Consider the following 144,179-nt stretch of genomic DNA (forward strand, 5'->3'; position numbering starts at 1 on the left):
CTGCGCTTGCCCTTATTTTGCCTTTTCTTCAGAAAGAAAGAGACAGCCCTGTTATGCTTGGAGGTGTGCTTCCCCTTGTGGCCACTCCCCCTGTGGCGTTTGTCAACAATATTAGCCTGGGAAGATGTAGCTGTTACTGGCGGAACATGAGGGATCTTGTATTACACCAGAGCCTCTGACACTGAAGTACTGGGTTTATGATGGAATTGGGGGGGCAATCTCCAAAGCATGACCCATTTTACCACCCCTGTCAGTTTAGGGCATTCAGTCAGAGACTGACCAAAGTCATGGCTGTCAAGACGAATGTGGAGCAGAGCCGATGACTTGCTGTCCCTCTTCTGTGTGGTAGTAACTGTGTCAAGTTGAAAAAGTAGTTTGGGCAACGAAGAAACTGTGGTGGCTACAACAAGCACATTAGAAGGCCTGGTGCTTAACTGTGTGCTACAAGGTTTGTTATGGAGAGTCGTTGAATGTTCTGCTGGAAGCCCAACTCCTGTGGGGAAGGGGGGTGACTTTCAGGCCCATATTGACTTAACCCTCCATCAGCGGTTCCTGGCCGGCCTACGTCCAATTGTAGATGGTCCAAGGCAAACTCCACCGTTGACTCTGGCACTGCTTTCCTTCTCTTAGACTGCATGTCCTGAAGGTGGCTGGAGAGAGACCTTGATGTGTTTCAAACACAGAGCCACTAGACTGCAGTTTCACCGCACACATGGAAGAGGCTCTCTACATCTCAGCAGTTGAGAAGCAGCACATGCACATTATACATGCTTTAAATCGTGTGACATAAGGAATGTCACCACTGCAGGTGCATGCCTCTTGGGCTGAAAGATAATAAAACGGAACCTCTAAAACATTTTTTTTTAAAACCAAATCAGAACCAACAAAAAAATGACACAAGAGCAGCCCACCGACCTAACCACTGGGAGCTCATTTTGAATGGGTTAGGGCGGTGTAACGTTAATGGAAGGTGTAAAAAGCCTTGGATTTTAATGCAGGTGCAAATGCTGGAGATATCTATGGGTTTATGCACCACAATAAATGTGGTGGACCCCACAGGGATCTATTGTAATCACTGCCTGCCATGCTCGCAAGGCAGACAGCATTTACAAGAAGCAAGTTACTTACCTGCGTCAGGATTCCAATACATATTAAGAATTAGCCCCATTTCTAGTTTCTGAGAACCCCCCTGATCAATTTCTAATAAGATGCCTTGGATGAACATGTTCAAATTCCAAGATGAAGCTGCAGCTAATCATGACCCGTTTCTCTCCACTGTACGGAGGCCCAAAGAGGTAAGAACTATAGACATCAAGAATGGGTGCAGATTGCATCCAAGTTTCCAAAATGAAGTTTTGACCTTCCAGCTAGCTTGGAAATGCCAGCGGTAAAAACTCTACACACAACCATTACTCAGGCTTTCAAAAGGCCAAAGGAACACCTTATTCATGCCAAAGAAAAACAAAAGAGATTCGCCGACCAACACCGGAAAAAGGTCCCTGATTATCAAGTAGGAGACAAAGTTTGGTTATCCGCTAAATTCGTACCCATCAAGGGAACCCGGACCTTTCATCCCAGATTCTTAGGACCCTATACCATTAAGGCAATTATCAACCCAGCAGCTGTGAAACTGGATTTACCACCTAATCTACACATCCACCCGGGATTCCATGTGTCCCGCCTGAAACCAATGCAACCTGGCACACGGATTGGGACACCACCTAAGTCCATACTTGTTGACGGAGAACCAGAATTCGAAGTCAAAGAGATCTTGGACTCTAAATACTCTAGGACCAAGCTATATTATCTCATCGATTGGAAAGGATTTGGACCACAAGATAGATCCTGGGAGCCCAGTGAGAATATCCACGCACCACGTCTAATCAGGAGATTCCATCGGAACTTCCCAACCAAACCTGGCCAGACAGAAGGAACACCATGGGAGGGGCATTAGGGGGGGAGTGCTGTCATGAGCCTCGCCCAAAAACCCCCTTTGGCAAACCCATTGGCCAGGTGGAGTCAGGACTCAGGCCTCTAGAGCCTGGCATCCTCTTCAAAAGCCCTCATGGGGCTAGTCCTGGCGCCTATGGCACCAGGCTCATACACCATGAAAAACAATGTGCTTGGGAACTACTTTATTGTATTGTCAGCCAACATGGAGGCATCCACATAGCTTGGTTCCTAAGAACCAAGCTATGCGGTCTAGTGTTTTTAGTGTGGTAGCCTAGGGACTACTTTACCTGGACTATTTTGTTGGGGCTATTTAAACCACACCCGAGCAAGACAACACGCTTCACGTTACTTTGCAGCTTGCAACGTGACGCTCACCGTGTGCAGCTATTCCCTCGAACCTCGGAGAAGCAGAACCTGCAGGGAGACAAAAGGAACATCATTAGCAGCAGCATCTAACCTGCAGTCTTCATCTTTAAACACTCGCAGCTACTGAGAACAGCTTCCTCGAATCTGCACGCCTCCCGGACAGAACAACCTGAAAGAGGAAGATAGAGGCAACATTAAAAAAAGCAGTAGAGACATTTACAAATTACTAACTGCTCAAAAGGCTTACCTGGCTGGTCGCCTCTCGGCTGGCACCACTCCGGACATTCCACTCGCGCTGAAGAACACCGCAACCTACAAGGAAGGGAAACACAGGTTAGCAAGACTTTGCAGCACTGTGCATAGCGCTTACTTACCGCATCATAGCGCTCTTAATGCCCCATCATTTACCAGCGGGGCTCAACCAAGCGAGTTCGCCGCGCTGAAGCTCCGCATACCTAAGGGAGAAAAAGAGACATTTTAAACAAAGAAAGGCATGCAGGATAGCAACAAAACTAAAGAACAGCAATAAGACCTACCTGAACAATATCAAACTGGCCGGCGTCAGTGAAGGAACTGGACTGCACTCGCCCATGAAAGACAACGCGCCCCTGCAAAGAAGGCAGGACGGAGAGCACGCCTAATTCTACCACAAGGTGAGTAGAGGGTGCCGCCAGAGGGACTGAAATCAATAGGGTGGTGGAGGGAGGATACTTACCCCAGTCGGTCAGTCTTGAACACAGTCCCCCTGTATTTTCAGGCAGAACCTTCCCCGCAGACCACATTAGGGCAAAGCTGAGAAGCATACCAGCGAGTAACCCAGAAGGGTGGCGTCCCTGTGGATACCAGGTGAGCGTAACACCATCCTGAATTCTTGGGACTTGATGTACTTGTTGAGTCGTCATAGGTCGAGAATGGGCCTCCAGCCCCCGGTCTTCTTTTTTACTAATAAGTATCTGGAGTAAACTCGAGAGCCCCGAAGCTGCTTTGGGACCAGCTCTATCGCCCCCTTTTTTAACATGGTCCAAACCTCCTGCTGCAGCTGAAGGATGTGTTGTTCCTGCCGAACCACCGGTGATATCCACTGAAACTTTCGCTGAAACTCCAAAGTGTGTCTGTGGGCGAGAGCGTCCAGCCCCCATCGATCAGTGGACTTTGTTTTCCCATACACTGAGGAGGCCCGCCAGTCGGCCTCCCACCGGTGTGCATGGGTGGGGGCCCGACATCTTGGCTGGTTCAATCCGACTTGAGGGCCTGCGTGCCTCAATGGGAACGACGACGGCTGCCACCTCAGAAGGCCTTGGAATGACCCCTGTAAGCCTCCTGGTTCGTGGAATGGGAGGGTTGGCGGTATGAGGACGATCCGCTGCTGAAAACCTTTGATGACCTGCCCGACTTCCTTCCTGAGGCACGAAAGGACAGACAGTGCTGTTGCAGCGTGCTCAGGCCGTCTGTGTCTTTCTTGATGGCCTGCAGCGATTCATCAACGGCCTTTCCCAAAGAGATTGTGCCCATCAAATGGCATGCCCAGGACCTTCGTCTGAACTTCCTGCCTAAAGTCGGTGGCCTTCAACCAGCCACATGACAAAAGCAGACCCAGTTCCCCATTTGGCAGAACCCAGTGTCTGCAGAGTCCAGGGTCATGGTGAAGTCGTGGTCCGATGCCACCTCGCCCTCCAGGAGGATCTCCAGTGCCTCGGGGAGGAATTCCAGTAGCGGGCCATCTTGTACTATAACTCCCAGTCATATGTGGCCAGGATCGCTAAAGCGTTCGCCTTCTTGACCATCGTAGCTGCTGAGTACATGACCTTCCTACCCACGACATCCAACTACTTCCCGTTGCTGTCCGGGGGAACGACTGCCGCCGAGACCACTTAGTCTGGTGAGGGCTGTGACAGCAGACACTTGGGTGCAGACTCCGGCACCCAGTATTTCTTCTCCAGCCGGTCTTTTTTCGCTGGGTCTAAGGCAGGGTTTTTAAGCAGCGCCAGGCCCTCATCCCCGACATTGTCCAGGAGAGGCATCACCAGAATGGTTTTCCTTTTAGCATCCCGGCATTGATAAAGGAAGCCCTCTTTAGTCTCCTCCGGTGTTAGCCGGAAGAGTTCTGATGCGCGGGTGACCATGTTGTGGAATTAACTCACTTAATCCGGGGGAGAAGCCCTCAGAGGCAGGGAGATGTTGCCGTTGTCACCGTGTCTGTCCCCGTATCCCTACGGGGGAAGACACGTGGGGCGGCTGGTGAGGTGCTTTAGGGTGCCACTTCCTTTTCTTCGGTGGTGGTGGGCCCGGTTTCAACGGGCCGGTGGTGCCATTGGAGTCCTCTTCTGCATCTCCGACACCAGCATGTGGAGAGTCGAAATTTCCGTTGTCGGCCCAAACATCCTCTGGGATCATGTGGACGGAAACCATGTCCTCTTCGTCAGAAGAAGAAATATCTGTGCCCTGGAGCACTTCCACTCACCCCTCCCCTTTTTGGTGCCCTGAGGGGTCGGTCTCGGGCTTAGTGACGACATCCTCTTCTCCAGAGTCTTTTCCACTGGTTTGGCCGAAGCCTCCCGCCTGGGAGAAAGAGCCACTGTGGCCGCCGTCAGGGCACCCTGGAACACGGGCAGGTCAAACTCCTTACCCTGCGGCTTGGCCTTCTCCGATTTCTCCCATAACTTCCCAGGGGTAGCTAACTTCCTCTTCGATGAAGAATTGGAGCGATGGCTGGCAGGAGGCCGATGGAGAAGATGTGCGCGCCCGCTTGCACGGCGACCCCGACGGAAACTTACAGTGCTTGGCCTTGTCTTGGCCCCCCACGAATGGAGGGCCCTCAAAGGACTTAGAAGGCCGCTCTGGCTGGCCGGATCTGGGTGAGGCATGCCCCTGTGAACCACACAGGGTAGAGGTCTTGGTGTTGAGCCACGCCGCAAATCTGCTGTGCCAATCTTTGATGGTGCACTTGGTAAAGCCACTACAGATATCACCATCCTCCTCCTTGTGGGCTGGGTGGCGACAATAGAGGCACTAGGAATGCTTGGCCCCCACGAACACATTCCTCAAACTACAGCTGTTGCAGAGCTTGAAGAGAGAACCCTTGTCCTCCTCCGACATGGTCCATCGTGCAGTGTAGGTCTGATGGCCTTCTGGAATCTTTGAAGAAAACACACTCAACAATTCTGCCCTCGAAGGGCGTTGAAAGATGACGACAAATGGATCCCCGTTTGCTGGATGAAGAAACGAATGAGCACACAGGCTCTATCGAACAAAAATAGGAATTTCCTAGCAAAAAGAACAAAAACGCAGAAAAGCTCTAAGAGCGACACACGAGGACTCCTAACACTTGAGCGTGCGGTAAAAATCTGAAGATGGCTGCCATAGGAGGGGCTTAGGGAGAGGGCAGTCATTGGCTGGGGGAAGTATGATCCCGAGCTCAGTGATTGGTTTATAGGAGAAAGACAGTTTGTAAGTGAAAGTTAAACTGTTTGTTTTTTTACTGAGGATTCCTGACCTGACGGGGAATATTCATGATCATTTGAATACATGGATCCACCTGGGAGACCTATAGTATCAGGGGCCAACTTGATACTGGAACCCCTCTCACGTTTTGCTGATGCTTTCCTACAACCATTGGTTAAGAAGATGGCCTCTTACGTGCAAGACACCATGCAAGTTATAAAGGAAGTTGAACATGTGGCTTTTGATCCCACCACTGAAATTCTGGTGGGGCTCGATGTGGTCGCACTATACACGAGTATCCCACAAAGGGCCTCTATCGATATGCTAGAAGGGAAACTGCTATCAGGCCATACCGTTGGAACAACTCCCATCTCTTTTATACTGTGGTGTGTGGAGATGAGTTTGACGGAGAGTTACTTTCATTTTAATGGAGATTTTTTCCAACAGATCCAGGGCACCGCAATGGGCGCTACTCTAGCACCGAGTATCGCAAATCGGTACACGGAAGTTTTTGAACAGAGCAAGATAATGAACATCACCAACCCGTTCCTCAACCAAATCCGTAGCTGGGGAAGATACGACATTTTCGTCATCTGGCACCGCTCGACTATTGAGCTACTTGATTTTCTGCAATGGATCAATATCCAGGACAGCTTTCTCAAGTTTACCTCGAACTATAGTTCCACCACTTTGAACTTTCTGACATTAGCATCTCAGTGGATGTCAACTCCAAAGCCACGTTTGTCAAACCATTCCACAAACCCACAGATAGGAACTCTTTATTACATTACAACAGCTTCCATCCAAGCACAGAAGAGATAATCTCCCACTGGGACAGTTTCTGAGACTAAAACGTAATAGCACCAACAAATCGGACTTCATTACAGAAGAAAAGACAATGGAAGAACGCCTTACTAATAGGGGATACCCACACAGTATCACCAGTAAGGCTCTCAAACGAGCAAAAAAAATACCATCGCAAATCCCTTCTGGAATACAAAGATCGATCTCGGAAGAAAGACACTCCACGGCCTTTGGTATTTGTCAGCACATATAGTCGCACTTCTAATGCTATTAAAAAAATCATTTTGAAAAACTGGAAACTGTTAGAAAAGGGTGACAACCCTATCCCGAGACCCGTGGTTGCTTTTAAAAGGGGCAGGAACTTAAAAGAACTGACTAGAAACAATATCCGTCTAAAACCGTGCAAACAACCGACTCTGCCTGAACCATGGGGATTTATCTCAGTCAGAGGCCACTTTCCATGTGGACACTGTATCTACTGCCACCTGACCTTCAAAAGCACAGAGGTAGACTTGGGTTTACATTCACCCTGGCAACAGAAGGGACATACCAACTACAACTCCTCGATGGTTGTCTATGTCATATGGTGTCCGTGCAATCTTCTCTACATAGAGAAAACAAACAGGAAAATCAAGATCAGAATTGGGTAACATAAGAGCTGTGTTAAAAATCACACTACTAATGCTCCTTTGGTTGATCACTGGATGGAAAAAAGACATACTCCGGAGGACCTCAAACGGACAGTGTTGTATAAAATCATTCCGAGCATGGATTGCAATCAAGACAAAACTGCCCTTCTTCACAAAGAACAAAATCACTCAGGGGTATTGCTAGTCATCCAAGGTTGCATGGACGTTTCTCCCAACATCTTCCTGGTTATTAACTAGGTTGCTTCGTTGAGACTACAGGTCGCACTGCAATTGAAACGGTGTTACACTACGCATTTCACTGTAGAAATAGACTATATGCCTTTAAGGGAGTATTTCTTGCTGTCCACGAAATATGGATTCTCCTGTTGCTAGTTAGGGCTCGGCCTGAATGTGCTTTCGTCCTTGGCGATTTGCCAGTATAGCATTGAGGAAGTACTGCTTTTCCACGCCCACCTACGGAGACGTGCTTCACGCGTTTCCATGGGAGCGGTTACCTTTAACCAATCCTTTTGTACGTCAAGCAACGCACATGATAAAACTCAATACGTCCACATCATGTGACTGATAAGTGACGTCTTCCCATGTACCGGAGCAAGGAGCACCACTTCGTCTCCTCCTGACCCTCGGTAAGCTGTTTCTCGGGTGGGCCGTATTTCTGCCGCCATATTTACACTTCCTCTATCGCTCAGGGAGACACACAGCATGAACCATGCCAGCCTTTGTAATTTGTACATGTGCGGGCGCTCGCTCTCCATTACTGTCTCCCCAGGGCTTTGCCGCACTAGATTGATCCCGGATTTGGAAATTGCTAGCCAGCTATCTGAAGCCGCACGCATATTTTTCCACTGCTCTATCTTGACTTACAGAACACTGACAGTCTCAGCTACTAGGTAACCTGCCCCACACGGGGTTTACTGGTACGACTTCTCCAATTGTGTACACTGAGGTGTCGTTAGAATCATTGAGGTTTTATAACAATATTTCTTTTCTTAGACCAGCCCAGCGAGAAGACATTTTGTCTACGGAATCTGGTATCTTATCCACCGGGAATTTTTCCCGCCTACAGTCTCCACTGTGAGGCAGCCTGGAGCGGATCCAGTATGCAGCTGTATTTTTGACAGCTATACTAAGCTGCGCCTGCTATACTTAGAGGTACTAGCATCATGGTCCTTATTCACTGTTGCACAATCAACATACAAACATGACGGTGTTAGCTGAATTGCTACACGGCTGGACAAACTATCTCTCATGGGACTATTTATTTTCCCCGCCAGGCATGATTTTCGACCTCCATCACCCAGGCGGCGCTACAGTCGTCTCTCCGGCGACCAGATAGACGTCGTTCACTTGGAAACAAATCATACCTTAACAACATCTTCTCAGCCATACACCACGGGAAAGACAGCACAACCATTTGGTAAGCAATTTCTCGCTCACTGCGAGTGCCATACTTTGGTAGTCGATCGAGAGAGCCACCCAGCAGATAATATGACTGTCTCTAAAGAGTTGCTTTAGAATATTCCTTATAGAGAGTATATCTCCGATGTGTTAACCTAGTAGGGTTCCTCTTGATTAGGATTTCTAGTATATCCGCAATGCATTGACGTGAGGTTAAGTCATTCGGTTTTCACTCTCTCTGAACCCTGTTGCTGCCTGTTCTTGTGCCTTGTAATAGAACTATGATACCTATTTAGGTGGTGCCCAGTCTGATTTATACAATTGGGTGTCCGTCTTTCACTATGAGATTTCAAAAGTGACATATGGTTAGTTATATCAATGTCTGTTTACCTTTGCAGGGTATGCCTGCTGCCTGCAGACCCCAAGAAGAACCATTGACGGGCACCCTTCCATTGAATTGACCCTTGATTTCTGCGGCGTCCCTATGCATTTACAATACTTGACGATTGGATTTATGTATAGTTCTTTTATGTATATATTCTGAATTTTGTCTCTCATTTATTGTGCAGAGTACTTTTCTACTGTATGCTCCATATTGTTTAGTGCTTCTTTTGGAATACATTTAACCCCTGAAGAATTTCCTACAAACTTCCTCTGTCCACCTGTGTAAGGAAAGAAACATGTTGGTTGATTAGGTGTAAGAATGAGTATGAGTGATTTCTGATCTGCATGACAGTAGTGTGGGATTGTGTTATATTGTTCGAATTTGCACAGCACTTGACACTTTAGGTGGGGTATCCGTACACAAGACCATTTCTTTTTGGTACCCACTTACAAATAACCCTATCTGTTTTCCCTGATGCACTGACTGACACATTATCCAATAATGGTCTTTTATCAATTTCGTATATTGTGAGCTATTTGACCAATTTGTCTAGTTATCATTTTCTATATATTTTTTCTACATTGAGCTTTAATAAAATTGTGTATTTTTTTAACTCTTGGCTGCTTAGTCTGCTTGAGGATCCAGCCTCTGCTCCTTGAGGTCACTTTATAGTCAGGTACCTAGCCCTTGTTTCAGGTATTTTCTGCCCCCTACACATGATTGTGCTTATCAAGTTTTTCTAACCTTTTCTGAGGGATTGTCAGGTTTGGGCGTTTTTGTCCCTTTTACCTCTCTTTGTTTTCTCCGGCATTTGAATACATGCCAGACCCCATTCTAGAGAACTGTAGTGACTACCATAGCAAAGTTGTTGGTACCAATCCAAAGGTAGAGAGCTCACTGAGAAATTAGAGGTTTGAGCTGTGATTGATGGTGCTTGCTCATATTTGTTTTGAAAAAGTGGGGATTTAAAGAAAAAAGTATATAGGATATTTAATACGTCCGGTAAGTATTGACAGTCAATTGAGACTTGGCATTATGGGAGATACTCCTCTGACCTATGCAAGACACTGCCAAAACACAAGCCCAAGGTCAAACAGTATAATGCGGAATGGGTGAAAGGCATGGCAGATAAGATGTTCATGCTGTGACCACAGGGGGATTGCTGTCAAAAGAGGTATTGCAACACATTGCTAGGCCATAAAGACTGCATATGGAAACTAAGGCAAATAACCATATACTAAAAGGACATGTCAGATGCGAGGTTCGTTTTCCAAACAAGTCTGGTTTATTTCAAAGTATTCTCATTCGGTCGACTGGGTCTCACCGCCTCACGAGGTGTGTTCCCAAACACTGTGTGATGCGAGAGAGCGAACAGCGCTCTAGCAGCAATATATATACATTAGACATATCCTTTGTTAAAGCAATTCGACCTGCCCACATACATGTCATACAGGCTAGGGTTCAGTGATTGACAATTATGACAATTGTGACACATTATGACAAGTCTTCATTCAGCCTAAACATAGCTATTTTAGCAAAGGCAGCAGAGACAGCTTTCTGTTATGAGGAACATGAAGCTCTGGCTCAGCAAGGATATCGTGTTCTTAACAGGGAAACATTCCTGACTACATTATCTGTGTGTTTCGGCTCATGAGCTAAGGGTCAGATAGGTCTGAAGCAGAAAATACCACTCTCCGCGAAGGAGCACCGCTAGGAGAATATCATTTATGCTTAACTGCCTTTTACAACAGCGCTTGCAAGACAAACCAGCACCTGGACTACTGATTAGATGCGGCTTCTGCTCGACTTTAAGGACTTAGTGAGAGAGAAAAACAATTTATTTCTGCACAGTTTGACATTCCTGTCTGTTAGTATTCCAGCGTTGAAGCCGTGGCCTCGCGCTATGTGCGAGTCTAAAGCCTAGAATACATTTGCAAAGCGTTTTGACAGAAAAGAAAAAAGTAAATGGCCGACATTTCACAAAATGGACGATCTTTGGTTACATTGATGATTCTTGGATTGTGATGTTTGTCACATGATGCGATTGGCTTCTGGCCAATATATTATACATATCATGCGACTATAGGGTTGCTTTTCTCGTCTAACAAACCCTCCTTTTGGCCTTAAGCCAATAGCATCATCCATACATTGCGTCTTCATCGGACCACGTGTCCGATTCCGAACTACCCATGTCGCTATAATTGTCATCAGAAGAACTAGTTACTCTTACCTTGTAACGTTCTTTCGATGGGATGTTCCTCCGACGTATTCCTTATCTTAGATAGAAATCCTTCAGCTTTGCTGGCCTCGGAAAATTTTTTTCGCCAGAGGGCGCTGCGCGTCGATGATCGCCGAGTCGATGACCCTCGACGGCCTCCGTGCCGACGTCGACGTCATCCTGCCTATAAAGGCCGCGCGCAGCGTCCGTTGCTCAGTTCCGTTTTGTAGTCCCCAGTAATGTTTTTTGGATTAGACTAATCACCTTGAAGGAGCATAGGCTGCAAACCCACAGGAAGTCATACTGCGGGGATGGATGGGAGGGTCGATAAGGAATACGTCGGAGGAACATCCCATCGAAAGAACGTTACAAGGTAAGAGTAACTAGTTCTTCGAAGGGATTGTGTCCTCCGACGTATTCCTTATCTTAGATAGACTCCCATAGCAGTGGTATTGTGACTGGAGGCGGGAGTAATAAAAGTTATGTTACCCTTCCAGAATGGACAGAGTGTAACACAGCCTTGCCGAATCTAGTTTCTTGACTAGAGGAGGAATCCAGGCTATAGAATTTGGTAAATGTATGTGCGGACGACCATGTGGCAGCCGCACATATATCTCGAATTGGCACCCCTCTTTGAAGGGCTGAGGATGTTGCGATACCCCTGGTAGAATGAGCCCTTAGATTTTGAGGAGGCTCCTTTCCTGCCAATTTGTAGCACTCCAGAATGGCTAAAATAATCCATCTGGAGATGGTTTGTTTTGTTATTGGAAGGCCCAACTTATGTCTTGCATAACCTACAAAGAGTTGGTCTGCTTGTCTGATCTTAGCCAATCTGCTGATATAAAAGCTCAAGGCTCGCTTAGGGTCCAGCCTGTGCAGTCTCTCTTCCTCCTTCCCCGGATGAGGAGGAGGGTAGAAAGAAGGTAATATAATCTTCTGAGTGATGTGAAACTCCGAGACTACCTTCGGGAGGAAGTTAGGCTTCACCTGAAGAACAACTTTGTCCTTGTAAAAGATTGTATGTGGAGGTTTACACGATAAGGCTTGCAACTCGCTAACCCTTCTAGCAGATGTCAATGCTATTAGCAAAACAGTTTTGAGGGTGAGAAGCTTCAATGAACAAGAGTGTAGTGGTTCAAAAGGGGCACCCTTTAGGAAGTTTAAAATTAGGTTTAAATCCCATAAGGGAACTTGAAAAGGTTTCGGGGGATAAACATTAGTTAATCCTTTTAGGTATTGTATTACCAATGGAATTTTGAAGTATGAAGGCTCCTCTGCAGTGCGCTTAAAGATTGATAGCGCTGCGAGATAGCCCTTAATTGTGCCAACCTGTAGGCCTGAATTAGCCAGGTAAAGTAAGAATGACAACACCATAGGTGTACCACAAGAAAAGGGTTCAATATTCTTTTCTCTGCACCAGCTGCAAAATTTGTTCCAACGGCAGCGGTATAGAGTTTTAGTTGCCGGCCTTCTGGCCGAAAGCAACACCTCCATAACATCATCCGGAAGGTCCCAATCCTTGTACCTCAACCTTTCAGACACCAAGCGTGAAGGTTGAGGGTCTTGATGGCTGGATGGAGAACCTGACCTTCCTTCTGCGAGAGAAGATCCTCTCTGTATGGCAGTCGAATTGGAGGGCAGATGGACATGTCTAGAAGGTCCGGGTACCACGTTCTCCTGGCCCAATCCGGGGCAATTAGGATCATGGTCTTCCGAAACCTTCTCAACCTCCTGATCATTTGAGGAATGACAGGGACCGGAGGGAACGCGTACAGAAGTGGGAACTCCCAGTCCACTACGAACGCATCTCCTAGAGCTCCTCTCGGGGGAAATTCCCTTGAGCAAAATCTGTCGCACTTCCTGTTGATACTGGTGGCGAACAGATCCACTTGAGGGGTTCCCCAAAGGGCGAAGATCTCTTGAAGGACTTCCTGAGCTATCTCCCACTCGTGAGAGACTGTGCTCTGCCTGCTCAGAGCGTCCGCTGTCAAGTTCTTCTCTCCGGCTAGGTGAATTGCCGATAGAGAGATTCCTTCCTGAATTGCCCAAAACCAGAGCTGCATCGCCTCTCTGCACAGTGGTAGTGAGCCTACGCCTCCTCTTTTGTTGAGGTAGTGCATGGCCACTGTATTGTCCGTCATTATTAGGACGTTTCTTCCCCGTACAGACGGCAGAAAAGCCTTCAGCGCTAGTCTGATGGCTCTCAGCTCCAACAGGTTGATATGTAGTCTGGACTCCGATGGAGACCAACGACCGCTGATGGTCAAGTCGTTGGCGTGAGCTCCCCACCCCGTGAGTGAGGCATCCGTGACTACTGTTATCTCCGGCCATGGTTGCCAAAACATTTCTCCTTTCAGGATGTTCTCCCGACAGGCCCACCACTGAAGGTCTCGGGCTACTTTGACCGGGATCCGAAGGAGATCTGTCATCCTTCCTGAGAACTGTGACCACTGAGTTCTCAGTGCCCACTGGAGGGATCTCATTCTCAGGCGAGCCTCCGGCACGAGAAATATGCAGGATGCCATGAGGCCTAGCAACCTCAGAAAGTCGTAGGCTGGGAGATATTGGGCATTCTGAAATCTGATGACCATCTGCAGAATATCTCGAGCCCTCACCTCTGGTGGCAAGGCTCTTCCCAGGGAAGTGTCCAGGACTGCTCCAATGAATTGGAGTCTCTGTGATGGTATCATCTGTGACTTCTTTAAATTGAGGGAGAAGCCCAGCTTGTGAAGGAAGTGGCAAACATAATCTAGTTGTCTCTGAGCCTGTTCCGAAGATACAGCTCTGATCAACCAATCGTCTAGGTAAGGGTAGACATGAATCCCTTCCCTCCTTAGACTTGCAGCCACAACCGACATTAGCTTGGTAAAGACCCTCGGGGCGGAGGTTAGCCCAAATGGCAGAACTCGAAATTGATAATGAGAGCTGCCAATTGCGAACCTCAGGTATCTCCTGTGCCTGGGATGGATCGGCACATGGAAATAAGCGTCCTGGAGGTCTAGAGATACCAACCAGTCCTGAAGCTGGAGGGCCTGAAGGATCTGAGAGAGAGTCACCATCTTGAACTTGTCCTTTCGGAGGAATTTGTTCAATTCCCGTAAGTCTAAGATGGGTCTCAGTCCTCCGTCCTTCTTCGGTATTATGAAGTAGGGGGAGTACCAACCCTTGTTCCTTTCCGCTACAGGTACCAGTTCTATGGCACCTTTCTCTAGCAGGTCTAAAACCTCCTGCAAGAGGAGCGGATCTGGAAGCTTCAAAGGGTTGTTCCCCGGTGGATGACTCTGAGGGATATGTAGGAAGGGCAGGCAGTAACCTTGGGCCACTGTCTCCAGAGCCCAAGCATCTGACGTAATAGCCTGCCATTCCGTCAGATGGTGAGTTAACCTGCCCCCTACTGGTGTTCTGTGAGGGGAGACCTCAGAGTGGTTTTGAAGCGGCTGATGCAGTTGCCGAAGGTAAAGTGGCTCCTGCTCCTGCGGGTGCGGCTTTCTTTCCCCTACCCCGTCCACCACGGGTAAATCTTCCTTGGCCTCTTTGAGCCGGTCGTCCTCTGCCCTTTCCATATGAGGAATAGTAACGAAAGGACCGTCCTCTCCACGATGATCCCGAAGGACGAAAGGTATTCTGACGGATAGCAGCTCCCAATGACTTGGCTGCTGCCTTGGACGTTTGCAGTTTCTCCAAACTGTCATCCGCCTTCTTTCCAAAGAGGGTAGAACCGTCAAAGGGCATATTCAAAAGCCTGGTTTGCACGTCAGAGGCAAAACCAGACTTCCTCAACCACGCATGCCTGCGGATTGTGGTACTTGCCGCCATGGCCCTGCTGATACTGTCAGCAGAATCTAGGCCAGTTTGTAGGGTCTCGCACATCGCATCTTTACCATCCCTGATGATGTTTAAAAATGCGTCCCTTTCCTCTCCTTCTTGGAGGCAGTCAGCCGCTGATGAAGCGCACTCCCAAAGGGTGTGGCTGAACCTAGCGAGCGTACAGGTCGCGTTAATAGACTTTAACGCCATGCTACAGGCAGAAAAAACCTTCTTAGCCATGGCATCATACTTTTTGTCATCCCTATCCTGCGGAGCAGTGGGGTATGCAGATGTGCTGCCTGATGAGGTTGCAGCCTGTACAACTAAGCTCTCAGGAGTAGGGTGTTTTGACAAATATTCAGGGTCAGAACTAGCCACCCTGTATTTTGTTGACAGTTTTTTATTTACTGCCGGGATAATTTCCGGCGTTTCCCAGTTTGTCAAAATCCTTCTCTGTAGAGCAGAGTGAAATGGAACCACAGGATCCTCCTGTGGGCCCTTGTCCAGTATGTCAGTGAGGTCATCCTGCTGAAAGGCAGGAGAAGGTGCAGACCAACCCATAAATTCTATGATTCTAGACATCAGAGCTCTATACGGAGTCTCCGCATGTTCTCCTGGGTCTGGTTTGATAAATTCTGCTTCAGGAGAAGTGTCCAAGCCACTAGCTTCCTGAAGTGCATCCTGAAGATTTTTTAATCTTCTATCCTCAGAGGCGAAAGTCTCTGGCTCTGGTGATGTGGTCCTCTGTAAATCAATATCTTGGTCTGAATCCTCCCTTTCCTCAAAAATCGAGGTTAAAGGGGGATACTTTGGTTTTTGGAATGGTATAAATCCCATTTCCAATGCAGAAGGAGCCATCATCACAGGCCTTGAAAACGTCGATGTCGTCGACACCGACGTGAAAGTACTCGAAGGCGCCGTGAAAAGCGTCGAGAAATGTGTACTAGGCCTCGAGGAACTCGACAGGATCGGAGTCCTGCTCGAGAACGACGTCGACGTTCTCGGCGTCGAGTCGGAGGTCTTTTGTCTAACCGTTGGCTGTGGAGTAGCCGTGGTTCTTTCCTTCACCGGCGTCGATATCGGCGTCGACGTCGGCGTCGACTCGATCGACTGATGCGCCGATGAATCCTTCGACAACGGCGTCGATGGCGCCGACCTCTGTTTCGAAGGAGTTTTCGACGATGGCGTCGATGATGCTTTATCTCCCGATGGCTCGAGGCGCTTTCGGGTTGACTTTTCCGCCGGGTACTGCGACTCGCGGCGTTTAGATTTTTTGGGTTTTTTACCCGGGGTATCACCCTCAGCTGTCTTCGAGGGGGACGAGGCCGCTTTCTCGAAGACGCTTAGCATCTTTTTCCTGAATTCCTCCCACTCAGCTTGCGAGCTGCGTTTTGTGGGGCAATGAACTCTCTCAGGAGAACTCGACGAAGATGACGAAGGGGATCTCCTACGTCTCTTCTTCGAGTGTCTCGATGTCGACGAGTGGTGGGAGCCACTTCGTGATCTAGATCGAGAGTGTTTTTTATGGTGAGGAGACGAACGTCTCGACTCTACCGAAGAAGCTTTCGAGGAAGTTAAAGTTGACCTACCTCTCTCGAGCTTCCCCCTACGCTCCTTCAAGGCTTTCGCCGTCATGGAAAGGCATTCCTCACACTCCGAACTCTGGTGCGTGATTCCCAGACACCACAAACAGACCCTGTGAGGGTCCGTCAACGACATTTTCTTCCCGCAGTCTCGGCACTTTTTGAAACCGGACCGAGGGGTCGTCGGGTCGGAGGAGGATGCCATCGATATCGAGGTTAAATATTATATACGTTATCTGACGAGAACTGAGCAACGGTGTTCCGAGGCACAACGAAGCGCGGAAAAACGGAACTGAACAACGGACGCTGCGCGCGGCCTTTATAGGCAGGATGACGTCGACGTCGGCACGGAGGCCGTCGAGGGTCATCGACTCGGCGATCATCGACGCGCAGCGCCCTCTGGCGAAAAAAATTTTCCGAGGCCAGCAAAGCTGAAGGATTTCTATCTAAGATAAGGAATACGTCGGAGGACACAATCCCTTCGAAATATTAATTGGCATACATTCTTTAATTATGTAATTTTCATATTGTGCACCTTCACTTAACATGCAATGAGGTTTTGTACTAATTGCATGTACACACTCATTTTTAATTTGGGAGCAGAGGACTGGCAGGCATTGTATGCAACAACAGCAGAATATGAGGATTCCAAATATCATAACCAAGATTGCAATTAGTTTCCATCCCCCTGATCGTAGCAGTTCCCAAAACCATGAACTTATATTCAGATTCCACCCTCCTGTAGGAACATGAATTTCAGAGCTTAGGACATTCAATTTCTTAATTGCTTCAAATATCGTGGGGGAGGAGTCATTTACGAATACGCAGCACGCTGACCCCACAAATTTTCATACTCCTCCACGATCAGCCAAAATTATATCAAGAACCATTCTATTTTGAAGTGCAAATAACCTGATTGCTTTTTGTTCCAATGTCATATGTCATATTATAGTGTATATCTGTTGTCCCTGGACAGTTTTCTTATATTCCATGAGTTTATTGCTTGTCCCCAAAATGGTATAAATGATTTTGCTATATCCCCAACGATCTGTCCTGCGGTATCATCTCACTGTGGCCGAGATCTAGATAATTTTGTTATTTCAGAAGTTTTGGAAAGAAATACACCAGGTAAAAGTATTCCTAAATAACAGGTCCCTTCCCAAGTTCTAGGTAACCATGGATAGGCCTGATCTCCACATATAAAATACACAGAACTTCCTATATATAATGGCTTTTCTTCTTGTTCAAGCACAGCAATATTCATGCATCTAGTGAATGTTCCCACTGGGTAGGACCCCGTTTTCCGTAAACAAAATGGGACAGAACGTGGACTATGATTTATAGTATAGGTGGGAGGCACAGCATCGTTGTTTCCTAGCGGAGCCATTTTAAAGGTGATTAGGGAAGAGTAAGGCCTAGAGAGCCTATCTACTGGACTTGTTGTCACCAGTTTTCTTTTGCTTCTGCTTGTAAATACGGAACAACCCAACGATTCCAATACCAATCTTTCAAATTCATTTATGTTTGTTCCATCAAATTGACCAGTGACACTATCATTTCATTTTCCAAAAAATAGCGCTCTTAATGATGCCTAACAGGCGGTATTAAGTGGCAAAGGATGTACATACCAACCCATTCCTCTTTCCCTGTGCTGGGGTGAATGGGAACAAACCCAGCAATTGGACCTATTCAAGATAGCATGGGTCATATTCATAATCAACAAAAACGTATTGTTATCATACCCTTTTCTATGTTTCACTTCTTGTGAAGGGAGAGTATAAGAGAGCACATGTACTGGGCTGCTCATGGTAGGAGCATTGGTAGCAGTCAGGAGAGAGTTTAAGGGATGCACAGTTTCTAGATACCAAAATATTGGGACTAGTGTAATCAAAATGCAAAGCGGTATTATAATTATTAGCATATTTTTCTTTCCGAACCAAGTCTTTCTCGGAGTATGCTTATTCTCTATCTCTATATCATCAACAGCATTGGTGCAGGAGGGAGCAGGATTGAATATAGGCATTGTCTGTAATGTTTCTCTAAGGAAAAGTTTTTCGTGTCCATCGGGGAAAGTTCTCCACCACAGCACACGTTAGCAACAAACGTTCAGGCAAGTCCAGCTAGCCTGCTTATAGATGATAGCAAGCTCATGTTAATCTGCACAGAGCTCCAAAAAGGCATGAGCAAGTATCAATTTTATAGTGTCGGTACCATTTGCCCCTGCTTGTCCGCGCTAGGTTGCAATCGGTCCTTCACTTTCAATGGTAGCACCGGGAAACCGCGTGTCAGAGCTTTCAACTTGATACAGCTCATATGCTCCTTTTCCCTAGGCCTCCGTTCCCAGCTTCATCCGTGAGCTAGGAACAAAGGCGAAACAAAACCTGATCACTTCCGATTTTGTGAACGTAGATTGTACCTTACAGCTCCAGGTACAGTATGATCGATGAGCAATGCACTCTCGTTTCCAGATGCAGGATCAGTGCCAACTTGTGATGCACTGCGTGATGGTGATGAGGCAGCAGTCGGACAAAGTTGAGGCAACTTTGGCCTTTCGATCTTCGTTGCAATCTCCCCCGGCCCTTTCTCAGGTTTAGGAAGTACTTCTGACAAGGAACTGGCGATGATATCTTTCTGATCAAGTGCAGCTGTCTTTCTTTCAACATCAGGATCATCAATCTCTTTCTCATGTGGCAAAGGAAACAGAACTCTTTTTGTGTGTATTGCGTGGATCCAGTGCTTGCGGCCATTCACTCGGACTGCAGTCTGCGTAACCAGTAGCACCTGGAAGGGTCTCGTCCAGCGTGGTGCAAGCAAAGATTTTCTTTCAAAATCTTTAACCAGGGTCCAGTCGCCAGGCTGCAGACAATGGGCCTCATTCCGAGTATGGCGGTAAGGGATAGCGGCCACCGGTAACGAGACCGATGGCGGTATTCCCTTACCGCCATACTCCGAGTTCCCTCTGCGCCCTCGCCGTTAACGCCTGCTTTGAGCAGGTGTTAAAGTCGAGGGCGCAAAGGGGCCTCCAAGCCAATAACGGTGACCATAATGAACGGTCACTGTTATTTGCATCTTCCCCATTCCCATTGAGCCCTATGGGGGCTCATTTGGGAATGGGGAAGAGCCTTGGTGAATGGGGAATTACCGCCCCGCCAACCTTGGAATGGGGCGGTGATTCCGCCATCCACCAAGGCGCTGCCGGTCCGGGTACGGCGTCAACCAAGGCGTTAATAGCGCCATTGGTTAGCGCCGTACTCGGAATGAGGCCCAATGTCCTGGGCCAGTATATCTGACAGGAAGAGCCTCCTGCACCTGCTGATGAATCAAACACAGGTTTTGAGTCAACTGTTGGCAGTAATCAATAAGTAATGGGTATTCAATATCTCTCAACTGTTTTGGTTGAGGCACATTCCAGACATTTGCTGGTCCCCCCATAACAATGTCATATGGGGAGAGACCAGTCCTTGCATGTACAGCTGTTTGCATGCAAGGTAAAGCTAGGGGTAGTGCATGGGGCCATTTCAAATTGCTCCCTGCGCAAATTTGCAATATCACGGCCGCAATTAAGTGTGGCCCATTGTCTGACCATATGACACGGGATAGCCCGAATCGGGGAAAATATTCTTTTAGCATGGCTTTAGCTGTGGACATAGCTGTACAATCTTTCAGGGGATAGGCATCTACCCATTTGCTGAAGGCGCAGACCACCACAAGGACATACTTATAGTTTTGGCACCTCTCCATTTCTATGAAATCAAAATGGATGACTTCAAAGGGCATAGACGGTGGGCAAAAACTTCCTACTGGTGTAACTGTTTTCTTTCCAATGTTATGTTGTAAACAAGACATGCAATTCTGAACCAATCTTTCAGCAGTTTTTCTAATGTGTGGATTCTGCCATACAAATTCCAAAGGTGTTGAATAATTTTTCTAGCACATATGTGTGTCGGACTGTGGACCATAGTGGCCATTGCCATCACACAGGCATTTGGCAACATACATTGGTTATTTTGTTTGTCCACCCAACAACCCTCAGAATCTAATTTTGCTGGACCCTCAGAACATTTTTTTATTTCGTCTACAGTAGCTTCTGCTTGGATTTCCTTAACTGTTGAAATTCCATTTTCTATCATGCAGGGTATTTCTTCTATTTTTTCGACATACATCTATCTTTGTGTGTAAATCAGTGGCAGTATGTTTTGCAATTTTGTCTGCTAATGCGTTTCTCTTTCCAACATTACATGTTACTTTTTTATGTGCTTCCCATTTCATTATTGATAATCGCTTGGGTAGCGCAAGTGCTGACAACAGTCTCACTATCAAAGGGCCATGTTGGATTTTAGATTGTGTGATGTCAGGAAACCCCTTTCAGCCCATAATCAACCAAAATTGTGTACCACCCCAAAGGCATACTGACTGTCAGTAGATATGTTTACATTGAGGTTTGCAGAAATTTCACATGCTCTTGTAAATGCTATTATTTCTGCAGCTTGTGCTGAGTTGTATGGGATTCGTTTGCTCTCTATAATAGTTTTCAGTGTAGTGATGGCTTAAGCAGCAGTTGATGTGCCATCCGGTAATTTAAAACAAGAAACAGCAGAAAACAGTTCTCCATCTGGCTCTTTCTGTGGGGTGTCAGTTGGGTCAATTCTTCCTTTTGTCTCTTGTTCAGTAACCATTAAGCAATCATGGGGGAATTGTTTTTCACCCCCTTTCTCATTTGGAGAAGGCATTAACTCGACCGGATTTAAAGCGCAACATCTCTTAATTTGGATATGCGGTGCAAATAGAACAATTTCATACCTTGTTAATTTGGCTGATGTAAGATGTTGCATCTGCGTTCTATTTAAAAGAACGCCCACTGAATGAGGTACCATTATGTTTAAAGCGTGACCTAAAACCATTCCCTCTGGGAGGATGAATTGAATGTGCATGCACCACGATTAGTGGCAAGATTTCATAGAAAATATCCTTTTAAGGTTGGCCCTGGGACAGGGCGTTAAAGGAGGGGGGGTACTGTCAGGTTTCATGGAGTTGTGGTTTAATTAGGTGAGTGAGTATGTGATGAACATGATTTATGGTCTGGGCCTTAACCTTGAAGTTCAGAGTGTGGAGAGCTTCCCAAGCCAAAATGGAGATTCTAAATAAGATCTTTGATTGGTCAGGAGTAATAGAAAGGCATTGTCAGAACATTCTAAACTGCCTTTCATTGTCAGCAGTCCAGCAGGAAGGTCATATATGAGAGGCTCTGGTAATTTTAAAACTTTGGTAAGGCCTCTAATCTTTGAAGGAGGAACTGAGAATCAGGAGAGAGTCAGAGGAACCAGGAAGCATTCCAGAGAAGTAATCTTCTATCTACAAAAAAAGAAGCAAGCTAAGTGACTTGAGACATATTTATTAACTTTAGTTAGGTAAAGTTTCCTGTTATTCATTCCTCCTTATTTGAAAAAACTGTCTAGTTAATCTTTTCTAATTTAAAGACAGTAACATTATTTGAACTGCCGGTTATTTTACAGTTACTTTAAGTTCTGCGCTTCAAACCAGGAATGCATGTATATCTACAGTAACGTTTGAACTGTGAAGCCTTCTGTTTTTATGCAACCAGTGAATGTGTGGATACTTGATAAATCCGTATGCTGCAGGCATTTCGTTTTTGAAGTTAAATATTTTGAAGACAACTTAGTCTTCATATTAGAGGCACGGTGAGCAGAACATTTCACACTGTCTGCGCAAATGACAGTGTTTTAGTTGAAAGATTAAACTCAGCGCGTGCTTGTATTACCAGCCGTGCATGCATGCGCAGTTACTTTATCCGCGTGAGTGGCTCGTGTCATCATCCACGTGTGCAGCTTGCATCATCATCTGTGTGTGCGGCTCGCGTCACCATCCGTGTTAGCAGCTTGCGTCATCATCTGTGTGTGCAGCTCGTGTCATCATCCGCGTGAGCGGCTCGCATCTTCAACCGCGTGTGTGACTCTCGTAATCTTTCGCGTGTGTGTAATCTTCCGGAGTGAGGAACAAACATTTTCTCCTTCGCGCATGAGCAGTTCGAGAATATTTTAATCGAGACACTATTTTCCTTCGCGCATGGGCAGCTTGTACTTGTTTTAACAGAGACTCTATTTTTATTCGCGCACGGGCGGTTCGAATTTATTTTAATTGAGACTCTGTTTACATCGCGCATGGGCGCCTTGCTTGTGTTTGTATTTATTAAGACACTATTTATCTTAGTGCGGGCGCAGCACAAGTTTACATACTGTTAAAGTGAAAAGAGAAATGTTTTGCTTCACTCACATGCAATTCTGAATCCAATTGAAAAGTTTGGATATCTTAATATGGATTAGTTTTCATGAAACTTTACAGTTAACTTTATAAAAAGCAATGGTGAAGAAGACATAGTGAAAAACAAATTTTAAAAAGGAACTCAAATTGCTGATGGCAAAGTTTATGAACTGCAACCAAGGAACTTAATCTGTTTCTGGCAGTTCCTGCAGCCATCATCATCTAAGGAGTTCTGCATGTAAATACTTCTCTAGGCACTAGTAGAGAAGGACCAGGTATGGTGTTTATTATAATTTCTTTAACAAAGTTTATGGGAGAACACCTGAATTGAACGTTAGTGATTATTAAATGTTATCCAACTTTTCCCTCTTAGGTAAAACGGCAAAGCACATATCAAGAAGACACAGACCTGGTGTTTTTATTATTTTATCCCATTTTCCCCTTTTCCCTTAAGGGTGCTGTCAACTTAACTGTTTGTAATATCAGTTGAGAAGGAAGCATTCATGGGGGATTATGGGGGCTCAGCAGCTTCCGCAGACCAACAATTAATTGATTGGACATCAAGCCTGACAGGAACCCCCCATAGTCGTGTAACAATGGATCAACATGGGTCACCAATGGTACTGACCAATCCGCTGCGCTTCCACTCAAGTATGATAGGACGATAGCTACCCGAGCTTGGTCGTTTAGAAATGCTCCAGGGCGACAAAGGAAAGAAGGCGACACTGATTTATGAATGCTGCATACTTTCGGGGGTCGCCTGAAAAACTTTCTGGTGGTGCCAGGGGAACTGTTCCAGGTAACGTGATTTGTACTGGAGTTGGAGTAAAAGATGAGGAGGTGGGATTTTGTATCGGTGGATTCCCTCCAGGCAGAGGAATCTGTCCTGCCTGTGATTGCAAGACCTGTCTACCGATCTCCTCGGTGTGATCCTTGGTCATTATCAGGTCTCTTCGGAGTGCGTTAGTCTCTTGTCGGACGGAATGAACCTCGGCACGAAGGTCCCCCAACAATTGGGCCAATTGGTCGATTTCCGATGTCTCCATGGCGCCCAGGTGGATTATTTATGGGAGGCTTTGCGTTCTGTTACGCTCACCTGGTATCCACAGGGATGCCACCCAGCCAGTTGGTCGCTGGTGCCCTTCTCACTGATTCCCTGTTGTGGTTCTCAGTGGAAATTCCGCCTGGAAATGAAGACTGTGTTTAGGACTGGACGACCAAGGTAAGTTTCCCCCCACCTCCTGTGTGATTTCAGCCCCTCTGGGTTCTCTTCTCACCTTGTTGTCGAAGTTAGTGGGCTCTCCGTCCTGCTTTCTGGGCAGGGGCGCGTTGTCTTTCGTGGGCGTGTGCGGTCCAGTTACTTCACTGACAGCGGCCCAAGTAATGTCTTTCAGGTAGGTCTTATTGCAGTTTATGGTGTTGTTATTCTTGCATGCCTCTTCTCTGTTCGATAATGTCTCTTTTTATCTCCCTTAAGTAGCAAACTGGGTAGGCTGGTCCTCGCCGGTAAATGATGGGGCACAATAAGCGCTATGATGCGGTAAGTAGGCGCTTTGCGCAGCACTGCGACGTCTTGTCTTCGCTGACCTGTGTTTTCTCTTTTTCATAGGTCGCGGTGTGCTCCCAGCGCGGGTGGAGTTCCAGAGCTATGCCGGTCGAAAAGCAACCAGCCAGGTAAGTTTTTAAGCAATTCGTGGTTGTAATGTCTCTACTACTCCTTTAATGATGTCTTTCTTCCTTTCTCAGGTCCTTCGATCCGGGCGGCGAACCGTTCCAACGAAGCTGCCCAGGAGCTGCGAGCAGTGAAGGATGGAGAGTGCAGGTAGGATTCTGCTGCTAACGATGTTCTTTGTCTTTCTGCAGGTTCGGATTTTGTCAGGCTCGTGAGAAAGCTGGACATGGTGATCGTCACGTTGCTAGTAGCAAAGTAACGCCAAGCGTGTTGTCTTGTTCGGGTGTGGTTTAAATAGCCTCTGCAAAGTAGTCCAGGTAAAGTAGTCCCTAGGCCACCACACCCAAAACACTATACTGCATACCTTGGTTCTTAGGAATCAAGCTATGTGGATGCCTCCATGTTGGCTGAAAGCCTAAATAAAGTAGTTCCTTGAGCAGATGTCTTTCAGTGGGTATGAGCATGGCGCCAAAGGCACCAGGACTGGCCCCAAGAGGGCCTGAAAGGTGGATGCCCGACCTTATTTTCGATCCGAGTCCTGACTCCACCTGGCCAATGGGCCTGCCAGTGGGGGTCAGGGCTGAGGGTCGTGACAATGTCTCAGTAGGGTTCTCAGGTACGCCAGTAATTAGTCCAGTGTCACAACCAGTACCTATAACACTAGGTCCGTTCACAGATTATTACCCATTTCTTTTGACGAAAAATTGTGGCGAAAATTTGTTGGTATTAAATTTGTTGAAGAATTTGAATGCAGTCATTTATTGTTCTCCTGATGGAGTATATTTGACAATTTCGCCATGAAAGACTCCTGTATCACAATTTTTATCTAAGCCACTACCGACTGAATTGAGTAAAGTACTGGCTTGTATATGGGCAATGAACGACAATGATGTTGGTTGTTTGAAAGTAGAGCCAGTGAAAATTGTTCTGAAAGAAGGAATTACATTTCTGTGTATTCCGCAATATAACATTTCGGCTGAGGGAGAAAAAGCGTTGAAATGCATTGTATCAGATTTAATTAAAAGAAACGTTATTGAAGAAACTTCTGGTAGTACTTGTAATAGTCCGATTCTTCCAGTTTACAAGAAAGAAGGTAATGATATACCTTACCGTTTTATAATTGATTTACGCGGAGTGAATAAAGTGGTTGATCCGCAATTTCCATTAGTCCCAGATGTGACTACAATTTTGACTTTGATTCCAGTCTCTGCATCATATTTTAGTGTAATTGATTTGAAAAACGCATTTTTTAGTATCCCAGTACATCCAGATAGTAGATATGTGTTTGTATTTATTTGTATTTGTATTTATTTATTTATATTGTGCAGCCTGCCCACGGGCATCAGGGCGCATGTTTGGAAAGGTAGTTACAGGAAAGTGTTACAGGGCAGTTGCAGATTACAGATTATATACAAGTATTGCGGATTATATATATAGAGTACATCAAATATATACATACATTTTAAATGTGGAAGTCGGTCAGCTGCAGTATCTACAAAGGTAATCGAGAGGGCGCAACGGGCAGCAAGAGTTACAGACGGGTGTCCTGCACATCATCTTGCTCAAGGAGCCATTGTTTAGTTCTTTTTTTGAAGGATTGGAGGGATGGGACGTTCCTAAGAGCATTAGGTAGGGAGTTCCAGAGCTTCGCCGCCAGGACTGGGAAGCTCGAACCTCTAGCAGTCTGAAGCTTGAAACCGGGAACGATGAGTGTGTGCGCTTGTGCCGATCTTAAAGGTCTGGATGCTGTGTGTTGCGTGAAGCGCGCTGACAGGTAGGTCGGTGCCGCATTGTTCTGAGCTTTGTGGCTTAAGACAAGTGTTTTGAGGGCAATGCACTGTGAGATGGGAAGCCAGTGTATGTTACGTCTGGCGGCTGAGATGTGAGCGCGCCTAGGTATGTTAAGAACGGCCCTGATGGCGTTATTCTGGGTTACCTGCAGTTTATCGATGTTTCTCTGGCTCGTTCCGAGGTAGAGGGCGTTGCAGTAATCAATTTTTGATAAGATTAGGGTTCTTGCGAGGATCAGGCAGTTGTCCATTGTTAAAAAGGGACGGCAAGCTGTGATTACTTTACAAGTATACGCGGATGCTGAGACTACTCAGTTGGTTTGTCTGTTGAGGGAGAGGGTGGAATCTAGGTAGATTCCGAGGGTTTTAGTGACATTGGTGACCTTGATGATGTTGCCATCAATGTTGAAGGCCTCATATTTCTTGTCAAGTTTTGAAAGTTTGGACTGAGAATTTAGGAGGAGTAACTCCGTTTTCTCATCGTTTAGGCAGAGCCCGTGGTGGGCCATCCAGGCCTGGATGACGGAATAGACTGCATTGAGTGCTTTGACGTCAGTTACATAATCACCTGTGATAGGGATGAGTATCTGGGTATCGTCCGCATAATTTGTGTAGGTGACACCCAGATGGTCAAGAATATCAAATAGTGGTTTCGTAAACACGTTATAGAGCGTATGTGATACGCACAAGCCTTGTGGGACTCCGCATGGAACGTGAGCTGGGTCAGCGGCGGCAAGAGGCGAGAAGACCCTCATGGATCTGTTAGCAAAGAATGAGCTGATCCAGGAGGTAGCTGCATCAGAAAAGTGGGCGGCAGTTTTGAGGTGCTCGCAGAGGATTTGGTGATCAACCAGATCGAAGGCTGCGGAAAGATCCAGTAAGAGTAGGAGCGCTTGTTTGTCTTTCAGATCTTCAATTTGAGTTTTTAGATCTATCAGGGCTGTTTCTGTGCCGTGTCTAGGACGGAAGCCAGATTGCCTGAGTCCTAATAAGTTGTTGGTGTCGAGAATTAGGAGATAAGCAGCACGGTCCAGGATTTTAAGGAGGTAAGGCACCGTGGTGAAAGGCCTGTAGTTGGTAGGGTTGCTAGGGTCTAAGTTAGGTTTTTTGATTAAGGGCATTACCCAAGCATCCTTGAGGTTGTTTGGTACTATGCCGGTTTTGAAGGAGGAGTTGATGAAGGAGGTGATGAAAGGAGCGAGGTCAGACGCTGCTTCCTTTACAACTGTTGCTGGGCAGGCGTCACCTTGACACTTGGATGGTTTTAACTTCGTCATGATATTTTCCACATCCTTAATGGTAAGTGGTGAGAAGCTAAAGGGTTTGAAGGAGTGTTTAGGGGAAGGTATGTTGTAGTATTGGGTATTGCCTACTAAGTCCAGGAGATGGGTTTTTTTGGTGTTGATTTTAGCTTGGAGTGTGGTGATTTTGTTTAGTAGTGCTTTTTGTATGTTGGCGCACCAATTGGAGTCAGGGGTACATGTCTCAAGGAGGGGCGACAGGGGACTCTAATTCCTTAAGGATTTTAAAGAGTTCCTTCGTGTTGGATTGCGCTTGTATGATCCTGTTATTGTAAACTTCTTTTTTGGCCGCAAGTATAGCTTCCTTGTACGTAATGGTGATGGCTAAGAGGTTAATTTTATTTACTGGCGTGGGTGAGCTTCTCCAGAGTGACTCAGTTTTTCATTTATCTTTGCGGAGTTCACGTAGGTGTGGGGTAAACCATGAATTAAGGTGGTTGTGCTGTTTTTCTTTGCGCTGTTTGATGGGGGCAATGGAATCAAGGGCTTTTAACATAGCTCGGTTGTATATATCCACAAGGACGTAGGGTCATCACAGTTGGAGGAAACCAAATTTAGAAGCGGCAGGATAAGTGGGAGTAGTTTCTCAGTAGTGATATCCTTCTTGTTGCGAGTCAAGGTAGGTGGTGTGGTACATGGTTTGTCTGTGGGTAGACAAGAATTAATAGAGAATGTTATTATATGATGGTCGGACCAAGCACAAGGTGACACTGAGATTATGTTTAATGCACAATTCATGTCTGAAACCCAGTCCAAGGTACGTCCCTGGATGTGAGTAGGTTCATTGACGTGTTGGGTAAGGCCAAAGTCGGATAGGACACTGGCTAAATCACAGGCTTTGGTGTCATTGGTATCTAGGTAACCTAAGTTAAGGTCTCCCAGTATGATGATTTGGGATTTAGGCTTTGTGTTGGATGCTAAGATGGATGAGTTATCCTCTATGAATGTGGTTTGCTTTTACACTAGGAGGACGTTAATTTACATTCACACGAATTCCACAGGGTTACACTGAGAGTCCAAGTATTGTACAGTAGAGCTTTGAAGGAACAACTAGATATGCTTGAACTACCAGCAGGGTGCATATTACTACAGTACATAGATGATTTGTTAATGGCAGCAAACACACAAGAAATATGTACAGAAAGCACAGTTGCATTATTGACACATTTAGCAGCACATGGACACAAAGCTTCGCTAAAATAAATCCAGTATTATCAAAAGGAAGTGGTCTACTTGGGCTACCTCCTTTCGAAGGAGGGAAGAAGATTGACACCAGAAAGAATAGAAAGCATCTCTGATATGCCTATTCCAAATACGCAGAAAGAAGTCAGGGCTTTAATTGACATGGCTTCATATTGTAGGCAGTGGATCGCTAACTTCTCAATGATCGTGAAACCGACAGTGGCATTCACAAGGAAGGATGTTAGCTTACCTTTGCCATGGAACATGGAATGTCAAGAAGCATTTGACCTGCTCAAAGCTGCCTTGTGCTCAGCTGCAGTTTTGGGCATGCCAAATTACGACAAGAATTTTAAGTTATTTGTACATGAAAACAATGGATGTGCTTTGGCTGTTTTGACCCACGAACACGAGGGGAGAAATAGACCATGCGGCTACTTCTCTTCCACGTTGGATCCTGTTGCATGTGCTTTGCCGTGTTGTTTGTGAGCTGTTGCTGCAGCCGCTGCATCAGTAAAACCTGACCCAAAACCTTCCCAATCAATCAAATATTGTAATTTCCCTCTTAACCTCCTAAAATCTACAATTCTCTTTACAACAAACTCCTCAGATGAATTTTCAAACTGCACTGGGGAAGGTGGAGATAATATCCTGGTCCCATGAATCACAGGTTTCAAAAGACTAATGTGGAAGATGGGATGTACTTTCAAAGAATTAGGAAGTTTCAACCGTACCGCCACTGGATTAATCACCCTCTCCACTTCGAACGGACCCACGTAGCGTAGACTAAATTTATTCTTTCCTTTAATTCTCAAATGCCTAGTTGAAAGCCAAACCAGATCACCAACCTTGTATTCAGGACCAACCCTTCTTTTTCGATCTGCAAACTTTTTGTACTTCAATTTACTATCCAAAAGCACCTTTTTTGCTCTTTGTAGATTATTTCTCATAATTTGTAATCGAACTTCAACCCCAGGATTCTCTGACTCTTCTGAAATTTCAAAGCTCAGAAACCGTGGATGAAAACCCCTTCAAAGCAAAAATTGAGACATTGTAGTTGAATCTTTAACACAATTATTATAAGCAAACTCTGCAAGCCAAATTAAGTCCACCCATTCATCTGCCTGTAAGTAACACCTCAGATATTTCTCCAGTTCTTGGTTTACTTTTTCTACCTGCCCATTAGTCTCGGGATGATAACCTGATGTTAAACATATTTCCACTCCTAGTCTCTTACAAAAAATCCTCAAAAATCTTGGAATAAATTGAGGACCCCTATCAGAGATAATTTGATTGGGAAGACCATGCAATCTAACTATTTCCCGCAGAAAAACTTAAACCAGACTGTCCGCGGAAACCTCTCCATCCATAGGAATAAAATGAGCCTCCTTTGACAAGAGATCCACCACCACTAAGATTGATGTATAACCTCTGTCACAAGGAAGATCTGTAATGAAGTCCAGGGAGATTGTGTGCCAGGGACGAGGTGGAATAGGCAACAGTTCTAATAAGCCAAATGGTTTTCCTGCTTGATTCTTCATCTGAGCACAAATCACACAAGTCTTCACAATTTCAAGATGTCCTGGCGCATCTTCTCCCACCAGAAAATTCTTCTAACCAACTCAAGTGTTTTTCGGAAACCCGGATGTCCAGACAGTTTAGATTCATGACAATGTCTTATCACCTTCTCTCTCAACTCCACATTTGGTAAGTATAGTTTATTTTCAAAATATGGTAATCCATTCTTAATTACTCGATCTGGGTCCTTCGGAACCCACTCCTCCATTTGGGATATTGACATGGACTTTCGGACTCCTTCCTCCACATCTTCGTATTTCTGTATTCCAGCTGTAACAAAGAGACCTGGATCAATCACTGGTAGAAATTATTTTTCTGATTCAAGTTCACATCCAGGAAATTGGCGAGATAATGCATCTGCCTTTTCATTTAACTTTACTGGTTTGAATGTCACCACAAAATCGTAATCAGCAAAAAACAACAACCATCTAAGCTGCCTTGGCGTGAGAGTTTTTGCTGACTTTAAAAACAAAAGGTTTCTATGGTCAGTTAACAGAGTAACTGTATGACTTGCTCCTTTTAAAAGATGTTGCCACTCTTCAAAAGCAAATTTTATTGCGAAAAGCTCACGATCTGAAATGGTATAATTTTGTTCAGCCAGAGAGAATTTCTTGGAATAATACGCCACTGGATGAAGTTGGCCCGTTTCTCGATGTCTCTGAGAGAGAACAACACCCATGGCCAAATCTGATGCATCTGCTTCAACATAAAAAGGCTGAGATGGATCTGGATAAATTAAAATTGGGCCCAAACAAAATCTTTCCTTTAATTCTTGAAATGCCTCCTCTGCCTCTGCTGACCAAACAAACTTAGCTCCTTTTTAAAAAAGTTTTGTAATGGGAGTAACTACTTGAGAGAATCCTTCAATAAATCTTCTGTAGAAGTTAGCAAAACCTAAGAAGCTCTGAATGTCCTTTACCTTCGTCGGTGTTGGTCAGTCCCTAACTGCTTGCAAAAATTCCACTGAGTTTGTATGAAACTGAGATTTCTCTAATTTAGCGGACAAGTGATTCTCTCGGCGTCTTTGTAAAACCTGGCTAACATGAATTTTGTGAGATTCTAAATCCTGGGAATAAATCAAAATATCATCGATATAAACTACCACAAATATATCCAAAAAATCCCTCAAAACCTCATCCATAAAAAATTGGAATGCAGCTGGTGCATTGCATAGACCGAAAGGCATTACTTGGTACTCATAAAGACCAAATCGGGTTTTGAAAGCCGTCTTCCACTCATTGCCTTCCTGAACTCGTACCAGATGATAGGCACCACGTAAATCAAGCTTGGAAAAAATTGTTGCTCCCTGGACTTGATTCAAGATCTCTGAGATTAGAGGGAGAGGATATCGGTTCTTGACTGTAACCCTATTCACAGCTCTGTAATCAATACAGGTTCTTAAAGACCCATCAGGTTTTGGCACAAAAAATAGAGGAGAAGCAGCTGGTGATTGAGAATGTCAGATAAATCCTTTAGCCACATTTTCTGCGAGATATTCCTTAAGATAATTATTCTCCTTTTCAGTAAGTGCATACACTCTACTGCTAGGCAACACAGCACCTGGCTCCAAATCAATCCGACAATCAAAACTTCTATGTGGAGGTAACTCCCCTGCCACCCTTTCATCAAATACATCCTGAAAGTTTTGATAACATTGTGGAAGAATTCCAAGAATTGCTCCAATGTTATGACCAGTCATTTCCGCCTCAACCAAGAATGAGGACACCAATCCCTGTATCTGATCTTTCTCTTGACTACAATCCTTAAAACAATTTTCTCGACAAAAATCAGATTACAATTCCACAGCACGTCCACTCCAGTCTATTTTTGGATTATGTAGAGTTAACCAGGGCATCCCTAGTATTATTTTCAAAACGCAGTGTATCTATTAAATCAAAAGATATTTCCTCTCTATAGCCACCAGTTCATTCCATAACTAAGATACATGTCTCATGTGTTATGGGACCTGAAGAAAGTGAAGTTCCATCCACTGCCCGAACCTGCTTCACAGCTTCCTTAGCCACCAAAGGAATTCCTAATGCCTTGGCCACCCCCCAATCCATAAAATTACCAGTGGCCCCTGAATCTACAACAACTGGACCAAAACCCTTATTGTCAGATTTTAAAAATAAGGATACATTTACAGTTATATGTGGAACTGCTGACTGTACTGTATTTGCAATTTGTTGTCCTCTTCCCATTGCTGCTGTAGATCTTTTTGGCGTAAATGGACAATTTCCTAAAAAATGACCACTCCTTCCACAGTATAAGCATAAATTATTCTCACGCCTTCTAGCTCTCTTTTTTTGTTAAAGGACCCCTTACTCTAGATTGTTGTTCATTTCCCTTCTGTCTAACCTCCTTACTCACAACCTCCACCCTTAGACGATCTCCTCTTATTGTGGTCTTCACTTCTACCTGATTACTATGGCGCCGCTCTGCTTTCCTCTCACTCAACCGAAAGTCCAATTGAACCACTAAATCAATCAGATCATCACAAGACGTAGGACGTTCCACAACACTGGACAATGCATCCTTCAATTCATCTTTTAGACCACGATAAAAAAGTGAAGATCTTTTCTCTTCTGGCCACTTACTCTCTAAAACTAGAGACCTAAATTGTGTGATATAAGTAATCAGGTCCCTATTTCCTTGGCACAATTATAATAATTCACCATCCACTTCCAATGAAACTCTCTTATCGAACATTTTCTTAAAATCAGCCATAAAAAGAAGGAAATTTCTCAAAGCAGCACTCTTCTGTCTAACCAATAACCCTGCCCATGTAAAAGCCCCACCTGAAAGATAAGACATCATAAAGGTTACCCTCGAGGCGTCAGTGGGAAATAACTCTGGTCGACTAAGAAAGTGCAACTCACATTGGGTTAAAAATACTTGAAATTTACTAGGATTACCAAAAAAACGCTCTGGAGCTGCTAAGGGTACTGGCCTTATCAAAGCCATAAAACCTTTTTCAGCTCCCCCAACTCTCCCAGTCATTCTGTCCTCCCCTTCTCTTACCAATTCCGGGGGAGATTCTGTTTCCTCCTCTATACGAGTCTGTATAATTTTATTGCTCAAGTCATCGACCAGTCTTCCTAAATCTTTATATTCTTGATGAGCCACCCTTAATTCCTCCTTTAACTCCCTAACTAAGGAACCTAACGCCTCCATTGAGGACTCGGGGTTCATGACAGCTTAGGCAGACTTATTTTTGCTGGTCTTTCATACTGTCAGGCTTGATGTCCAATTAATTAATTGTTGGTCCGTGGAAGCTGCTGAGCCCCCATAATCCCCCATGAATGCTTCCTTCTCAACTGATATTACAAACAGTTAAGCTGACAGCACCCTTAAGGGAAAAGGGGAAAATGGGATAAAATAATAAAAACACCAGGTCTGCGTCTGCTCGATATGTGTTTTACCGTTTTACCTAAGAGGGAAAAGTTGGATAACATTTAATAATCACTAACCTTCAATTCAGGTGTTCTCCCATACACTTCGTTAAAGAAATGATAATAAACACCATACTTGGTCCTTCTCTACTAGAGCCTATTGAAGTATTTACATGCAGAACTCCTTAGATGATGATGGCTGCAGGAACTGTCAGAAACAGATTAAGTTTCTTGGTTGCAGTCTACAAACTTTGCCATCAGCAATTTGAGTACCTTTTTAAAATGTGTTTTTCACTATGTCTTCTTCACCATTGCTTTTTATAAAGTTAACTGTAAAGTTTCATGAAAACTAATCCATATTAAGTTATCCAAAATTTTCAATTGGATTCAGAATTGCATGTGAGTGAAGCAAAAAATGTCTCTTTTCACTTTAACGGTATGTAAACTTGTGTTGCGCCCGCACTAAGATAAATAGTGTCTTAATAAATACAAACACAAGCAAGCCGCCCATGCGCGATGTAAACAGAGTCTCCATTAAAATAAATTCGAACCGCCCATGCGCGAAGGAAAATAGAGTCTCTGTTAAAACAAGTACAAGCCGCCCATGCGCGAAGGAAAATAGTGTCTGAATTAAAATATTCTCACACTGCTCATGCACGAAGGAGAAAATGTTCATTCCTCACTCCGGAAGATTACACACACGCGAAAGATTACGAGAGTCACACACGCGGTTGAAGACGCGAGACGCTCAGTCGGATGATGACACGAGCTGCACACACAGATGATGACGCGAGCTGCTAACGCGGATGGTGACGCGAGCTGCACACGCGGATGATGATGCGAGCCACTCACGCGGATAAAGCAACTGCGCATGCATACACCGCCGGTAATACGAGCACACGCTGAGTTTAATCTTTCAACTAAAACATTGTCATTTGCGCAGACAGTGAGAAATGTTCTGCTCACCGCGCCTCTAATATTGTCAGGCTGAGATCCTGGTGTCTGCGGAAGCTGCTGAGCCCCCGACAATCCACCCAAAATGTGGCACTCTGAGCTGATACTATAAACTGCTCAGTTTACCTCACTTCCAGGGGAAAGGGGGAAGGGACAAATTAACAAACACCAGGCTGGAAGCTATTAACTAGCTGGTTCTTCACCTGTAGTAAAAACATAAACATACATACACCTTGTTATTCATTGAGTACTATACTAACCTTAATTCTCAATATCCTTTACCAATAAAAGTAAAAACCATACCTGGAACTTCTCTACAGAATGCCCAGAGAAGTGATAAGCTGACTAGACTTCCTTACTAGTTGACTTGAATCTCAATGATCATTCAGCCTTCTCAGTAGGTCCATGAATGCGAAATTAACTTTGCAGATATCTTCTAAAAACTCAAGAAGCTTGAACAAAGTCTTAAGTTCATTAAAAGTAAATGGAAGTTCTAGTGTTTCTGGAAAGTTCTTATATTTCTTATTAATTGCCTTTGAAACTTGCGAGGAAAAATTTCACGTGGAAATATCTTGCACAAGCATAAAAATCCAAACTGAGTGTAGAACGTACACGCGCTGAAAACCAAACCGCGGAAAAATGCACACGTGCTTATTCAAGGAGCGAGTAAAAAGCACACGCGATAATGTCCATTCCGCGGGAAAAAAAATACACACGCGCTTTATCCAGGTAGCGAATAAACGCACACGCGCTGAAGTCTAAACCGCGGGAAAAATCCACACGCGCTTATCCAAGGAGCGAGTAAACGCACACGCGCTGAAGTCTAAAACCGCGGGAAAGATCCACACGCGCTTATCCAAGGAGCGAGTAAAAAGCACACGTGATAATGTCCCTTCCGCGGGAAAAATACACACGCGCTTTATCCAAGTAACGAATAAACGCACACGCGCTGAAGTCTAAACTGCGGGAAAAATCCACATGCGCTTATCCAAGGAGCGAGTAAACGCACACGCGCTGAAAACCAACCGCGGGTAGAAAAACACACGCGCTAAAGTATCACGTGACACAAAGAGCTCGCGCTAGACTCTCAAGCGAAGACTTTCACGCGCAGGCTTCTGTTAACGGAAAAACCACGCGCTTGATAGAAAAAACGTAGCGTAACAAAGAAAAACAAACGATAGCACTACCGTTCTATTAAATGTCTTCATATGAGCTTGAAAATCAATTTAACTCTTCAACAAGAACATTAGATAAAGAGTTGTGAGTTTTAAAAGAACTTATCTTGTGAAGAGTCTTGGAAACTTATTTTCTTAGGCAACTTGAAATCTTCTTACTCCTGTCCTGTGCCAAAACGAACTCCATAAAGATTCCTGCTTGTTTTCCAAAGAAGCCGCTCGACTGCTTGAAACTTGAAACCCCTGAACAAGTTAAGCAGGAGCAGCTTAGTACACGACCTCTCAGCTGGGCAAAGACGATGAAAGGCAGTTTAGAATGTTCACTGTCTTCCCTATAAACAATCACCAGCCAATTAGAATTTAGACTGAGGACCTCCATCTTGGCTTGGGGCATTCTCCATAGACTGCAATGAATGTTAAGGGCAAAATTGGCTGTTTTAAAATTAAACTCCATAAAAACTTCCCAAAACCTTTCTATACTAAATCTCCCCAGACCCAATGTAATTGAGAATATGCCACTGTAACCTGACAGTACCTGACAGTACCCCCCTTCTAACGCCCAGTCCCTGGGCCACTTTTCAATGGAAATTTCTTATGGAATCTTTCAACCAAACGAGGAGCATGCACATCACTTGCTTTCTCCCAAGTGCGTTCTTCAGGACCAAAACCCTCCCAATCAATGAGATACTGTAGCTTTCCTCTCACTCTTCTAGAGTCCAGAATTTTCTTAACTAAAAATTCTTCCGCTGGTGAGAACCTCTTAGAAAAGTAGGCCACTGGATGCAATTGTCCAGTAACATTATGCCTCTGCGACAACACTGCTCCCATTGCCACATTGGAAGCATCAGCCTCTACAAAAAATGGCTTAGAAGTATCAGGATGAATCAAGATAGGAGTAGTTATGGATTTCTCCTTCAATATTTGAAAAGCCTCATTAGCCTTAACGTCCCAAACAAATGGAACTCCTTTCTTCAAAAGTCGAGTAATTGGAGCTACTAAACTGGAGAAGCCTTCAATGAATCTTCGGTAAAAATTGGCAAATCCTAAAAAACTCTGGATCTCCTTCACCTTCGTTGGAGTAGGCCAATCACGAACCGCTTCCACCTTTTTCGGATTCATTTCCAGACCACAAGGAGTGATCACAAAACCTAAAAATTCTACCGAATTCGTATGGAACTGACTCTTCTCCAATTTAGCGTAAAGATTATTCTCTCTCAATTTTCTCAAGACCTGTCGAACGTGAATTTTGTGTTTCTCCAAATTTTGGGAAACATTCAAAATATCGTCAATATAAACGATAACAAAAATATCAAGAAATTCCCAGAGAACCTCATCGATAAAAAATTGAAAAGCCGCTGGGGCATTGCAGAGACCGAATGGCATCACTTGGTACTCGTATAGGCCAAATCTGGTCTTAAATGCCGTCTTCCACTCATCCCCCTCTTGAACTCGTACAAGATGATAAGCTCCACGTAAATCCAATTTAGAAAAAATGGTGGCACCTTGGATTTGATTTAACATCTCAGAGATGAGAGGGAGAGGATACCGATTTTTTACTGTCATTCTATTTACCGCCCTGTAATCTATACAAGTTCTGAGAGAACCGTCAGATTTTGGCACAAAGAACAATGGTGATGCAGCCGGCGATTGAGAGTGCCGAATAAATCCCTTAGCCAAATTTTCCTTTAAGTATTCTTTCAAATAGTCATTCTCTTTTTCTGTCAGGGCATAAACCCTACTGCTAGGTAAAATAGCTCCAGGCTCCAAATCTATCCTGCAGTCAAAAGGTCTATGAGGAGGCAACTCTCCAGCTTCCTTTTCATCAAATACATCCCAAAAATCCTGATAACAAATAGGAAGTTCACCCACTACTGCTCCAACATCAAAACCTATTGCCCCTCTTTCTGCAAGTGAAAACGAAACTGAATTCACAAATCTTTCTTCCTCTTCATGACATTTTCCTAAGAAACAATGTTCCTTACAAAAAGTTGATTCTAGGGATACAATTCTTGCACTCCAATCAATTCTAGGATTATGAAGAGTAAGCCAGGGCATACCCAAGATTATTTTCAAGATTGGGGCGTCAATTAATTCAAAAGAGATAGTTTCCTTATGACCTCCAGTCAACTCCATCTCAAGTATCTCTGTATTATGAGTGATTGGACCTGAAGAAAGAGATGTACCATCAACTGCCCTTACCTGCTCCACTTCCTTCTTAGCCACTAAAGGAACACCTAGAACCTTTGCCAATCCTCTGTCCATAAAATTTCCTGTCGCCCCTGAATCAATAATAATTGGCCCAGAACCTAGGATTTTCTTTTCAAACATTAAGGATACGTTCACAGTTATGTGAGGGACAGCTGTCTGTATCATGTTAGCCACTTGTTGTACTCTGCCTGAAGAATTGAAGATCTTCTTGGAGGTAAAAGGACAGTTTTCAAGGAAATGACCACTCCTACCGCAGTATAGACACAAATTATTCTCCCTTCTTCTTGTCTTCTCTTCCTTTGACAACGGACCTCTCACCCGACTCTGCAGCTCATTTACCTTTGACTTAACTTCTCTGTTCACCACCTCAACCTTAGATCTCTCAACTCTTCCTGGAAACCTAACTTCTCCCTGAGAACGTCTACGCTCTATACGTCTTTCAGTTAAACGAAAATCTAACTGAACTACCAAATCAATTAGAGCATCTAAAGTAGTTGGTCGTTCCAAAACTCCAGCCAAAGCATCTTTTAATTCATCTTTTAAGCCCCGATAAAATAAGGAAGCCCTCTTCTCCTCTGGCCATCTACTCTCTAGAATTAAAGTTCTAAATTGAGTGATATAAGAAATCAACTCCTTTCCTCCCTGACGCAGCTCCAGTAGTTCTCCATCTACCTCTAAAGAAACCTGTCTCTTATCAAACATCTTTTTAAATTCGGCCTGGAACAGGGAATAATTATTCAAAGCCAAACTCTTTTGACTCACCAAAAGACTTCCCCACGCTGAAGCTTCTCCTGATAAATAGGATAATGTAAATGTGACCTTTGAAGCATCCGTTGAAAATAACTCAGGACGACTTAAGAAATGCAATTCACACTGAGTCTTAAAAATTTGAAACTTTCTCGGATCTCCCAAAAAACGCTCAGGAGCAGCCAAAGGAACTGGCATAACTAAGGTTCCTAAACCACCCACCACTTCTCTTGGAAGCCTAGGTTCTTGTTCTTCCCCTACTCTCACCAACTCAGGTGGGTTTCCTCCACCTCCCGAAACTTCCACTTCTCTTCTAACTTCTATTTCTTGTATTTGAGTTACTTTCAAATTTAACTCATCCATTCTTTTATTAATATTTGAATATTCCTGATGAGCCACCCGTAACTCTTCTCTAATTTCCCTAACCATTTCTCCCAACGCCTCCATGGCTGTCTCGTCGGGGTTCATACAGCTTGGGCAGACTTTTTTTATTGGCCTTTCATTCTGTCAGGCTGAGATCCTGGTGTCTGCGGAAGCTGCTGAGCCCCCGACAATCCACCCAAAATGTGGCACTCTGAGCTGATACTATAAACTGCTCAGTTTACCTCACTTCCAGGGGAAAGGGGGAAGGGACAAATTAACAAACACCAGGCTGGAAGCTATTAACTAGCTGGTTCTTCACCTGTAGTAAAAACATAAACATATATACACCTTGTTATTCATTGAGTACTATACTAACCTTAATTCTCAATATCCTTTACCAATAAAAGTAAAAACCATACCTGGAACTTCTCTACAGAATGCCCAGAGAAGTGATAGGCTGACTAGACTTCCTTACTAGTTGACTTGAATCTCAATGATCATTCAGCCTTCTCAGTAGGTCTATGAATGCGAAATTAACTTTGCAGATATCTTCTAAAAACTCAAGAAGCTTGAACAAAGTCTTAAGTTCATTAAAAGTAAATGGAAGTTCTAGTGTTTCTGGAAAGTTCTTATATTTCTTATTAATTGCCTTTGAAACTTGCGACGAAAGATTTCACGTGGAAATATCTTGCACAAGCATAAAAATCCAAACTGAGTGTAGAACGTACACACGCTGAAAACCAAACCACGGAAAAATGCACACGCGCTTATTCAAGGAGCGAGTAAAAAGCACACGCGATAATGTCCATTCCGCGGGAAAAAAAATACACACGCGCTTTATCCAAGTAGCGAATAAACGCACACGCGCTGAAGTCTAAACCGCGGGAAAAATCCACACGCGCTTATCCAAGGAGCAAGTAAACGCACACGCGCTGAAGTCTAAAACCGCGGGAAAGATCCACACGCGCTTATCCATGGAGCGAGTAAAAAACACACGCGATAATGTCCCTTCCGCGTAAAAAATACACACGCGCTTTATCCAAGTAACGAATAAACGCACACGCGCTGAAGTCCAAACCGCGGGAAAAATCCACACGCGCTTATCCAAGGAGCGAGTAAACGCACACGCGCTGAAAACCAACCGCGGGTAGAAAAACACACGCGCTAAAGTATCACGTGACACAAAGAGCTTGCGCTAGACTCTCAAGCGAAGACTTTCACGCGCAGGCTTCTGTTAACGGAAAAACCACGCGCTTGATGAAAAAAAAGTAGCGTAACAAAGAAAAACAAACGATAGCACTACCGTTCTATTAAATGTCTTCATATGAGCTTGAAAATCAATTTAACTCTTCAACAAGAACATTAGATAAAGAGTTGTGAGTTTTAAAAGAACTTATCTTGTGAAGAGTCTTGGAAACTTATTTTCTTAGGCAACTTGAAATCTTCTTACTCCTGTCCTGTGCCAAAACGAACTCCATTAAGATTCCTGCTTGTTTTCCAAAGAAGCCGCTCGACTGCTTGAAACTTGAAACCCCTGAACAAGTTAAGCAGGAGCAGCTTAGTACACGACCTCTCAGCTGGGCAAAGACGATGAAAGGCAGTTTAGAATGTTCACTGTCTTCCCTGTAAACAATCACCAGCCAATTAGAATTTAGACTGAGGACCTCCATCTTGGCTTGGGGCATTCTCCATAGACTGCAATGAATGTTAAGGGCAAAATTGGCTGTTTTAAAATTAAACTCCATAAAAACTTCCCAAAACCTTTCTATACTAAATCTCCCCAGACCCAATGTAATTGAGAATATGCCACTGTAACCTGACAGTACCTGACAAATATGAAGACTAAGTTGTCTTCAAAATATTTAACTTCAAAAACGAAATGCCTGCAGCATACGGATTTATCAAGTATCCACACATTCACTGGTTGCATAAAAATCGAAGGCTTCACAGTTCAAATGTTACTGTAGATATACATGCATTCCCGGTTTGAAGCGCAGAACTTAAAGTAACTCTAAAATAACCGGCAGTTCAAATAATGTTACTGTCTTTAAATTAGAAAAGATTAACTAGACAGTTTTTTCAAATAAGGAGGAATGAATAACAGGAAACTTTACCTAACTAAAGTTAATAAATATGTCTCAAGTCACTTAGCTTGCTTCTTTTATTTGTAGATAGAAGATTACTTCTCTGGAATGACTTCCTGGTTCCTCTGACTCTCTCCTGGTTCTCAGTTCCTCCTTCAAAGATTAGAGACCTTACCAAAGTTTTCAAAATTACCAGAGCCTCTCATATATGACCTTCCTGCTGGACTGCTGACAATGAAAGGCAGTTTAGAATGTTCTGACAATACCTTTCTATTACTCCTGACCAATCACAGATCTTATTTGGAATCTCCATTTTGGTTTGGGAAGCTCTCCACACTCTGAACTTCAAGGTTAAGGCCCAAACCATTAATCATGTTCATCACATACTTACTCACCTAATTAAACCACAACTCCATGAAACCTGACAGTAACCCCATGAAACCTGACAGTTCCAGAGAGAGATGGAAAAACTTTTTGCTCACCATACCCAGGAACAAGCAGTTGATAATGAACTATTATCTCTCTGGCATGGGAATCAGGACTTGTTAACATACATTGCTACCTTCAATAGACTGATTGCCGAAGCCAGGTGGCCAGAAAACAAAAGAACCACGTTATTTCATCGAGGCTTGCAAGGCGAATTAAAGGACGTCTTAGCCCAGGTAGTTGATCTCCCCAGAAACTGTATCAAATTCATAAATCTTGTCGTGAAGCTAGACCGCTGGTTGCAGGACCGAAAAGCAAACCGGTACAAAGCAGACTCGCGAGCAGTTTATGTTCGATCTAGAGACAATGCACCACAGGCGCCAGAAAACGCCGTAGAACCCATGCAGATCGGAGGCATACGACCTCCATTAACAAAACAAGAGCGGGATAAAAGAAGACAACAGCAACTTTGTTTGTATTGTGGAAAACCAGGACATTTCCTAAAGGACTGCCCAGTAAAACCACCAAGGAGAACAGTCGGGGCCACAGAAAAGGATGAAGTTAAGGAATCGGAAAGCTACCAAGCTCGGCAACCGTAGAGGTCAGTTTGTCGAGTGAGAAGAAAGAGTCACTGACCTCGCACTTTGCAATACCCGTGATCTTAATTAAACACCAAAAGTCGTCAAAGATGCATGCCGTGGAAGCATACATCAACAGCGGAGCAGTTGGGAATTATATAGATCTAGAGTTTGCAGCAGAGATGGGGCTTCTTTTGTGTTCTAAGTCTACCAGGGACAAGGTAACTACCGTGGATGGGACAGAAATTGCCTCTGGAGCAGTAACCCAGTGCACAGCTGGAGTAACCTTGCTGTGCGAGGATGGACATCGGGAGTGTATTTCGTTCGATCTCATTAAGGCACCTCAGTTCCGGTTAATACTAGGGATGCCATGGCTAGTTGCTCACAAGCCTTTGATAGACTGGCGGGCACGGAAATTAACCTTCTCCGGCGACTGCTCCTCGGCCTGCTATTCTCCAGAGCCGGAACCCGACTTCTGTATCTCCAAGACTCCCAGAACAGTAGTATCTACCCTAGGAGTAACTAATACCTTGCCAGATGAATACCACGATTTTCAGGACGTATTCCAAAAGGACCAGGCTAACACATTGCCGCCGCACAGGCCTTATGATTGTCAAATTGACCTTGTTACTGGTGCACAAATCCCTTGCGGCAGTATCTACGCTCTCACCGAACCAGAAAACCTTCACTTGAAATCCTATTTGGACCAGTAACTTGCAAATGGATTTATCCGCCCATCTAAGTCCCCGGCAGCCAGTCCTTTTTTCTTCGTACAGAAGAAAGAAGGGGACTTGAGGACCTGTATTGATTACTGCGCAATAAACCAGATCACTGTGAAGAACCGCTACCCCTTGCCCCTTATCCTTGAAATGCTAGACCAAGTCAAAGATGCCCAGATTTATACCAAATTGGACCTTCGAGGAGCGTACCACCTGGTCCGGGTCAGAAGCGCAGATGAGTGAAAAACCGCTTTCTGTATCAAATATGGCTTGTATGAATATCAAGTCATGCCTTTCGGCTTGTGCAACGCTCCTGCAGCGTTTCAATATTTCATAAATGACGTCTTGAGAGAATTGATTGACGTTTGCGCCTTAGTGTACATAGATGACATCTTGGTGTACTCAGCCTCGAAAAAAGATCATATCAGGCAAGTTCGTTCAGTCCTCACAAAGCTCAGCCAAGATCGTTTATATGCAAAGCTTGAGAAATGTTTTTTTCACGTCACCGAAGTAGAATTTCTTGGTTTCATCCTTTCGCCAAGAGGCATCAGAATGGAGGTACATAAGGTAGACGCCATTCTAAAATGGCCATCACCAACGTCTCTGAAAGGGATACAGAGCATGCTTGGCTTTGCGAACTTCTACTGCCGATTTATCCCAGACTTCTCTCAGGTTGTGCACCCGATCACAGTACTGCTACAAAAAAGCAATAAAAGGTTTGCTTGGACCGAGGAAGCGGAAAGAGCCTTTCAAGAACTGAAACGAAGATTCACCTCCGCTCCAATCCTGCGGCATCCTCGTCCAGACCTCCCTTATGTCATAGAAACTGATGCTTCCAGTATGGCAATGGGAGCGGTCCTTTCACAGAGGGACCCAGAAACTGGCCAGCTGCATCCTGTGGCCTTCTGGTCAAAAAAGTTCTCACCCCCGGAAATTAATTACGCCATCACGGACAAAGAACTCCTGGCCATCAAGTCCGCTTTCAAGGCGTGGCGACACTATCTTCTGCGGGGCTAGACACACCATTACAGTCATCACAGACCACCGGAACCAGCAATATCTCAAGACAGCCAAGGCCCAGTCCTCACGCCAGTTACGGTGGGCCCTTTTCTTCGCCGAATATGACTATGTAATCACATTTAGACCAGGGGTCAAGAATGGAAAAGCTGACGCCTTATCTCGAATGGGCATCAATGAAACGGTATATACAACCCCAGACCCAGTATCCATCATACAAGAAGACAAACTCTTGGGTATTTTAACAACCTTAACACAAGCAGAATTATGAAACGAAATTCGACAGGCAATGAATCCAGATGCTTTCCTCGCATGGCAAACTCAAGGAGAACAATATTGATTCAAGGATTAGTTACCCTTTTTTAGAGACCGGCTATATGTACCCAAGAAGGAGTTACAACAGCATATCATTTCAGATTACCATGACTCTCTGATCGAAGGACACCCTGGGATCGCCAAAACCTTATCTAAGGTGAAAAAGAACTTTTGGTGGCCTACCTGGCGTAAGGACATTGTCCAGTATGTTCAGTCTTGTGGTGTCTGTGCACAAAATAAACCACAGAACCAAAAACCATCGGGTCTCCTACAACCATTGGACATCCCTCCCGCTCCATGGCACACTCTCCCCCTTGACTTCATCACTGATCTGCCCCCCAGTCAAGGCTTTAACACCATGTAGTTGCGGATTTGTTCTCTAAGATGGCACATTTTATTCCTCTCAAAGGCCTCCCAGACGCATTCCACCTTAGCAAAAGTGTTTCTGGAAAACATTGTTAAGCTACATGGTTTCCCATCAGTTCTGGTCTCTGATCGAGGCAGCCAGTTTGCATTCAATTTTTGGAAAAAATGTTGCGCAATGGCGCAGCTTGACGTCCGGCTATCTACCAGTCACCACCCCCAAACGGACGGCCAAACCAAGAGGACCAATCAGACCCTCAAGCAGTATTTACGGTGCATGCTGCACCATGAATAAAGAGATTGGAAGGACTTCATTTGTATAGCTGAGTACGTATACAACAATTCCGTACATTCTAGCACGGGACAAACACCTTTTTACACCCTGTATGGCAGACATCCACGTACCTCAGAACTCGACCTTCCTGCCAGCTTGGAAATGCCTGCAGTAAAGACTCTTCATTCAACCATCACTCAGGCTTTCAAAAAGGCGAAAGAACATCTCATTCATGCGAAAAAAGGCCCCAGGCTATCAAGTAAGGGACAGAGTTTGGTTAGCTGCCAAATTTGTACCCATCAAAGGACCCTATACCATCCGGGCAATTATCAACCCGGCGGCCGTCAAATTGGACTTACCACCTAATCTACAAATCCATCCGGTATTCCATGTATCCTCTTAAAACCAATGCAATCCGGTACACGAATCAAGACACCACCAAAACCCATACTTATTGATGGAGTACCAGAATTCAAAGTCAAAGGCATCCTGGACTCTAAATACTCTAGAGCCAAGTTATATTATCTCGTCGACTGGAAGGGATTCGGACCCCAAGAAAGATCCTGGGAGCCCAGTGAGAACATCCATGCGCCACGTCTGGTCAGGAAGTTTCATCAGAACTTCCCAACTAAGCCTGCACCAGACAGAAGAAACACCGTGGGAGGGGATTTGGGGGGGGAGTGCTGTCACGACCCTCAGCCCTGACCCCTGTGGGCAGGCCCATTGGCCAGGTGGAGTCAGGACTCAGATCGCAAATAAGGCCCGACATCCACCTTTCAGGCCCTCTTGGGGCCAGTTCCGGCGCCTTTGGTGCCAGGCTCATACCCACTGAAAGACATCTGCTCAAGGAACTACTTTATTTAGGCTTTCAGCCAACATGGAGGCATCCACATAGCTTGATTAAGAACCAAGGTATGCGGTATAGTGTTTTGGGTGTGGTGGCCTAGGGACTACTTTACCTGGACTACTTTGCAGAGGCTATTTAAACCACACCCGAACAAGACAACACGCTTCGCGTTACTTTGCTACTAGCAACGTGACGCTCACTGTGTCCAGCTTTCTCACGAGCCTGACAAAATCGGGACCTGCAGAAAGACAAAGAACATCGTTAGCAGCAGAATCCTACCTGCACTCTCCATCCTTCACTGCTCGCAGCTCCTGGGCAGCTTTGTTGGAACGGTTTGCCGCCCGGACCGAAGGACCTGAGAAAGGAAGAAAGACATCATTAAAGTAGGTAGTAGAGACATTACAACCACGAATTGCTTAAAGACTTACCTGGCTGGTTGCTTTTCGACCGGCATAGCTCCAGAGCTCCACCCGCGCTGGGAGCACACCGCGACCTATGAAAAAGAGAAAACACAGGTCAGCGAAGACAAGACGTTGCAGCGCTGCGCAAAGCACCTACTTACCGCATCATAGCGCTTAATGTGCGCCATCATTTACCGGCGAGGACCAGCCAACCTAGTTCGCCAAGCGGACGCTCCGCGCACCTAAGGGAAATAAAAAGAGACATTATCGAACAGAGAAAAGGCATGCAAGAATAACAACACCATAAACCGCAATAAGACCTACCTGAAAGACATTACTTGGGCCGCTGTCAGTGAAGTAACTGGACCGCACACGCCCACGAAAGACAACGCACCCCTGCCCAGAAAGCAGGGCGGTGAGCCCACCAACTTCGACAACAGGGTGAGAAGAGAACCCGGAGGGGCTGAAATCACACGGGAGGTGGGGGGAAACTTACCTTGGTCATCCAGTCCTAAACACAGTCTTCATTTCCAGGTGGAATTTCCACCGAGAACCACACCAGGGAATCACTGAGAAGGGTACCAGCGACCAACTTGCTGGGTGGCGTCCCCATGGATACCAGGTGAGCGTAACAGACATTCTTATGCCCTGACAGTGGTATTTCTGGAACCCGCTGATGGTCAATTGAACATTTTTGTGCACCTTTATCCACTAAAAAAATATGCTCCCTATTCCCTACCTTCATTTCTACGTAAGGTCCTTTCTGGTCAACGGGAATAGGTACTGGTTCAAACCCCTGTCTTGGGCTGTCCTAGTAGAACAGTACATCGTCAGATGTAAAGTCGCCTGAGTAATATGCATTGGACTGATTGTCAAAAACATTACCACCATTTGTATTGTTTCGTTGTTGATTCTGATTAGCCTGATTATCCTGAAATTGTGGCATCTTTTGGTTTCTATTCTGTCCTAGTATTCCCGGACGACCTCTATTCTGTCTTCTCGGAAGAGTCCCATTTCTATTCTGTGTATGCGGGCACTGTGCTCCCCAATGGCCTTCTTGTCTACAATAGGCACATTGATTAATCCCTATTGGACCCCCTTGCATATTGGAGGTTAATGCAAATTGGACTCTGGACGGTGCGTTCCCACCACCTCTATTATTGTTCGCTACTTGCTGTAACAATACTCTTGTTTTCAAATTCCCTTTGTCCCTTGGTTCCTTATCTGAATTTACTCTGTTCTCATAATATTGGGCCATATGTAATACTTCACTTTGTGTTTTTGCTTGCCATGCACTTTTAGATGTCATTATTAAACTTTGAATTTTCGGTAATAACCCTCGCACAAACTTATCAACAATCTCTTCCTGGGTTCAGTGCTTAGATCTTGACCACTAAAATCTGCAAATACTTCTTCAAACCGATTAAAATAATCCATTGCTCCTTCCTCTTTGCCCTGTAAAGAAGCAGTCAAATTATCCCAAACTATTTTCTTTTCGGGCACTAAAGTTTTAAATTTCTCTACTATCCACGATGGTAAAGCCAACATTACCGGCGGTGGCTTCTCTCCAGCCTTTCTCTCACTATCAATTCTAATCAAATTCTCCCATGTATCGCCTAACATCGGCACGTCATTTATATTTCTAACCTGTTTCCATAGGTCTACAGGAAGAATCACGGGAAACAGTAAATCAATGTCACTCAATGTAAAAATAGATGAATTCAAAACAGATTCAATTTCCTTATAGAATCCTGCCGGGTTTTTCCTAATATCAGGGATCGTCTGCTTTATAGTATTTACCTCTTGCCTAGAAAAAGGGACATGTACAAACTGTGCGACATCATGAGCTTCTATCGTTCGTGCTGGAGTTCCTCCACTGGCAGCAACCTCTACTTTCGGGACAAACGTGGGAGGTACCTCCCTCATGGGTAATTGCAAACTAGGCGATTCTATATTCGTTCGTCTATTAAGCAACAATGCTAAATCAAGTGAAAAAACAGTTGTTCCAGTTTCAGGCGAAAATGCTCTTTTATAAATTGTCATTAAATCAGCGGGACAACATATCTTATTCTTCATACATTCATCTTGCAGGTACTCTACCATTACCTGTAGTACCTTTCTCTGCATTTCTGGTGTATACTGACTAAACGTATCATGCACTTTAATTGGGGAAATGGCGGCATCCGTAATCCATCTAAGCACATCTCACGTATAAATTCGCATCTCTTCACTAACAGGTTTCAACGGTGGTAAAAACCGTTGCTGGACATACGACATATGCGGTTTATCTTTTCTCAATAATTCATAATGCAATCGATCAAGTTCTCGCTTAAACACAAATATTCGGCCTACGTGTTCTCGTACTTTCGTCGCATTATCTCGCAAATTCGAAAGAACAATCAAATCACGCAACTCTTGCGGTACCAGTGTATCGGTCTAATCACTCCATATTTTCACAAGATAATTCCCCATGCATTCCCCCAGCCGGTCAAGTGGCACAGCGAGTAGAGCGCCCGCTTTGACACCCGTGCAGAGCCTGTTAACGCAGGTTCGAATCCCGGCGGGGCCAAACTCAGCCTTTCATCCTTCCGAGGTCGATAAATGAGCACCACACACCGTGGGTAATAATAAGCAGCGCTCAGATACCTGAGGGTTTGTAGCGCTATATAAAAGCCTAATTATTATTATTATTATTATTCTAATAATACCTGCAGTTCACCAAGGCCTCTCTGATCAGATATGGAATTTTGCACAGCCGTTTCATTGTCATCATCAATATACGTTTCGGCCCATTCTTTCAGTTCTTTTTCCTTCCTTTGCTAATCATACTACGAGTCTGTATAATACTTCCTTGTGCAGGCCCCATTTCTGTCGAACTGCCTGCTAAAGCGGCTAGCTCATGCTCTGGAGGCGGTGGAGGAAATTATGTCACAGGCATAGGGGGATAGGAACTGCTTCTGCAGGTGCAGGTGGAATAACAGGAATGGGAGGTACATAAGGAGGTGCAACTGGGTCAGTACTTTGATGTTCATTTCTTCGCTCATTTAATATTTTGTTTATCAGTTCATCTGATGTATGCAAATCTTGCTGGGGATATATTTTCTGTACATCTAATTGGAAAGCCCTATCCATGTTCCTAATGGCTTCTGTCTGCTGATGCTGATCATGCTCTAGCGCTTTCTCTACATTTGTTTTATGTCTGCGTGCGTGTTTCTCCCTACTTCTCAAATGGAGATTAGCTTCCTTCCTCCAGTCTCTTACAACGTCGAACGCTGTGGGTCGGCCTTTTTGCTTAGCAATACTGATTCTAGGTGTTCTATATGTGCTTATTCAAAGCTCCCACTATTAGGCCACTGAAGGTCCGATACACGTCTGGTCTGCCTATGCCAAATTGCATTAAACACTATTGCTCCTATAACATACTTGATATACATTTCGTGTGGCGGCGACCCTTCGGGTGGCGCGACCTGCCCAGTTTCCAAAGATTGTCTACCACAATGAAAAAAACTCACTAAACAGGAAGATAATTTCCCAGGCATGGGTAATTCTTACCCTTTTCCTACCCTGGGCATTTGAACTTGCAAGTGCAACTCTCTACCAATATCAGGACGTTTAGGAATCGGGGCACGACTTACCTGATCAACCAATTCGTCACTCAGGACGCAATTCGCCCGTATACAGACGCAACCAAGAATCATTGTGACGGCGTGTCTGGCTCAATCTGCCTCGTTCCAGGACCCTTGCCTTAATGCTCTTTGGGCGCTGCTCGTCGATCAGGGATCGGCTGTGTACAGATCTGCAGAGGAGTCTCTCATCACTTCTACAGGGGCGCCCCGGACACCTTCCGATCCCGGTTCGACGGCTTCGTCCGCGACTCGTTTTTGTCTTCTTCAACTTCAACGTATAAGATGGAGCATTAGTGGGAGGGTCCCTACTTGGGCGCCATATTTGCTAGGCCATAAAGACTGCATATGGACACTAAGGCACAATAACCATATACTAAAAGGACACGTCAGACGCGAGGTTCGTTTTCCAAACAAGTCTGGTTTATTTCAAAGTATTCTCAGTCGGCCGACTGGGTCTCACTACCTCACGACGTGTGTTCCCAAACACTGTGAGATGCGAGAGAGCGAACAGCGCTCAAGCAGCAATATATATACATTAGACATATCCTTTGTTAAAGCAATTCAACCCGCCCACATACATGTCATACAGGCTGGGGTTCACTGATTGACAATTATGACAGTTATGACACGTTATGACAAGTCTTCATTCAGCCTAAACATAGCTATTTTAGCAAAGGCAACAGAGACAGCTTTCTGTTATGGAGAACATGGAGCTCTGGCACAGGAAGGATATTGTGTTCTTAGTAGGGAAACATTCCTTAATACGTTATCTGTGTGTTTCGGCTCATGGCCTAAGGGTCAGATAGTTCTGAAGCAGAAAATACCACTCTCCGCAAAGGAGCACCGCTAGCAGAATATAATTCATTTTTAACTGCCGTTTACAACAACGCTTGCAAGACAAACCAGCACCTGGACTACTGATTAGATGCGGCTTCTGCTCGACTTCAAGGACTTAGTGAGAGAGAAAAACAGTGTATTTCTGCACAGTTTGACATTCCTGTCTGTGTTAGTATTTCCGCATTCAAACCGTGGCCTTGCACTATGTGTGAGTCTAAAGCATAGAATACATTTGCAAAGCGTTTTGACAGAAAAGAAAAAAGTAAATGGCCGACATTTCACAAAATGGACGCTCTTTGGTTACATTGACGATTCTTGGATTGTGAAGTTTGTCACATGATGCGATTGGCTTCTGGCCAACATATTATAGATATCATTCGACTATAGGGTTGCTTTTCTGATCTAACAACATGACCACATACTTGCACGCTGCATACACGGGGAAGAAATTACGGAAAGGATTAGCAATTTTAGAGCTGTTGAAAATGTACCAGGAAGAGAGAAGACCCGCCACTCGAGGAGTGGATGCTTAGAGAAAGGAGGAAGGTGCTGAGCCCTCTGTTCTTCTTACCTAGCCTGAAGAAAAAGGCGCTTGTACAGAAGAAATGGGGTTGTACCCTTTAAAGGAGTTGAAAGCAGCGACGGGTTATAGTAATGCGATATACGAACTCCCAGTTTATAGCAGCTATGATAGTCCAGAGGAGAATAAGGGAAAAGAAGAGATATGTAACATCATACAAGACAAAAGAAGAAAAGATTGAGCGGTTGAATATATCGACAGAAATATAAAGAGAAATTAAGAGCTGGAAAGGAGAGAAGGATAAAGCCGATGAGATAGCACCTGTGAAGAATTAATGGATGGGAGGACAAATGTTACTTAAAATCGATGGAAAAAGTATTGAGGAAGTTAGGCAAAGAGAAGATAAGGATGAGCAAGAAAGAAGGGACAAACAACGAAAGAAGAGATTGAAAGATTAGCAGAAAAAAAAGAACAGGGAGTAACGAGAGCAGATGTATCAATAGGAGCAAGAGAGAAAAGAATAACGGGCAGAAGAACAAAGGAAATCCGATAATAGACAGAGTGATAGAAGATAGGGATTGAAGAGAAAAGAGAAGAGGAGGAAGCACAACAATTAAGGGACAAAACAATACATAGACAAAGGGAAGAAGAGAAAAGAAGGGAAGGAGTAAGGAGAGAAGAACCAAAGCAAGAGGAAGAAAGATTTAGAAGGGGGACGAGAAAGCGAAGATAATTAGATGAAGAAATAGAACGTGGGAGAAAACAGCAAGGTCTTGATACCAGTGTTGTTCGTAAGGAACCAGTAGGGGCAAGTCCAACAATACAATGGGATAGAACAGAAGAGTTCCTTCCACTAAAGAAAGCAACGTCAGGGGTATCTAGAGTAGTATTGGAAGAAGAAAACTTTGATGCGGGAAGCATCGGAGAAAGGATCGATAGTCTATCAAGAATTAAAGGAAGGTAGCAACTATGGAAGTTGAGGGAAGAGGGATCAATCCCTAGCTTTTCATTTACAAAGCAAAGAAGTCTTAGTTACTTACCTGTAACTGTATTTCTCCAGCATTGGTATCTTTCATAGATTCACATGCTTGAATATTCCCCATTAGACTGGGAATCTCCAGTGATTTAAAAATAATTATCGCTATACATTATTTACCATAGAAAAAGGCAATAGTAATTGCCCATTATGTCTAATAAGACATTCACTTGTGTAGTCCCCTCCACCTCACTTTGGTCCTTTATGACCCCAACCAATGAGGTGGCAGGACTTAAGCTCCACCCCAGGCAGCCATCTTCAGATTTTGAGCCGTATAGTGACCACATAAATGATGACTGCCGGGCCTTGGAGCAGCCTCTCAGGGGAGGCGGGTGGGCGCATGTGAATCTATGAAAGATACCAATGCGGGAGAAATACAGTTACAGGTAAGTAACTAAGACTACTCAGGCATTGGATCTTTCATAGATTCACATGCTTGAATAGAATACCAAGCAGTTAAGCATGCCAAAAATGCTACACCCTGAAGGTTAAACTTCAGCATCCATAAGTATAGCAACTTAATTTAAGCCACATATACCTTGGGAAGGAGGGAGAAATTAGGCTGCTCCTACCTTAAACAGGTGGCAGAGGACCGCCTTTCTGACAGCTGATTCCCTCTCGGTGTCTTCCGTTGAGCAGTAATGGTTGGCAAATGTGTGTAGCGTGCTCCAGGTAGCCGCTCTACATATGTCCTTTATCACTACTCCTGTGTGGAAAACGACAGACGCTGCTCTGCCTCTGGTAGAGTGAGCTGTCAGAGGTTCGGGGAAATGGGTCACCTTTGGATTGATGGCAATGGCTGATGCAATTTACCATCCGGCGGGAGAGACCTTGTTTGGAGATGCATTGCCCTTTATTGTGACCTGTGAATGCCACAAAAAGTTGTGGGGACGTACGGAACTCCTTGGTCCTTTGTATATAGAATTTCAAGACTTGTGCAATATCTAGAGAGTGTAGCCCTCATTCTGCTGTTGAAGTGCGATTACTGAAGAATGTAGGCAGTACAATATGCTCCGAGAGTGTCATTACAGAGACTACCTTAGATAAGAAATGAGGATGTGTTCAAAGAATGATGCGGTCCTTCTGGAATATGGTGAAAGGAGAGTCTGTTGAAAGAGCCAGGAGGTTGCTGATTCTTCTGGCCGACGTGATGGCTACTAAAAACACAACTTTCCAGGATAGGAACTTTAGGTTGCACCTATGGATGGGTTCATAGGGCGCCTCCATGAGTGCAGACAGAACTGTGTTTAGGCTCCAAGCGGGTACCGGTGCCAGTATTAGTGGAAAGGTATGTAATAATCCCTTGAGGAAGATTTTGACCGCTGGATTAGTAAGTAATGAAGCTTGACTAGGGTCTGTAGTATAGGCTGAAACGCCTGCCAGGTGTACTTTAATGGAGGACAAGGAGAGCACAGATTTTGATAGATGTAACATATGGAAACACTTGCACCACAGAAGTTGTAAGCGGATCTATGTGTGAAGCTTAAAACCATGTAGTGAACGGTTCCACTTTCTGACGTATGTGGTCCGGGTGGATTGTGCCCTAGATGCTCTAATAATCTCCCAACATTCGGAATGTAGTGTTAGGTTAACACATTTTCGCTGTTCAGGAACCATGTTTTGAGTGACAGGCTTGCTGGTGCTGGATCGTGATGGAGAACCTTGTAGTTCTACTGAGTCAGCAATCGTTGATGAGCTCTAAGGCGAATGGGTGACTCTTGGGAGAGGAGATGGGTTGGGTACCAAATCTGCCAAGCCCACTCTGGAGCAATGAGTATCATCTGGCATGTTTACACCTTCATCCTGCGCAGCACCCGTGCTATCAGCGGGATTGGTGGGAATGCATACAGGAATTGCTCCGTCCAAGTTATCGAGAGTGCGTCCCCCAGTGATTGGGCCTCTGGGTACCTCGAGGCGAAAAGGGGGCATTTTGTGTTGCAGCTGTTGGCGAAGAGATCAATCTCTAAGTGTCCCCAAATGCGGAAGATCCGCTGAGTTTCTTTCTTGTCTAACTCCCATTCGTGGGATGTTGAGTACTCCCTGCTTAATTTGTCCACTAGAACATTATCTATTCCTGGCAGGTGTTCTGCTTTCAACTGGACCTTGTGTTGTAACGCCCATTCCCAGAGATTCTGCGCCTGTCTGGATAGGATCTCTGATCTTGTACCTCCCTTCTTGTTGGTGTAATGCATGGAGGTTGTGTTGTCTGTCTGTATTGTGATTACCTGACCTGCTATTACTGGTAAAAAAAACTTTCAGTGCCCAGCGGATTGCTCTGAGCTCTAGGACATTGATGTGGAGTCGAGACTCTTCAGCTGACCATGTGCCCTTGGTTTGGAGTTCTGCCAGGTGTGCTCCCCAGCCAGATAGTGATGCATCTGTCCTGAGGAGGAGTGTAGACGTGGGTGCTTGAAATGGCATTCCATGTAAGATTTTGTAGCGTGTCCCACCAGTGAAGTGCTTTGTGAAATGCTGGTGGAAGCTGGATGATGTCTTTGCACGACCCGCAGGCTTGAGCCCATTGATGGTCCAGGGTCTCTTGTATTGGTCTCATCCGTAGCCTACAGTTGGGTATGAGATATATGCACAAGGATATCATGCCCAGGAGCGACTTGAAGGAGCGTACCGTGGCTGTGGTATTGCTCAGAAAACATAAGATTAGATTCAACATTGTGGATATTCTGTCTGCCAAGGGTCGCACTCTGGGGATGGAGGGGTTTAATTCTGCTCCTAGGAAGAGTGCTGTTTTGGCTGACACTGGACAGGACTTTGTTTCATTGATGGAAAACCCTACAGTTTTGAGTAAATTTGTCATCTTTGCTACCAATATTGTGGCTAGGTTGTAAGAGTGTGCCTTTATTAGCCAGTCATCTTAGTAGGGAAAAACGTCTGTTTCTGTGCATCTGAGATTCGCTGTCACTAGTGCCAGGCATTTGGTGACCATGGGTGCCAATTTTAAGCCGAAGAGGAGAACACAGAATTGAAAATGCGCATTTCCCTCTGTGAACGTGAGGAATCTTGTGTGTGACGGGTGGATGGGGATTTGGAAGTACGTGTCTTCCAAATCCAGGATTGCTAGAAAGTCGTTCCTGTTTAGCCATGGTAACATGCTTTGAAGGGACGTAATTTTGAATTTGATGCGCTTGACGAACTTGATTAGCGCCCTTAAGTCCAATATTGGCCGCCACTGGCCGTTTTTCTTCTTTTTTGTTTAATGGGTGTCGGGGTGTGGGGGGTTAGATACTACATCCATAAAACTGGGCATGTTAGTTGATTTCCGGCAGTAGAATATGTATGGGTGGGGAGAATTATGTCTTTAACTGCAATCTGCATTCACTGTCTGCTGTTTCATGTGCCCATCCTATGTAACAAGCTGTACCAGTTTGATATTTAATAAAAAAAGATTTGACAACAAAAAAAAGAAATACATTGGTTGGATTGGAACAGGACTGGTGCTTACAAGGTGTGAAGGTGTAGAGGGTGGTGGGTGAGGGTTATTATACCGCTTCTCCCTTGGATGTTAGTCCCTATCCCTAGAGTGGGAGTCTCTCCCCATGACATCCTCCTGCCGAGTACCACCCCCAGCGGAACTATCAGGTTGTGGCCTCAACTCCTTGGCCTCATGGGAAGGGGCTCCCCCCCAGGCACAACTGACGAAATCCAAGGATTCATCACCATGGTAAATCAAGAACGTGGAGTTGCTTGACAGAGTAACAATGACATGTCTAGTTAGGCATGTCTTTTCATGTAAGCATTTGAATTAAGGGCTCAGGTGGGTGTGTCCATTAGGTCTTCATCATCTTGAGATGTTACACAACTGCTTCATTGTTATGACAGTGAACTCTTTTGCTCCATCTTTGGAAGCAAGTCAGTTAAGTTATTTATATATATATATATTTTGTTAAATGTGTTTTATTATTATCAAAAACATACAGGCAAACATTAACCCCCCCCCCACCAGCCCCATCCCCCCTTCCCTCCGGAAGATCGGTTCTCTACATCTGTGGAAATCCGCTCAAGTCGTAAAGATGTCCAAGATTCCTATTTTATGTGGGCACCTCTGTTCCATATAGTCTGATTGAACATATTCCAGCACCTCCCCCCATTCTTTCACAAAGGAAACTTTTGTGCCCTGCACGGTATGAGTTAGTTTCTCCATTGTCACTGTGGTCCCGGTGCTTCCAATTCTTGGCTATCGCTGCCCATGCTGCAATGACCAGACCCATAAAGCTCCTCCATTGTGGTTTTGAGTATTTCTTCGCTACTGGATCCTTAATCCCACACAGCCATACCCTCTCCCCTAATAGGACCACATTTGGGAACACCCCCTGCATCTGCACCTTCACTACTGCCCAGAAGCCTTGAATCCCCTTGCAGTCCCACCAATTATGTCTCCAAGTGCCCTCCACATCGCAGCCTCGCCAGCAGAGTTTAGATGCATTAAGGAACATAGTGTTTAACCCCACCGGGGTGAAGTGCCATTGTGTTATGCTCACCTGGTCTCTGTTGAGGCGTTGGGGCACTGTTGCAGCCCTCCCGGGGGTGAGCTTGCTCGGGTCTGACTTTGTCCTCTGCGCTTATGTGGTGACTGGTGGTAATAGGTGATGCTGCTCGGTACTGCTCCTGCGTGGAGAATAGGGGGTGTGAGTATGCCAGCTTGTGCGCCTGATCCCCTTCCAGACCCCTTCTCCCAAACCGTGGTACCCGTGGGATGCACTGTCCCTGGAAAGCTCACCTGTTGATTAGTTTTGGCGAGCACTCCATCCTGCTGCTTCTGGCAGGGGCGCTTGTATGATCTGGACTGAGTTCCTTCACGGATCCCTTGCACGTGGTAGTCAGGTAAGTGTTCCTGTTTGCCTTTGTCTTTCCTCGTCTGTTTTTGTTGTATTGTAAACTTTGTTGTCTTGTATTGCTGTCCGTTCCACTTTTGATGTTTGCTCTTTTGCTTTCTTCCCTTGCAAGTGATGTTGCCGGCCCGGCAGAAGCTGCGGAGCTCGAGGCGACAGCCGAAGGGAATGAGGAACGAAGCTGCAGCGGTACAGTAGCTGGCAAGTTGTTAACTAGGGGGCGCGCAGGGTTCAAATGCAGCGTGGGCATAGGACGGATGCTCTAACCTTCTTCTTCATAGGGTCCGAGTTCGTGGATGTGGAATGCGGTGCTGTGGCATCGGGGTCAAGATCACTGGATTTCAGTTGATGAGTCTGCAGATGAAGCGATGAAGCACCGGTTTCCTGGAGGTGAGTATGCAGGAGAACGCCTGGTTTCAAAGGTAAGTAAACTGGTCCAAGCCGCGGTGAGCATCACGTTGCACGCGAGTGCACAGTAATGCGAAGCACCAGCCTTATGGATGGAGCAGCTTATATACCTGAGCTTCTGAAGCCACGCCCACCAGATTCAGCCTGCCTGCCACACCATGCCACACCTGATGAGTCAGAACATGAAGACCAGGCCTAGGGAGCCACACCCGATGAGTCAGCACATGCGGATGTTCTCTGGAATAAACGCTTTCAGCTCCTGGAAAGTTCTTGTAAAATAAAAGCACTCCTGCACTGAAATAAAGTAAAAGCACTCCTGCACTGAAATAAAGTGTTCCTGCTCACATCTCTATATGAGCCTGGCGCCAGCCAGGGCCTCTGTGTTTATAGGTCCCAAAGAGACATAAGTGAGTCAAGTGACCCATTGCCCCCATCACTAGATGGTGTTGTTTTTCTGTTCTGGGGTCTGTGGCCATGACACATTGAGTCACAACTTTTACCCACATCTCCCTCATTTGGACCAAACGGGTCAGCTTTGGGATGTTTCCCCAGAGTTCTTCCCACTGTGGTTTGCTGATGGGTTCCACCAGCATCTGTTCCCATTTCAACATGTACCTCCACCTGACAACCGCCTTCTGCGCATTGATAAACTTATATAGTGCTGACACTCATTTCCTGGTCCATGAATTGGTCAGAGTGTACTTTTCGAATGATGTGAGATCCCTCGAGGCCGCCTGTTTAATGGATGGGGTATTTAGCCAGTGCCTCAGCTGCTCTTATTTGTATCTGTCTGAGTCCATGAGATTTAGGTGTGCTTTGCATGCCTCGACCGATTTTACCTCCTGATCCTGTATCATTTCACCTATTTTCGTGCACCCCGCCTTCCATTCCCAGTGGGAACTCTGGATTCCCGAACATTGGAGTAAACTCGGCTGGCACGTCTGTCAAGGTGCCCTTTCACGTTTGGTCGTCCCATGCTTCCAGTGGGGCCCTCATGACTTCGCTAATGCAAAGTTTCTGGTGCCTGGAATGGAGGGTATCTTGTCACTGCTCTATCTTGCTCTGCCCAGACTTTTTGCGGTTCCTACCTCATCCATTCCTTTAGGACCCAAAGCTGTGCTGCCTGCTAGTACCTATAAAAATGCAGTAATGCCATGCCCCCCTCCTGAATCGGAGCTGTTCGCACTGCCTTAGCCTCCCTCGGTGGTTTCTTCTTCCAGATGAATGAGGAAATAGCTTTTGTAAGTGCTCTGAAAAAAGATTTGGGGACCCTTATCGGGATAGCATGAAAGTGGTATACACATTTTGGAAGAATAGTCATCTTTACCAACGTAATCCGACCCCACCAGGAGATTGTGAGTGAATTTCACCTTTCCAAGTCCCTCTTGATGTCCCCCAGCAGCTCTGGGTAGTTACCCCCGTAAAGGAGGTGAACCCTCCCAGTGAGGGTTATGCCCAGGTATTTAATCCCTTTATCCGCTATCTTTAAATTTAGGGCGGTTGCTACCCGCTTAATCTCCCCCTGTCTCCTGCTAGAATTAGGATTTCTGGTTTGTTTCTATTAATCTTCAGTCCTGCAATTGCCTCAAACTTCTCTAATTCTAGTATCACTTCTGGGAGGTTGCGCATCGGATCTGTGAGGGCGACCAGCATTTCATCCGCGTACGCAACCACCTTATGATGCCTGCCTGCCATTTCAATCCCTGCTATGGATGACGATTCCCTTATTCTGATTAGCAGTGGCTCTAAGAAGATAGCATATAGGAGGGGTGTTTTGTGCCCCTTGCTATAAGGGGTATTATAATTGGCCCTAATCATTTTTAAAAATTGGTCCCCAAACCCCATGCATTTTAAGATTCTAAACAGCATTGACCATTCCACCCGGTCAAATGTCTTTTCGGCGTCTAAGGCTAGTAGAATTGCAGGAGTTTGCTTGACTCCAATCTTCTCTACCAGGTGAATTATTCCCTTCAGATTATCGTGAGTTTTCCGGCCGGCGATAAATCCTGATTGATCCTCATATATCAGTTTGGTGAGGAGTGGAAATAACCTGGCTGCTAAAATGTTAGCATATAGTTTAGAGTGCAAGTTGATTAAGGCTATTGGGCGGTCCTTTCCCAGTTTGTAGAAGACCAGAAACTTTGCTTCATTCATAGACAAGGTCACATTCCCCTCTTCCTTTAAAGAGTTGAACAGTTTAGTTAAGAATGGGGTCAGGATGGCAGCGTATTTCTTATAAAATGCTAGTGAGAACCCATCTGGGGCCGGTGCTTTGCTCGTCTGGAGCCCAGCTATTGCTTTCCTCACCTCCTCTTCCCTAATGTCCCCTTCCAAGAACGCCCTTTCTTCTTTCGTTATTTGCGGAATGGATATAGCATTTAAGTAGGAGTCTTGGTCTGAACTAACAGGGCCACCCGAGGTATACAGCTCATGGTAATATTCTCTAAAAACCTCCCCCATGTCGCTAGTGCGTGTTTGTGGCACTCCCTGCGTGTTCCTAATTTTCCTGATCGTGATGTTCTTGCTTTTGGCTCGCAGCTGTCTTGTCAAGAATTTATCAGCCTTGTTGGCCCTCGTGTAGTACCAGTGCCGTAGGCGGAGGAGGGCCATCTCTGCCTTTTTAGTGTGCAGCACGTCTAACTGACCCTGCACATGTCTCATTGCCCTCTTCAGTCCTAGTGTGCGTTTCTCCAGAAGCTCCCTTTGTATATCCATTAGTATGTTTTTGAGCTCCTTTTCCCATAGGTCCCTCTGTTTATCTTTAGAAGCCTTCAAGGCTATCAGAAGCCCCCTTATAACCGCCTTCAAGGCCTCCCACACCGTTCCCAGTTTTACTTCCCCTGTATCATTGTGGACAAAATATTCCTGAATCTTTTCCCTAATGGAGTCCCCTAAAATGGGATCTTAAAGAATGTCTTGCGGGAGCCTCGACCTACACAGCCCACTTTTCCTGCTTGGTGTTGTTACTCCCACCCATAACGGGGCATGATCTGAAAGTGAGATGGGGCCTATTTCCATTACTTGAATCACCCCCATTAGTCCCACCGAGACCCAGAAGTAATCTATCCTTGACATTGAGTTATATACATGGGAATAGTGTGTAAATCCGCTTTGCTGACCCTTGAGTTCCCACCACACATCTTGGAGCGCTAGGTGGGTCATCATTTGGTGAAGATGTTTAGTGGGGGCCCCTTGCCCTTGAGGACCTCCCTTACTTGTATCTGTCACCAGGTACCAAGCCAAGTTTAGATCCCCACCCAGAATTATCTCCCCGTGTGTGAATTTCTCTAATTTCCCCAGTGTCTCCCGCAGGAAGTCGTCTTGCCCCGAATTACGTGTGTATATGGAGGGCAAAGTGAGTCGCAGCCCATCTATTGTGGCGTTGACAAATGCATACCGGCCCATCTTATCCACCATAGAATTGTGTAGCTGTGTATTCCTCCCATCATAGACTTCTATCACAACCCCTGCTTTTTGTCCATAGCGTTGGATTGCAGTTTGAAGCCCCTTAGACGTAACTTTACTTTATCCTAGAGCCTAATATGGGTTTCCTGCAACATTAGGATGTCCCAGCACTCCCTTCTCAGCATGTTCTATACTGTTTTCCTTTTTACAGGGGCATTTAGACCCCTAACATTAAACGTAAGGATTCTCAGCTTCCCCATGGACGGTGCCCACCGTGGATGTTATGCCACCCTTTACAAACTGATCCTGTTCTACCTTCCAGACCCTCACCTCCCCTTCAACCCCAACCTAACCCCTTCCCTACAACTGATAACTCCCCCAACAAAATAACAACTGTCCTGAGGAGGGCCCAGGGTCTTAAGGATGCTAGGGCGCTCAGCCCATCGCTCCTGGCCCTCGGCGTACTCGGGAAAAACTCTGCGGGGAGTCCTAAACCCTGCATTACCTCAAAGACCATGGATTCCGGTGCAGACGCCCACCAGGCCATGATCCTAAAGGTCCACTGGGTTTCCCCCTTCCCCCTTCCGCTCCGGTCCAGCATTGCTCCTGGTCTGCTGTGATGCTTTTAGTTCTGTTCTAGAGTTGCGAGTGCCCTTAACAGTCAGCGCTTTCCTCCAACCAGCTGTTTCCTATTCTGCTGCAATGTTTTCCATTCCCATGGCTTCCTATGACTCTCCTCCCTTGCCCACTTTTGCCTGTTGTCCCTGACCTCCTCCTGGATGTCCATCACCTGTAGACACTCTTTGCAAGATGTAACCCTTCTTTGCTTCCCCTCCCACGAAAACAGGAGACAAAAAGGAAATGTCCATTTGTACCTGATCTTCCTCGCCAGTAGTTCCTTGATCACCGGTCCCATCGCCCTTCTCTTCTGCAGAGTCACTAGGGCCAGGTCCTGGAAGAGTTGGATTTCCACTCCATTCATCCTGATGTGATCCATCCCTCTTGCCTTCCTGACAATCTGCTCTTTCTGGGGGTACGAGGACATAGCCACCAACACGTCTCTAAGGTTTTCCCCCAGCTCACCTGTCCTCTTCGGGCCCACCCAGTGCACCCTGTCTATTTTGATATCTTCCGCCTCTTCCACTGCCAGAGAGGCACAGCTTCACCTCACTGATGAGGCCCAACAAGGCTGAAACACGTGTATGGGGTTGCTGTTGGTACTCTTGTTCAGAGAGGAATTGCCATAGCATTTCGGTGCTGGACTGCCCATGAGGCCGGACATAGACTGATATGCAAATGGATATTTCCCATCTGTGAAAGGTACAGTGAGCAAAAAGCGTGTGCTGCAAACTCTCATCTCAGAACAGGTTATCATGCCGTGTTCTTTCTGGAGAGGAGCGCCTGCTACCTTTTTTGATGTCTCTAAAGACCTCTTGCACAGCAGACTTGAGGTCTTTATCTTCCACCGTCTACACCATATTTATTATGCATATATTCGACCTTTAGTACCTATTTTCCATGTCCTCACATTGCAGCTCTTTTTTTTAATTTTAATAATTTTTATTATTCAAGATACAGATATTGTTACATGTGTTAGCACATTACAGACTTTGAGTAGATCTGGTAAACATCAAGAATGAACAGAGATAACCATTTTAAACCAAAGAGGATATAACCATATTGAAGATATAGAAAATTTGATGCATTAAATTGTACAAGTAAGGATTAGAAATTGTAGATAGTGCTGATGAAACCTGGATTAATATAATACATCTCTGCAATGAGTAACTGATATGGAAATATGAGTGGAGAGATGGGGAGACAAAACAGGGAAACAGACAGCTAACATACCAGATACAGAAGGGAGCGAGGTTGAAGGGGGGGAAGATGGGTATAACAGATTATTGCATATAACTGATTCTTCTATTACAGTGATAATTAAAAACAAGCATTTTTATATAAATATAATCATTCAATTAATAAAGTAAGCATGGGAGTGTTTCTTCAGGAGCCATGAGCGGTTGCATTGAAACAGTTGAGATAACATGTGAAATAGTGCCATTTAGCGTTGTATTTAGTGATTGTATTAAGATTTTTAGCCATGCACATTTCCAATTTGTGAGTTTGACATAAAGCATTCCACCATGCTCTGGTAGAGAGAGATTGAAAGTCTTTCCAGTTTGCTGTAATACATTTTAACGCAATACATATGAGTAGGTCATATAATCTAGTAGAGTCCGGTGGAATATGTGTATCACATTGCAGCTCTAAGTTGTGGGTTAGCCTTACCAGATGTTCTGTCTCGCTATACTGCTGTGCTTCATTCTCCGCATTTTGCACTGTTCTCTCCAGGGTGTACGCTCTTCGAATTTTGCTATGTCAACCTGCAGCTCTTGTACTGCCTGCTTCATGTCGACTCTCATAGTATTGAACTGATCTTGCATCGTGGTCATGAATTTGTACTCCCTGGACCACGTTTGCATGTCCTCGAGGCCTGTTTAGCTAGAGGAGGGGATTGCGTCTGCTCCTCAGATGGTTCAGCGGGTGTTTTCCCCTCTTGTGTTAACTGCATTGTCAGCGGACCACAATTGAACCAGACTCGCCTCCTGTTTTGTTGTCTGGGTTTGGGTGCCAGGTATCCCCCCTTTCCCTTTTGACTTTGACATCTTGCCAACCATAGGTGTCCTCCGTCCGACCCAGATGAGGGACCTCTCTTCTGCTGAAGTCTTCCCTTGCGTCGCTCATTCCACCTGTATAGCTTCCCCGCAGGGGAGCCTGTCGCCAAAGGGTCCTCGGTGCCCATGCAGTCCCACCCCTCAAGCGCTTAATACCCGCGAGAGGGGTGCAGCTAGGCCTTCTAGCCTGGACCTGTTGTCACCGCTTGTGGGGTTGCTCCTCCGCTAGGACCTCCCAGCAGCCTCTGATGCCATGGTCTCCTGCCTGAGGTGCCTCAGTAACGTTGATGATCACCCCTGGTGTGGGAGGCCTACGGTCTAGCCCGATATTCTGTGAGGACTCTTGGGGTGTTACTGGGGAGGACCCCGCCACCTCCCGCGACTTCTTTCCTAAGGTCCTTCCGCAGATAGTGGATTGATGCGTAAGAATGTAGGGGGGGCGCTATTGCCGTGCCGGTGGCGGTTACCTTGTATGGGGGGGCTTGAAGGCCCCACCAGATCCCAGCTGTAGCCTTCTCCTAATACTGCTTCAGATCTTCTGTCTCCGTCTGGGGAGGCCACCCTTGACTCCCCTTAGTCGCTAGTGCGCACACCCTCTAGTCCTCCAGGCGCTCCTGGACCCCACTCACCCCCTCCTGTCAGATGGGCCCAGATCGCCCCCGCTGTCCTTGTAGCGGTCCTCTCCACTGGGCCTACAGAGTCCGCCAGCATGTAGAGCCTCTGTGCCCCCGCACGATCAAGCCTCCCCGGCAGCAGGCCTTGTTACCCTCGGGGCCTATCACCTCATTTGCGGCTGTTCCCACACCTTCTCCTTCCTTTTGTCGGAGATCCTCCCCTCTGGGTACGGCATCTGTCTCGGCGCCTTGCATGTGGCTCCTGATCCAGTGCTGCCCGCAATCTCCCACGGGCCTCACGGTCCGGAGGACATCAACGCCTGGCGAGTTGCGATAGGGATGTGGCCCCTGAAGACCGCTCCGGAGCAGCTTGTGTGTTTCCCCGGCCTCCGCTTCTCACCCGCTTGCAGTGGACATGCACCTTGCCTCCCCGGAGGGCTTGTCCTGCACTGATTACCCCCGGAGCATCCACAGCAACGGGTGGTCCCCCTGAGCGGCCTGTCCTCCGGCTTGACAGCCCTTGCTGTCTTGTCCCCGACGGCTCCGCTTACACTGCTCCTCTTAATTGGACCTGCTCCTCCTCCTGGTCCGGAGCCACTGTAGCTCTCTCCGATGCCTGATGTCCGGGTTGCCAGTCCTCCGACACACCCTCCCGATCCTCAGCGGGGTTCGTGCCTCGCGGGTTACAGCTATGGCGCGGACCAGGGGTGACGCTCCGGTGCTTCGTGTGCGTAAAACCCCTATCTCTGCTTCTCCTCACGCTCAGTGCCCTGCCGGGTCACTTCATCTCGCCGGTGTGGCTGGCTGGTATTGCGACCGCTCTCAAGCCCCAATGCATCTATTTAGGTGCATTATAATCGCGGCCCGGTGGGAGAGACCTCTACACACGTCTCCTCGCCGCAGCCACCATCTTGGAAGTCCACCGTTTTTCTTCTTGACTAAGAAAAAACAATAGTAGAAACCTCTTCCTCTTTGGTTGACTGGTACCGGTTCTATGGCTGCTTTCTGCAACAGTTTGCAAATTTCCATTTTTAGATGTTTCAACAAATGGATCTTGTGCGGTAGAGGTGGGAAGGGGGGCGGTCTAAGAACTCAATCGTGTGCCCCTCCCGTATGACTTGTAACACACACTTATCCAATGTAATGTGTTGTCAACGGTGGAAGTGTTGGCTTATCCTTCCTCCCACTGGGGTGAGGTGTGGAAGGGCTGAACCTGTGTTGTCAGATTTGTTTCGACTGGGTTTTCGAGTGGCCCGAACCACGACTGCCTCTCTGCGAGTTGTATCTTGTATTGGTTTGATGATATTTGTTGTCCTGATACGCACTGTATTGCGTTTTCTGGCTGTACAATGGCCTGTTGTATCCCCTATATCTCGCGGATGAGCCGAGAACGGACCGAAAGGGTGGGCAATCCTTGTCTTTAAGAGAGCTAATAGCTCTGGCTGGATCTCTGTCTGATGTAATACCTTTTAAATGGTCATCAATTATTTTGCCAAATAAAGCTTGTCCATCGAAGGGCATATCCAAGATGTGAGCCTGTACTTCTGTCCTAAAATTGGTTGCTTTCATCCAGGCCTGCCTTCTAAGAACTGTCCTATGGGCCAATCTGTCAAAAACCTGATTCAGCGACATCTACAGCTGCAATCATGTGATCAGAGGTGGCTTCCCCATCAGTTATTATTGATATTGCCTCCTTCTGAAATTCTGACAGCAGATGTTTGGCTAGTTTTGACATGCACAGCCAGAGTTCTCTATCAAACCGAGCTTTCATAGAGAAGGCATTAGCTGCCCTGATAGCTCAAGATGCCGATGACAAAACCTTTCTGCCCATGGCCTCCAGTTTTCGGCCTTTCTTGTCTGGTGGTGCTGTAATTGGTGACGAGGAGTTTGCCAACTTCTTTTGTGCCGCAACAGTAATGACTGAATCGGGTTTGGTGTGTTCCCTTAGGCATGGGGGGCTGTATCCGGCGCCTTATATTTCTTTTCTGGATGTGATACCAAGGCGGGTGTCGATAGAGGTGTAGATAGAATCCTTACCCCTGTATCCCAAATCGTGTCCAACAGTGGAATGGTTGTGACAGTGCTTCGTTTATCTCTGTGGTCGTAGATAACTGACTTCTTTTCCTTTAAAGCCACTTGTATTTTGAACAGTAGTATGAGGTATTAATAACCCGGAAGGAGACTACGCCAAATGTTCCAAGAGAATATGTTTATTTACAAAAATGCCCTTAGATAATGACACGTGTTTCGGTCTCCCAGAGACCTTTCTCAAATCAGGGCTATTAATCTGTCATAGCACCATAACGTTATAACACAAAAGTTCAATGTGAGCATTTTGATGTAGACATTCACATTAATAACCATGTACAATTGTCCACATTCCATAAATTGTAAGAATTAAACAAAAAACCAGAGTTCAGAGTAGGGTTAAATGAACAGAAAAAGTCCAAATTGAAATAATGGGGGTGGTAATGTAAGGGGTATTTTTGAAAAAGATAAATACAAGACACTTATTAAATAAGGTACTTTTGAATGGGTAAAAGTTCAGCTTTGAATTCATTGTGAGGCTCATTTGAAAAATTGAGTTTCTTTACCTTAAATTCCTCTAGTGCCCCTGTCACATTTGGCATTAATCCTCCATAGATAAAAGGGTTAGATCCCTACAGGTGTAAAATATTGACACAATCACCTTAGTATCCAAATAGTTAGGTAAGTCAAAAATGAAAGCTAATGCGTGGTAAAATCACATTATTTCTGTTATTGTAGCGTTTTATAAAGTATAATAGTAATGTTGGAGCTTGCGTTTGTTTCTAACAGTCTTGCTTTCAGACTTCTTCTCAAAGAGAAGTATCATAGTTCCTTAATAATCCCCCACGGGAGATGCGTGACATGAGTAGCTAACAAAATGGATTGATAAGTGCGCCCGTTCGCGTGCAAAGAATTCTACGTATTTCAGAGTGAAAAGAGGGCCGTGAAATGCCAGACGGTCTCTTACCTTAGTATAGCAATGCAGTGTCTAATCGCGTGTTACAAAGAATCTCGAGGGGGCGCCATTAGGCGTCCTCAGTGTAAATGTTTATATTGCTATGGTGACAATCACCCTAACTCAGTCCTTTCTCCATGTTTAATCCAGTGTAAAGCTGGCGGCCATGTTAGGATGGAGTCCGTTCATACATACAATATAGTAAGTCCTAATGAACACGGTATTAAGAGATTCAGCATGACTATGTACAAGTCAAATTCATGGGCATATATTAGGTATTCATATTAAGTACCAAAAATAGGCCTCCAATGAAAATAGGAGAACCTAAAAGTTTGAGCGCTCTTAATGGTGGTGCAATGATGGAGCAGACAATATCTAATCTTGAAAAGCACCGCACTGTGAAAACTACCCTGGTGACAGGCGGGTACCCTTTAACAGTATAACATTCATTGAAATAAAGGTGTGGATTAGCATAAAGGAACAAGTAAATGTATAATTATAACAATGGGCTAGATTCACTCAGTTAATCATTCATTGAACTAAAGGCGTGGATTAGCATAAAAGGACAAACAAATGTATAATTGTAACAATGGGCTAGATTCACTCAGTTAATCAATAATCAAACATATGTTACTTCTCGTTCTGCTGAATGCCGAAAAGTAGTCGGTTGTCCTTAAGTAAAGAGAGAATGAGAATAGAGAGAGATTTATGTGGAATCACACTCAGCAATGAATAGCTGGTGACTAAGTTCCTATAAAAAGGACACCATCTCATTATCTGTATTAAGGCCTGCTACCGTAGAATTAAGTTTACAGATTATTTTCGCTTCCATTTGTCTGAGTTTCTTCTCTTTGTCACCTCCACGTCTACCTAATGTGACTCTTTGAAGACCAATGAACTGGATGTCTGCCTTGTCATCCAGTTGGTGTTTCTCTTGTCAATGGCATGCAAGTGGCAGTCTAGGATCTTGGCTTCCAATTTTCGCTAAATGTTCTCGTACTCGGGTCCTGAGTTCTCTGATCGTGCTGCCAATGTACACCAATTTGCATACACAGATGATTGCATAAACCACATATTTTGTCCTACAGTTTATAAATTGTTGAATTTTCAAGATCTTATTATTGCCGCTGGAGAATGAGTCTGTTTTGTCATGTGCATATTTGCACATGGTGCAAGTTCCGCTTTTCCTAAATCCATTGGTGGTTGATGTTAACCAGTTCGATGGTTCCTCCGTTGTGTCTGGTAGGTTCGAAGGGCTTAGCTTATCTTTCAGTGTCTGTGCTCTCTTAAAGATAATCCTCGGTTTTACATCAACAAAATTGGAGATGTGGTCATCCAATTTCAACAGATGCCAGTGTTTAGCTAAGATTTTCTTTACGTATCTGTAGTCATTGCCAAATTTGGTGATGGAACCAATAGTTGGTTGTTCCAGTACTTTGTTCCTTTTTACTAGTGTTTCCTCTTGTGTTAATAACTGACTTTTGTCCAAAGCTTTGTTGACACATTTTCCGAACTGTTTTTGAACAGGTCTGCTGACTTAGCAATAATGGTGTGGAAGGATACCAAGTCATCAGGAGGCGATGTTTCTCCTGGGGAATCTCACTTTTGTGGTTTCTCTATCACATAGTCATCCCATTCGCCATGCTGGTCTGGGTCTGTGTGATCTCTCCTTCCGGTTCTTCGGTGCCTGTGAAGTTCCTTAATGGATCCATCTTCCAATCTGACACGGACACCCTGGAGGGTACTTTCGTTGGGTCTCTTGGTGGTGAAGTTCTCCTTGGTGAGGGTGAAAACGGTAGAGGTGAGACCCTTGTCGGTGAAGCACTGTGTGATAATGGTCTGTCCCATGCCCTGTGCAGTGGCTCGGGGGATAGTGTATGCTTATGGGGCCTACTGTTAGTGGGAGAGACCCTAGGCATACTGCGTTGAGGTGACCTGTCTCTTTGTGGAGACCTTATGCCCACTGAGCTTGTGGATGGGTCTATATGTCTGGACGTAGAAGGTCCCAGTAGTTGAGCTCTTTAGCATCTGTTGAACTCCTCTATGATTCTCTGCATGGATTCCATCAGTGCAGGATCAAAGGGGTCAGTGGCATCCTCAGTGATAGCCTGCCATGGTGGACTATTTTCTTCTGGACTATGAGTGGGTTGTTCAACCATATCATCAATGTCAGACAATTCCTCTTTTAGAATAATATCTGGTAACTCCACCATCTCCTAAATTGGTGAAATTTGGATTGTTACAGGTTCCTCCTGTCCTCCAGTGGTGGAGGGTATTGTGTTCTTAGACCTAATTGTGTTTTCCTCCGTGGATGGTGGACTTGCCGTTGACGGGACACTCGTGGACGTTTTTTCTGGTCTTACCTTATCTGTAGACATGGGTGTTGGTGGTTTAGTCGACGAGTCTTTCGTGGACTAGTGATGCGTTGTCGGCTTTGGCGACAAGGATCTAGTGGATGAGTGGTGTGTTGTCGGCTTTGTCAACAAATGTTTCATGGACGAATGATGTGTTGTTGGCTTCGTCGACGAGAGTTCCGTGGACGAGCAATGTTTTTCCTTTGTCCTCGTTGATGATTCTTTCGTCGTCGACAATTTGGATAAAGATGATTTGCTCATCGACAAGGACGTTTTTAACGTTGACAGGCTTTCCTTCGTGGACATTTAAGTGTCTACAAAGTTTTGCTAGCAGTAGAGCATGTCGATTGCTACCCCACAGACAGCCGTTCCCCCAGATAAACGTTTTAGATGCAGTCTCCTTACCTTTTAATGTTGTTTTTTCTTCATTATGATTACTTTCGGGATTTACAGAGCTTAATGAAGGTGTAAGGGAGCTTTTCTCAACCTTTCTACTGCTCTTGTTAGGTGGAGGGAGTTCCTCTTTCCAATGGGTACATCGCATGCGAATAATCAGCGTCCGATCGACCAGGGTGCATATGGGTTTGTGCCACAAGGCAGAGTTATGGGCTATAGAGGAAGAGGAGGGTTCCAAAATAATCATGGTGGGTTTCAGAACACGCAGAATGAGAATCAGAGTACCCAGGGGGGATTTAATCAAGGGGGACTTGTAAGACTAGCACCCCAGTATGTTGGACTTGTGGGATGACATGGCACATTGCACATATATGTGGGAGTCAAAGGAATTTACAGAATGGCCAATTTTCAAGAGGGTGAGACAGCTTATCCTCCACCATATAGCACACAAACTAGGGAAGGGCTAGCCCAAGATCACACAGTATATCAGACACAAACGCCACGAGTACAGCAGGTACAGCAGCAAGAGCGATTGCAAATGAATCCACCACAAGGGCAGTCGAAACACAGCGGACACCAGAATAGGAGGTGTCACTGTGGTAGGAGGAAATCCTTTTACAGGGACAGGGATGAGCCTGTACCCACAATAGGACAGCTCACAGGGTGACTTGATGTGGTTCAGTACTATCTGTGACACCAGACCCCCAAGAGGAACCAAGGGTCAATGTGATGATAGAAGGCAAATATTTTTCCTTTCTAGTAGACACTGGAGCTACTCATTCATGTATACGAGGGGGAAAATATCCAATGTCGGGAATTGCCATGAATGCTCAAGGGTTCTCTGGATCTACGAGTCGAGTTCCTTTTACTGATGAATTACCAGTCTCTATAAGAGCGTGACACATGTCTGTTCCTTTGTTTTATTCCCAACAGACACCAGTTAACATTTTGGGAAGAGATTATAACTTGACGATTTCATTCACGGATCAAGGGATGGTGTGCTCCACTCCAGGAATACAATATTCAAATGTGGGTGAATTTATACTGGCATTCGCAGGGCAACTGGCTCTGTGAGGCGTTCCAGTAGATTCAGAGGTTTTTCTGTATGGAGTGAGCATTCTATTGACGTGGCTACCTGGCTTAGTGGGAATAATTGTGAAGATACCTGATGAGTTTTTGTTTAGACCGTGAATACCTATGGACGAAGAGGGGGGACAGACTATTCCCATAGAATTAGAAGCAGCTATAGTACAAAGGGAAATGGCAATGCTCGAATGAGTAGATGAGAGTAGACCATGGAGAACAGTAATAGCTCTCGAGGAAAGGGTACAGATTGACTGACATTACAGATGACCACATGTTTAGGGAAGACCGAACAGATGACAACCTGGTGTTCTTAATGAGCATCACGTACTGAAACAGAATAGAGAAAAGGGAAGTCCCACAGTGAATGGCAATGATGCGGCAGCGTCCAGCTTCTTTTCAGGAAGACTTGAAGACGGTCCCAAGCACCCTTTGGATCACAGCCCCTTATGACGTAGGTTTATTAAAGGGAATAGGGGAAGTCAAAATAAAACTGAAGCCATGAGCAATTTTACCTCGAGCAAGACAGTACCCAAAGTCTCAAGAGGCTGATGAAGGCATATTTCAGACTATTTTAGCACTGATGAAACAAGGAATTCTGGTGCCATTGGAATCGCCGAGTAACACAGCGGTGTATCCGATCAAAAAATCTAAAGGAGGGTCGTGGAGATTTATACAAGATATGAGACCGATTAACCAGATTGTCGATGCAGAGTTTCCTTTAGTTCCTTATCCGGCGACAATACTGTGCAGTATCCCAGTGGAAGCTCAATATTTCACGGTGATCGATTTGAAAAATGCATTTTTCTCAATCCCGTTGCACGAAGACTCACAAAACTTGACTTCCTTTACATTTTGCCAAACTCGACTGAAACATACCCGTTTGCCCCAGAGGTACTGTGAGTCCCCATCGATCTTTAACAGAGTCTTACAGATGGATCTAGGCAATATTGATCTTAAGAAGGCAGTGATACAATACATCAATGACATTTTAATTTGTAGCACCACGGAAGATGAATGCAGACAAGATTCTATGCAGTTGATGACTATTCTAGCACACAAGAGATATAAGGTAGACAAGGAGAAGTTACAATACTGCCAAGAAGAGGTGTTATACATAGGGTAGTTGATTTCCCATGAAGGAAAGAAGGTGACACCTGAAAGAGCTGAGTTGATTATGAAAACCTCAAATCCAAATACAGTGAAAAAGATGCAACATTTTTTGGGGCCATGTTAGAGCCTAGGTGTTTGATTATAGTTTATACACGCGACCCCTTTTGCAAGCTTTAAAGAAAGCACAAGTGGATAAAGTAAAAATAGAATGGACTGAAGAAATGGAGGAACGGTTTGAGGAGCTTAAAAAAGCAATTTGTATGTCCCCTGCTTTGGGAATTCCCAATTATGCCAAAGAATGTTCTGTTTATCACACAAATGGGACAGTTATGACAATGAAGTAATGATTTCAAATCCAACGATTAAGGTTGCAAGATGTAAAATAGTGAACCTTGCCACGTTTATAGCTGAGTCAATAGTAGATGGCGATCATGTGCATGACTGTGCTAATTATGTTGAATTTTATGATAAAGGAAAATGCTTTGGTGGGAGGGGAAATTTTCTTTATTGATTGTGCTTCGAAAAGGCATTCAGGCGCAGCAGTAGTGAGACACAGATTGAATGGAGAATTGGAAGTTGTAGCAAGTGCAAGACTACCGTCTCACTTTTCAGCGCAAGCAGCAGAATTGGTAGCGCTTATTGTCGCACTCGAGAAACGCAAAGGGCAGGAAGTAAGTGTACAGTGACTCCACCTCTGTGATGTCAACGGTACTGTCATGACCACTGTGAGGGGGCACAAGTTGTGCCACAAGCAGGCTCCCACCAGAACCCTGAGGGCCTTAAAACCACTGCAAAAGGGTTCCTGGAGCCAGTCCTGGCACCATTGGCACCAGGCTCATATGTAGGAAGGAAGGACTGTTCAAACTAGGTCCCATTTATGTACATGGGCCCATGGGCCTTTAAATACAACATGGAAGCACCCACATAGTCTAGTTCAAAGAACCAAGCCATGCAGTCTAGTGTTTTGGGTGTGGCAGGCCTGGAACTACTTTCCCTGGTATTACTTTACCTGGCCTATATGAACCACACCCTGACTACAGAACATGCTTCGTGTTATTCTGAAACCAGCAGCGTGACGCTCACCGTGTCCAGCTCTTGGTCTTCAGCATCTTCCTGTAATCCTGCAAGAACAAGAACAAGATTATTCTGTCTTACCTGAGAAAACACCATCCAGCACGCAGCATCTCAACTGAGCTGCAATCTGTGGAAACCGAGAGAAGAAGAAACATCACTCACCTGCGAGTACTAGCTTAAGGACTTCTGGCTTTTGGGACAATTACGCGCCGAGGTACATGCAGCCCGGCAGGAAACCAATGCCTTAAGACGAGAGGTAATAGTCACAAAAGACCGTACTGATGAACTAAGCAAACAGCTACTACAAACACAGGCGGGGCAGGTTCCATTGCCTTGATTCGCACCATCCGTCGCTACAACATCATCAGTCATTCCAGTACAGATAACGTTGCCGGGAGCAGTGCCCCTAGCACCACCAGAATGGTTTAATGGAGACCGCAGAAGGTTTGCAACATTCATGAACCAGTACCGCCTTCATTTTCTTTGCAGCCCTGGGGCTTTCCCAAATGACCAGGCAAGGGTGGCCTTCGTGTTATCATATTTGGGTGGAAGTGCCACAGACTGGTTGGTACCTTTAGTGAGCCGGGATGACCCTTTACTGCAGAACGTCAGGGGTTTTCAACAGGAGATGAAAAAGTTATTTGCTCGATACTTGCATGGACAAGCTCTTGATAACGAACTCCTGTCCCTCCGCCAAGGGAATCAAGATTTGCTGACTTATATTGCCACCTTTAATAGACTGGTTGTAGAAACGGTGTGGCCAGAAGATAAAAGAACCACGTTGTTTCATCGGGGCCTACAAGGAGACCTGAAGCATGTCCTTGCTCAAGTGGTAGACCCACCTAAAGACTGTGCAGAGTTTATCAACCTGGTAGTTCAGTTGGACCACAGATTACAGGATCGAAGAACAGACCGAAGTAGACTCAAAAATCGTGCCATGTACGTACGTTCAAAAGATAATGTTCAACGTCCATCAGAAAATACCACAGAATCCATGCAGATTGGAGGAGTGCGACCCCCTTTAACCAAGGTTGAAAGAGACAAGAGGAGACAGCTACAGTTATGCCTATACTGCGGTAAATCGGGTCACTACCTCAAAGAATGCCCAGTGAAACCTCCAAGGAAGGTGGTAGGCGCTACAGAGAAAGAAGATGATGGAAAGGAATCGGAAAACTATCAGGCCCGGCAAGCGTAGAGATCCGCTTGTCGATCGAGATGGATTAGTCACAGACCTCACATTTCGCCCTACCAGTAACCTTGATCAATCACCAATGACCGTCACGGATGCATGCTATAGAGGCATACATAGACAGCGGAGCAGTTGGTAATTACGTAGATCGAGATCTGGCAACAGAAATGGGACTTCCCTTATGTACAAAAAAGTCAATAGTAGATGGCGATCATGTGCATGACTGTGCTAATTATGTTGTATTTTATGATAAAGGAAAATGCTTTGGTGGGAGGGGAAATTTTCTTTATTGATTGTGCTTCGAAAAGGCATTCAGGCGCAGCAATAGTGAGACACAGATTGAATGGAGAATTGGAAGTTGTAGAAAGTGCAAGACTACCGTCTCACTTTTCAGCGCAAGCAGCAGAATTGGTAGCGCTTATTGTCGCACTCGAGAAACACAAAGGGCAGGAAGTAAGTGTATAGTGACTCCACCTATGTGATGTCAACGGTACTGTCATGACCACTGTGAGGGGGCACAAGCTGTGCCACAAACAGGCTCCCACCAGAAACCTGAGGGCCTTAAAACCACTGCAAAAGGGCTCATGGAGCCAGTCCTGGCGCCATTGGCACCAGGCTCATATGTAGGAGGAAGGACTGTTCAAACTAGGTCCCATTTATGTACATGGGCCCATGGGCCTTTAAATACAACATGGAAGCACCCACACAGTCTAGTTCAAAGAACCAAGCCATGCGGTCTAGTGTTTTGGATGTGGCAGGCCTGGAACTACTTTCCCTGGTATTACTTTACCTGGCCTATATGAACCACACCCTGACTACAGAACATGCTTCGTGTTATTCTGCAACCAGCAGCGTGACGGTCACCGTGTCCAGCTCTTGGTCTTCAGCATCTTCCTGTTATCCTGCAAGAACAAGATTATTCTGTTTTACCTGAGAAAACACCATCCAGCACGCAGCATCTCAACTGAGCTGCAATCTGTGGAAACCGAGAGAAGAAGAAACATCACTCACCTGTGAGTACTAGCTTAAGGACTTCTGGCGAACCGCTACCACAGCTGCTGTTCGAACATTGCGACCTGCAATAACGAGAAAGGGAAAAACAATAATAGAACGCGCGGTTCCAAAACATCGAATTCCATCGTCTTACCTGAATTCCATCGTGCTATGCCATGCTTCCATCCTGAGCACCACAGCAACATCTACAAAAAGAGACATATTCAGGTTCGCTTTCAATATTAAACAACCGCACAGCGCTGTACTACCTTAACGGATTCTGGGGCACCTGTTTTTCATTGTGCTCTCATCCACTCGCAGCACCACAGCGGCCTGTGAGGAGAAGAAGAAAACAAAGGTTAGCTTCAAAAGACAATAAAGGCGCTGTGCTTCTCGCTTTCTCTTACCTAGAAAGGTGCCTCTCCATCCGGCACGCCAGCATCAAGACCTTTGCATCCGAAAAGAAGGAGATAAAGACATTAACGAATTCCCACCATAAACAGAACAAAGACTTACAATTAACAAACCTACCTGCCTACCAGCAGATTCGGGGTCACAGCAGGCCTGGGCCAAAGGAAGGCATACTGCACCAATGAAGCAACTTGTGCAGCTCGCCAACAAACGTCAAGCGCCCCTGCACAAGAAACGCAGGACGGATAGCTCACCCTACAAATAAATAAGTTGAGAAAAGAACCCAGTGGGAAGGGAATCAGTCAGAGGGAGGTGGGAGATTCACCCATTAGAGAAAGTTATCACAAATCCTCCCTTCTGTAATTGCAGATTCATTATTCAGCACTGGGCAACTGCACATCCAGGGTTCCAGATCGCAGAGCCTTCCAGACGCCCCCGGGGATATCAGGTGAGCGTAACAGAACACGAAGCCTGTAAACCTTATCCACCTGGGCGTCATGGAGACATCTGAAACTGGTCAGTTAGCCCAGCTTTTGGGACAATTACGCGCCGAGGTACATGCAGCCCGGCAGGAAACCAATGCCTTAAGACGAGAGGTAATAGTCACAAAAGACCGTACTGATGAACTAAGCAAACAGCTACTACAAACACAGGCGGGGCAGGTTCCATTGCCTGGATTCGCACCATTCGTCGCTACAACATCATCAGTCATTCCAGTACAGATAACGTTGCCGGGAGCAGTGCCCCTGGCACCACCAGAACGGTTTAATGGAGACCGCAGAAGGTACGCAACATTCATGAACCAGTACCGCCTTCATTTTCTTTGTAGCCCTGGGGCTTTCCCAAATGACCAGGCAAGGGTGGCCTTCGTGTTATCATATTTGGGTGGAAGTGCCGCAGACTGGTCGGTACCTTTAGTGAGCCGGGATGACCCTTTACTGCAGAACTTCAGGGGTTTTCAACAGGAGATGGAAAAGTTATTTGCTCGATACTTGCATGGACAAACTCTTGATAACGAACTCCTGTCCCTCCGCCAAGGGAATCAAGATTTGCTGACTTATATTGCCACCTTTAATAGACTGGTTGTAGAAACGGTGTGGCCAGAAGATAAAAGAACCATGTTGTTTCATCAGGGCCTACAAGGAGACCTGAAGGATGTCTTTGCTCAAGTGGTAGACCCACCTAAAGACTGTGCAGAGTTTATCAACCTGGTAGTTCAGTTGGACCACAGATTACAGGATCGAAGAACAGACCGAAGTAGACTCAATAATCATGCCATGTACGTACGTTCAAAAGATAATGTTCAACGTCCATCAGAAAATACCACAGAACCCATGCAGATTGGAGGAGTGCAACCCCCTTTAACCAAGGTTGAAAGAGACAAGAGGAGACAGCTACAGTTATGCCTATACTGCGGTAAGTCGGGTCACTACCTCAAAGAATGCCCAGTGAAACCTCCAAGGAAGGTGGTAGGCACTACAGAGAAAGAAGATGATGGAAAGGAATCGGAAAACTATCAGGCCCGGCAAGCGTAGAGATCCGCTTGTCGATCGAGATGGATTAGTCACAGACCTCACATTTCGCCCTACCAGTATCCTTGATCAATCACCAATGACCGTCACGGATGCATGCTATAGAGGCATATATAGACAGCGGAGCAGTTGGTAATTACGTAGATCGAGATCCGGCAACAGAAATGGGACTTCCCTTATGTACAAAACCAACAACTGAAAGGTAACTACTGTTGACAGTACAGAAATTGCTTTGGGACCAGTAACCCAATGCACAGCAGAATTAACCCTTCTGTGTCAAGATGGACATCAAGAAGCAATCACGTTTGACCTCATCAAAGCTCCTCAGTTCCGGTTGATCTTAGGGATGCCATGGTTAGTAACTTACAATCCCCACATAGACTGGCGTGCAAAGATACTGACCTTTTCCGACGAATGCGCCCACGCTTGCTACCCGAAATCTATACCACAGCCAAACCTGAAATCTGTTCAAGGAATAGCATCGGGGATCGCGAAACCAATGGACACCTTACCAAAAGAATATCAGGATTATCAGGATGTTTTTCACCTCGGGGCAACCAGACGTGGACTCCCTGCTCACTGTGCTCAGAGAGGCACAGCTTCACCTCACTGATGAGGCCCAACAAGGCTGAAACACGTGTATGGGGTTGCTGTTGGTACTCTTGTTCAGAGAGGAATTGCCATTGCATTTCGGTGCTGGACTGCCCATGTGGGCGGGACAAAGACTGATATGCAAATTGATATTTCCCATTTGTGAAAAGTACAGTGAGCAAAAAGCGTGTGCTGCAAACTCTCATCTCATCTCCAGTTCTGGAGAGGAGCGCCTGCTACCTTTTTTGAAATGTGTTTCAGAAGGGACAGGCTAACACATTACCACCACATATGCCCTATGACTGTCAGATCGACCTGATACCTGGCGCACAGGTTCCTTGTGGTCGAATTTATGCACTTATGGAAACTGAAAATCTCCACTTGAAGTCCTATCTAGATCAATACCTGGCACATTTTTTTAATTTTTTTTTTATTTATTTGTGTTTGTTCCAAATGGAACTATACAAAGCTCTTGATCATATGATTATCAAATCTTAAGTTTCCTCAGCCTAACATTTTCAATGTTTCTTGTATGATCTTTACCGGGGCAATTTGCCATGTTGTTCTGTCACCACCGATTAGTCTGTGCCACCATTGGTTGGTGTCGAGAGGTCCATTTGCCCGGAGTGGATCGAGGTAGGCTGATCTTATCTTTTGGTTTCTTGGGCAGGTCATTAGTAGATGACGTATAGTTCCCTTTTCTGCTCCACAAAAACAGCATTCACATGTGTCTGAGATACCTCTGATGTAACGGATCTCATTGGTTTCAATTAGGTTTAGTCTTATCCTGAGCAAGTAATTCCGGGATGGTCTATTAGGAAATGTTTTAATATACCTTTGCAGTTTGTTTACTTTGCACAGAGTCTGTGGAAGGTGAGCTAGGAGTTTGTTGTCTGTTGCTTCAGTTTGAGTATTTGCCCAGTCGAGGTTTTAGAGTTTTTTGCACACTCTGACTGGATTTGAGTGGAGGTCATCTTCAGAGCATGCGACTGAGTCCAGAAGGGCTACATTTTCCTCTCTCCATTTCGTCAGCATTTTCACCGAAAAGGATTTTGTTTCTTCACCTATCATTGTGTAGATGTTCTGGACGTCCTGGCAAATGCACTTTCGGTAGAGCATTATTGAGTTGATGGTTACCGTGCCTGCTAAGGAAAGGAGGCTAAGTTTGCGGCAGATTGCCGGCATTGAAGTTGAGTTTGGCAGGCATAGGACCTTTTTCCAAAAGAGGCCTTCTAGTTTTGGCCAGAGATTTTTTGGTATCTCAGGCATGGCTTCTGCTCCATAAGTAATTGAAGGCACTACCTTTTTCTTGTAAAATTCAATTACCGGGATCATTGAGAATTTTCCATATTTTAGGTCGATGGCTTTTCCTTGTGCCGCCAACTTTTTGTTTGGTTTTGAGTTTCAGACTGTCTTGCATTGCACTTTCTGAGCGGGAACTGTCTAAGGTCACACCCAAGTATTTGAAATCTTTTATTCTCTCGATTTCTGTGTTTTCCATGTACCACTTGTACTTATCGGATTTTTTTGGTGCTGATTCCAGAATTAATATTTTTGTTTTGCCTTTGTTGATTAGAAGGTTGTTTTCCTCTGTGTAGTGAAAAAGGTTTGTTAATTGTCTCTGCAGTCTAATTTGAGTCTGTTCGAACAGAACAAGGTCGTCGGCATACATGAGCCTGCTGATGTGTACTTTGGCCAATTTCAGTGGAAATTTTTTTGTGAGATCTTCTGTTTCACCAAAGTCACCCATATATGCTAGGAATAACTCAGGGGCAAGAGGGCAACCCTGTTTAACCCCCCTGCTCGTCGGGATTTCTGCAGAGACTTGGCCTTGTGTAGTCAGTCGCACTCGCAGAGAAGTGTTTGTGTGCAGTGCTTTTAGCGGCAGAAGAATTTCCTTTGGGCAGTTCCATCCTTTGAGTTTTGCCCAGAGTCGAGACCGGTCTACCAGGTCAAATGCCTGGGAAAGGTCGACAAAGGCCATGAAGCATCTGGATTTTCCTTCAATGGCTTTGCTCTTCAAAGTGCTGATAGCGAAGATGTTCACCGAGTACCGCCGTTTTTCTTGAAACCTGTTTGGAATCTGTCGTAGCATGGTGCCAGTTTGGCCCAGGCTTGGAGTCTTTTCAACAGCAATGCCCCAAAAACCTTTCCGATGCAATCCAAAAGTGCAATTGGTCGGAAGTTCGAAGGGTCGCCCACGTCCCACTTTTTGTAGATTGGGACTATAGTCGCTTTAGTCCACGAAGATGGAATAGATTTCGTTTTTGAACAGCGGTCGAAGATCTTTTTTAAGAGAGTTGACCATTCTGTTGTTTTTTTTTTTAGGTCCATGTTAGAGATCCCGTCTGGGCCGACCGCTCTGGAGTTTTTCTGTTTTTTCAGGGTTTCAAAAATGTCTTCGTAGTCATCGAAGTTTAACCAACTCGAGAGGTTGTTTTCGGTGTGGTCGTCGTTTTCGTTGGGGGGAGCTTTGAAGAGGGTTTGGAAGTGGTCAATCCATTTCTGCTCCCCAATCGAGTTGATGATGGAGTTTTTAATCGACGGATATGTAGATTTTATAAGGGACCAGAATTCTCTGGCTTTGTTGCCACAGATCATTTTCAGGACTTTTTCTGAGTCTTGCTGGTAAAGGAAAGCGCGATGGTTTTTTGTCCAGTTTCTGTAGTTTCTGGTGATTTCCGACAGCTTTTGCTCCTGTTTGCTGGGCGATGATCGTTTCAGCTGTCGCTTGAGTCTTCGAAATTCGTGTCTTTTTAGGACAAGCTGTTCGTTGTAGCTGTGTTTATGTATGATTTCAGAATTTTGAAAGTTCCTTTTCCTTGTCGCGAAAGCCACGAGTAGAGGCACATAGTCTGGTTTGGGATGTTTCTCTGGCAGACCCTCTTCTGAGTATCTTTCTGAGAGCAACCTCACTGCTGATGTTGAGAGTTTTAGGCGGTTTCCTTGGTTGTTTACTTCCATGCCGTATGTTTCATCCTTGGCTCTCTGAAAGTTGGTTGACCAAGTTGTTGTTAATTGATCGTGGTCACTAGCCGTCGTTTTGTGGACCTTGAAAGTTGTTATAGTCTCTAAAAAAGGATGGGACACGTATATGTAATCGATTGTTGCTTTTGACGTTCCCTGTTCCCATGTCGGGGGACGATCTTTTTCCTTGAAGATCGTATCGAGGTTTAACATGTGTCGTGATGACATCAGCTTGCACCAGAGCTTTCCTCTCTTAACTGCAGATGTGAATTTAGGTTTTTTTCCCTCTCCCGTGCCTGGTTGAGTGCATGTTATATTGAGGTCTCCACAGATGATAAGAAATGGAACCAGGCGAGTTGACTGGATTTCGTCAATGGTATCTTCCATCATTTGGATGAAATCCTTTGAGTCTATGTTTGCAGGATTCCAGTAAGAGTTTAGGATTGCAATTTCTGAGCTTGGCTTCTTTCCAGGTTCTTTGAGTTTGAAAAGGACTGCCAGTATAGATAGGTTTGTCAACAAAGTTTCTTTCATTCTTATGCCTACACCATTTCTGCAGGCCACGAGCAGACCCGAAGATGGACGGCCCAAAGGACCCTTTTTTGCAGGTGCCAAGACTAGGTCGTATCCGTCTAGGATCGGTTTGTCGGTGAGCCATGTTTCCTGAAGGCAGATCACGTCACATGATGCTAGGTCCGCATCATTCTGGGTCGTCAGGTGTGTGTATCCGCGTGTATTCCAAGAGCAGAGTTTTAGCATGCCTGGAACTGGTCGGCTTGCAAGATGTCGTTGACGTGACTCTGCCGACCTTCGCATTGCTATTTGTTCATAGTTTTTGAGAGTGGTTTTGGCAGCCAGGACCAGATTCCCTGCAAATTTTCTTTCAATTTTGAGGTTTCTGGCACTTTCGATCGATCTGGATTTTTTGTTCGCGGCTCCGTAGGTTTTTGTTTATTCCAGTTTTCTTTGTTCACTTGTTTCCGTGGGTTGTTGCATGGACTTGGGTCTCTGTTTTCCCCGCTTGTCGATGGTCTTCGGTTTATTCTTTGGGGGCTTCTTCTTTGCTCTTGGGACGATTTCTTTTTGTGAGAATGGTCCTTGCTCTTTTTTCTTGTGTGGTCTGGGCTTACAAGCTTTTCTGGCACATTTGTCTGTGTTTCACTATGTTCTGCGGGTGGCGATGGAATTTCAGTCACCCTGAAACCAAATTCATAAAATTTCGCTGATTTCTTCGATTATTCGAGAATGTATTTTCTTTGAGAAGATATACAGGTAGGTTTTTGCTCTACGGTTCGAGTGGTAGGGATCCACTAATTTCAAATCTTCTGATTTGATCTGACATAGCACTGGGATGAGGCCAAACAGGGTTAAGACTCCTCGTCTGTTGAGGATAACTTCGTCGCGGTTTTCTGACCGCTGTTCAATTTTTAAGTACCAAATGCTTTTTTTGCTGTAGTTTCGTCCGTCATGGTAAGATTCAGTTTTTGATTTATGGTGAGTTCTCCTTTCGGGGTCCTTAATCTTGAGCAGGTGGTCATTCGGGCTCTTTTTGTCCGCCGGGCGGCACAGATCCTCCTTGGCAGAATTTCTGGCTCTTTCTCTTGGTTTGTGTTGAGGTTCCGATTTTGGGGTCCCTCGATTTGGTGGAGGAGACTGAGTTTGTGGAAAATTAGACTTTCCTATGGTCGGGCTTAATTTGGTTTGCATTTGAGGGCTTGTGAAGAATGTTTCTTCTTTCCTCCATGGTTCGGAAAGGTGGACTCTGTAATTCGTCGGGCAAAAAACTGGACAGTGTCTTTGTGTCTGATTGTTCTTTTCTAGTGGGCATACTGCTTGTTGGTTCCTCCTCCAGGTGTTCACTGATGTTCATGAGCTGATCGTCCTCTAGAAAATCTTCAACTGTTTTAGGAGAATGATTTTTTCTTGAGTCGTTTGGGATCTGAAAAACAAGCGGAGGTCGCTGTGGAGTCGATAGACAGCCCTTTTTAATTTGATTCTTCTTTGGCTTCTGCAGTGTGGGCCCTGATTTTCGCTTTTCTGTTTTTGCCGGCGAGGAACCTTTTTGTGGGCAAAAAATTGAGTAAGCTTGGTCGTTTTCCATCGATTGCGTTTGGTTTGTCTTCGGGCTCGAAACTGCTTCTTTTTCGCTTGGCTGAAATTGGGTTTCTTTTGGTCTTGGAGGAGTTTCTTCGCTGATGTGGATGACTTCACTTTGGGCGTACGACAAGGCACCATTTTTGGTGGATGGGTGGGGTTCGTTGATCACTTTTGTGGTCGTCGGTGAAGGTGTTGATTGGTTTTGTGTTTGCGTTGAGGAAGTGGACCTCTCTTGGTCGGGCACATTTTCTCCTTTCGATTTTCCTTTTGAAGGTACTGTGTGTGTTTTCAGGTGTTCGTCCAGTGCAGTAATATAGCCTTCAAGAAAGATCAATTTTGTATACATCATTGCCTGCATGGTAGTGTGATCTTTCAAGTTTTCGCTGATTGATTCATATACCTTTGTTAAGGGCGCCAAGGCTATCGATACTGCAGACATAATTGAGATGAAGTCTAGTTTCTTTTTTGCTGGTGAGTCGTTTGGGGCCCCTGGTGGATGTCTGTTTGAATTTTGCTCGTTGGTTGTTGACTTTCTTGCTGAAATGTTGGTAAATGGGTCTGTAGAATCCAGCCTGACCCTGCTTTGTCTACCGCTTGGTGTTTTACTCGAGTCGGCCCCTTGGAGAGGTCCACTCGTCCGTTTTCTCTGATCGTTGGTGTAGTTTGGCTCTGAGTTGTTAGGTGTTAGAGGGATCATAGGAGTATTTTCGGGGTGTGGGGTTGGACTTCTAGGGGTCGGTCCTCGAGGGTCCCTTGTGGGGGTTAGCGGTTTAGCAAGCGGGCTCTTGATCTGGGCCCGTGGGCCCCCGCCCACATAGTTCTGTATTGGTTTCTGGGCAAATGGAAGCCCGGGGGGACTCCCCTGGGGCCTTTTCAGCTTGAGTCACTTAGGTTTTTGGAGAGGTTTGTTGGTGAGGTGCATCCGCACATGGGACACTTTTTTGTGGTGGGGGAGGAGAATCCTGCATTTGGGCGTGGGGTTCTGGTGATACTGGAGCTGATGGTTTGGGGGAAGGCGTGGATTTTGGAGCGGTGCTGGTAGGGAAGTTCGTTTTCCTGGATTTCTGAGGTGGTTGATAGGAATTTATGGCTTCCAGTATCTCCGCATCTGTAAGGTCTTCTTGGGCGCCCCTTGCTGTTGGGGCAAAGGCGGTGAAGAAATCTGTTACCAGGTTGGCTACTGGGGTTTTGCCCTGGTCCAGTGCCCATAGTTTTTTTTATAGTTTTTGCCCCGGGTTTCCACTTTTCCGAGAAAGATGTGTCGACGGTTTCTTTTTCTGAGTTTTTGACTTTGTATTTGCTTTTGTCTTTTGTCTAGGGTTTTTCCCCTTTTTTGGTGATGCCGTCTGGCTCCAGCGCCGTTTCTTTTTGTTGCTCGGAGTTTCCAGCACAGGAATATAGGGTAAATCCTTTTCCTGCTCCTTTTCCTGCTGTGAGAAGAAAGGGTCGGCCTCATGGAGCTGTGATAAGTTGTGTGGTTTTGCAAGTGTCTTTGCACAATTTTTTTTTGTCGGGTGTGCATGAATCATGGCGCTGATTTGCACTGTATTTCCTTCACTGGCTTCGGTTTGGAGCACTTTTTTGAATGTTGCAATGGGCAACTGTCCCTCTGTGGACTCCAGGTCTATGGCGGGCCTCTGTACTGTGGGTGCCCCTACAGCGACTCGGGGTGCCGACGAAGTCAGGGATGCTGGATCCTTTGGGCTGCCCTCTCCACATTGGAGTCCGTCGTTCATGGCTCCATCGCGGGGCCGACATTCGGCTCTCCTTGCCAGCGCACCCGTGCCCCTCCCCTCAGGCTCACCACGCCCGCCCCTCCCTCCGGAGGAACCAGGGAGCGGGAGCGAGAAGGAGGAGGCAGCGGGGGCCGGCGTAGTTTTCGACAGAGCTTCTGAGGGCCGTGGCGACCGTCCTTGGGTCCGTGACTCAAGTTCGGATCCTCCGCAGTCCCCCGCCGGCTGCACCTCTGTGGCGACGGTCTGTGGCGACGGTAAAAATTGAGGATTCGATTTGTCTTCTGCTGACATGGTGCAAATGTCTTTTTGTGTTTTTGTTGACTGTAGGTGATTTTTCTCAGGAAAACGCATTCCCAGTTTGTTTTGGGCTGCTGTTTGACGCGCGCGGGCACTGCGTAGCAGGCGCCCTTCTTCTGGGTCCTGGGTCAGAACCTCTTGGTCCGCAGGCGTAGAGGAATCGGCGGACCTGCCAGCCATTACAGGCTGAACTAGGCTGAACCCGCAGTCTCCACACCAGAGTCAATGGTTGTGCCAGACAGTGCAGCCAAACAGTGCAATAGGAGATGCGTTTCTTTGTTGTGAGGTCGTTGTTTTCTCTCAGGTGGCCACTTTCACCAGTTTCATGCACGTACAGGATCGGTGACAGTAGGGAGTATATTGGGTTACTGGGCACGGCTTGCATGTGTTTGTGGGCGATTGTTGTGGTTTACCATTGGTGATTATTGTAAACGTGTTATACAAGGGCAGCGTTGGTAAGTTTGGCAGGTGCCTTTCCGGAGTTCAGTCGTACTCGATGATCTTGAAGATCTTATTCTTCTCCAGGCTCGCGAAGCAAGGGGGTTTAAAACAGCCGTTTAACCCGCGAAAACCCGTCGAACACCGGCAAACACCACTTGCCCTCCACTTTCGCTACGCTTTCGCTCCAGGAAGCGTTTATGAAGGGATTTCCTTTCTGCAATGTCCCGCCTCCAGGCAGTTAAAGTAACAGTCTCTGAAATGAGCAGAGGGGAGTTCCAACACCGGCAAACACCACTTGCCCTCCACTTTCCACTCCACTACCTGGCTAATGGGTTTGTCCGCCCGTCAAAGTTACCAGCAGCCTCTCCCTTATTCTTCGTACCCAAGAAGGAAGGAGATGTGAGGACTTGCATCGATTACTGCGTACTTAATCAAATCACAGTAAAAAACCGCTACCCTTTGCTCCTTATCCCGGAACTGTTGGACCAAGTCAAGGACACCTGAATGTACACCAAACTAGACCTCAGAGGAGCATACCACCTTGTACGTGTTAAGAAAGGGGATGAATGGAAAACTGCGTTTCGCACCAAGTATGGCCTGTACGAATATCAGGTAATGCCTTTCGGGCTGTGCAACGCTCCCACAGCGTTCCAATACTGCATGAATGATGTATTACTGGAATTAATCGATGATTGTGCCCTGGTCTATATTGACGACATCCTGGTGTATTCCCCCTCTGAAAGAGAGCATGTGGAACATGTTCGCTCAGTCCTTGCAAAACTTTGTCAGCACAAACTGTACGCTAAACTCGAGAAATGCTCCTTCCATATCACTGAAGTTGAGTTCCTCGGTTTTGTTCTCTCGCCAAAGAGAGTCAAGATAGATTTACACAAAGTAGATGCCATCCTTAATTGGCCGTCACCTTCTTCACTTAAAGGAACCCAAAGCATGCTCGGCTTTGCGAATTATTATCGCCGATTTATTCCAGATTTCTCACGGATAGTCCACCCAATCACATTGTTACTGAGAAAAAACAACAAAAAATGTCAATGGACTGAAAAGGCGGAACAGGCTTTTCAAGAACTCAAGAAAAGATTCACCTCCATGCCAATTTTACGACATCCTCGCCCTGATCTCCCCTATGTAGTGGAAACTGATGCTTCCGGCGTAGCTATGGGAGCAGTTCTCTCTCAAAGAGATCCAGAGACAGGCCAATTACACCCCGTGGCCTTTTGGTCACGTAAATTCTCACCACCAGAACTTAACTATGCAATTACAGACAAAGAATTGTTGGCAATAAAATCATCCTTCAAAGCCTGTCGGCAGTATCTATTAGGTGCCAGACATACCATCACAGTAATCACAGATCACCAAAACCTTCAATACCTAAATTCAGCAAAAGCCCAATCATCACGACAGATGCGGTGGACTCTATTCTTCGCAGAATACGATTATGTAATAACATACCAACCGGGAGTTCGGAATGGGAAGGCCGATACCTTGTCTCGTATTGGTGTTGAAGAGAAAACGAACAGTACCCTGGACCCTGTTGCCATCATCCCAAGTGATAAACTACTGGGACTCACCACCACATTGACTCTGAGTGAACTTCAAGATAAGATTTGAACCTTAATGAACCCAGAGATCTTGCAGAAATGGAATTCCTAAAATGAACATCACACAGTTCTGGATGGATTACCCTACTTCAGGGAACGACTATATCTACCAAGTAAAGATCTGCAAGAATTGGTCATGTCTGGTTATCACGATTCCCTGATCGAAGGCCATCCCAGAATTGCTAAGACTCTAGCCAAGGTTAAACAGAATTATTGGTGGCCAGCCTGGCGTAAGGACATTGCGCAATTCATTCTATCCTGTGGGATATGTGCACAGAATAAATCACAAAAACAGAAACCAGCAGGCCTCCTACAACCACTGGATATTCCACCGGCTCCCTGGCATACTCTTTCTCTTGATTGTATTACGGACTTACCTCCCTGTCAAGGTTTTAATACCATTCTGGTGGTTGTAGACCTGTTCTCTAAAATGGCACATTTCATTCCATTCAAAGGACTTCCTAACGCTACCGGTCTGGCAAAAGCATTTCTTGAACAGATTATAAAACTGCATGGTTTCCCCTCGGTCCTAATCTAAGATCGTGGAAGCCGATTTGTATCCAACTTCTGGAGGAAATGTTGTACCATGGCACAAATCGATGTTCGATTATCCACTAGCCATCACCCCCAAATGGATGGACAAACAGAAAGAAACAAACCAGACATTAGAACAGTAGCTACGTTGCATGCTGCATCAAGTGGAAGAGAATTGGAAAGACTTTTTATGGATAGCGGAATACGCATACAATAACTCCATACACACCAGCACGGGACAAAGCCTGTTCTACACAATATACGGAAGACATCCACGTACCTCTGAACTAGACTCCCCCACGACCTTGGAAATGCCAGCAGTAAAGACTCTACACACAAGCATAACCCAAGCCTTCAAAAGGGCAAATGAACATTTACTGCAAGCCAAAGACAGGCAAATAAAATGCTCAGATTGGCATCGAAAGAAAGCTCTCGATTACCAAGTTGGAGACGAAGTCTGGCTGGCATCAAAACATGTGCCCATAAAAGGTACCCGGACCTTTCGTCCAAGATATCTAGGACCCTATACCATCGAATCGGTGATAAATCCGGTGGCCGTCAAGTTAGCCTTACCACCAAGCATGCAAATTCATCCGGTGTTCCATGTGTCACTTGTAAAACCTGTACAAACAGGAACCCGAGTCTTAACACCACCAAAACCTGTGCTAGTTGATGGAGGGCTTGAATTTGAAGTTAAAAACATCCTGGATTCGAAACGTACCAGGTCTAAGCGATACTATTTAGTGGACTGGAAAGGGTACGGGCCTCAAGACAGAACCTGGGAACCAAGTGAACATATTCACGCACCACGTCTGATTAAGAAGTTTCACCTGGATAACCCCACCAAACCCGTACCGGACAGGAAGGATACCATGAAAAGGGCCTAGGGGGCGGTGGAAGTGCTGTCATGACCACTGTGAGGGGGCACAAGTTGTGCCACAAGCAGGCTCCCACCAGAACCCTGAGGGCCTTAAAACCACAGAAAAAGCTGGTCCGGGCACCTTTGGCACCAGGCTCATATGTAGGAAGGAAGGACTGTTCAAACTAGGTCCCATTTATGTACATGGGCCTTTAAATCCAACATGGAAGCACCCACACAGTCCGGTTCTAAGAACCAAGCCATGCGGTCTAGTGTTTTGGGTGTGGCAGGACTGGAACTACTTTCTCAGGTACTACTTTACCTGGGCTATATAAACCACACCCTGACTGCAGAACATGCTTCGTGTTATTCTGCAACCAGCAGCGTGACGCTCACCGTCTCCAGCGCCTGGTCTTCAGCATCTTCCTGTAATCCTGCAAGAAAAAGAACAAGATTATTCTGTCTTACCCGAGAAAACACCATCCAGCACTCAATATCTCAAGTGGGCTGCAATCTGTGGAAACCGAGAGAAGAAGAAATATCACTTGCCTGTGAGTACTAGCTAAAGGACTTCCGGCAAACCGCTACCACAGCTGCTGTTCGAACATTGCGACCTGCAATATCGAGAAAGGGAAAAAAAATATTAGAACGCGTGCTTCCAAAACCTCGAATTCCATCAGTCTTACCTGAATTCCATCGCGCTACGCCACGCTTCCGTCCGGAGCACCACAGCAACATCTGCAAAGGAAAAGAGACATATTCAGGTTCGCTTTCAATATTAAACAACCACACAGCACTGTACTACCTTAACAGATTCTGGGGGACCTGTCTTTCATCGCACTCTCATCCACTCGCAGCACCACAGCGGCCTGTGAGGAGAAGAAGAAGAAAACACAGGTTAGCTTCAAAAGTCAATAAAGGCGCTGCGCTTCACGCTTTCTCTTCCCTACAAACGTGCCTCTCCATCCGGCACGCCAGCACCCGAAAAGAAGGAGATAAAGACATTAACGAATTCCCACCATAAACAGAACAAAGACTTACAATTAACAAACCTACCTGCCTACCAGCAGATTCGGGGTCACGGCAGGCTTGTGCCCAAGGAAGGCGTACTGCACCAGTGAAGCAACTCGGGCAGCTCGCCAACAAACGTCAAGCGCCCCTGCACAAGAAACGCAGGACGGATAGCTCACCCTAAAAATAACTAAGGTGAGAAAAGAACCCAGTGGGAAGGGAATTGGTCAGAGGGAGGTGGGAGATTTACCCATTAGAGACAGTTACCACAAATCCTCCCTTCTGTAATTGCAGATTCATTATTCAGCACTGGGCAACTATGCATCCAGGATTCCAGATCTCAGAGCCTTCCAGACGCCCCCAGGGATATCAGGTGAGTGTAACAGGTACACGCAGGGTTAGCACGTTGGAAAAGGAGGGGCTACCTCAGTGCTGACGGCACTCTGGTGCAGCACGCATCCTTATTGAACAGGCTTATTAAGGCACTACAACTCCCAGTTGTTATAGCAGTCTTTAAATGCGCAGCTCACATTAAGCGAATAGATTTGATCTCTTGCGGGAACGAAGCTGTAGATGAAGCTGCCAAAATGGTAGCATATTCTCCATATATTTCGAGTTTTGATACTGAGAACATTAAGGAGAAAGTAGTCACATCGATGTTAGGGCAAGAAGGGTTTCATAAATTGTCAATAACCCAACTAATGGAGATTCAAGGGAGTGCACCGCCGGAAGAGCAGGAATTATGGAAGCAACACCATCACCCACAGAAGCATTATGACATCAAGACAGCACTGGAAAGCGGGTGATGCCAGTAGCATTATTAAAAGTTGCTCTAACAGCTGCATTACCCTGCGCATGTAACTAGAGAAAGTCTTGCTGCAACGATTGCGGAAGACTGGATCATTTCGAATGTGTTGGAACACTTTGCACTATTCATAGTGAACTGCATCGTGTGTCAAAGGTTTACTGCTGGGCATACACTGAGAACAATTAGAGGGGTAATACCTCAATCAAATGGTCGGTTTCAGCAGTTACATATCGACTATGTCGATATGCTGCAGGTGTGCAATGGATATAGGTATTTATTAGTGGTGGTGTGTCCCTTTTCTAGGTGCAACCTAGAAACACATCGTGATGCCACTTGCGCAGCAATGTTTTTAGTGCGAGAAGTCTTCCCAAGATGGGTGTCTATGTGGAGTGCTGAGATCCGACAATGGGCCACATTTTGTGAATGAGGTATTTGAACAAATAGGGCTTCTATTGAATATTAAACACAAGTTTTCTTCTGCATATCACCTGCAAGCAAACAGACTATGTGAGAGACTCAATGGCCTCCTTAAAGAAAGGATTTCCATGATTAAATTGACTTTGAAGAAGGGATGGCTATACTGACTACCCTTAGCTTTATATGCCCCTTGGAATCAGCCTGGCTCAGACAATCACCTCACCCCTCATGAACTAGTGACAGGATGGCAAACGAGAATGCCTCTCAGACCTCCGTCTAGGAGTAGAAGTGATGCCCAGTGTGTAGCTAGAATCTCTCTCCTTTCAGATCAACTCAAGCTTCGGGGGTCAGTCTCAGAACACAGAAGACAATTCAACAACCAGCACAACTAAACTTCTATCGGCACAAGAGTTATATGTTGGTGATTTCTGTCTTGATTTAAAACTTCACTAGGAAGTGGCATGAGCCACGTTTTAATGGTCCCTTTTGTGTTGAAAATATAACCCCTTCAGCTGTAAAGGTCCAAGGAAGACGAGCCTGACTTCACTTGGGCGACGTGAAAGTCTAAAAAGGTGAGACCTTCCCTCCCACTGTTACCAATCCAGAAGCAAGACCAGAAGAATGTCAGTATGTGCAGATTCAATCGATGACTAAGAAGAAGGACGATAAAGCAACAACTTGCGAATGATGTAGATTTAGTTTGGACTAAAACTCAGGTGATACTCCTTGTACTTATTTTAGCAGGAGTACAAAGACTTGTAGCGAGTTTTAGTAGGCCGAAAATGAACTCTAGAAACACATCGAAGCACCAAAATTATGCCTAAACGTCAGTTCTTGATCAGAAATTGGAAATTCGATCAGTATCCGGATTCATATTGTGGTGCATACCTGTTCTAAGAAGTTAACCCTATGGTATTCACTGATAGTGATGTACATAGGCTTGTGCTTGCTGTTTTTGTGTTTATACATATCCTGCTCTTGTCAGAAGAGACGTTGATATTCACACTTTTTTTCAGGATCCTAAAAATGGCCCTGTGATTAGAAGGCTGCTAATTGCAATCATTGAACAGATATTGCAATTACAGGTGTAAGAAATTTGACAAAGTGTATTAAAGATGGGAAATTTGGAAGCTGACACGGTTCTACAGAATAAACTGATACCAAAATGTCACAAGAGGTGATTGCCTATGTTTTGGTGTATAATGTATGCCTGCACGATTACACTGTCTTTCTATTTCTCCTCTGTCATAGTCTCCATCATAATAGTACTAGAGTAGTAATAGAGGTAGAGGCCCATATTGTTCCCCTCACTACTGGTTCGTTTACTTTCACTGACACAGAATTCCCTAAGGTTCCCACCCATTAGGAGAACTGCTTTTGATTTGCTTCATGAGTATTACACATCTTTTACATTTGCAAGACATAAAAGAAATGCAGAGAAAGATAATGAGGGGATAAATACCTATCTAGACAATGCAGCACACTTGGGTAATAATAATGGGTGGTATCAGCACATGAAAAATGTGAGAGAAGAAACATCTAAGGAGAGTTACTACCTCTGCGCTCTCATACCATATGCCATAAATGCAGCACAAACTTTCATTTCCAGAGAAGTTGCAGAACACAATGCTAGATTCCTCGTTCATCTTGCAGCATGTATGACCAGAGGACAATTCCAGGGAAGTTGGGTTACTTTGCGATGGAGGTCGAAATGGTAGTTTCCATTCCAGGATGATTATATCAAGACTTTACAGATGGAAAAGCAACCTGGATGGGAGAGCAAGATGCTTGTGTATCCGGAAAAAGGACAGGAAGAGGTGGTCGTGAAAGACATGAAGAGAATGGAAGGCCCTGATATAACAGATAGCTGGATCACCTGGATGTTGGGAAGGAACTCAAGCCTTAGTCTATGGACAAGTGAAGTCCAAGAAGGTATGGGAATGAGGGCTGATGTCCTGTGCAGCTCACCTGCTGAAGTCAGAATATGTATAAGAGGTACAGAGAGTAAACAACAGATGTTTGAAGTCAGGCATTAAGCATGCCAAACTGTTGACATGGGTCGAAGCCGAATCAGGTCTAATGGTGGTGATTCCATTGGCGAATGCAACATTATGCTTCTGAAGAGAAGGAAGAAATCATGTGGGATATAAAGGCTGTAAAACTACAGTTGACGTTTCCATGATGGATCGGTATTGGCATTGTGGGCCTAGATGAAACTGCCAAAATATTGGGGAGGAACGTGTTCCTTGGTGCTCATCCATGTTCCAGCATTAGTGATTCCTCAGAGCGACCTGAACATTGAAGAGTTTCCAAAGGTAGATGCCCATTTGAGAAGGAGAAGAGCGCTTGAATTTCTCAATTGAACCAGAAGAGAGAACTACTTCTCAGCTAAGTCAATAGAAGTCTATAAATCCATTCCATATGAACACAGGTTATTCAGCAAGACTGCTTCAATATTCACAACTAGCTTCATGCCTGGGATCCAGACAATTGCCAATGACAAATGGTTGTAAATGACGAGATGGGAGCTTCTGCAAACAATCAACACCACCATAAAGGGATTCAATGCTATCAAGGAAGAGCTGAGGGCCATACGACTGATGACCCTACAGAACAGATATGTCCTTGACATGATCACAGCAATGGAAGGCGTTTGCACCAAAATAGGGCCATCATGTTGCACATTCTTACCTTCTCATGATGAAGAGAATGGGACCTTGACAGAGGCCATAACGCTGTTGACAAACCGGCATAACCAGATGGAAGAGGAGACAGAGGACATTGCAGAGCATTGTGGGCTTGTGTCCATATTCTCATGATTCCGCAGTGGGTGGCAAACATCTTCAAGTTTCTTGGAGTAGTATTAGTGATGGTGATGTTCGGATTCTGTGTGATCAGGATAATAATTGCCCAATGTAAGAAGACAGCAAAGAAAGCAGTAGGAATGAAGATCATGATCGATGTAGAATCAGGGTTTATACCCAAGGAATTGACAGATGAAGATGTCAGAAAATACATAGAGGCCAGCATCGTAGCACCGGAGGGAACAAAGTTCCTGTATCCGAAAAATCACAAGAAGTACGTGGGATGATAAGTTCAGTGTAACCCGAATGGACAGTGCAGCTACATGACCTAGAGTGTGGATGAACATGTTAAAACTACTGGCACACTAAGGGGGGCTGAAGAAGTTTGGGACTCCAAAGCAGCACTTCTTTCAGAGAAAATATCAAGATGTGGAAACTGGTGCAGAGGTGGTCGATGACTTGACCAGAGGGGGGAGTGCGGACAAGCAGCTGCATGCCTCTGCAGGAAAGCCCACCCCCCTACCTCCTGTATGTTGAAAGCTTGAGATTGTGCCATGCTTGACACCAGCAGTTGTGACTATACCACAGCGAATATTCGAAAGAAGGTACCCTCTGAGAAAACACTATCAAATGTATTCCCGAAGAGACAATCTGAGGGAGGAACTCCCCGGAGGAATATGAAAAAAGTTAAAAAGGAACTGGTGATGTCACAAGAGACGAACGTGGCGCACTGAGAAGACCGACTGAAGAGAATGCATGGAGCCGAAAGAAACTGATGACAAAGTAAAGAATCAAGTAAACTTTCATATGCAAACAGAAGATTGCACGCATGTGACGCACTGCAGAAAACGCAAGCCGTTCAAGAACTGTACAGATGCTGTAAAGTAAGTAGACTAAGTGACCTCAGAAGCTGGCCATACGTAGTGAGTAGATTGCAGGTGAAGCCGCCATTGTATAGAAGCTGGACATCAGTTTCCTGAATTTAGTAAGCCCGGCCCCATGGAGAAGAAAAGCCGAGAACTGCGTTGCAGCAAGAATTAGCTGAGATCATGGATGCGAATGTTGAGGCTGTTTGGCTTGGTATCCAAGTCAAAGCAGCCAAGGCCAGTTATCTGTTCTTGAAGGCAACAAACGTGAGATGGTGAATCATCCCTTGTTAAGGTGCTAAGAAAGAACACCAAGCATGCCAAGTTTTATTCATTTAAGACATTTAAATGCTGCAAAATAGTCGAAATCATGGTCTCCTATCACGTGAGACGAGGATGGAAATAAAGTTGAGCTTGGAGTTCTAGAACAGTGATAGTGCGTGCTCTCACTCCCTTATATTCCCAGAGACAAGAATACTCTGCAAGGCCAAGTTCAAAGACAATCTTCATGGCAGAAGGCATGGGTGATGAGATGTCGGGCTAATTGGGTGGGGAGGTAAAGTCAAGTCCACCTCCTGGAACCTGGGCATGAGCTTCTGTGCTGCTAAGTGAACCGAATGTTCCAGACATGGCACGAGCGTGCCAACCAATTATAGAGGGCCATTTAACGAAGGGCCTTATAGTTTGAGAGCCAATGATATACTGTGTACTTAATAGTGTTGAAGATGACACATTTTATAGGTAGGCATAATTTGTCCACCTGATAATAGATATCCAATCACAATCCCACCCTGTATAGAAAGTATACTTAGATGTTCCCCTTGAGCCTGTCACAACCCTTCGTAGGTTTTTCTCATTTGCCACTTAGAATGACGTCATGTATGATGCATTTTTAGTATATAAGGAACAAGTTACTTACCTGTAGCTGTTGTTCTATAGCATAGGTCTGGCATGGATTCACATGCTCATGAATGTTCCCCGTCAGGCCGGGAATCCTCTGTAAAAGAGCAATTTCACTTTCAAACTGTCTTTCTCCTATAAACCAATCACTGAGCTCTGGGTCATACTGCCCCAGCCAATGACTACCCTCTCCCTAAGCCCCTCCTCTGGCAGCCATCTTCATATTTGGTAGCACGTAAAGTGGCAGTATGACCAAGAAGAGCCGCAGGGGGGAGGTTTCACATGTGAATCCATGCCAGACCCTTGCTGGAGAACAACAGCTACAGGCAAGTAACTTATTCTTTCTCCAGCACAGGGTCTGGCATGGATTCACATGCTCATGAATAACAAATACATAGCAGTACAATATTACACAACCACAGGAGGTGGCAAGACTCAATAGAAGCAAATACTCTTACCTCCTGAACAGGCTCACCTTCAAACGAACAGGTTGCATAGCACTGCTTGGCCGACCCTGGACTCCTCTCTGGAATCCCTGTCGATGCAGTAGAATCTTGTGAAGGTGTGCATAGACCTTCATGTAGCAGCCCTGCAGATGTCCAGTAGCGGCACACCAGACAGGAACGCCGTTGTCGCAGCGATCGCTCTGGTGGAATGGGCTCTCGGACGGCCGGGCAGCAGTCGGTTTGCCAACCGGTGACAGTATGTGATACAGCCGGAGAGCCCCCTAGAAATTGAAGCCTTGGACAAAGCTTTCCCATGGTTCACAGGACCAAAGTTCATGAATAGTTGAGACGTCTTCCGGAAACTCTTTGAATGTGCCACATAGAACTTCAGAGCATGCCACATCCAGCAAATGCAAAGTCCTTTCAGCCGGCGATGAAAAAAAACACAGAGGCAACACCAAAGGTTCGTTGAGGTGGAATTCTGCCAGAATCTTTGGCATGACGGAGGGATGCGTCTGCAGCACCACACTTATATTGCGGAAAGTCAGATAAGGCTGCTTGCAGGACAGTGCCTGGATCTCACCTACCCTGCTGGCAGAGGTGATGGGCTGTTTTCCACAAGAGAAACGTGAGAGGGGCTTGATGCATAGGCTGAAAGGGGGCCGCCACAGAGTCTAGTCAGTACCACATTGAGTTCCCATGCTGGCACAGTGCCTTCAACGGCGGGAACAATCAAAACAGTGCTTTGAGAAACTCCTTGACTAGACGGTGTGACCAAAGTGAAGACCGTCCCGGAGACCTGGTGTAGCGGGAGATAGCCAACAGATGCACTTTGATGGAGGTGTGTGCCAGCCCCGCCTTAGCAAGGACAACAAGTGGACAAGTATCTGTGGGGCTGTGACCCTCCGAGTGTTGATCTTCTGCATCTGGCACCACGTTGCAAAGCACTTCCACTTACGCCCGTAGCACTTGCGAGTTGGCAACGCTCTGAACCTGGCAAGAATCTCCCTGCAGTCCCCCGGCAGCTCTTAGCCACCGAACTCCAAGGCTGCAGAAGCCAGGTCTTCAGCTTCAGCAATCCTGGGTCGTGATGTAGGATTGTGCCTCCTTCTCTAGCGAGCAGATCCACGACCACTGGCAGCTTGACTGGAGGGGATGTTGAAGGGGCTGAGAAGGTCTGGGTACCAAATCTGCCTCGGTCACGCCGGGGCCACGAGGGCCATCCTGCATCAGCACAGTTTGAGTTGATTGATGACTCGCAGCAGTAGAGGCAACGGGGGAAACGCGTGCAGGAACAGGCCTACCCACAGGAAGTAAAACGCATCCCCCAGGCTCTTCGGTTGGTGGAACCTGCTGGCGAATCTCAGGCATTTGGAGTTCGTCGCCATCACAAACAGATCGATCTGGGGCCTGCCCCATTTGAGGAAGTGGCTGTACACTTGATCCTGCCAAAGATCCCACTGGTGGCAAGAGCGCAGATCCCTGCTGAGGGAGTTGGCAATGGTATTCTTGACTCCCGCCAGGTGAAAAGGAATCCCCTGCGCGACGGCCCAGTGCCACGAGTCCTGCACCTCTCTGGAGAGTTCTGGGGATCTGGTGCCCGCCTGCTTCCTGGTGTAGAACATCATGGTGGTATTGCCCGTGAAGATCCTCACCACCTTGCCCTTGAGGGACAGAAGGAACGACTTGAGTGCCCAGAGCACCGCTCGCAGTTCCAGGACATTGATGTGGAGATTCCTCTCCTCCGGTAGCCACAGTCCTCTGGCGTGGAGAAGTCCATGTGGGCTCCCCAGCACCCCAAGGAGGCATCCTTGTTGACCGTCTCCTGGTATGGGGGCTCTGGAAATCTGTACCCCTGGAGATGTTGGAGTGCACGCCCCTCCACCTTATCGCTCGACGAAACTCCTCCTTGAGAACAATCTTGTCTGCAAAGCTTCCAGACACCTGGATCCACCGAGCATCCAGGAATTCCTGCAGGGGTCGCATCCACAACCTGCAGAGCCTGATCAGGTAAATACATGACATCATGCCGAGGAGCGACTTGATGGTCCGCACCGTCTTCAGTGGCAACAGCTGTTGCACCATGCTCAGTATGGCACTATTTTCTCTTCCAAAAGGGCCACCAAGCAGGATACCATGTTGAGCCTGGACCCCAGGAACAGCGCATTTTGCAATGGAATCAAGCAGGACTTTGGATAGTTCACGGAGAACCCCAGATCTGTCAGCAGCCGGATGGTCCTTTCCGTGTGTTTGAAGACGATCGCCCTTGACTTGGCCCAGATGAGCCAGTCGTCAAGGTACGGGTACACATGAATCTCTTGTGATGCAGATGGGCTTCCCTTCAGTCCGAAGGGAAGGTCCTTGAATTGGTAGTGCTTTCCCTGCACAACGAAGCGCAGGAACCTCTGAATTTCTGGGACTTGAGGTATTTATTGTGACGCCGCAGGTTGAGAATGGGCCTCTAGCCCCCGGTCTTCTTTCTTACCACGAAGTATCTGGAGTAGACTCCGGAGCCCCAGAGATGCTTTGGAACCAGCTCTATTATCCTTTTCTTAACATGGCCCGTACTTCCTGCAGGAGCTGTGGGATGTGCTGCTCCTGCCGGGCCACCGGTGGTATCCGCGGACACTTCTGCTGAAACTCTAGAGTGTCCGTGGGCGAGAGCGTCCAGCACCCATCAGTCGGTGGAGATCTTTTCCCACATGCTGATGAAGCCCACCAGCCAGCCTCCCACCGGGGTGCATGGGTGGGGGCCCGACATTCTGGCCGGTTCAATCCCGCTTTGGGGCCTGCGTGCGGCCTTAGGAGCATTGACTACGTCGGCCACCTCTGAATGCCTTGGAACGACTCGTGTAGGCCTCCTGGGTCGTGTAACAAGAGGGCTGGCGATAAGAGGACGATCCGCTGCCGAAACCTTTAGATGAACTGCCGATTTCCCTGAGGCACGAAAGAAAGGACGGTGCTGCTGCAGCATGCCCAGGGAACAGACCGTCTCCATGTCGGTCTTGATGGCTTGCAACGATTCACCAACTGCCTTTTCAAAGAGATTGTCCCTGTCGAAAGGCATGTCCAGGACCCTCGTCTGAACTTCCTGCTGAAAGTTGGTGGCTTAACCAGCCACGACGATTGATGCAGACACCGTGACCCCATCTGTCGGAACCCCATGTCTGTGATGTCCAGGGCAACGGTGATGGCATGGTCCGATGCCACCTTGCCCTCTTGGGGGATCACCAGCGCCTCAACCAGTTTGTAGTCAGGGAGGAATTCCAGCAGCAGGGCCATCTTATACCACAGCTCCCTGTCTTATCTGGCCAGGATCGCAAGCACATTCGCTGCCTTGACCGGCGTCGCCGCCGAGTAGATCACCTTTCTACTCACAGCATCAAACTTCTTCCCCTCGCTGTCTGGAGGAGCAGAGCCTGAGGATGAGGGATTTGAAGATTTCTTCCTTGCAGCCACCCAGACCACACTCTGACGAGGGCTGTGACCGCATGCATTTCTGTGCAGACTCCGGCACCCGGTACTTCTCCAGTCTGTCTCTTTTCCCCGGGGCTGAGGCGGGTTTCCTCATTAGCGCCAGGCCCTCATCCCGAATGTCGTCCAAGTGGGCCACTGCCATAATGGTCTTCCTCTTGGCCTCCCCTCGTTGATAAAGGAAACCTTCCTTCTTGGTCTCTTCTGGTATCGGCTGGAAGAGCGAAGATGCGGGTGCGACCATGGCATGGAACTGTCAGGGCCACAGGCCCCAGAACACAAAAACCACACCATCTAGTGATAGGGGCAATGGGTCACTTGACTCACTTATGTCCCTATGGGACCAATAAACACAGGGGCTCTGGCTGGACTCAGTCCTGGCACCTTTGGCACTAGGCTCATATAGAGATGTGAGCAGGGACACTTTATTTCAGTGCAGGAGTGCTTTTATTTTACAAGAACTTTCCAGGAGCTAAAAGCCTTTATTCCAGAGAACATCCTCATGTGCTGACTCATCGGGTGAGGCTCCCTAGGCCTGATCTTAATGTTCATCACTTCATCTGCAGACTCATCTCCTGACATCCAGTGATCTTGATCCCGACGCCGCAGCACCACACTCCGTATCCACAAACTCGGACCCTGTGAAGAAGAAGGACAAGGTTTGAACATCTGTCCTAGGGCCACGCCGCATTTAACCCTGCGTGCCCCATAGTTAGCAATTTACCAGCTACTGTACAGCTGCAGCTTTGTTCCTCATTCCTTCCCGCTGCCGCCTCGAGCTCTGCAGCTTCTGCCGGGCCGGCAACATTACCCGCAAGCGAAGAAAGCAAAAGAGCAAACATCAAAAGTGGAACGGACAGCAATACAAGACAACAAACTTTACAATACAACAATAACAGATGAGGAAAGACAAAGGCAAACAGGAACATTTACCTGAAGTATAGTGGCTTAGTCGCAGCAGGACTGGACTATCACGTGCAAGGGGCCAGTAAAGTAACTCGGTCCAGATCATACAAGCACCCCTGCCAGAAGCAGCAGGACGGAGTGCTCGCCAAAACTAATCAACAGGTGAGCTTTCCAGGGACAGCGCATCCCATGCGTACCACGGTTTGGGAGAAGGGGTCTGGAAGGCGATAAGGCGCACAAGCTGGCATACTCACGCCCCCTATTCTACATGCAGGAGCTGTCCCGAGCAGCATCACCTATTACCACCAGTCACCACATAAGCGCAGATAGCGAAGTCAGACCCGAGCGCCCTCACCCCTGGGAGGGTTGAAACCGTGCCCCAATGCCTCCGCACAGACCAGGTGAGCGTAACAGAACGCAAAGCCTCTTCGAATCTCTGCCTGGGCATTATGGAAACTTCTGAAACTGACCAGTTGGCCCAATGAAACGGACCAGTTGTCCCGATTACTGGGAGAGTTACGGGCTCATGCCTCAAGACAGGAAACCAATGCCCTAAGGAGGGATCTAATTGTGAACCGGGAGCGGACAGATGAACTAGCAAGGCAAATGCTCCAGGCACAGGCAGGCCAGGTCCCACTGCCGGGGTATGCCCCTCCTGCCGCGCCTCCACAGCCCACGCCATTACAGGTGGTTCTTCCAGGGGGGTTCCCCTGGCCCCACCAGAACGCTTCACAGGTGATCCAAATAAGTAAGCCATCTTTATGAATCAATGTCGCCTACATTTCTTGTGCAGACCTGGGGAATTCCCCAATGATCAAGCGAGAGTGGCATTTGTACTCTCATATTTGGGAGGTAGTGCAGCAGACTGGTCAATACCCTTGGTAAACCAGGAAGATCCTTTGCTTCGAGACTTCAGAGATTTCCAGCGTGAAATGGAGAAACTATTTGCACGGCATACTCAAGGGTAGGCTCTGGACAATAAACTGTTATCACTACGGCAGGGTAATCAAGACTTACTAACATATATCACTTCCTTCAATCGTCTGATAGCACAAACTAACTGGCCCGAGGACAAAAGAACTACCCTCTTTTACCGAGGCTTGCGAGGGGACTTAAGGACGCATTAGCATAAGTAGTAAATCCCCCGGAAAGATGTGCTGAATACATCGACATGACAGTGCAGCTTGATCACAGATTGCAGGATCGGAAGATGGATCAGGCCAAGGCCGAGGGGCGGTCAGTCCACGTGCGACCCTGTGAGAATCAAACTAAATCACACGATCAGTCCGAGCCAATGCAAATCGGAGTCTTGCGGAGCCCACTCACCAAGGCAGAAAGGGAGAAAAGGAGACAGCAGCAGCTTTGTTTGTACTGTGGTAAGGCAGGTCACTATCTCCGAGAATGCCCGGTGAAACCACCCAGGAAAGCAGTTGGAGCAACTGACAAGGGTGAAGAAGAAGAACAGGACTCGGGAAACTCCAACGCCTGGCAAGCGTAGGGGTCCACTTGTCGAGCAGTGAAAAGGAACCTATACAGACCTCACATCTGGTCATCCCTGTTCTCCTGGTATACCGTAAGCAACTGTCAAAAATACATTCCTTGGAGGCATACATTGACAGTGGGGCTGTGGGAAATTACATGGACCAAGATCTGGCTACCCGGATAGGCCTTCCTCTCCAACAGAAGCAGGTTTCGGAAAACATCACAGCAGTTGATGGATCTCAGCTATCATCCGGCCCAAATGACGCATTACACCGAGAAGGTCACGCTTCTGTGTCAGGACGGTCACCAAGAGGACATCACCTTCGATCTCATCGGCTCTCCTGAGTTCCAGATGATATTGGGAATGCCCTGGCTGGAGACCCACAACCCCAGGATTGACTGGCGTAAAAGAGTTCTGACCTTTCCCCCAAGACTGTGCCGACACCTGTTATAGCACCTGTCATCACATTAAAAGGTCTTACCAACCCAGGTTCGAAGAAGGAAACCATACTGGGACTCACCAGTTCACTATTGTCAAGTTTCATTGGGTTTGGTTGAATGTGGTGGAATGAGTGTATGATTAACATAAATTATGGTTTGGGCCCTAACTTTTAATGCAGAGTGTGGAGAGCTTCCCAAGCCAAAATGGAGACTTCCAAAAGGATCCGTGATTGGTCAGAAGTAAAAGAAAGGCATTGTTGGAACATTCTAAACCGCCTTTCATTGTCAGCAGCCCAGCAGAAAGGTCTTATGTTTGAAGCTCTGAAGATTTAGAAACTTTAGCTAGGCCCTTGTGCCTAGGATTTGTTATTTGTATCAGGAAAGTGTTGGAGAATTTAAGAAGAAAGTCAGAAACTTTCCGGTAAAAGAAAGAAGCAAGTTAAGTGACTTTATAATTTTTTCACTGAACTTTGTGAAATTCAAGAAGGAGTTAAATTTCTATACAATTTATTAACTAGTTCCTGTTTTCTTATTCTTTGTTTAAAGAGCAGTTTGTTTTGTTCTTTTAAGACTTTATTTTTGGATTTCTTGAACAGTACTCTTATTTAATGAACTGCGCAACATATTTAGCGCGTGGCAAGTTGGTGTGTGGAGGCCTGTTCATCGTTTCAGCGTCGTGTGTTTTTTCGGCCGTATAAAAATTATTGAGCACTGTTCCTTCTTACGGTAACAGTGCTTTCTTTTAACGTCGGGCTAGCGCTTGAATTCTTACACTGTCTGCGCAAGTGACAGTGTTATAGATACGCGTTCCTGAAATGTTATGTTTTATTTCTAACATTCTAACCTGGCACGCGTACCTCATTAAGCTGCCTCTTCAAGGATCAGTGTCCAGAGCTAAATAATTTCCTCTTTCCTACTTGAACAAATAAAATTAAGGAGGGAGAAATACTGATCTACTACGCATGCGCATATGCCATTTTTTAACTCTATTTTCTGTTCCTATGCGCACACCATTTTAGAAGGAAAAGGAATATCTTCACGCATGCGCATAACTCTAGTCAAGTGAACGCTTCTTTGAAGAGCGATATTTTTACGCAAACAAAAGATCCAATTAGTGAACACTCCTTTCTTTCCACATGCACAAACAATTCTAAATGGAATAAGCAAGAGTGTCACATTTGGAATTTGTGTTAAAGCTAGAGATTCACACAAAAGACGGATCTAGCATTTCCAGATGGGCGTGTGCGTGTTTTGGAATTTGAACTGCTAGAAGATTAATTCATGGAACTGAGAGAGTGAGCTAAAGATAGCAGTTTTCCAATTCTGAATTGAAGAAGTTAGTAAGAGCATCAGAGAGTCTATTTTTTCTTCAGTAGAAAACAAACACTTCCTCTAAGTTATCATAGAGGATATTCAGGTATGGTGGCGTGTTTATTTACTCAATTCGATAAAGAGAAGTCAGAACCTAGGAAAAGAAAGGTTAGTGACTAAAGTGTATTTGTTGTTATTTTATCTACAGGTTAAGAGATATAAAGAAGCTGAGCAAAACCTGAAGTTTATTATTTTGTCCCATTTTCCCCCTTTCCCTTGGGGATGCTCTCAACTGAACTGTTTGTTACCAGTTAAGAGGTTAGCATCCAAAGGGGACTGCGGGGGTTCAGCAGCTTCCGCTGACAACATCCTGATTGAAGATAAAGCCTGACAACTACCACCTGAATACCTGGATTACCAAGATGTCTTTCAAAAAGAGCAAGCAAACACCCTACCTCTGCACAGACCGTATGACTGACAAATTGATCTGGTACCTTGAGCTCAAGTTCCCTGCAGCCGGATTTATGCCCCAACAGAACAGGAAAACCAGAATCTAAAATCCTACCTCGATCAGTATCTGGCAAATGGCTTCATTAGTCCGTCCAAGTCCCCTGCATCCTCGCCCCTCTTTTTTGTGCCTAAAAAGGAGGGAGACCTGAGAATTTGTATTGACTACAGAGCACTTAACCAGATCACGGTAAAAAAACGGTACCTGTTACTACTTATCCCTGAGCTCTTGGATCAAGTCAAAAACGCTCAGATATATACAACACTAGACTTACGAGGGGCCTACCATCTAGTAAGAGTCAAAAAGGAGACGAGTGGAAGATGGCCTTTTGCACAAAATATTGCCTTTATGAATATCAGGTTATGCCATTTGGACTATGTAATGCCCCGGACCGTTCCAATTTTTCATGAATGACGTGCTCCGCAAACTGTTGGATGTCTGCGCTCTTGTCTATACTGATGACATTCCTATCTATTCGACCACCAAGAAGGACCACGCCAACCATGTCCGGGCAGTTTTGGAGAATCTACGGCAACACGGGCTATATGCCAAATTGGAGAAATGCTTCTTTCATATGACAGAGGTAGAATTCCTCGGCTTTATTCTCACACCACGGGCCGTACGCATGGACACGCGCAAGGTAGACGCTATCCTTAACTGGCCCTCACCGACATCCATAAAAGGAGTAGAGAGTGTACTCGGGTTCGCCAACTTTTATCGCCGGTTCATTCTCAGGTTCTCCCAGATCGCCACCCAATCACCTCTTTACTATGGAAAAATAAACAATTTAATTGGTCCGCAGAGGCAGAGAAAGCCTTCCAGGAGCTAAAACAAGCATTTACCACAGCATCAATTCTATGCATCCTCAACCAGAACTACCACCATACGTGGTTGAAACTGATGCTTCCAACATAGCAGTGGGAGCAGTCCTGTCACAGCGAGACCCCGAAACAGATCATTTCCATCCCGTGGCATTCTGGTCTCACAAGTTTTCAGCCCCTGAATTAAATTATGCAATCACTGATAAAGAACTGCCAGCAATTAAAGCAGCGTTCAAAGCCTGGATACATTGGGGCTCATTACGAGTCCGCCGACCCGGACTATACGCCACTGGTAAAACCATACCGGTGTCGTTTCCGTGACTGTGCAAGCACGACCCACGGACTTGGAAAAACCACCACCAATAACTGCCGCCGCGGAGTTAAGGGATACGTAGAATGCGACAGCGGCGAAACCACCCAGTTACCAGCAACACGAAACACCATGGGTATTACGAGTAGCATGGACATGGAAACACTGACACAAAAATGGCGGAGAAACCGTGGCAACGGAGGCAGTATCGGTGCCACCGTGAACATGACGTTAAACAGTACCAGGTGAGCTGAATCAGGCCACAGGTCCCCCAAATGAGCCCAGCCGGACCCAGCAGGTCACTGGGAGGCTACTTAAGGGCCACACCACACCCAGGCCAACTCCAAACACAACAATGCAGGCAGCAGCTGCAGCAGCATTGGGACTGGGACTATTGAACCTACAGGCAGCAGTGCACATGGTGGCAGCAACGGTGCAGAGGAGGATGAGGCAGAGGAGGCGCAGGCGTCAGTTAGCAAACGCTGCACCCATGCCAAACCCAATTGTGCAGCCGGCACTATCCTGCAGGCAGCCTGCAATCCCCAGCATCAGGGCCTCACTCTGGAACCTGACCCCAGGACAGATCCACACATTATACCGGCTGGACCGTCCAACAATCATGTATATCACCGCCATGATTGAGGACGACATCAGCAGCCACATTGCCATCTCGACCGCAATCCCCCCCTCCTGAAGGTGGTGTCAGTACTGCATTTCCTAGGCACCAGAACTTATCAGCACACAGTTGGTGAGCTGCACGGGCTCTCACAACCCTGTTTTTCGAAAATATTGGGACAGGTACTGGATGCTCTGCTGCGCCATGTGTCGGAACACATCGCCCTACCCCGTAGACTTGCAGAGGTCATTGCAACCAAGTTGGCCTTCCATGCCATTGCAGCCATGCCAAATTGCATAGGTGCATTAGACTGCACCCACATAGAGCTGACAGTACCACGTGCAATGGAGATGGTGTAGCGCAATAGGAAACAGTACCCCTCACTGAATGTACAGATGGTATGTGATGCCGTAAAGGTCATTACACATTGCTGCGCACGTTTCTCGGGGTCAACACATGACTCAATGGTCCTGCGGAATTCCACATTGCCACGCTACATGGAACGCTACGCTGGACAAAGCACATGGTTATTGGGTGAGTACAACTGCCAATGCATAGGCCCTGTGGAAGTGTGTTGAGTGCCCAGGCCAATGACCTGTGTAAGTGGGCTGCTACAACTGCACATGCATCACCCCCTGGCCCATGTAATGTATGGTCAGTATAACCCACACATCACATATCAACACGTGACAGGTTGCCACAGTACAGGTTGTCTCCTGCCTAAGGAGACATACGGCCAATGCTACCAACAGGCCATACAAGTTGATCCACTCAATCCAGCCACCTACACTTAGGACCACTTCCCCCCCAATGCACATGACGGCTGCACATGAGACATCCTGCAACAGCCAAATCATCACAGGCCATGGATTGACTCCCCCATGTGTGCTCGTCATCGCACAGTGCCATACTTACCAACCACTTACCAACCACTATCGTGTATAAGGTCTACTTCATATGCACAGCAAGTAATAGTGCAATGTCCAAATGCCACTATCTACAACAATTACCCATGGATGGCAATCAGCCGCCTTTCCGACCACTGTTAGGCCCATATGGATGAATGAATGATGACACAATACTGCACTGCATCAGATCAAGAGAGGAACCACAAACACTGACGTGTCCCACACATTTCGATCCCATGTAGGTGATGCTGGATATGCACTCACGCCATGGCTGATGACACCTGTACGGAAGCCAAGGAACAGGCATGAGGAGGCGTACAACAGGGCACACGTCCACACACGTGGCATGATTGAGAGGACATTTGGCCTAATGAAGGCCAGGTTCCGCTGCTTGAGCAGATCTGGAGGATCACTGCTCTACAACCCAGTGAAGACGGGTAAAATTGTGCTTGTGTGTGCTATGCTGCACAATCTGTGTTTGCGCAGGAACATTCCGCTGCCCCCAGACGCAGAAGATGAAGATGGGTATGGGGATGGGGTGGCTCCACAACCTCCCAGGGGTGCGCAAGATGGCCAACAAGCACGGGATACACTCATTCGCATCCACTTTTGAGAGACTGCACATTGACAGCAAAGCATGGATATGACGATGCCGGTGAATAAATGATTTTTGTCTGAAATGACAGATGTCCACTCATTATGGTAGTTTTCAAAGGTGTTGTATTATCAATTAACCAGGAAAGAAAGTGCATTGGGTAGGGAAGCTGTACACCCGTGCCCACCCACCACCCAAACCACCCAAACGTTCCCACTCCCAACCAGGCCCCTAACAACTAACCCCCTAATGGACCACCCCCACAACCCCCACCACCCAAACGTTCCCACCCCCCTACACCCATGGTGTCCCCAAATGTCATGTTGACTGGCATCCCCACATGGCACTATTTGCGGGGACGCTTATGCGCAGGCGTGTCCTTGCTGGCGGGTCCAGTCAACCGACTTGAACGCCTCCGTGGGCTGCCAGTGGCAGAGCTGGATGGGGTGGTGCTGGTTTAGGTGACTGTCAGTGTAACTATGGGCAAGCTTCCTTGAAACGCCTGCTGGGCTACCAACATTGACTCAGCAATGCTGGATTGCACACTGTTCCCTTCCTTGACATGGCGTGCCAGGGTGAGAATTGTGGCCGCAAATCGTCTAATCGACCTGGTGAGCCGACGCACCGACGTAGCATTGCTCTCCCGCTACAGCCTGGCCTCCTCCCGCTGATGCATGGCCTCCTCACGCTGCAGCCTGGCCTCCTCCAGCTGTCTTTCCACCAGCTGCATCAGGGTGGCCTGTTGTTGCTCGATGTGCTGCAATCGTGTGCAGAGCTTGGCCATGGATGGAGTTGGGGAGCGCATGGGGCTGTGCAGTTCTTGGGGGCTGAACTGTAGGCCATGGATGGGCAATAGCCCATCCATGTTGTCCCCCTCACCCTGTTGTACTGCTTCGGCCTGCATGGCCGGGGCACTCCCATCTCTCGATGCAGCCTCCTCAGCTGTGTAGGTGGGCTGCGAATCATCATCTGGGGCCAGGGTGGGTCCCTGCCTGGGGATAGTGGCGTCTGCTGGTGTGCCTGCTGCAGCCGGTGTGCCTGATGCTGCCGGTGTGCCTGATGCTGCCGGGGTGCCTGATGCTGCTGGTGTGCCTGCTGCAGCCGGTGCCTGTGTGCCGGAGCAGCTCCCATCATCTTCCTGGACAGGAGTGCTGCGTTGTGCGGCTGCAGGTGGCCGCTGCGTTGCCTCTTGTGCGTCGTCGCTGTCACTTGTCACGACTGTTGGGATACAGAGGGCATGCGGTTAGGTTAGTTGTGTGATGTTAAGAAATGTGTCCATCACATGCATCAAACGTCACAATCCATGTCCACTTGCAATTACACACTTTTGACTATTGATGCACACAGGTGTGTGTCTCTGCTTCCAGTCAGCCAAGCCCTGTGTGAATTTCGAGGGGTCATGCTTTGGGGATGTGGTACTCGTCATCTGGCCAGTCAGTGGGTCCATTGGGTCACTCCTGCCCTGTTTGGGGGGGCATTGTGAGTGGGTACACCAACCGCTGTGCACTTGCATGCTGCCTCTGCCCACACCTCCTTGCGGTGTTGCTGAGTAGCGCGCCGCTGATCTGCACTAAAGAGCATTTCAGCATGCTCAACAACGTGCTCCACCAGTACTGTGAGCTCAGCCTCACTGAAGCGCTGCTTTCTCTGTCTGCGTGCTGGTATCCTGGATGCCATGATGCTGTTAGATGAGTTGTCGGTCTCAGGGAGGTGATCTGACCTGTGGTGTCTGAGGATGGCAGTGGATTGTGCTTTATATAATGGCCGTCTCTCTGTTTCCGGTCTTTTTCCCGTGGTCATGGTATTTCCGCTTCCGGTGTTTCCGTGTCGGCGGCGGCGGACACGGGTCTAGCGCCGTTTTCTGTGGCACTAAATCTGTGCGCGTAGGTGTTTACGTGATGGCGGTGACTCCGTTTCCGCCTCAGTGTGTTGCACGCGACCCACGTGCTGTAATCGGCCCTTCTTTCCGCAACTTTGCAGTCGCGGAAGCCGATTCACCGTCGTCACGGAATCACTGCATTCCAGCATGGCAGACTCGTAATGAGGCCCATTATCTTCTAGGAGCTAGACATATAGTCACCGTCGTCACAGATCATCGCAATGTACAATATCTGAAGACTGCTAAAGCGCAATCATCACGCCAACTCCGCTGGGCTCTCTTCTTTGCGGAATATGAATTTGTCATCACCTATAGACCCGGCGTACGCAATGGAAAAGTGGACGCCCTGTCTCGCATGAGTGAGGGAGCAGAGGCATTCACTACACCAGACCCCATGGCCATCATCCCTGAAGGACGAATCCAAGGCATGATTGCTGCAACCACCACTCTAGACAACTTACAATCTGACCTGTAACACTTGATGAGTCCACCAGCGCAACAGGAATGGCTAGGGAAGGGAGACCGGTATACGATCGTGGACAACCTACCATACTATCAAGCACGATTCATTAGTAGAAGGGCATCCGGGAATAGCCAATACCCAAGCTAAAATAAAGAAAAATTACTGGTAGCCAAATTGGCGAAAGTACATTGTCCAGTTCATTGCAACCTGTGGCACCTGTGCACAACACAAGCAGATAGCAGGTCTGCTATGTCCTTTAGAAGTACCCCCAGCACCTTGGCATACGCTATCAATGGATTTTTATCACAGACCTTTCCTCCTGTAACGGATACAATACCATTTTAGTCGTCATAGATATGTTTTCCAAAATGACCCACTTTATTCCCCTAAAAGGTCTCCCAACTGCTTCTACTCTGGGTACCTTATTTTTGGAACAGATCGTCCGGATGCATGGGTTCCCATCAATATTGATATCAGACCAAGGAACTCAGTTTGTCTCTGCAATCTGGAAAAGGTGTAAAATTGCCAAAATTGACTTCCGGTTATCTACAAGCCATCACCCCCAAACCGACAGCCAGATCGAATGGACTAACCAGACCCTCGAGCAATACATAAGGTGTATGCTACAATAAGCCGAGGATCCCTGGAAGGACATACTTTGGTTAGCAGAATACCATATAACAACTCCATTCACACCAGTACGGGACAAAGCCCATTCTACATAGTGTACGGTCGACATCCACGGACATCCGTTTTCAACCCACCTGAATCATTAGAAATGCCCGCTGTAACGACCTTACACAAAATCATCACCCAGGTTTTCAAGGAAGCAGCAGAGCATCTTGCCAGAGCTAAAGAGAAACAGAAGCAGTCTGCGGATCAACACCAAAGGGAAGCTCCCAACTACCAAGTTGGAGACAAGGTTTGGTTAGCATCCAAAAACATCCCCCTGAAAGGACCACAGGCGTTCCATCCTAGGTATCTGGGACCCTACACTATCAAGGCTGTGTTCAACCCTGTGGCCATGAAATTCGAATTACCAGCCCACATGCGGATCCACGAGGTGTTTCATGTCTCCCTCCTAAAACCATTGAGACCAGGGACGCGGATCGATACTCCACCGAATTCCGAAATAGTTGAAGGAGAACCAGCACACGAAGTTGAAAGGATCATAGACTCTAAGATGGTCCGGTCCAAGTTATACTACCTTATAGACTGGAAAGATTATGGACCCCAAGATCGGACCTGGGAGCCCGGTGAGCATGTCTACGCTCCACGATTAATCAGGTTGGCACAGTACACACCCTGCCTAAGGAGACATACGACCAATGCTACCAACAGGCCATACAAGTTGATCCACTCAATCCAGCCACCCACACTTAGGACCACTTCCCCCCCAATGCACATGACGGGTGCACATGAAACATCCTGCAACAGCCCAATCATCACATGCCATGGATTGACTCCCCCATGTGTGCTCGTCATTGCACAGTGCCATACTTACCAACCACTATCGTGTATAAGGTCTACTTCATATGCACAGCAAGTAATAGTGCAATGTCCAAATGCCACCATCTACAACAATTACCCATGGATGGCAATCACCCGCCCTTCCGACCACTGTTAGGCCCATATGGATGAATGAATGATGACACAATATTGCACTGCATCAGATCAAGAGAGGAACCACAAACACTGACATGTCCCACACATTTCCATCCCATGTAGGTGATGCTGGATATGTACTCACGCCATGGCTGATGACACCTGTACGGAGGCCAAGGAACAGGCATGAGGAGGCGTACAACAGGGCACACGTCCGCACACGTGGCATGATTGAGAGGACATTTGGCCTACTGAAGGCCAGGTTCCGCTGCTTGAGCAGATCTGGAGGATCACTGCTCTACAACCCAGTGAAGACGGGTAAAATTGTGCTTGTGTGTGCCATGCTGCACAATCTGTGCTTGCGCAGGAATATTCCTCTGCCCTCAGACGCAGAAGATGAAGATGGGGATGGAGATGGGGATGGAGATGGGGTGGCTCCACAACCTCCCAGGGGTGCGCAGGATGGCCAACAAGCACGGGATACACTCATTCACATCTACTTTTGAGAGACTGCACATTGACAGCAAAGCATGGATATGACGATGCCGGTGAATAAATGATTTTTGTCTGCTAATGAAATGACAGATGTCCACTCATTATGGTAGTTTTCAAAGGTGTTGTATTATCAATTAACCAGGAAAGAAAGTGCATTGGATAGGGAAGCTGTACACCCGTGTCCACCCCCAACCAGGCCCCTAACAACTAACCCCCTAATGGACCACCCCAAAACCCCACCACCTAAACGTTCCCACCCCCCTACGCCCATGGTGTCTCCAAATGTCATGTTGACTGGCATCCCCACATGGCACTATTTGCGGGGGCGCTTATGCGCAGGCGTGTCCTTGCTGGCGGGTCCAGTCAACCGACTTGAACGCCTCCGTGAGCTGCCAGTGGCAGAGCTTGATGGGGTGGTGCTGGCTGACGTGACTGTCGGTGTAACTATGGGCACCCGACCTTGAAACGCCTGCTGGGCTACCAAGATTGACTCGGCAATGCTGGATTGCACACTGTTCCCTTCCCTGACATGGCGTGCCAGGGTGAGAATTGTGGCCGCAAATCGTCCAATCGACCTGGTGAGCCGGCGCACCGACGTAGCATTTCTCTCCCGCTACAGCCTGGCCTCCTCCCGCTGATTCATGGCCTCCTCCAGTTGTCTTTCCACCAGCTACGTCAGGGTGGCCTGTTGTTGCTCGATGTGCTGCAATCGTGTGCAGAGCTCGGCCATGGATGGAGTTGGGGAGCGCATGGGGCTGTGCAGTTTTTGGGGGCTGAACTGTAGACCATGGATGGGTGACAGCCCATCCATGTTGTCCCCCTCACCCTGTTGTACTGCTTCGGCCTGCATGGCCGGGGCACTCCCATCACTCGATGCAGCCTCCTTAGCTGTGTAGGTGGGCTGCGAATCATCATCTGGGGCCAGGGTGGGTCCCTGCATGGGGGTAGTGGTGTCTGCTGGTATGCCTGCTGGAGCCGGTGTGCCTGCTGGAGCCGGTGTGCCTGCTGCAGCCGGTGCCTTTATGCCGGAGCAGCTCGCATCATCCTCCTGGACAGGAGTGCTGCGTTGTGCGCCTGCAGGTGGCCGCTGCGTTGCCTCTTGTGCGTCGTCGCTGTCATTTGTCACGACTGTGGGGATACATAGGGCATGCGGTTAGTTGTGTGATGTTAAGAAATGTGTCTATCACATGCATCAAACATCACAATCCATGTCCACTTGCAATTACACACTTTTGACTATTGATGCACACAGGTGTGTGTCTCTGCTTCCAGTCAGGCACGCACTGTGTGAATTTCGAGGGGTCATGCTTTGGGGATGTGGTACTCGTCATCTGGCCAGTCAGTGGGTCCATTGGGTCACTCCTGCCCTGTTTGGGGGGGGGCATTGTGAGTGGGTACATCAACCGCTGTGCACTTGCATGCTGCCTCCGCCCACACCTCCTTGCGGTGTTGCTGAGTAGCGTGCCGCTGATCTGCACTAAAGAGCATTTCAGCATGCTCAACAATGTGCTCCACCAGTACTGTGAGCTCAGCCTCACTGAAGGGCTGCTTTCTCTGTCTGCGTGCTGGTATCCTGGATGCCATGATGCTGTTAGATGATTTGTCGGTCTCAGGGAGGTGATCAGACCTGTGGTGTCTGAGGATGGCAGTGGATTGTGCTTTATATAATGGCCGCCTCTCTGTTTCCGGTCTTTTTCCCGCGGTCATGGTATTTCCGCTTCTGGTGTTTCCGTGTCGGCGGGGGCGGACACGGGTCTAGCGCCGTTTTCTGTGGCGCTAAGTCCGTGCGCGTAGGTGTTTACGTGATGGCGGTGACTCCGTTTCCGCCTCGGTGTGTTGCACGCGACCCACGTGCTGTAATCGCCCCTTCTTTCCGCAACCTTGCGGTCGCGGAAGTGGAGTCACCGTCATCACGGAATCACCGCATTCCAGCATAGCGGACTCGTAATGAGGCCCATTACCTTCTTGGAGCTAGACACACAATCACCGTTGTCACAGATCATCGCAATCTACAATATCTGAAGATTGCTAAAGCGCAATCATCACGCCAACTCCGCTGGACTCTCTTCTTTGCGGAATATGAATTTGTCATCACCTATAGACCCGGCGTACACAATGGAAAAGTGGACGCCCTGTCTCGCATGAGTGAGGGAGCAGAGGCATTCACTACACCAGACCCCGTGGCCGTCATCCCTGAAGGACGAATCCAAGGCATGATTGCCGCAACCACCACTCTAGACAACTTACAATCTGACCTGTAACACTTGATGAGTCCACCAGTGCAACAGGAATGGCTAGGGAAGGGAGACCGGTATACGATTGTGGGCAACCTACCATACTACCAAGGACGATTCATTAGTAGAAGGGCATCCGGGAATAGCCAAAACCCAAGCTAAAATAAAGAAAAATGACTGGTGGCCAAATTGGCGAAAGGACATTGTCCAGTTCATTGCAACCTGTGCACAACACAAGCAGATAGCAGGTCTGCTATGTCCTTTAGAAGTACCCCCAGCACCTTTGCATACACTATCAATGGATTTTTATCACAGACCTTGCCTCCTATAACGGATACAATACCATCTAGATCTGTTTTCCAAAATGGCCCACTTTATTCCCCTGAAAGGTCTCCCAACTGCTTCTACTCTGGCTACCTTATTTTTGGAACAGATCGTCCAGCTGCCCGGGTTCCCATCAATATTGATATCAGACCAAGGAACTCAGTTTGTCTCTGCATTCTGGAAAAGGTGTAAAATTGCCAAAATTGACCTCCGGACATCCGTTTTCAACCCACCTGAATCATTAGAAATGCCCGCTGTAACGACCTTACACAAAATCATCACCCAGGTTTTCAAGGAAGCAGCAGAGCATCTTGCCAGAGCTAAAGAGAAACAGAAGCAGTTTGCGGATCAACACCGAAGGGAAGCTCCCAACTACCAAGTTGGAGACAAGGTTTGGTTAGTATCCAAAAATATCCCCCTGAAAGGACCACAGGCATTCCGTCCCAGGTATCTGGGACCCTACACTATCAAGGCTTTGTTCAACCCTGTGGCCATGAAATTCGAATTACCAGCCCACATGCGTATCCACCCGGTGTTTCATGTCTCCCTCCTAAAACCATTGAGACCAGGGACGCGGATCGATACTCCACCAAATCCCGAAATAGTTGAAGGAGAACCAGCACACGAAGTTGAAAGGATCATAGACTCTAAGATGGTCCGGTCCAAGTTATACTACCTTATAGACTGGAAAGATTATGGACCCCAAGATCGGACCTGGGAGCCCAGTGAGCATGTCTACGCTCCACGATTAATCAGGCAGTTCCACCGCAATAACCCCACTAAACCAGGGCCATGGGGGGGAGCCACCCATGAGAGGGGCCTTGAAGGGGAGTGCTGTCATGGCTACAGGCCCCAGAACACAAAAACCACACCATCTAGTGATGGGGGCAATGGGTCACTTGACTCACTTATGTCCCTTTGGGACCCATAAACACAGGGGCCCTGGCTGGACTCGGTCCTGGCGCCTTTGGCGCCAGGCTCATGTACAGATGTGAGCAGAGACACTATATTTCAATGCAGGAGTGCTTTCACTTTATTTCAGTGCAGGAGTGCTTTTATTTTACAAGAACGTTCCAGGAGCTGAAAGCCTTTATTCCAGAGAACATCCTCATGTGCTGACTCATCGGGTGTGGCTCCCTAGGCCTGGTCTTCATGTGCTGACATCGGGTGTGGCAAGCAGGCCGAACCTGGTGGGCGTGGCTTCAGAAGCTCAGCTATATAAGCTGCTCCATCCTTAAGGCCGGTGCTTCGTTCCTCATTTCCTCCAGCTGCTGCCTCGAGCTCTGCAGCTTCTGCCCGGCGGCAACATCACCTGCAAGTGAAGAAAGCAAAAGAGCAAACATCAAAAGTGGAACGAACAGCAATACAAGACAACAAACTTTACAATACAACAAAAACAGACGAGGAAAGACAAAGGCAAACAGGAACACTTACCTGAAGTAGAGTGGCTTAGCTGCAGTAGGACTGGACTACCACGTGCAAGGGACCAGTGAAGGAACTCGGTCCAGATCATACAAACGCCCTTGCCAGAAGCAGCAGAACGGAGTGCTCGCCAAAGCTAATCAACAGGTGAGCTTTCCAGGGACAGCCCATCCCAGGGGTACCACGGTTTGGGAGAAGGGGATCAGGCGCACAAGCTGGCATACTCACACCCCCTATTATCCATGCAGGAGCAGTCCCGAGCAGCATCACCTATTACCACCAGTCACCACATAAGCGCAGAGGGCGAAGTCAGACCCGAGTGACCTCACCCCCGGGAGGGCTGCAACCATGCCCCAACGCCTCCGCAGAGACCAGGTGAGCGTAACAGGAATGATCCCACCTTGTGCGACGGCAAAGCCCTCAGAGGTGGGGAAACGCTGCAGTCATCATCCATTTCTGTCGTCACCGTGTCTGTCCCCATATCCCTAGGTTCGGGGGAAAGGGCATGTGCAGTGGTTGATGAGGTCGAGTAGGGTGTCACTTCTTCTTTGCCAGAGGCACTGGGGCCACAGGGGCCAGTGCAGGGGGTGCTGTCAGCATCCCCTTCTGGATCCCCCACACCAGAGTGTGGAGAGTTGAGAGGATGTCCAGCGATACGTCCTTGGGACGTGTCGGGGGTGGAGGAGTAGGCTGGGTGGGCCCAGAGGCCATGTTATCATCGGCATTCCCACCGCCGTAGTCGTCCTCTGCGTTTCCGCCGTCGTTCGCCACATCCTCCGGGACCATGTGAACAGCCAACAGGTCCTCTTTGTCCAAAGAAGAAATATCCGTGCTCTGGAGCACGGTAGAGGCGGCCTCCACCCGCCCTCTTTTTGCGTTCTGAGGGGTCGGCCTCAGGCTCAGGGCTGGCATCCTCTTCTCCAGTGTTCTCCACCGGTTTGGCCGAAGCCTCCCACCTGGGAAGGAGGGCCACTCTGGGCGCTGTAGGAGTCTCCTGGACCGGGTCAGCCCCTTTCGCCATCGAGAGGGCAGTAGCCACCAGCTTGATCATCGAGGATGACTTCGCCTGGACCACCTGGGCCTTCAAGGGCAGGTCAGACACCGTACCCTGCACTTTGGTCTCCTCCGGCTTTTCCCGCACCGGGTTAGCCGACTTCCTTTTCGAGGAGGCACTGGAGCGATGACTTGAGATGGAGGCAGACGGTCAAGATGTGCGCACCCTGCTTGTCACGGGACCAGCTTGCGCGACGACCCCGACTGAAACGGACTTGCGGTGCTTGGCCTTGTCTTGGGTCTCCACGGATGGAGCACCCTCAAAGGACTTAGAAGCCCGCTCCTCTGACCGGCCGGTGCTGGGTGAGGCATGCCTCCATTTGCCATACGGGGTAGAAGCCTTGGCGCTGAGCCACACTACCAATCTACTGTGCCGATCCTTGACTGTGCGCATGGTGAAACCAAGGCAGGTCTTATAATCCGCTTCCTTGTGATCCGCGTGGAGACAGTAGAGGCACTGGGAGTGTTTGTCCTCCACAAACACATTCCTAAATCCGCAGCTGGAGCAGAGCTTGAAGAAGGAACCTCTGTTGTCCTTTTCCTCTGACATGGTACGGCGTGCGGTGTAGGCCAGATGGCCTTCTGGAATCTACGATGAAACTCTCGATGATTTTTGCCCTTGAGGGGCGCTGAAAGACGCAGACAATGGATTCCCATTTGCTGGTTAAAGAAATGAAGAACAAACAGGCTCTTATTTGAAAACCTAGAAGCTCTGAGCAAAACACAAGGATTTTCATAGATTTGGTTCTTGAAACATCCCTTCCAGCTCTGTTCTACTTAACATGGAAGGGAAAACAATTACTGTAAAAAACTCACTTTAAATTTTAAGATGCGTAGGATACACTTGTCACATTCGCTGACAACAGCAGTTGCCTCTCCACCTCTCGTAACATGAGATGAGAGTAAAGGAAAACAAAACAGGCGGCTACGGCAACCTCATTTTTAAAACAGAAACAAAGTTACTGATTGCTTCCAAAGCTCCACGCACGACGGGGAAGAAAACTACTGATCATAGAAGCCGATCAGAGCTGCAACCCCCGTCGCGGACGCTGATAGCTGAAGCAAATACAATATTTACTTAGTTAAATCTCCATGTGAGAAGTTCAACTGAGTACTGAGCTGCGCGAGCTGCCTAAACACTCTGCTCATGAACTCGAGGTTGCGCACACTTAGGAAAACAAAACGTTTGCCAACCAACCCAAGTTAAATTACTTTCTTTCTGATATTTTTACGTTGAAGATGAATGAATTATCTTTCAAGATCGGAATGCTGCCTGCACACAATAAAGTTTACGGTTCTCAGACTTTTCAAGTTAGCAAATTGGAAATTGAATAAACTTGGAACTTATCTCTGGAAACAGCTGGTTGAACGTTACCTGCTCACAGTTTTTTCCAGCAATTCTGTTCCTTCCTGGTATCTTTCTCCTGGCTCACTTAATCTTGACTGTTTGCCGGAAAGATAGGCCCAATAACGGCATCTCAAAAATTCCTATCCAGCTCAGCTGAAGTCTAACAATAAAAGGCAGTTGAGAACGCCTTCCTCCAGAACAAAAGGAATTCACAACCAATCCGATCTCTAACCAGACCCTCCATCTTGGCTTGGGCACTTGTCACAGCTCTAGACACAAGGTTAAGGCATAACTCTCATGAAATAATGACACCCCTAGAAAAGATTGACAAAACCCCTATCTTTACATCAATTAGCAAAGCCAAACTCCTATCTTCATATTATTAGCATAACCAAGTTATAGCAACCCTGACATGAGGGGCTCAAAAGGGAAATCTGATCAATATGTTTTCCCGATCATTCCACCATATCAGGGAATCTTGAATGTGACTCTGGATTGGAATCTTCATATGCTGAGAATCCAAAAGCTATTGTAACACAGGGGTGGTCCTAGAAAGTAGTTTGAGAGGATTTTGTTTGTTTGTTTGGGCATTTATATAGCACTACGAACCTTCAGGTATCTGAGTGCTGCTTATTTCCCACAGTGTGTGGTGCTCATTTATCGACCTCGGAAGGATGAAAGGCTGAGTTTAGCCCTGTCGGGATTCAAAATTGTTTCAGCAGGCTCTGCACGGATGTCAAAGCGAGCGCTGTACTCGCTGTGCTATCTGACCCGCTTTATTGGCTCTATTATTTCATCATCCTTGCGTGGTATATCAAGTGTGCTAGAGGATTGGTGTTTTGAGATTAGTGGTACACAAACTAGACCACAATCAACCCTGAACTTTAATTTATAACACGCTCCAGGTACCCAAAGGCTTACGGGCGCACATGGAACCAGAGGCAGGACCAACAACACAAACCACTAAATCTAGGGTCGTTCCATAATAGAGGATGGTTCACTCTGGCTACTTCTATTATCTAGTAAAATAAGAATGTTTTTAGTTTCTTTTTAAATAGGTCCGTGGAGTTTTCTTCACTTACATCTAAGGGCAGGGCATGCCATGCCATGGGAGCAACTATACTGAACGCTCCTTTGAGAGCTTTGCATCGCTGTGTTCTTAGTAAGTGGGAGTTATTGGATCTCAGAGCCCTCTGGCTCAGTTTCTCCAACAACCCTTCCCTCAAGTATATTGGAAAGCACACCCTCTGGCATTTATGGATGATTAATAGCAGTCTCAACTCTATTCTTGCTTTTATTGGGAGCTAGTGTAAACTGTGTCTGGCATTGGAAACATGATCTCTCCATTTCAAGCCCTTCACTACCCTTACTGCACTGTTCTGGATCACCTGCAGGCGACTGATCTCAGATGGAGGGGCCCTATGAGTAGACTACAGCAGTAGTCGATCTTTGCTCCTATTATTGCGCGGGCTATTGTCTTTGCATTGTTTTTGGAGTTTAATGGCCGGAGATTGGCTAGTAACTGTAGGTAGTAGGTGGAGGAGGAGACCAGACTACTCACTTGGGATTTCATGGATAGATTCTGATAAAGTAATAACCAGGATTTTGGTGTTCTTCTGCACCTCAATATTAAAGTCTGCGATGTTGAAGCTGTTAAGCAGAGATCCTAACATGGCCAGTTTCTTACTTGTTCCTATCACCATAAGTTCTGTTTTTTCATTATTCAGTGTTAACCCATTCTGTGCCATCCAAATCTGGATGCAGTCGTATACCTTGTTGATCTTAATTTCATCAGTGCTATGAGACCCAGTAAGCGGCAATGACACACTGTGTGTCATCTGCGTAATTAGAAAATATGACTGTGTTCTAACATGTCAAAGAAGAGCACAATGAAGATGTTATATAATGATGGAGACACACATGCGCCCTGTGGTACACCATAGGCTAAGGTTACTGGATCAGCCTCTGCTTCCCTGCTTGTGATGCTCCCCTGTCTTTCTTTCAGAAAATAAGTGATCCACTTAGTGGCCTGCTCTGAGAATGCAGCAACATCTCTCTGCCTGGTGATCAGTATGCTATAGTCCACCAAATCAAAGGCAGCGGAGAGATCAAGGGCCATTATTAACAATTCTTGACCGATGTCCCCGGATTCCAGTAATTTAGATTTTAAGTTAAGAGCTGTCTCAGTCCCGTGATGTTCTCTGAAGCCTGATTGAAACTTATTCAGAATGTGATGATTATTCAGATGGGAGATTTGGTTCTAAGCAACTCTATGAAGACTCTCCAGGAGGAATGGGGTGTTTGCGATTGGCCTATCATTTGTTGGTGTGCAGCAGGATAAATCGTTTTTTTAAGAAGAGGCGTTATCCAAGCTCTCTTTAGACCTATTGGCACTTGACTATGTGTAAATGAGGTATTTACAAATTTAGTTAGTGCTGTCATTAGCGTGGCTGTACATTCTTTAACGGTTTATGCGGCGTAGGGGTGCCCCTTGCAGCTGGTGGTTTTTAATTGCCTGATGACATTTGCCAACTCTATTTCTGTGATAAGCGTGAAGTTAAATTCCTGCTTTGTGCTGTTTTTGCTGATTACTTCCTTATGGTCAACTTCTGTTAACTTGTTCAGTATAGTCTTTTATCTGAATGCCTTTTTTGATTTTGTCTAATTTATATGTCATGACCATATGGATCGATGTACACCATTCCTTGTCCTTTACTAATGGTTCATTATTGGGTGCCTTGGGACATTCCTATTCCCTTAGGATCTTAAGCAATTCATTACTGTCCAAGGTGGCCTTTGATATTCTGTCACTGAACAGATCTTTCTTGGACTGTAGAATTGAATTTTTGTAAGTCCTTGCGGCTTCTTTGTACACTCTAAACTTAAAGTGTCCTGCCTCTTCCTCCACTCATGGAAACGTTTTGTTTTGATTGTTTTTAACTCTTGGATGTGTGCATTAAACCACCTGTTTTTGCATTCTTCAAGGTAGTATTTATTCTTTAATGGCACATCACATTCTGATATTTCCTTGAAGTGCCATCTCGTGTGGTGTGTCCATCTCCATGATTTGTGTTGAGAGGGTGGTGATCCAGGGTTTTTGTTTGTCAGAGGGTAGTTTCTTCAAATTTCTTAGTAGAGTTGGTACCCTGCTGTAATTGGTTTTTCTTATAAAACACTCATTACGGATCTGAAAGTATATGCATGCGTGGTCCGACCAAGGACATGGTTTAACTTATGTTGCAGATAACCCAATCCAATATCTGTCCCTTCACATGTGTGGGGACTGTGACTGTTTGGTGAAACCCCAGAGAGTTCAGTGCGGTCTCCAGTATAGCTGCTGTGGTGTCTAAGGTATCACCCAGCCAGTAATTGAAATCCCCTAGTATTACCAGTTTAGTTTTAGGTTTAAGCAACGGTAATGTTCGATTGCTCAATTGATCAGGGAAGTCTGTCGCTTCTGTTGGCGCTCTGTAAATTAATATTATATTGAGGGTTATTTTGGCCCTAATTTTTACTAGCATAAATTCCACATATGGTATGTCTTCTACCTTTACCTCCCAGATTTTTAAGTCTGATTTGAAAATTATAGCAACTCTGGCCCCCCCTCTGCCCTCCTTCCTGTCTTGGCGCAGTATACTATAGCCCTCCAGAAAGGCCAAATGTAAGGATGGGCCAGCTGCATTGTTGCTCCATGTTTCAGTCAATGTGCAGATATCTAGATAGTGTCTATCTATCCAGTGTTAACAGCATCATTTTAAGAATGCACCTAGGTTGCTTGTCTTGATTCCTATGATTGTTACTAGTGACAGTCACCATCGCCCCGTTTCCTGCTGCGTCATTGGTGATTTGTGTCCCTAACTGGTAGGTGTACAGTGGTCAGGGTTTGAACTCTGCCAAGATAGTCCCCCTTGTGTGACGTCCCTGGTTCCCTTGCCCGTGTCTTTTGCTCAACCTCCCTGTGGGCCTTGAAAGCAACCTCACAAGCATGGTTGGATCCTTGAGTCACTGGTTGTAGCAGGGAGGTAACTTTGTGTTTTCCAGTTCTAGGCAGGGGTTCAGGATGTATTTGTCAGCTACTTATTGATGTTAGCATATGACTAAAGTTGTCCATTCTGGCCCTAGCGACCTTAATTGTATGTAATACCTCTGGTAATGCCCATAGGAGACTTTACAGATCCTGATATAAAATGAAGAAGAAGTAACTATCTGTAAAAGTAACAGCTCTACATAAATAGATGGCCCAGAGTCTTCATCAGACCCTAAAGTCATCAACACACCATAGAAATAGATATCAGACTAAATGAATTTGCTATTACTCTAGCCTAGTTCATGATTTGTCCACGAAATGTTACTTTGCACTTTTGTTTGATGTTCACACTGCTACTTCACAGTAAATTCATTGATGTGTTTTGTTTTAATATGTATGATTTGCCTTATGTATATAAAGAAGAAACATGTTTAAGAAAAGATCCAAGGAGTCATAGTAATTAGACCACACGTCTGTAGCACTTCAGCTGTGAAGATACTAGCCAAATAAATAACAAAGGTTTGCTTAAAAAAAAAACCTGAATAACTAAACATGACTTACGCTGTGTATTTTCTGAATGGTATCATTGCCACCCGATAGGGATGCACACTTCATATACCACGCAAGGATGATGAAACAATAGAGCCAAAATCATCTTAGAAACTACCTATTAGGACCACCCACATGTTACAATAGTATCGACTTGCCTTAATATCCTAATAGTATAGGGTAGCCTCTAGTTAAATATGAGAATCCAAAAGCTGGCAAGATGCCACTTAACGGTCCTCATTCGAAGCCTTGCATAGGTGTTAGGCAAAATTGTATGCAGTACCATTTGGGTGCACTACAACAACCCTGACATCCTGGCAATAGGAACCCAACCTTTGGTATAGCATGTTGAGCAGGCAGGCTTATCTCAAGAGGGGTCAATCTGAGCTGTAGGGGAGTTACACAGAGATTCACAGTGACGAGTATTCAAATAAACACTTACACACATTCTTGAATAAACAATTATTAATGTATCAATCAGATAGAATAAGCCTTCTTCAGAAGCGGGCAATATAACAATAACATTCAAATGCACTTCAAAAATACATATTTAATATTTCTAAATCAGCAAGTACCCTTTTGGGATGGCCCGCAGACACTACCTACACCCTTAGGTGACTTCAATAGTTAGGGTGCTGGGGACATTAATATATCACTGTTGCATTTAGAATAGAGTTAAAAGTTTTGTCAAAAGAGAAAGGTTATTATGACCCAACAAGAGATCTCACAACTATTTCTCAAAGCTGGTAAGTACTTTTGTAAATCCCCCAATGCAAAATGAGTTAACCCTTTCCTGGAAGGAAGACCAAACACATTCACAGAGGGAAGAAGAGTCATTCAGAGAGCCAGGCTAAGCCAAAGTCAATTTGAGTTCAAGTCTAGGTGAAACAGAAGCACTTCTCAGAGGTAGGTAAAAGTCTTGCACAATGTTTTAAAAGTCTTTGTAGAAAGAAGATTTCAAAGTAGGGCCACACGCTGTTCAGCCTTGTGAAGTAAAGAAGCTGTCAACAACTCTACAGAGCAAACACAAGTCTCACCAACAGAGAACAAGTGCAGTTACACGACAAGAGGTACGTTCTCTTAGACCGTACATTACCTTTTGGTTGAAGAAAAATGCAGCAGACGACTTCTGTTCCTGTACAGCTCTGCAGATCCTGGTGTTCCTGTGCCTCAGTGGTGGAGACAAGAGGGAGGACTTCTGGGGACTCCTGCACTGCAATGGGACGGTTACTGACCGTAACCGGCAATCTTCAAACAAGTGGCACTTCGGTGTTTCAGCTCCACGAGTCTACCGCAAATAGGAGCACTGCGGTTTCTGGCTGTCGAGATGGACTTTCCTTGCATCTGGGGTCCAGCATTCTGTTGAGGTGGCTCAGGCTCGGTCAGTCCTGCTTCCTGGGAGTCCGGAGAATCTTCCTAGAGCTCTTGGCCCACTTAAAAGCAACGCACACAATCTGGTGTTCCTCTCCCTGGCGTTTTGGTTTCAAGCAGCAACTCTGTGGAAATTCAACCAGCTCTGAGAGAATGTCCAGGTGGCTTACTTTGGAGTCGATTGGTCCCACCAACTCAAGGAGAGAAGTTGTCCTTGCAGGGGCTTCTCTGTTGATATGAATTTGGAGTTTCAGCACAGCAGCAGGGCTTCACCGGGCAAACCAACGGAGTTGCAGCAGGCGTCCTCTTCAAGTTCTTCTTCGGTTCCTTCGTCCAGTGGTCTACTCTGCCTTCCAAGCCAAATGCCTTGCCTTTTATTCAGGTTTCTCCCATTCATTCCAGCCAGCCAATCACTACAGAGTGCATCTCTTAGGAGACGAAGCACAAGGAGTTTCGGGCACATCCCTCACTTCCTGGCCCCACCAGACACCCTGGAGCCAGAGGCGGGCTTCACTCGTGAATCCAGCCAAAGGCAAAGCGGGCGAAGGGACCAAACCTGGTTTGGCGCGCAGAGTAAATCTCAAGAAGGGAATCTCAATTAGGACCTATCCTAGAAGAAATGGCGAAAAAAGAAGATTGGGCCATTTTGACAAAAATAGCACCCTTGGGTACTTTACTGCAGCTGCGAACGCAGCCCGGGGTAAATGCACACCACGGTAGTTAAAAGTAAACCACTGCCACCAGCCATTCATTGAGGAAAGGTAACATACACATTTTACACGAGAAGCTAGACAAAGGGGATACTAAGTAACCCCTCCAACACCCTATTGTAAGATAGTGTGTGCTGGGTCTAGAAAGTTACAAATGTAAGAAAAGTCAATTTCACTTTACTGCTCCTGGAAACAGTAGTTTATCCAAGAGAAGGTATTCAAACCTTTGGGAAATCTTAAAGAAGGTGCTGTGTGACAATGCAAAAGATGATGCATATGGAGTTTGTCAGACTCCATAACCAAAGGAAACAAAGTTCACAATCACATTAAAATACATGTGAGAGTGGGAAAAGGGTCTCACTCTCTCCAGGTTAAAAAAATCAAGTCCTCAAAATCCAGCAACGTTGCTGGGGATCTCTAAGGTAGAGGGAATTAGCACATTTCTGAGAATTCTCCCTAACAGTAGGTGACTAGATGGATGCAAGATGCCACAAGCCTCAAAAATCTTTGGAACCACCATGTCCAAAAAGGTTGATGTATTTTGAACAAAGATTGTATTGGGTTTGTCATTTATATAGTGCCCTTTCCCCACTTGTAAGGCCTCAATGCGCTTTGTGGTGGGAACGGCCTCGGTGACCGTAGTCCATGTTTAGGAGGTTCTAAGAGTTTAAATCAAAAGATACATGTGTGCATTTTTGCCAGGTTACTCTATGTGTGCTGATAGACCAGAATGGCATAGCCATAGCTGCATTCTAGGGTGCATGGATGGGTGGCCGTGCCTGTGGCCACAAACGTGGTATAAAGTATACGTACTGTATGCTTGTCTGGAGTTCAACTGCAGTGTTTTTTCTTGGTCAAATGCGATTGGCTGGTCTGGCTATTCATGGTCTCCATAGAACAAAGTCTGGGCAATGGGAGAAGGGCCCGTAGGGGCTTCGGGTTGAGGGGAGGACAATGGTTTGTTACAGTGTTTCAAGAGGGAGGAAAAAGGCAGGTTTTGAGGGCCTAACTAAATGCCAGGTGATTGTCAATATTGTGAATGTGTCGCGGTAGCGAGCTCCAAATGATTGGCATTTTGACGGGGAAAGAGGTTCCACCCTGTCTGGAGGAGTTGTATTGTGGGACAACCAGGAGATATGCTGTGCGAGATCTGTGAGGGGTGGTATCAAGTGACTGTCTTGAAGGGATTCTGGCCCGATGTTGCGGATGGCCTGCTGGGTGATGCACATGGCTTTAAATGTAGCGCATCGAGCAATAGTGAGCCAATGGAGGACTTCGAGTAGGGTTGACATGTTATCTGGGAGGTAGGCTAATGAGCAAGTGTGCTGTAGCGTTTAGGATTCATTGCAGTTTCTTTAGCTGAAACACTTGCACCTAGGTAAAGGCAGTTTTGGTAGTCTAAGCGGGAGACGATAATGGCAGAGAAACAGTGAGGTAAGGGAAGATATGCCATAAGATGCGTAGATTGAAGAAACATGTTCTGGATAAAAGTTGATGTGCTGGGGGAGGGATAAATCAGTGTGCATCTGAGGTGTTTTACCAAGGTGGAAGTTGTGAGGCGGGCCTAGGGATTGGGGCCAGGGAATAGGTTTGGGGGAGGAGTGCTGTTCTCCCGCAGACTAGAATTTCAGTTTTCCCAGTATTGAGGATGAGGTAGTTGGTTGATATCCAGTAGCCAATATCCGAGAGGCATGATGACAGATCTGGACGGTTGGAGCCTGGCGATTTTGGGATTTGTAGATGGATGATTTGGTGTAGTCTGCGTAGTTGTAGCAGGTAAGATTGTGAGAATGGATGAGTGCAGGTACAGGATTTAGATAAATGTTGAAAAGCAGGGGAGACAGTCATGCTCCTTCTGGAACCCTTTTGGTAATGGTCGTGGGGTGGAGGAGCATGATTCGAGAGTGATTAGAGATGAAAAAGGAGATCCAAGAGAGGGCAGTGTCTTTGATTCCTGAAGCATAGCCTGTCTAGGAGAATGGTGTAATCAATGGTATCTGCTGAATTGCCAACACCACTTCTGATGGTGGAAAGGCCCTTTTAGTAGTATCGAGTACCGCTACAAGAAAGCGAATCCTTTGAGAAGGAATGGGTTTTGACTTTGATAAGTTTACTGAAAAACCTAGATCGTAAAGCGGGTTAGGTTGCATGTCAGTTGCATCTTCTGTAACCATTCCTCTGGAGATAGTGCTTTCAACAGCCAATCATCAAGGTAGGGATACAGATGCACCATCTTCAACTGAAGGTGAGCTGCAACAGCCCCCAGGATTTTGGTGAACGCCCTGGGGTTGAATTGAGCCAGAACGTGAGGCAAGTGTACTGGTAATGCGCCTTCCATGGTGAACCTCAAACACTGGTGGTGCGACTAGTATGGGAATATGAAAACACGCATCTTGAAGGTCTATGGATGCCATTCAGTCGTTCTGCTGGAGAGCCACAAGAATCTGAGGCACAGTGACCATGTGGAAGGTCTCAAACATCAAAAACTGGCTCAGACAGGAAAGATTAAGAATTGGACGAATTCCACCTGTAACCAGAGTTAAGCCCCCGACCAAATTCTTCTGCAACCAATTCTATTGCTCCCAAAATGAGTAGTTTTTTTATAAGTTCCAGATATGTCTTTTGGAACTTGAGAAGATGGAAGTGCAGCAGAAATGGCCAGGGAGTAGCTGTGACTAATATTTAAAACCCATTCCTACCGAGCGATATTGGAGAAATTATAAGTTACTCACTGCAGTGACTAACGTACTCTTAGTCCATAGACCCCTTTCTTCCGTACTGTAATACTGTATGGGCGTCCCTTCCGAGGGACGGGAGACAGAACCTTTTTCACCAGAAAAAACCTTCTTCACCTTTAAATTCAGAGGCGCGCGGGGGTGCGGTCCAGTGAGCACACGCTTCCCTGACTCCGCCCTCCGGCGCCACACCTAATAGATTTAACATTGCCTAATGACACCAGTATTATTAGGGGGGAGGTTGGTGGGACGTATGGAGGAAAAGGGACTATGGACTGAGAGTATGTTTGTCACTGCGGTGAGTAACTTATAATTACTCTTATGTCCCGTCCCCTTTCTTCCATACTGTCTGGGTGATTACAACTGATTGTAGGCCCAGGGTGGAGAGGAGACCCTCCTTAAGCAAATAGGTTCCTGAGAACCGCCTGTCCGAAAGCCGCATCAGACCTAGAGCCGGCATCCAAATAGTAGTGCTTGAAGAAAGCCGAGGGAGAGGCCCAAATGGCTGCCCTGCTTATGACTTGCCAAGGGACATAGCGCTGGAATGCGATGGCCGTTGCCTTGGCTCCGATTGCGTGGGCATGCATGTTGGCCGGGAGCGGCTTGTACTGGCCCTCATACGCTTCTTTGATGGCAGAGACCATCCAGCGGGATATTGAAGCCTTAGAGGCCTGATAGCCTGGTCCTAAGCCCCCGAAAGTGACAAACAGGGCGTCCGATTTGTGGATGCCTTAGGTCCTGTCCAAGTAGAATTTCACGGCACGCCTGACATCCAGGCAGTGCAGCACTCTCTGTGCTTCGTCCTTGGGATCTGGGAAAAAAGTAGGATGGACTATTTCCTTGTTCAAGTGGAAAGCAGACGGAACCTTGGGCAGGAATGCCAGGTGTGTCCGCAGGACTACCTTGTCCTTGTGAAAGGTGGTATATGGCTCAGAGGCGACCAGTGCCTGGATTTCGCTGACTCTACGAGCCAAGGTAAGGCCGACTAGTAAGGCTGCCTTGATGGTAACCAGCCTGATGTCCACGGATGCCATTGGTTCGAATGGTTTGTGCGCCAGGGCGGCAAAGACTATGTTAAGGTCCCACACCGGGTGCAGTCTCTTGACAGGCGGGTAGAGCCTTGCAAGTCCCGTCAGATGTTTCTTGATGATAGTGTTGGAGGAGGGGAAAATGCCCTTCTCCGAGTTCCTGTAAGCCCCAATGGCTGCAAGGTATGTGCGGCAGGTATCCCCTTGCACGCCTGAATGAGAGAGGTGCGCTGAAAAGGAGAGCACGTCGTCCAAGGTGCATGCCAGGGGGTAGATTCCCTTGGAGTCTGCCCAGTGGCAGAATCTGGTCCATTTGCTTTTGTACTGGGCCCTGGTAGCCTTGCTCCTGGTGCCCTGTATGATCTCCAGTTTGGCCTGTGAGAGGCTAAGGTGGCACAGCGTTACCTGATCAGGTACCACACTGTGAGGGCTAGTTTCCCTGGCGCAGGGTGGATGACTCTGCCCCCCTGCTGAACCAGAAGATGTGCTGGGCCTGTCGGGAGGTGAATCGGGGGCACTTCCGAAAGACTCGGCAGCTCCGAAAACCATGGCCTGGCCGGCCACCATGGAGCTATTAGAATGATTAGGAGTTGGCGAGACTCCTTGATTTTGCAAATTACCCTGTGAAGCAGGGGAGTGAGCGGAATGGCGTAGGCTTTCATGCCGGTCCACTGGAGGTGAAATGCGTCGACAAGGGAGCCGGGGCACTGACCTTGCCAGGATGCGAACTAGGGGCACTTCTTGTGCCAGGTGGCAAAAGAAATCCACCTGGGGGTGACCCCACCTGTTGAAAATCTCCTGAATCACAAGGTTGTTTAGCTGCCACTCATAACTGTTCGCTCCCAGTCTGCGGAGCGTGTCCGCTTCCAGGTTGGATTCCCCCGGGAGGTGGACTGCCGTGAGGTAAATGTCATTTTTCAGGGCCCACTCTCACATGCTGATCGCCAGTCTGCACAAAGGAGGGGATCTGGTGACTCCCTGCTTGTTGACGTAGTACATGTTGGTCGAGTTGTCCGTCTGGATGACGACAACCTTGCCCCTGAGAAGTGGTAGGAATGCTATGAGCGCCAGCCAGATGGCGTTCAGCTCTAGCCAATTGATCTGGCATTCCTGTTGAGTCCAGGTGCCGTGGACCGAGAGATCGTCCAGGGTGGCTCCGCAGCCCTCGAGCGAGGAATCCATGGTGATGGTGGCCTGCGGAGAGGGCTGCCGGAAGGGCTTGCCCCTCCACAGGTTGCAGTGTATGGACCACCAAGTCAGGTCGGGTAAAGAGATGGCGGAACGTTGATCATCTCAGGTTGAGAGCCTCGCTCCTGGTTCCATGAGGCCGCGAAGTGTAGCTGAATCCTCCTCATCCTTAGTCTTGTGTGCGGAACGGCTAATAAGACTGCTGCCAGAAGACCCAGGAGATGTTGGTACCACCATGCCAAGGTCCCTTCTCTGCTGAGGAAGTGGGCGGTGGCCCTCTTGATGGCCGAGATTTTGTCCTCTGACGGAAATACTTTCTCAGAGCATTTGTCCCAGATGAGGCCTAAGAGTGTCAGCGTCTGCGTCAGCTGCAGCTGTGACTTCTTGAGATTGAGCGAGAAGCCCAGATCGTACAGTGTGTTCATAAGGGCATGGGAACAGTGGTGAACCGCTTCCGGTGATGTAGCCCTGATGAGCCAGTCGTCGAGGTATGGGTAGATGTGGAGGCCCTGCTGCATTCCTGATTCTGGTAAAGACCCTAGGGCCGAGTTGAGGCCAAAAGGAAGGACCTTGTATTGAAAATGGTAGCCCATGATCCTGAACCATAGGAAAGAACGATGGGGCTGCCAAATCGGGACATGTAGGTACGCGTCCTTCAGATCCAGGGATCACATCCAGTCTCCCCTGTCCAATGTCTCCGATATAAAAGCTGGTGGAACCAGCGTAACCATATTTAATTTTTGCCGGGGTAAGGAGAGGTTGAGGGTGGAAAGGTCCAGCACAACTCTCAGGCCTGCCTGGTTCTTCTTCTGAATGGCGAAAATCCTGGAGAAAAAGCTAAATCCTTGCTGGGAGGCTGGGACTTCCTCCACTGCCTGGCTCTCTACGAGCGACCGGAGCACTGCCAAAAGAGTTGCTGTCCCACCAGTGGGAGAGGAGGGGAGGAGAGGCTGGGATAGGAAGGCGTAACTTCGTGGATACTACGGAGAGGATCCAGGGGTCTGCGAAATTCTGGCACCAGAAATATGCATGGAGAGCAAGCCTGCACCCCACCGGAGACACGTGGACCCGAAGGGGCGTGTCATGCCTTTTTTCCCTCCGAGGCTGTCGTTGAGGACGGGGACTGGAAAAAGCCCTTACTCTCCCCCCTTTTTATTGCTTACGCCAGTTCTGAGACAGCGAGCGGTCCAGTTGATTGGATCTGCTTTCCTGGAAGCCACGGAACCCTCCATATGTACAACCTTTTTCTTAGCGCTGCTGAGATTCAGTGTACGGTTTGGGCGTGGTGTTTGTAAGGATGGACAAAGACTTTGCTGTTTGTGAGCTGTTTTTCTTTTTGTCCAGCTCTTCGTCCGTAGGGGAGTGGAAGAGCCCCCCCCCCTCGAATGGAAGATCTAGTATGCATTCCTAGACATCCGGGTTGAATTTTGTTGCCCGGAGCCAGGCTGTCCTTCTCATGTCCGCGGCAATACAGATGGCTCAGCCTGAGGTGTCAATAGGGGCCACTGTGGATTCCATGAGCTCATGTGCGACCAGCTTGGCCTCAGCTAGCCCCACCTTAAAGCAGGATTGGCTCTGGGTGTGGAGTTCCGGGAGGAAGTCCGCAATTTCCCACCATAATCTTTGGTTGGCGGCTGCCAGCGCGGCATCGGCATTGGCCTGACGTAGATGTAAAGAGGCGTTGGAATAGAGTTTCTTGCCATACGCCTCCAAGATCCTCTCCTTGCCTAGCAGCGCCGCCGAGGAGAGGCTGAGGACGACTGGGGCTTGGAGTACAGTGATGCAGCCGCGATCACCGTGGAGTGAGGCTGGGGATGGGCCGAGAGCAAGAGTGTATCCCCCTCCACTTGCCTGTACTTGGCGTCCAGGCATCGATTGACCTACTGGGCCGAGTGGGGTTTGAGCCAGCCCTTCTTGGCCAGGGAGACTATATCAGTCTGCATAGGAATCCCTGATTTGGCAGAGGGGCGTTGTGTGAAGACTTCAGCCAGAACCCCCTCTGCCGGCTGCTTGACCTTGGGTTGGGGTAGGTCCAGGTACTCTGCCAGCCCAGCAAGACGTTTGTGGAAGGCCCTGGCTGAGGATGGCGTGTCCGGATCCTCCTCCTCGTCCGTATCCTGCGGATGTGCAGGAGTAGATGGCGCCGGAAGCTGGGGTACAGGGACCGCAGCCGGAAGCTGAGGAGGTGGCAGAGGTTGCAGAGTTGGCTCTGGAGCCGGAGGAGGCGGCTGCACCGGGCCTGGGGGCCCAATGAAGACGTCTGTGGTGCCTCTAGCATGGCGGGAATGACTTCCCTGATGGCGTCTCTGAGGATAACACCCAACAGCAGTGACTTCATGAGGCCAAGGAACCTCTCGAAGAAAACCTCCTGACTGACTGAAGCGGTGGCAGGGGGTACTGACAGGGTAGCAGGGGGCTGCTGAGACCACTGCATACCGTGTCCATACGGACGCAAAGGAAAACTGCCCTGTGCGTAAGAAAGGTAGGCTGTAGGCCACATACCTGGTTGAAGCCAGTCCCACTTTGACACTCATTCTTCGCTGAATTCCTGGCATGGCGTCGAACGGGTGCCTCTTTCTGGCGCGGCAGCCATTTTGTCGGGCTGCCTGCCACATGCCTGAGGTGTTGCTCAGCCCGCTGGGCCCGGCCTCCTCCAGGACTCTTGTGTGTGGATCACAAGGCCTACCCTGCTCCTCGGGCCTAGGCCCGGTAGGTGTGACACACTCGACCCGGGGGTCGGTAAAGCTGCAGTTAGGCACCCCCTCGGACGTATTGCCAGTAACAGGGCGTACCCCCTCGGCCATGGTGCCGGTACAAGGGCAGAGCCCCTCGGGTCGAGACCCGGTAAATGTCATGACCACTGTGAGGGGGCACAAGTTGTGCCACAAGCAGGCTCCCACCAGAACCCTGAGGGCCTTAGAACCACTGCAAAAGGGCTACTGGAGCCAGTCCTGGCGCCTTTGGCACCAGGCTCATATGTAGGAAGGAAGGGCAGTTCAAACTAGGTCCCATTTATGTACATGGGCCTTTAAATCCAACATGGAAGGACCCACACAGTCTAGTTCTAAGAACCAAGCCATGCGGTCTAGTGTTTTGGGTGTGGCAGGCCTGGAACTACTTTCCCAGGTACTAATTTACCTGGGCTATATAAACCACACCCTGACTGCAGAACACGCTTTGTGTTATTCTGCAACCAGCAGCGTGACGCTCACCGTGTCCAGCTCCTGGTCTTCAGCATCTTCCTGTAATTCTGCAAGAACAAGATTATTCTGTTTTACCTGAGAAAACACCATCCAACACTCAGCATCTCAACTGGGCTGCAATCTGTGGAAACCGAGAGAAGAAGAAACATCACTCACCTGTGAGTACTAGCTTAAGGACTTCCGGCGAACCGCCACCACAGCTGCTGTTCGAACATTGCGACCTGCAATAACGAGAAAGCGAACAACAATATTAGAACAAGCGCTTCCAAAACATTGAATTCCATCAGTCTTACCTGAATTCCATCGCGCTACGCCACGCTTCCATCCGGAGCACCACAGCAGCATCTGCAAAGGAAAAGAGACATTCAGGTTCGCTTTCAATATTAAATAACCGCACAGCGCTGTACTTACCTTAGCGGATTCCGGGGGCCTGTCGCGCTCTGGTCCACTCGCAGCACCACAGCGGCCTGTGAGGAGAAGAAGAAAACACAGGTTTGTTTTAAAAGACAATAAAGGCGCTGCGCTTCGCGCTTTCTCTTACCTAGAAACATGCCTCTCCATCCGGCACGCCAGCATCAAGACCTTCGCACCCGAAAAGAAGGAGATAAAGACATTAACAAATTCCCACCATAAACAGAACAAAGACTTACAATTAACAAACCTACCTGCCTACCAGCAGATTCGGGGTCACAGCAGGCCTGGGCCAAAGGAATGCGTACTGCACCAGTGAAGCAACACGGGCAGCTCGCCAACCAACATCAAGCGCCCCTGCACAAGAAACGCAGAACAGATAGCTCACCCTACAAATAAGGTGAGAAAAGAACCCAATGGGAAGGGAATCGGTCAGAGGGAGGTGGGAGATTCACCCATTAGAGACAGTTATCAAAACTCCTCCCTTCTGTAATCGCAGCTTCATTATTCAGCACTGGGCAACTAAGCATCCAGGGTTCCAGATCTCAGAGCCTTCCAGACGCCCCCGGGGATATCAGGTGAGCGTAACAGTAAAAGAACCTTCCGGTCCCTCAACACTGTCATCGGGAGGATCCGAGGATCCCTCGGCCCGGAGCTGCAGTAGCCTCGGTGCAAGCGTTGGTATAAGGACCTGATCAGTCCCTCTTGCCCGGGAGAGTGCCTGGGAAGGAGTCTCCCTTGCGGGGTGCACTGGAGAATATCGGCCCTATCTTGGCCTGGCTCGATGCTCCACAAAGGTCTTGAGACTCTCTGGAGGCGACTTCTGGAAGAGCTCCCTCCACCTGGCTAGTCTGTTCTTCAGCGCTTTCGAGCCGTGGTCTGGGCCAAGGCAACGTAAGCAGAGGGCGTGGGGGTCTGAAGTTGGAAAGAGCCTGTTGCAGGATGGACACCTGCTGAACCCTGTAGAAGTCGACATGCGGCAGGGAGGAGTGCGACGCCTGAGGACCGAGTACCTGAATGATAAAAAGACAAAGAGAAGAAGTATCCGCGCGTGGAATTACCTGGCCGAAACCAACCCCAGGAGCGCTGGTGAATTCGGCCCGTTCCCGTCAACGCGGAAAAGGGGACTGAGGTGTGGCAGCGGAGTCAGGGCAGCACATGCTCCCTGGGCCGCACCCCTGCCTGCCTCTGAATTTAAAAGGGAAGATTTTTTTTTCTGATGAGGGTTCCGTCTCTCGTCCGTTGGAAGGGACGTCCATACAGTATGGAGGAAAGGGGACGGGACGTAAGAGTAAATTCAAAATTCTTCCTGCTCGTTGATAGTAATTGGAGCAACTGGAATGTCCATCCCAAGATGGAAGTCCGAATTCTTTTGTTCTTGAGAAGAGGTAGCTGAGGGGGTTACCTCCGACTAAGGCTTTTATCACCGCTTTTGCAGGGGAATAGGATTTGATGGAACACGAAGAACCATTATTTCACTGCGCATGCGGTTTGAAAAATTTGAAATTCTGATCAGGCTGTTCCACTGAGATGGAGCAGTGTGATTTATCATCAGTAACACTAGCCTTGCATTTTTGAAGAACTTCATCAGTAGAACGGTGAAGCAGCATTTTACCATCAAAAGGCAGGTCTAAAACCTGGTCCTGAAAATGCTGATTATGGAGGCTGCTAAATAAGACTGACACATGCAGACAGTGCATGTAATTGCCCTTGCCGTGGTGTTTTAACAACCTCAAGTTGTTGAATGGCCCCCTCTTGTCAGGTTCTGCTAGACAGTTTGAATGATTGTTGGAAGGATGAATGTTCCCTTATGTGATTGGTTGGGCCTTAACTTCATTGTTCAGAGTGACGAGAGTTTCCCTGGCCAAGATGGAGGTACTCAGCCGTCTCTCTGATTGGATGGAAGTGAATGAAAGGCAGTAGCTGAACATTCTAAACTGCTTTTCATTGTCAGCAGCCCAGCAGAGAGGTCCTTTGTCAATAGTTCCAGTGAGACTATCAATTTGGACTGGGCCTTTACAGTCTTTTCCTTGATGCAAGGATATTTTTGGAAGAAGTCAGGAGAGCCAATATCTATGTCTTCAGGAAAACAAAGCTAAGTGAATCTCAAACTTGTTTACTTCTTTTTGGAACCAAATATTATCAAACCGTAATTTTATGTAAATAATTCAATTATATATGTTGAGAAAACTTAGGTTAAGGAAGAAATATTGAAATTCTAACAGCATGCTAAATACATTAAAACTCTGTTTTAGTTTACATCCAGCTTCGTTGATATAATGACAATTTTCAGTTGCTAAGCAATCGTTTTTTCTGAGCAGCTGATTTATAGAGACATCTTCTGTAATTTAGACGGTTCTGCCGCGGCAAGTCTTTTCTGAGAACTCTTAATATGAGAACTCAAATCGCCGGGTTTGTAATCTTACACTGACTGCGCAAGTGTCAGTGTGTTAAGGAAGAAAGTAATGTACACGCACGTTTTCGTTTGCTGGATTGTTTAACATGTTCCTTTTTAAGGCGTTGGATTTTGTAAGGAGCTTCCGTGAGTGACTTTGGCAGAAGCGATTGAATAAGGGAAGCTTTCTTATATAACTTTCTCTATGCGTACTAACATACTAATATTTTTACTCCGTGCGCGGTAAGCAAGACGGTTTGGGTAAGGAAAGAAACCGGCACAGTAGGAACAGACAGTGTGAATTCCTACGCGCATGCGCAGAAGTGAAAGTCTTCAATACAACTAATTCTAAATAAACTCCCAGTTCACATCAGGGGTAGAAGCTGAAGGAACAGGCAGTGTGAACCTCTACGCCCATGTGTAGAAGTGAAAGTCTTCAATACAGCAAATTCTAAATAAACTCTCAGCGCACATGAGCAGAAGCGCGAGTTTGCTCATTTGCTGTGCAAAGTAGAAGAGAGTTTCTTCGAGTCAATTGGACAGATGAAATTTACTCAGAAGTGCAGTTTTCTTTGTTTTAAGATTTAACTAATGACTTTAGTGAATCTTTTTAGCTTTAAATTCACATTACTCAGAGTTCCATTTTCAAGGACTTTAAAGAGATAACTGAAATCAATCAGCTTCTAGGAGTTCAAGAACAGCAGTAAGAGACTTTATTCCTGTTGATACTTCAAATATAGTGAATTCCTCTAAACACTCAGAAGAGGAGAGTCAGGTTAAGAAATTCAGCAAGTGATTCCAGACTTGACATGTATTATTTTGTTCCAATTCCCCCTTTCCCTTGGGGTTGCACTCAGCTTAGCTGTTTTCATGCAGTTTATAAGGTTGCATCTCCGGGGGACTGTGGGGGTTCAGCAGCTTCCGCGGACAAACCATCATAGGGTATGCAAGCCTGACACCTCTCTTCCTTCTGACACCCAGAAGGAAAATGAATCTGCTGTCTCTTGAGGAGGCAGTTCTGAGAGGCAATTCAGATTCCCCCCCCCCCCCCAATAAAAAATTTCAAAACCTTCCAAAATGGTGGCTATGATGACCTGAGTTGGAGAGAAGCATTGGCATAGGATTTCTTCCGCAGAGCCTCCCAGTCTTTAGAATTTGGATTCAAAATGGCAGAAGGTGCAGGACCTTTCCCCTTAGTACCCATATTTGCTGAAACTACTGCAGATTGCACAGGAAGATCCTCACGAGTATAAAATGTTCCTCTTTCGGTACTTTTTATTTATTGTCCAATGTTTTAGAAATGTGAGGTTCAGAGTTGGACTTACCCTAGTGAGTCAAGGCCTGCGCCATAACAGATTGTTCCATAGGAAGACAGGACTTAGACTATTGAGAAGGAAGTTTACCAAAGCCTCCTGCAGTCTCAGGTTTGTCTTTTAGTGTAATTTCTAAGGCCTGCATGGAGTTTGCCACAATGTTGTGGAAAAACTTTCTAAGAGAAATAGAAGTGTCATTGTACGTCGACACCTTTTATTTCTTGTTAGGAGGAGCTGTGCCATCTCCTTCAATTGAAACTGGTGTTGCTAAAGGAGCAGACTCTTTGGGATCTGCGTCCCGAGGAGGCTAAGGACCCATTTTATCCTTAAATGCATTGGGCTAAAACCTCTACAGAAGGCTCAGATAAGTCAAGGAGCGTGTTGATGAAATTGTTAGCCATGTCTGATGGTTCACTTTGGGGTTCTTCTAATCTGAAAGGAGATGTTGAAGTCTCAACTGTAGATGGTTGCTGTGTGTGTATGTATGTATGTATGTATGTATATATATATATATATATATATATATATATATATATAAACACTACAGGTCTGGGAATCCTCAGTAAGAAAAGAAAAGCAGTATTGTTTTCAAAGCTGGACTACTGCCTTTCACCTATTATCCAATCACTGAAGACCGGGTACCGGGTCATACTGCACCCATCCAATGAGGGTCATCTCCCCGATTCCCACCGCCAGCAGCCACATCTTCAGATTACAAGCACATGAGGTGCCAGTATGAACCCAGAAGAGCCACAGCGGGGAATGAGGGAGGGTTCGCATGTGAATCCATGCCAGACCCCTGCTGGATAAAAAAAGTTACAGGTAAATAACTTGCTCCTTCTCCAGCATGGGGTATGGCATGGATTCACATGCTCATGAATACGATTTTACAGCAGTAACACACAGAACCACTGGAGGTGGCAAGGCTCAAAGAAGTGTAACACTTGTTTGTTTATTTATTTGTAATGCTCACCAGACCCGGAGGTATCAGGGCGAAGAGGAACAGTAAGATACATGATTACTTTCAGCTTAACGTTACACAGTTATAGTAGTAGAACAACATTTACAGATCAATCAATGCAGTCAATGGACTGTGTGACAGGTATATACATACAATGTGAATAATCAATACAGAAATTACATAATTTACAAGGTTGAGGCTCAGCATAAAATTACATAATTTACAAGATTGAGGCTCAGCATAAAAGGAAACAAAGCAAGTTGTTCCAAGGTAGAGCGCTACCACGTAATACTAAATAATGAGTAAGAGAATATGAATTGCAGTTGCTACAGTCTGTGTTTTGATTACAATTGTACACGACGTATAGCAAAACTTGGTCAATTGAAATCACTTTGCAATTTAAACAAAATTACCTTGATCAACTGAAATAGCTGTGTCACTTAAACAACTTTGCCAACACTTGTTTCAAACCTTCCTGGGTCTTTATCAAGGCAAGGCTCCAAGGCAAAAGAAACGCCTGTCCTCCGAACCGGGGCTACTGCGTGAAACAGTCTGATGCATAAAGGCCAAGCAACAACTAAATGTGCAATACGTGTAGGTGTGCTTCCAGGACACGAGCAACAAACTGGCTGGTACTACGTGATCAACAATGGGAGAAAATGATGTCAACTGGTATTCAGCAACTAAGATTAGCTTCCAACATGAGAAATAGTACATCGGTTTTAGCTGATCATATGCAAAATAGCCCTGAAATAGGGTCCAAGTTCTGGAATAAGTGCCAAGGTGCGTCTTCAATACATGGAAAAATGATATAGTGGCGTTTCCGCGTCCTAACCAAAAGCCGTGATTCGGCTGGTGCAAACTCACTGGAATCTCCCGAGCTGTGTCACATGATATAGCTGACATTTTCTCCCATTGTTGAGTGATAGAGCATCTGGGTATCTCAAGGCGAAGAGGTGACATTTCTTCTTGTCGCTGGTGGCGAAGAGATTGAGCTCTGGTTGTCCCCACCTGTGTAATATACGCAGAGTCTCCTCATTGTTTAGCTCCCATTCGTGGGATGTTGTGTAATCCCTACTTAATTTGTCTGTTAGGACATTGTCTACTCCTGGCAGGTGTTCTGCTTTCAGCTGGACCTTGTGCTGTAACGCCCATGTCCATAGCTTCTGTGCTTCTCTGGATAGCATCTCTGATCTTGTGCCTCCCTGCTCGTTGGTATAATGCACGGAGGTTGTGTTGTCCGTCTGTATCGTGACTACTTGCCTTGCAAGCACAGGTGAGCAGGCCTTCAGTGCCCAGCGGATTGCCCTGAGCTCCAGGACGTTTATGTGTAGTCGAGGAGTTGATCACCTGCCCTTTGCCTGTAGTTCTGCTAAGTGTGCTCTACAGCCGGATAGGCATGCGTCTGTTCTGAGAAGAAGCGTAGACATGGGAGCTTGAAATGGCATCCCCTGTGTCAGATTTTGTGGAGTCCCCCCACCTTTGAAGTGATTTGTGGAAGTTGGTTGACATCTTCCCATGACCCGTGTGCTTGAACCCATTGGTGGTCCAAGGTCTCTTGTATCGGTCTCATCTGCAGCCTGCAGTTGTGTATGAGATATATACATGAGGACATCACGCCCAAGAGCGATTTGAAAGATTGTACCGTGGCCGTTGTACTGTCGAGGAACCATGAGATTAGTTGCAGCATCGTGGATACACTGTCTGCATAGGGTCGTACTCCGAGGATACAAGTGTTCAACTCTGCTCCTAGGAAGAGGGCTGCCTTGGCCGGCACTGGGCAGGACTTGGCTTCGCTGATGGAAAACCCTATGTTTCTTAGGAGGTTTGTTGTCTTTGCAACCGCAGTGGTTGTGAGGTTGTACGAGCGCGCCTTTATTAACCAATCATCTAAGTAGGGAAACAACTCTGTTCCAGAGCGTCTGAGGTTTGCTGCCACCAGTCCCAGGCATTTGGTGAAGACCCTTGGTGCCGACCTTAGCCCGAAGGGGAGAACTCAGAATTGAAAGTGTGCATCTCCCACTGAGAATCTGAGAAATCTTCTGTGAGAAGGGTGGATGGGGATATGGAAGTACGAGTCTCCAAATCCAGGGTTGCTAAATAGTCGCTCTTGTTTAGCCATGGTAGTATATTTTGTAAAGAGGTAATTTTGAATTTGATGCGCTTGACGAGCTTTAGCGCCATTAGGTCCAACATTGGTCACCCCTGGCCGTTCTTTTTCCTGATCAAGAAGAATCGGGTGTAGAAACCTGATCCCCTTTGGTTTACTGGAACTGTTTCTATGGCTGCTTTTTGGAACACTGCAAATTTCCATTTTTAGATTTTACATCAAGTGGATTTTGCAAAGTAGAGGTGGGAGGGCTTGGGCTACAAATTCGATGGTGTGCCCCTCACGAATAACCTGTAACACCCACTTGTCTGATGTAATGTTTTGCCAATGAAGGTAATGTTGGCTTATCCTTCCTCCCACCAGGGTGTTTTCTGGAAGGGATGTATCCGGATTGTCATTTCTGTTGCGATTGTGTTTTCAAGTGGCCCGAGCCATGTCTGCCTCTTTGGGTGTTGAATCTGGCTGTGGACTGGTGGCATTTATTGTCCTGAAACGTGGTGGTTGCGTTCTCTGACCGTAGGATGGTCTGTTGTAACCTCTATATCTTGAGGATGAGCCCCAAAATGACTGAAAGGAACGGTGGTCCTTATTTGTCTTTCAGCGAGCTCTAGCTGTATCCGTGTCCAGCCTTTCAAATGGTCATCGACCTTTTTTCCAAAAAGGTAATGTCTGTCAAAGGGAATGTCTAGAATTTGCGCTTGGACTTCTGGTCTGAAATTGGTTGCCTTCATCCAAGCCTGTCTTCCGAGGACTGTTCCATGGGCCATTTGTCGAAACCCTGATTCAGCAACGTCTACAGCTGCATCGATCATGTGATCGGAGGTGGCTTCCCCATCGGTTATTATTGCTTCCGCTTGAAACTCTGCAGGTACATGTTTGGTTAGTTTTGACATCCGTAGCCAGAGTTCCCTGTCAAAGAGAGTGTCATAGCTAAGGCATTAGCTGCTCTGATGGTGAGAGATGCCGATGACGAGAACTTTCTGCCCATGGCTTCCGGGTTTTCAACCTTCCTTGTCAGGTGATGCTGTCAGAGGTGACAAAGGGTTTGCCAGATTTTTTCTAGTCGCAACCGTAATGACAGAGTCAGGCTTTGTATGACCGCTTAAGCATAGAGGGGCCGTATCTGGAGCCTTGTATTTTTCCTCTGGTCCTGATAGCAAAGCTGCTAGTAGAGAGTTTCCCAGACCCCCCCTCCGTTTTGCAGGTGTAGACAGAGGTGTGGATAGAATTCTTACGCCTGCCTCCCAGATTGGGTCTAGCAGTGGGATAGTTGTGACAGTTCTTCTTTGATTATCTCTGTGTTCACAGAGTACTGATTTTTTTCTCTTCTGAAGTTACCTGCATTTTGAAAAGGGCTGCTGCGTTGGTGGCAATTATGGTGTCTAAGGATATCAAGTCATCAGTTGGTGATGTTTCCCCCGGGAAATCAAGTTTTCTTGTTTTTTCTACCACTTAGTCATCCCATTCACTGTGTGTGTCTGGGTCGTGTGTGTGATCTCTCCTTCCTCTGGTTCTTCTGTGTTTGTGAAGTCCCTGAATGGATCTTCCTGTCAATCTGAGACTGACACAGTTGAAGGTACCATAGTTGGGTCCCTTGACTGTGAAATTCTCCTTGGTCTAGGCGAGTATCTTGGAGGCGACACTCTGGTCGGTGAAGCACTGTGCGATAGTGATCTGTCCCTGGGCCTATGTGACGGTTCAGGGGAGCATGCATGTTTACGGGTTCTACTGCTAGAGGGGCAGCCCCTCGCCGTATTGTAATGTGGTGACCTGTCTCTTTGTGGCAATCTTGAGCCCCTTGAGCTAGCAGATGTATGTCTGTCTGGAGACTGAGGGCACCAAGAGTGGAGTTCTTTGGCATCTATTGAACTCCATGATTCTTTGCATGGGCTCCATCAGTGTAGGATCATATGGGTCTGCAATGTCCTCAGTAGTAGAGTGCCATCGTGGACTATTCTCTTTGAGTATAAATGGGTTGTTCACCCAAGACTTTAGTGTCAGAATACTCTTCTTGCAGAATAAAATCTGGTAACTCCACCATCTTCCCTATTGGTGGTTATTGTTACAGGTTCTTAATGACCTCCTGGAGCGGAAGAAATTATATCCCTAGCTTTATTTGCACTCTCCTTCGTGGACGGTGGGTTTGCGGTTGACGGGATCACAGTATTTGGTGACTTCGTCAACGAGTGATGTGTTGTCTTCGTAGACGCGGATTTCGTGGAAGAATGGTGTGTTTCCTTCATCGACGACGATTTGGATGACGAGGACTTACTTGTCGCCGAAAATGTTTGGAGCGTGTTCGTAGACAGTTTCTTCTTCATGAATGGTTTGGACGTCGAAGTCTTATTGTTATTATCGCTTGTAGACAGTTTTCCCATAGATGGCAGCTCCCTAGAAGAAAGTTTAGAAGTCGTCTCCTTACCTTTTGAAGGAGTTTTCACTTCTTTGTGGTGCTTTTTCTGTTCCACTGAGCTTACAGAAGGTGAAAGGGAGCTTTTCTCGACCTTTTTCTTGCTCTTGTGAGGAGGAGAGGTTCCACTTTCCACTGATGAGGCCCTTCTTTTCGAAGTTTGTCTCTCAGTTGTCTTGTGAGAAGTAACAGTGGCTGTTTTGACAGATTCCTCACTCGAGGAATGGTACTTGGACTACAGATCTAACAGCCGCCTTCTGTGCCTTTCCTGTAAAGTCCTGTTAGTGAAAGTTTTACAGATCTCACACTGATGAATATCATGGTGGTACATACAGTAAATACACTGCTCATGAGGATCCCTCATGTATACTAGCTTCTTTCTGCATCTGCTGCAATCCTTAAACAAGGAGGGCTTTTTGGCAGTTTATGTCTCCTCAGCCATGGTGTGAGGTTGATCTTCACTCGATAAAAAAAAGGTTGAAGAATTGTGCCTCCTAATCCCAGAAAGGCACAAATGGTAGTCCTTGACTGGATGAAAAAGAAAAGATTAATTTCAAGTTGTAGCTTGATAGCTAATGTTAGGAAAAAACGATGAAAGCTCAGAGAGCTAAAAGGATTCCCCCCCCGTCTGGTAGACTGCGGTGAAAAATCTGAAGATGGCTGCCTGGGGTGGAGCTTAAGCCCTGCCGCCTCATTGGTTGTGGTCATAAAGGACCAAAGGTGGAGGGACTACACAAGTGATTGTCTCAGACAAAATGGGCAACTCTATTTGTCTTTTTTCTATGGGAAATAATGTATATAAATTATTTTTAACAGGGAATATCAAGCATGTTATTCTATGAAAGATCCAATGCTGGAGAAACAGGATGAACAGCTAAGAGGTAATACCCCACAAAAGGATTCCCGGAGTGCAACAAATTGCAGCCCACCCAGTAGGTGGAAAAACAGGAACTGGGTGTGGGCAGTTGGTGACCTAGGGGTGGCGGTGGCATGCGGAGGGACGCATGCACAATCTAGTCTCATCAACATCAAGTTTCTTTAAAGGGGTAGCTATCTTTTTTTGCCAGCTTTTTCTACCTGCCTACAGATGCAGGCGTTCCGAACCAGTTGGTGTCAGGTTACCCTTTAGCTCATCAGGCAAGAAAGGTCTATGGCGACACTGGACAGGTGTTCAACACAAAAATAACCTAGACGGAAAATGTTTTTATTCCAATTTCCTTAACCAGAACATTATAGGAGTCGGGTGTGATCCCAATTCAAGATGGCATCAGTAGGAGTTGATTGGTTCAGCAGTAGCGGTGATGTAGTTTGGAACCTCCTGAAAGGTTTTAAACTGCCTTTCACTTAAAACACCAGAGCAGGTTACAGAAAATGTGTATCCTGTTGAAATGACAAAGTCTTTCATGAAATTCCAGTGATTTCGACCTTGTTATGCCACTTGAAAGAAACACACAAAGGTAATGAAACCAAATGTCAAGCAAGAGAAAGCAAGGCAAAGTTTGAATTGTTACAGTTTAGAGAAACTACAATTAACTTTTTATTGTTGAGCGCAATTTGTTTAGTTATGCGCATGCTTCATTTTCACTTATTCCTCAGCTGTTTCGCGTTAACAGTTTCTTTTAAAAGCACAGAAGTGTTTACCTCTGCGGTCTGTTAACAGCGATCGCATCCTGAGAGGTTAGAAGAAAGCACCTAACAGAGCGCAAATGTATTATGCGCAGAGCAACCGAGTTAGTTTGCTTTCTTCTTTGATCTACTGTAACAGGCTTCGTAAGCAAAGGAGAACAAGTTACTTACGCCTGCTAATGTTCTTTCGACTG

The sequence above is a fragment of the Ambystoma mexicanum genome, chromosome 5q, assembly GCF_040938575.1.
Source record: "Ambystoma mexicanum isolate Mex_15411 chromosome 5q, UKY_AmexF1_1, whole genome shotgun sequence".
In the NCBI taxonomy this organism is placed as follows: Eukaryota; Metazoa; Chordata; class Amphibia; order Caudata; family Ambystomatidae; genus Ambystoma; species Ambystoma mexicanum.